This window comes from Capricornis sumatraensis, chromosome 16, assembly GCF_032405125.1.
Source record: "Capricornis sumatraensis isolate serow.1 chromosome 16, serow.2, whole genome shotgun sequence".
Taxonomy (NCBI): domain Eukaryota; kingdom Metazoa; phylum Chordata; class Mammalia; order Artiodactyla; family Bovidae; genus Capricornis; species Capricornis sumatraensis.
Genome location: NC_091084.1, coordinates 37,061,153 through 37,205,331, shown reverse-complemented (window position 1 = coordinate 37,205,331; position 144,179 = coordinate 37,061,153). Strand labels below are relative to the sequence as shown.

The following is a 144,179-nucleotide window of genomic DNA, read 5'->3' as shown; positions in this document are numbered from 1 at the left end:
GGAAGAGAAGGGGACGACCCAGGATGAGATGGCTGGATGGCATCACGGACTCGATGGACGGTGAGTCTGAGTGAACTCCGGGAGTTGGTGATGGACAGGGAGGCCTGGCATGCTGCGATTCATGGGGTCGCAAAGAGTCAGACACAACTGCGCGACTGAACTGAACTGAACTAAAAAATACTGACTGACATTTATTGAGCATTTTTGAAGGCCAGCCCCTGTTCTTAGTGCTTTATAAGTCATGGAGAGGAAATTACAAGAATCCCTCCAACAAGCTTATAAAATGGTACCATTATGATATCCTTATTTTATAGCTGAGGAATTTGAGGAACAGAGGACATAAATAATTTGTCCAGGGTTACACAGTTACTCAATAATCTGTTGTTTAGTCGCTAAGTCATGTCCAACTCCTTGCGACCCCGTGGACTTTAGCACGCCAGGCTACCCAGTCCTTCACTGTCTCCCAGAGTTTGCTCAAACTCATGTCCATTAAGTCAGTGATACTGTAACAGGAGGGAAAGGGGCAGGGCACAACTTTTGAAAGAATGACATAGCCCGACGACACAACATAAACCAATTAGAATCAAATGGGACCAAGATGGCAGACAAGACTAGACCTTGATCCTCAGTCACTAAGTGAAGTGACACACCCAGAGGTGTCATGACAGTTCCAGTTCAGTTCAGTTCAGTTGCTCAGTTGTGTCTGACTCTTTGCGACTCCATGGACTGCAGCATGCCAGGCCTCCGTGTCCATCACCAACTCCCATCACAAACTCATGTCCATTGAGTCAGTGATGCCATCCAACCATCTCATTCTCTGTCATCCCCTTCTCCTCCTTCAATCTTTCCCACAGTCAGGGTCTTTTCCAGTGAGTCAGTTCTTCACATCAGGTCACCAAAGTATTGGAGTTTCAGCTTCAGCATCAGTTCTTCCAGTGAATATTCAGGACTGATTTCCTTTCGGATTGACTGGTTGGATATCCTTGCAATCCAAGGGACTCTCAAGAGTCTTCTCCAAAACCACCGTTCAAAAGCATCAGTTCTTCAGTGCTCAGCTTTCTTTATAGTCCAACTCTCACATCCATACATGACTACTGGAAAAACCACAGCCTTGACTAGATGGACCTTTATTGGCAAAGTAATATCTCTGTTTTTTAATATGCTGTCTAGGTTAGTCATCACTTTTCTTTCAAGGAGCAAGCGTCTTTTGATTTCATGGCTTCATTCACCATCTGCTGTGATTTTGGAGCTCAAAAGAATAAAATCTGTCACTGTTTCCACTTTTTCCGCATCTATTTGCCATGCAGTGATGAGACCAGATACCATGATCTTAGTTCTTTGAATGTTGAGTTTTAAGCCCCTTTTTCACTCTCCTCTTTCACCCTCATCAAGAGGCTCTTTAGTTCCTCTTCCCTTTCTGCCATTAGAGTGAAATTATCTGTATATCTTAGGGTGTTGATATTTCTCCTAGAAGTCTTGATTCCAGCTTGTGCTTCATCCAGCTGGGCATTTCATATGATATACTCTGAGTAGAAGTTAAATAAGCATGGTGACAATATACAGCCTTTCCCAATTTTGAACAAGTCCATTGTTCCATGTCCAGTTCTAACTATTGCTTCTTGACCTGCATACAGGTTTTTCAGAAGGCAGGTAAGGTGGCCTGGTATTCCCATCTCTTTGAGAATTTTCCACAGTTTGTTGTGATCCACACAGTTAAAGGCTTTAGCATAGGAAGTTAAGCAGAAGTAGATGTTTTTCTGCAATTCCCTTTTTCTATTATCCAGTAGATGTTGGCAATTTAATCTGATTCCTCTGCCTTTTCTAAATCCACCTTGAGCATCTGGAAATTCTCAGTTCATGAACTGTTGAAGCCTAGCTTGAAGGATTTTGAGCAATACCTTGCTAGCATGTGAAATGAGTGCAATTGTACAGTAGTGCAGGTTAAGAAGCAACAGTTAGAACTGGACATGGAACAATTCTCCAAGTGAGGCTTCAACAGTATGTGAACCGTGAATTTCCAGATGTTCAACCTGGATTTAGAAAAGGCAGAGGAACCAGAGATCAAATTGCCAACGTCTGTTAGATTATCAAAAAAGCAAGAGAGTTCCAGAAAAACATCTACTTCTGCTTTATTGGCTATGCCAAAGCCTTTGACTGTGTGAATCACAATAAAAGAGATTGGAATACCTGACCACCTTACCTGCCTCCTGAGAAATCTGTATGCAGGTCAAGAAGCAACAGTTAGAACTGAACATGGAACAACGGACTTGTTCCAAATCAGAAAAGGAGTACATCAAGGATGTATATTGTCATCCTGCTTATTTAAGTTATATGCAGAGTACATCATGCAAAATGCCAGGCTGGATGAAGCACAAGCTGGAATCAAGATTGCTGGGAGAAATATCAATAACCTCAGATATGCAGATGACACCACCCTTACGGCAGAAAGTGAAGAAAAACTAAAGGGCCGCTTGATGAAAGTGAAAGTGGAGAGTGAAAAAGTTGGCTTAAAACTGAACATTCAGAAAACGAAGATTATCGCATCCAGTCCTATCACTTTATGGCAAATAGATGGGGAAACAATGGAAACAGTGAAAGACTTTATTATCTTGGGCTCCAAAATAACTGCAAATGGTGACTACAGCCATGAAATTAAAAGACGCTTACTCCTTGAAAGAAAAGGTATGACCAACCCAGACAACATATTAAAAAGCAGAGACATTATTTTGCCAACAAAGGTCCATCCAGTCAATGCTATGGTTTTTCCAGTGGCCATGTATGGATGTGAGAGTTGGACTATGAAAAAAGCTGAGCACCAAAGAATAGATGTTTTTGAAGTGTGGTGTTGGAGAAGACTCTTGAGAGTCCCTTGGATTGCAAGGAGATCCAACCAGTCCATTCTAAAGGAAATCAATCCTGAATATTCATTGGAAGGACTGATGCTGAAGTTGAAACTCCAATACTTTGGTGACCTGATGTGAAGAACTGACTCAATTGCAAGAATCCCTGATGGTGGGAAAGATTGAAGGCAGGAAGAGAAGAAGATGACAGAGGATGAGATGGTTGGATGGCATCACTTATTCGATGGACATGAGTGTGAGCAGGCTTGGTGATGGATAAGAAAGCCTGGCATGCTGCAGGCCTTGGGATCTCAAAGAGTTGGACACGAATGAGTGACTGAACTGAACTGTGCAGTAGTTTGAATGTTCTTTGGCTTTGCCTTTCTTTGGGACTGGAATGGCAACTGACCTTTTCCACTCCTGTGGCCACTGCTGAGTTTTCCAAATTTGCTGACATACTGGGTGCAGCACTTTCATAGTATCATCTTTTAGGATTTGAAATAGCTCAGCTGGAATTTCATCACCTCCATTAGCTTTGTTCATAGTAAAACTTCCTAAGGCTCAGTTGACTTCACACTCCAGGATGTCTGGCTTTAGGTAAGAGACCACACCATCGTGGTTATCTGGGTCATTAAGACCTTTTTTGTATAGTTCTTCTGTGTATTCTTACCACCTTTTCTTAATCTCTTCTACTTCTGTTCAGTCCTTGCCATTTCTGTCCTTTATTGTGCCCAAAAAATGGCAACCCACTCCAGTATTCTTGCCTGGAGAATCCCATGGACTGAGGAGCCTGGTGGGCTACAGTCCACAGAGTTGCAAAGAGTTGGAAACGACTGAGTGACTTCACTTTGCATGAAATGTTCCCTTGGTATCTAGAGATCTCTAGTCTTTTCCATTCTTTTGTTTTCCTCTATTTGTTTGCATAGAGGGATGACACTCAAAAGATTAAATGTGTAGATGATGAAAAGATTTCAAGTTGTGTAAAGAATAGGAAGTGTTCATTCTGTGTTTCATTCAGCAAAAAAATATATGGAAAAAATTACCAAGCCCTTATTTTCAGTAGGTCAGACACCATGGTCTGTGCTGGGGATACAGTCGTGAACAAGACAAGGTGTCCCTGCCCTCATAGAACTCAGAGTCCAACACAGAAGACAAATATTAAACATTTAATTAAAGTCATTTAATCTCAATTGTGAAAAGTGATATGGAGGAAAACTACAGGGTTCTTTGCTTTAGAAGGGAAGGCAGAAAGGTATTGAGCTCAGATTTAAAGAATGATTAGAAATTGAGGAGGAGGGGGGAAAAGCATCCCAGACAGAGGGAACAGTTTGAGCAAAGATAGCAAGGGAGGAAGAAGCATGGTTCAACTGAGGAACCGAAAGACCAGTGTTGCTGTTGTGCTGGGAACAATGCGGAAGTGGCTTTGGATGTGGTGGTGAGGCAGGTAGACCCTGCCAGGCCTGGGCAGCTGTATTACAAATTTAGGTCCTTTTCCTAAGAATGAGGAGAAGGATTTTAAGCTCTCAGATAACCCAAATTGCATTTTAAAAAGGTTCTTAGTGCTGGGTAGTGAATGGATTTGACAGAGGCTAGAGGGGATTTGGACAGCTCAGTTTGGAGGTTATTGCAACAGTCTAGGGAAGTGATGATGGTAGCTTGAACTTTGTGTAAGACACAGTAAATATAAAGCTAACTGAGCCAGGATTCCTGTCCTTGGAGTTAGGCAATTAGGGCGAAAATATTTCAAAACAAATACGTTGTAGTGTGCTAAGAGGATTACTGGAAATACGTCTAAGGAACTTGAGGAAAAGACAGGAGGATGGAAAGTAGACTATTTATTTACTGCTGCTTATCAAATTATCCCAAAGCTTAGCAGTTCATAGCAACAAAGATTTGCTATCTCATAATTTCTTTGGTCAGGAATCCAGGTATGACTTAGGTGGGACTTTTGCCTCAAGGCTTTTCTCGTGAGGTTGTAGTCAAGCTATCTGTGTCCAGTTTCATCTAAAGGCTTGAATGAGAGGAGATCCACTTCCATTTTCACTCATGTGGTTATTAAAGGGACTTGATCTCTTGAAACAAGAACATTTCCACAAAGCTGCTTCCTTACAGTATGACATCAGGCTCCCCTCAGTGTTAGCGACCAAGAAAGAGGAAGAGAGAACAAGCATGTGTGAGAGCAATTAGCTCTGGACAGAAGCCAAGGTGTTTTTGTAATCTAATTGATGTCCCATCACTTCTGCTGTACTCTGTTCATTAAAAGTGAGGCAGTAAGTCCAGTCCACAATAAAGAGAAGGGCAATACACAGAGATGGGGAATACACAAAGGCTTGACTACTAGGAGGTGGAAATCATAGGGTGCCATCTCAGAGGCTGATTAAAGGTTTCACAGAGGAGGCAGCACTTGAAGTGACTGTATTGGAGTTTTTCAAGAACATCTCAAGAGGAAGGGCATTCTAGGCAAAGGATATGTGCAAAGACACAGAGGTATGAAAGAACTTCCCATGTTCAAGGGTCTGCTGTTGGCCATTCCATGAGCAGATGAGGTGGACTTAGGGGATATCACTGATTCAGTTAAAGAAATTGACCAGGAGATAAAATGCCGTGATTAAAAGATGATAAATTTGCTTCTATAAATACATGTACAAAGCTATTCATCAAAGCATCATTGTAATTAGTTTGCCAGGGCTGCCACATCAAAGTACTACAAACTGAGTGGTTTAAACAATAAATTTATTGTCTCACAGTCCTAGAGGCCAGAAGTCTGAGATCGAGGTGCTGTCAGGGTTGGTTCCGTCTGATAGCTGTGAGGGAAGGATATGTTCTCGGTCTCCTTGGCTTGTAGATGACTATCTTCTTCCTGTGGCTTTAGAGCTCTTCCTTCCTAGGTGTCTCCATCCAAATTTCCTCTTCTTATAAGGACATCAGTCATATTGGATTAGGACCCACCCTAATGACCTCATTCTAACTTCACTATAATGACTCTATCTCCAAATAAGTAAATCACATACTGAGATACTAAGGGTTAGAACTTCAACATACGAATTTTGGGGGTAGCACAAGTTAATCTATAATAATCACATAGTAGGAAAAGAGTGAGATCCACCTAAATTTCCATCAATAGGGAATGGGTCAAATAGATTTGATATGTCATAAAATGGGAGCTAGGATACTGTGGAGCTGTTGAAAATATGTACTAGTAAGGAAATATCTCCAATATGGAATAATCTCCAGTACATTCTGTTAAAGGAAAGCGCTAGGTTACAAATAATCTGTGCAATGCTAGCACTTATGTTTTAAAAAATGGAGTGTGTTGTAATAGCATAGTGTACCTCTGGAAGGATACACAAGAAATTTGTAGTAGTGGCTGTCTCTGTGAAGAGGACCTGGCAGGCTGTGGATCAGCAAACAGGATGGAGCCTTCCTTCTTAATGTATATTCCTTTCATACGGATTAGCTTTGTTGCTATGAGCATGTATTCCTTTCAAATTAGGGGAGAAAAAAATATAAGAGAGCTTAGCAACTTTGCAACTTTAACAACATGAAGTATAGTTAGACTGCACTGGATGTTAATACATTTTGATTAGAAGTTGAATAATAAAAGAATAGGATTTTTGAAAAAATTTATTGGGAGGTGATATAAAACAGCTCAAAAAGTGTGTGGAGTTGTGCAGACTCAGAGGGACTGATGAAGGATGGGGTCCTGAATGGTTCTCACGCTATAAAGCTGTTATAACATTACGTGGGGTGAAGTTAGTTATCGGTCCTTCAGGGACTTGTGTCCAGGATATTCCACCTTAGTCCTAATAGTAAATTCAGTTGGTTTCAATAGACATTGATTGAGACCAGCCAGAAGTTGGGCTGGGTGCGAGGGAAACAAGGGTGAATACAGTCTTGACACTGCCCTTGGAAAGCTTGCTGTCAGGTAAACCCCATAGCAACAGAAAAAAAACACAGCAGGTACACAAATACAACATGTCAATACACTGTGGTACAAGCTATGGTAAAATTGCACACAAGGTCCCAACACAGGACCTCCCAGCCCGGCTGGAGGGGAGGACAGGGCAAGGGAGGCTTACCAGGGGAAGTAGCCCTGAGGAGCAGAAGTCAGAAAGGTAAAGGTGGGGAATGGGGTTTCAGGCAGAGGAGAAAGCATAAGCACAGGTGCAGGGGCCTCAAAAAGCCTCAGGGTATTTGGGGATACATGAAATTTAAATATTTCCAATAAAGGCAATTAAGTAGGTGGCTGAAAATGTTCTAAGTCTGTAGAGCTTTGCAAATTTGTACACATACATATAGTAACAGATTTTTTTTAAGCCACTATCATATGGTAGATTCTGATTTTTCATTGGGAAATTCCATCATTGTGGCTGACAGTAATCTCTCCATTTTCTGGAATCCTAACATTTAATTACTTACCCAGTTTAATCCTTAATTACCTCGTGTCTTAGAGTGTTTTCAAATTGTTTTATAATTATAGCTTCCTCTCATCTGTTGAGTTCTTACTGTTAGGCGTCATGCTTAGCGTTAATGGATACTAATCCAAAGCTATCCTTTGACCTTTTGATCAATGCTATCCTCAACTTCTCCCAGATAAGATCATAAACTCCCTGAGGGCAGAAAATAAAGTTTAGATGTATGTTTTCCCTTTTCACAACTTCTCTACCCAGCCCTCCTCATGTAATCCCCTTGTACACATCATAACTTTCCTCTCTCCCTTGATCATACACCAACTCCAGCTTCCGCCTGATTTCAGCGCCTCAAAAGAACTATCTATATTTGCTGACTTTTATTTTCTCATCCCGCTGGACTTTCATCCCCTCCATATACTGAAACATCTACCAAGTCACCATTGGCATACATCTGGCCAAAGACGGAACCACTCAGCATTTCCTGACAGTAGTTATCACTCCCTCCTGGAAGCACTTTGTTCTCAAAGCTTCCATGATGCCAGGTTCCTCTTGTTTTCCTTCTGTCTTTTTGCTTATTTCTTAGTCTTTTATCAGCTCCTTTCCCTTTATCAAAGTTAGGAGTGCCCCTAGACACTTCAACTCTTTTGGTTTTAAATACCATTCTTAGGCCAGTGATTCTTAAACTTATATTTCCAGCCCCTGCCTTATCCCCCGAACTTTAAACTTGTATTTACTGTATATTTGATATCTCCATTTGGATACTTGATAGGCAACTCAAAATTAAGATGAGCACAAAATGAGAGATTGCAACTCATTACATCACATTTGTTCCCCTCTCATCCTCCCAGGATTTATCCACCTCTATTTGGCACCATCAATACAGTTATATAGGCTAAAAGCTCAGGAGTTATCCTTGATTCCTCTCATTTCTTCACATCCCAATCAGTAAATACTCCTGGCATTACCTCCAAAATATAGTCTCATGGATAAGCTGACCCTCTTTGCCATCTCTCTGCTGTAATCCTGGTCTAAACCACCATCTAACCAGCCTTCCCATATCTAGTTTTGCCCCACTAAATCCATTCCTCATGAGTAACTGGGAGACTATTTTATTTATTTTTTAACCCTCCTTCCCTATCTCAGAGTGATTTAAAATGGCACATCAGATCACCTTGCCTCTGACTAAAACTCTGCAGTAGCTTCCCATTGCACTGAAAATAAACCTTGCCTTTACTTGCAAAACCTCACACTATCTGATCTGTTTACCTCTCCTGAATGGCTCCACCCCTTGCACACTTATTGTTCCAGCAAGATGCTTGTGTGTTCAGTCGTGTCCAACTCTTTGCGACCCCATGAACTGTAGCCTGTCAGGCTCCTTTCTCCATGGGATTCTCCAGGCAAGAATACTGAAATGGGTTACCATTTCCTCCTCCAGGGGATCTTGCTGAGCCAGGGATTGAACCTATGTCTCTTATGTCTCCTGCATTGACAGGTGGGTTCTTTACCCCTAGCACCACCTGGGAAGCAATATCAGCCTTCTCTACATTCCTAAAGAGATAAGAATAGGTAACCTCAGTCCTGCTCCAGTGAATTTGCACTATTCCCTTTGCCTGGAATGCTGTCTCCTTGCTGGCTAGTTCTGTTTTGTTCTTCAGAGCTCTGCTTAACACCTCATTAAGGAGAATATCCCTGACTACACAGACTAAAATCACCGCCTGTTCTTATGCATATAACATCACTTTATTTTAATGCTCTGTGAAGCACTGATCACCTCCTAATACTTTTCACTGTCCATACTAGAATGTAAGCTCAGTGACAGTGGGGACTTTGTATCACTAATTCCTTAGCATTTAGAGCAGTGCCTGGCACAGAGCAGGAATGTAATAATTGTTAGATGCATAAATGAATGAATCTACTTCCATTTATTTTTAGTATCTTCTCTCCAGTTAAAATGACATAGCCAATATTCACCTCTTAAAGGGCTTAGAAATGAGCATGAATTTTGAAAGACTAACATTAGGTTGGTGCAAATGTAATTGCGGTTTTGAACCATGAATTTTAAATCATCATGAGGCTCAAACAGATCTTTATTAATCAAAATAGGAACCATTTCAATCAACACATGTTTGCCAATGAGAAATAAGTTGTTTTATTCCTGTAGTGGAAAAATCTGTGCCTCAGGAATTGGAGGAACTCTTGAAAAGCATTTTCGGCCTCCTGCTGGTTGTGGAAGCATTTTCCCTGCAAAAAGTTGCTTGAAGAAATGGTAGTCAGTTGGTGAGAGGTCAGGTGAATATGGTGGATGAGATAAAACTTCGTAGCCCAATTTGTTCAACTTTTGAAGCCTTGGCTGTCATGTGGTCAGGCGTTGTCATGGAGAAGAATTGGGCCTTTTCTGTTGACTGATGCTGGCTATAGGCATTGCACTTTTCAGTGCATCTCATCGATCTGTTGAGCATACATTTCAGATATAATGGTTTCACCAGGATTCAGAAAGCTGGGATGGATCAGACAATCAAACAGTGACCATAACATTTTTTTGGTGCAATTTTGGCTTTGGGAAGTGATTTGGAGCTTCTTCTTGGTCCAGCCACTGAGCTGGTTATCAGAATTTGCCAAATAAAGTCCAGTTTTCATTGCACATCACAATTCAATTGAGAAATGGTTCATTGTTGTTGCATAGAATAAGAGAAGACAACACTTCAAAACGACTTTTTTTTTTTTTTTGGTCACCTCATGAGGCACCCACTTACTGAGCTTACCAATTTGCTTCAAATGCCAAACGACCTTAGAATGCTTGAGCTTGAGTTCTTCAGCAATTTCTCGTGTAGTCATAAGAGGATCAGCTTAGATGATGTTCTCAGTTGGTTGTTGTCGACTTCCAATAGCTGGCCACTTTTCTCCTCATCTTCAAGCCTCTCATCTCCTTTGCAAAACTTCTTGAACCACCTCTGCACTGTACGTTCATGAGCAGTTCCTGGGCCAAATGGATTGTTGATGTTGTGAGTTGTCACTGCTGCTTTGCAACCCATTTTGAATTCAAATAAGCAAATCACTTGTTTGCTTTTTGTCTAACATCTTATTTCTTTTTGTCTAAAATCGCTTGAATTTGCTTTTTGTCTGACATCATTTCCATAGTCTAAAATAAATAAAAAATACACAGCAAGTAATGTCATTAGCAAAAAAATAAGTAAAGCAAGAAATGTACATTAATATGATGCATAACATAGCCACATTTGTTTAAGAATGTATTCCAATATCAAATAGCAATGTTCAACAATGCAAAACCACAATTACTTTTGTACCAACCTTAATATTGTCTAAATATAAGCCCTGCTTTGTAAATCAAAGGCAGGGAGCATTTGTACTGCCTCTGAAGCATTAAAAAAGATTCAGTTGGACAAAAAAAGAATTCAGTTGGAGTAACTATATAGAGTATAAAATTAAATTGGAAACTTTTCAAGGAAGAACTATCAACAGTTTCCTTCATGTGCTTTAAAAAAGATATCAATTTTGTGCATCATACATGTTTTTTTATGTGTAGGCTATGACTCACAAGAGGAATGGCTAACCTATTCTTTTCTCTCCTCTTCTCCTTTCCCTAAAAATATCATAAAGAAACAGCTGTGACAGGCACTTGAAAGAGCAGCTAACATTTTCTGAGAGCTTACTATGTGGTAGACCCTAAGAGACTTAATGGATCAACTCATTTACTCTTCACAGTAACCCTATGAGGAGGAAGCAATTATAATTCCCATTTGGTAGACATAAAGCACAGAGAGATTAAGTAACTTGCCCTGGGTCACACAGTTAATAAATGCTAGAGCAGAACAAGTTGACTCAGGTGCCCAAACTCAGTCACCTACCACGCTATCCTAGGGCATGACATTTCAATGTGTCTGAGTGTCTGTTACCAGCACAGTCCTCTTTGAGACTAGAGGAGAGTGAGTAAGGAAAAAGGCATGGGGCATCATGGATGGATCTAGAGATTGTCATACTAAGTCAGAGGTGAAATATTATATGATGATTGCTTATATGAGGAATCTAAAAAGAAATAATACAAATGAACGCATTTATAGAACAGAAACAGACTCACAGACTTAGAGAACCAATTTATAGTTGCCAGGGGGTGAGGAATGAGGGGAAGGGATAGTTAGGGAGTTTGGAATCAACATGTACACATTGAGCTATATTTAAAATGGATAACCGACAAGGTCCTCCTGTATAGCACAGGGAACTCTGCTCAAAGTTATGTGGCAGCCTGGATGGGAGGAGCGTTTGGGGGAGAATGGATATATGTTTATGTATGAGTCCCTTTATTGTTCACTTGAAACATTGTAGCACTGTTAATTGGCTACCTCAATACAAAAAAAAAAGTAAAAAAAAAAGACATGGGAGTGTGGAGTTAAAATTCTTTTTTGTACTGTAGACACTTTTGGCAGTCACGTGAAGTCTATAGACTCCTTTCCCAGAATAATGTTTTTACATACAAACATCTGGAAGCCAATTAAATTAAAATATAGTTCTCAGAATATTAGCCAGCCCTTGCTATAATAATATACATCCTTACTGACATATGAAATAAGACAAATGGGAGGACAGTGGCAACTCTAGTGACTACTGTAATTTCATAGTAGTGTGAGCATAAGTGATCTTTCAAAATACTTTTAACTGCTATAATATGACATAGAAATATCTATTGGTATAGCTATTGGTGATAAAGTCACAGATACTGCTAATCATACTATAACGTTGCCTTTGTTAGTGAAGAAAGGAATTGCTAAATTTCTATTAGAGATTAGTATAAGTTAAAATGTGATTTTTTTTTTTCTCATCCAAGATCACAGGCCTCCTGATTTCTGTCCATGGATATCCTGGGGATTATTTCACCTGGGTAGGGAGGTCTGTGGGCCTCAGGTTAAAAATTCCTGTGAGCCAAACCTAAAAGCAGTTTCTGGGTATACTGTGTTGACCTACTGTATGGACAAGAAGTGGGTTAAAAAGAGGCCCTGGCAACTGACTGAGAATTCATGGATTCGGTGGTGTGGGCTGAATGATTGACATTGATTGACAATGGAAAATTAAATAAATTAAAACTTGTTCTGTGATATTTGCGAACAACTCCTTAAATGTGCTTCTGACATTTCCTGAAATGCAGTATGTTATTTCACAGAGTTCACAAATTAAAGAAAATTTAATAAAATTTTAAAAAAGAAACAAATGGATGGAAGTCTGTTTTGGCATTTTGAGAGTTTACAGCTTTGGGACAAATGAGAGGCAGTGCCTTCCACAGGATCACCACACAATGACAGCAAGGCTTCCTCATTCTGTCACCCCTCCTTGCCAGTAACTTCAACAGTGGTTAGCAGACAACAAAATGGAGATCAGAGGAGAATGATTTCAGAGCATGTATAGGACAACCCAAGGGGACCAAGAAATGTACTGAAACCCCACAGTGATGGGGGCATAGATCAGCACAGTGCAGATGGTAACATAAACGTGACATCATTTGTTACAACAATCTGAATGGTCAAAGGAAATCTGAGTTATATGGAACTTGCATTTTAATAGTACCAGGAAAATTTGTAATAATAATAACCATAATAGTTAACATGAATTGAATGTTTACTATGTGCTAGACACAGTTTGAAACATTAACATGCATTAACATATTCAATTGTTGGATCAAATTTAATAGGTAAATGCTATTAATATCTCCATTTTACAGTCAAGGAAACTGAGGTACAGAGAGGTAGCAGCATATTCATGATTTGATTTAAATGCCACATTGACTATACACTAGCTGCTGTTAACAGTCAACTTTGAAATCTCGGTGGCTTAACACAATATGAAGTCATTTCTTTCTCACATAAGCTCAATAAGGGCTTGGGTGTTAAGTGACTCAGACTGACGGAAAGGTCTGTCATCTTTGATACACTGCGTCCAAAGTCACTCTGAGGTTTCTTGCATCATCCTGAAGGTGAAATACATCCAGTTTAACTGGCCAGAATTCTCTTGCCTAAACTTAACTTCAAGGGATGCTGGGAAATTTAGCACTAAGGGCTTCCCAGGTGGTGCTAGTGGTGAAGAACTCGTCTGCCATTGCAGGAGAGGTAAGGGACGGGGGTTCGATCCCAGGTTCAGAGGATCCCCTGGAGGAGGGCATGGCAATCAACTCCAGTCCAATAGTCTTGGCTAGAGAATGTCATAGACAGGGGAGCCTGGTGGGCTACAGCAACAAGCTAGACAGTCTCTGTCAAGCCAACAGATCAGATAACTATTGGTTCAAGCAGAAAGCTTCCCTTTTTTCTTTAAAAATGTGCTCATTAAGAACTAAAACCACTTTTTTTTTTTGTCATGTTGAATGGCATGCAGGATCTTAGTTCCTGGACCAGGGATGGAACCTGTACCCCCTGGACATAGTCTTCACCACTGACCCTTGAGAGAAGCTCCTCCCTCCTCTAAAACCATTTTTAAATGAGCTTAGTGCATGGCTTTTTTTTTTTTTTTTTTTAAGAAAGGAAAGATAATTATTCACCTTTAAGCTGAAGATACTGTATTTTTACCTCTAAGCAGGCTCTGATTTTTTCTATATAATTACTGTCAGAAAGCATGGCTTGAGTATTGTTTTTGGTAGCTATCTTCCAACATTTAATTGATTTATTGCCAAAAAATTTATCAGCACATAAACTATGCAGCTATCTGGAAAGTAAAATTTCTTAACTAATTTACTAAGGTTTTCTCTTGACTAACGGAGGCTAAGATGATCTTGACCACATGTGAGTGGAAGGACTCTGGAGCCTGAGGCATTATCTGTCCACGTGATTGCATGCATGCTAAGTTGCTTCAGTTGTGTCTGACTCTTTTCGACCCTATGGACTGTAGCCCACCAGGCTCCTCTGTTCATGGGATTCTCCAGACAATAATACTGGAGTGGGTTCCCATCCCCTCCTTCGTCCATGTGATTATGTGGGCCCAGATCTATTTTTGAGGGACATGTTAGGTCCACTTCCAAACGGCAAGAGGATGGCATTTTTTCAAGCTATCGCATGCACTGTTAGACCCGTTACTTCTCTGAAAAGATGTTAGTCAGCTCCATTGATTTTCAAAACAATTACTAATTCGCAGCAAGATCATTTCCATTCTTCTAGTTTCTTGCCAGAGAAATGACTTCAAATTCTCTACTACACATTGTTCATCAAAAGTTCAGGTAAAAGAAGTAATATTCATTGAGGATAACTTGAAAGATAAGTAATCCATCCATTTCTCTAGACATTCTAAATGTTATCCCTGAGCAGCTACTATAAGCTGTGTAGGTGGATTGCCTCTGGTCTCCTATAGACATGCTTTTACTTAGTTGTTCTTTGGTTTTATGTACTGAGGCTAGTTCTGAGAAATGGCCCTAAGAATCTTGCTGTTGTGTTTATTGTGGGGCTTTTTCAAGGACTTTGCCCATTATGTCATAGAGTGACTCATGATGAAGGAACATTTCTCTCTGATTCTAATACCAGGAAGTTATAATTCTCTTAAGAACTACTTCATTTTTTTTATTTTTATTACCGGCACACTGAATTTCATAATTGTTCATATTTCCCTATTGCTTTGTTCCTGGAAACTCTGAATCAAATACACAGCCCAGAGCTAGCCACTGTTTAGAACTGCATAATATGCACTTTTGTCTGTCCGTTCTAACAATTGACTTTATTTTTCTTCTCCTGTTTGTCTTTACTTTTTACCCTCATCCTAATTTTCTGTATAATTTCCTGTTATATTTCTATAATTTTCTTCAAATTGTTTTGGGAGCATATAAACTATTGGCATGCTCAAATATCTGCAATAACAAACAAAGGATTTTGAACTAGATATTTGCTTACATACAAGTTTTTCTTGGAATTCATGTTTGTTTCTTTTCTTATACTTGACTGCTTCTAATATCTGTCTAATTTAAGCTTTCAATCCCTCCCACCCTTGCTTTTTCTCAAGCTTCATTTTTTTTTTTTTTTAAACTGTGGACCATTTTTAAAGCCTCTATTGAATTTGTTACAATATTGCTTCCGTTTTATGTTTTGGTTTTTTGGCCAGGAGGCATGTGGACTCTCAGCTCCCTGACCAAGGATCGAACGCGCACACCCTGCATTGAAGGCAAAGTCTCAACCACTGGACCACCCACCTGGGAAGTCCTTCAAGCTCCTTCTTGATGGCTCCTCAGAGAGGCTTTCTGATCCCTGTTCTTTCTAAAGCTGATGTTTGTACCCTACCTACCTCACCTTTTTTTTTTTCCTTCCAGCATGCCGCCTTTTTCTTCATAGCACCACCTTTTAAGTTCATTTTATTAATTCTCCTGCTAGTTAACTGTCTCCTCCACCAGACAGTGAACGTGTAAGAGGACGTACCGTGTTGTTTGCTTCATCTAGGTCTTAAGATGAATGAATAAACGTTTCAGCAGCAAAACTGCAGAAAATCTCTTCTCACACTTTTATACTTAAGGATAGTTTCATTTTCCGGACTTCCAAATTTACTCCTCTCTGACCACAATCACTCATCACATTTAAGGGCTTTGATTCCTCTTTGTTTCGTGTTTCAGAATGAATTTCCTCAATTACATTGTGAGTTTTAAATTATTTGGCTAATGGATTAGAGGAACACTGGAGGTATAGCCAGTAGTATCTAGATTTTAGCAAGGGCTCTAAACAGTCTCTTGTGATATTCATGAGGGCAATGATGACAGAAAGGCAAGAAGAGGAGGTAGAAAGAGAGCTTACATTTATTGAGAACTATTTAGATTAGGGAAGATAAGAACTAGTGAAGGCAAGTGACAGGGAGGCAGATTTCAGCTCATTTCTTTAATAATGAGGGTAAGCCAAAAATAGAATGAGTTTCCTTGGAAAATCATTCACTCCACAAAATGTACTGAGCACACTTCATGTGCCAGCCATTGTCCTGGTACTAGGAATGCAGCGTGAATAAGACCCAGTTCCTGTTCTCGTGGCGCTGACAATCTACTCGATCTAAACAATCTAGATGGGCGGAATCCATCTCAAAAAATGTTCTATCAGGCCTGGAATCAGGGATCTAGCTCTGAGCAGAAGCCAGATTTAAGGGTGGAAGAAGGAAGTGAATGTATGTTTCTCCAGGACTTGCTGTATGTCAGACACCTTTCGAAGCACCATACAGAGCCTCCGCGTTCCCTTAGGACACACAGATCCTTGAGGGGAGGAGCACTGGACTGCTCTCGCATTCCTCGGGGCCCTGAGTGTTGCTGTGCACATAGGAGACATCTTGTATTCAACTGACAACTGATATCATTCAAGTGCTTCAATGGTAACAAGACAATACTAGCATTCTTATGCCCATCACTCAGACAGTAAAATAAAAATTAACAATGCAATTAAAAAAAAAAAAAAACACAAGCTAAATTATTTGCCAGAGGCCACTTTTTGCAGTTGTTGTCAAAGCAGGATATACACTCAGGACTTCCTGGCCTGCAGTCCTGGGCTTAGATTTCAAAGCCACACCTCTTGCCCTAGTTACATGAGGTAACTGGAATTGTTATATAGCCAGTCATTATGAGAATGCTGGAATGTCATAGCTACAACTATGTCATCTGTAATAAGAACCTTGATGAAAGCTCTAGATACTACTCTAAATATGCTACAAGTTTTGTTTCCTTTGCCTTCATTTACGTAAATGAATTGATTTTTTAAATTGAAGTACAGTTGATGTACTTCCCTGGTGCTTCCCTGGTGGGTGTCCCTGGTGGCTCAGAGGTTAAAGCATCTGCCTGCAATGCGGGAGACCCGGGTTCGATCCCTGGATCAGGAAGGTCCCCTGGAGAAAGAAATGGCAACCCGCTCCAGTATTCTTGCCTGGAGAATCCCATGGACAGAGGAGCCTGGTAGGCTACAGTTCACGGGGTCACAAGGAGTCGGACACAACTGAGCGACTTCACTTCACAGTTGATGTACAATATCATACAAGTTTCAGGTATACAACATAGTAATTCACAATTTTTAAAAGATTATATGCTTCATTATAGTTATAAAATATTGGGTATATTCTCTGTGCTGTACAATATATCCTTGTATTTTACTTATTTGATACATAGTAGTTTGTATCTCTTAATCCCCAGCCCTATTTTGCCCTTCCCTCTTCTCTTGTTATCTATATCTGTGACTTTATTTACTTTTTTGCTATATTCACTGGTTTGTTTTATTTTTTAGATTCTATGTGTAAACAATATCATACAGTATTTGTCTGACATTTCACCAATACTCTCCAAGTCCATTCGTATTTAACTTTAAATCCAGCAGGGGGAGCCAGGTCCACGTTGATCAAAGGCAAAAAACAAACCAGAACCTGCCCCAAGGCCCCCTAAAAAGTCACCTAAAAAAGTACCTTCTAGTGGGAGAGGGAGAGCGTGGGATGATTTGGGAGAATGGCATTAAAACATGTATACTATCATGTAAGAAACGAATTGCTAGTCTAGGTTCGATACAGGATACAGGATGCTTGGGGCTGGTGCACTGGGATGACCCAGAGAGATGATGTTGGGAGGGTGGTGGGAGAGGGGTTCAGGGTTGGGAACTCATGTACACCTGTGGTGGATTCATGTCAATGTATGGCAAAACCAATACAGTATTGTAAAGTAAAAAATAAAATTAAAAAAATAAATAAATAAAAAAGAAAGAAAGAAAAATAAAAAGTACCTTCTAGTTTCCAAAGTATTCTATTTCTACTTTCCTTTAAACGTCCCTGAACAGCTCTTTCTTTTTTCTCAGTCAGAGACTTTGGGGCATAATAATGAAGTTGATATGTGTCACAACAGAAAACTTTCACCTTTTTGAGTTCCTTTGAAAATGTCAGTATTCCATTTATCCATTTATCCCCACTGGCATGAATTGTTGCCTGCTCTGCCTGCTGGTCTGGGGCAGGAGGTGATTCAGCCAAGTGGGAAACGTCAGACTAGAGATCTGTGATGGGGCAGTTCATAGGAGAGACCCACCACCTTCAGGGAGGAAAAGACCTTTGAACTGGATTTTGAAGGAAAGGTTAGCACTCTTCAGTCAGTCATGGTTGGAAATGGCATTCCAGAATCAGAATATGAGCAAGTAACAGATGCAGTGTATTTGTAGAATTATAGTTAGGAGAGGAGCAAGGTTGAGTGTAGGTAAGATAATTCTGAAAAGTAACCTAAGAAGGGTTTAATCCAACAATGATGGATAATAGCTAATCGTAATAACTAATATTTGTGTTAAATATTTAATACTCAACAAATACATACATAGCACTTAATATATTCCAAGTACAGTTGTAAGTACTTTATAAGTATTATCTAATTTAATCTTCACACAATCTGATTATTATCCCCATTTGCAAATGAAGAAACTGAGAAAAAGTGGGGCTGAGTAACTTGCCCAAGGTCACGCAACATAGGAGGAGTGGAGCTGGCATTTGAGCCCTGAAGTTTGGCTCCAGAGTCTCTGCCACTGATCTAATATTTGACCCCCTGATCAACTTTAATTCTCACAACAACTCTTTGAAATAAGTGCTATCATTATACATATTTTGTAGATGTGGAAAGAAAAATAAGGTTAAGTAATTTGCCTAAGGTCACACACAACTGTTAAGTGATGGAGAAATGTTTAAACTAGGCAGTTTGACACTAGAGCCCATGTTTTTGTGGTTGGTTTGCTGGTTGCTGTTGTTTAAATTCTTTTTTTTCCCCATTAGCCATGGATTTTATTTCGAATATTTGCAACTATTATTCTATACACAAATTTTAATTTCTTACAAAACTGTATATTCCATATTGCTAGGTCACTTCGCTCTCCATTTTATGCCACATTTCCATCAAGAACTATTTCCCCAAATCACAATCTGCCTGATTCTGTGTTGTTGTTGTTGCTCAGTTGCTAAATTGTGTCTGACTCTTTGAGATGCCATGGACTGTAGCCTGCCAGGCTCCTTTGTCCATGAGATTTCCCAGGCAAAAATATTAGAGTGGTTTGCCACTTCCTTCTCCAAAAATTTATTTGTTTACTTGGCTGTGCTGGGTCTTAGTTGTGGCATATGGTATCTTTAGTTGAGGCATGCAGGATATAGCTCCCTAACCAGGGATCAAACCCAGGCCCCCTGCATTGGGAGTGTGGAGTCTTAGCCACTGGACTATCAAAGAGGTCCCTTAAATTCTGATTTACATTCAAAATGATTCAAAAGATGTAAAATAGTATATGGTGAAAAGGCTCTTTCCATTACTGTTGCCAGCTACCTAGTTCTCTCCCAGAAAACCACTGCTATTAGTTTCTTATGTATCTTTCTATATCCAAACAGAAAATACATGTTATTTCCTCTGTATTATCACGCAAACTGTGTATATGGTACATACAGTTTCATATTTGCTTTTGAAACATAATGATAGGATTTCCCTGGTGGTCCAGTGGTTAATTGCCTACAAATGCAGGGGACACTGGTTCAGTCCCTGGTCTGGGAAGATTCCACACGCTCAGGGCAACTAAGCCCATGGGCCACAACTACTGAGCCCACCCGCCCTATGGCCCATGCTCCACAGCTTACAGAGTAGCGCCTGATCACCATAACTAGAGAAGGCCCGTGCAGCAACAAAGATCCAGTGTAGCCAAAAACTAAAAATCAGTTAAAAAACGTATCTTTGGAATGGCTGTGCAGTATTTCTGTGTATGGATGTATTATATTTGCATTTTACCAGTCCCTAACTGTTATGTTTTTTCCAACCTTTTGCTATCATAAACAATAAATGGCAAGGAAAGACTCGTGTATATGTCATCTTCCACAGGTATGGCCTGTATGCAGGATAAATTCCTAGAATGTATTTACTGGTCAAAGATACCTGAATCTGTAATTTTTATTGAAGGTGTGAAATTGCTCTAAGTAGAGGCAGTGGTTACCAGTATACATGCCTTCCTATAATAGGTGTATCTGTTTCCCCATTTCTTTACCATCACAGTGTGTTAAGTGAAAAATTATTATCTCAGGGCAGGTTTTATTTGCATCACTTTTATGAGATTAAATATCATTCCATGTGTTTAAGAATTATTTAATTTTTTTTTTTTTAAGGCTTCCTGGTGTCTCAGAGGTTAAAGCATTTGCCTGTGTCTGCCTGCAGTGCGAGAGATCTGGGTTCGATTCCTGGGTCGGGAAGATACTCTGGAGAAGGAAATGGTAACCCACTCCAGTATTCTTGCCTGGAGAATCCCATGGACAGAGGAGCCTGGTGGGCTGCAGTCCACAAGGTTGCAAAGAGTCGGACACGACTGAGCAACTTCACTTTCACTTTCTAACTTTTTTTTCGTGTGTGTGGACCATTTGATAATAATCTTTGTCCATTTTTTTATTGGGCTATAGAGAGAAAGAAAGATATACTAATATTCCAGCTCTTGGCCAAAAACTTGTGGGTATTTTTTTTTTCCAGGCCCAGCCGTAGGCAATTACAAAGGCCTTACTTGGCAAGTCTTGAGGGGAATACTGCCCCCTACTAGACTTGCACAGGCAGGACACTGCAGCCTCTGAAGGGAGTTTTAGTCAAGGACGAGCTGTCCATGGTTTTACATATCTGCATTTCTAGACAAGAGCCATCACTTGGAGATTTTTTCTCTAAGATTTTCCTTGCGCCTTTGCTTAGGTTTCCTTATTGGTGAGAGAAATGGGAGGGAGAGGCGATGAAGAGACTTTCTCCTGTCTGACTCAGTACTAGTACTTGCCCACTATGACTCAGTACTTTTCCACTCCTAGCCATCCTATAAACCCCCTTACTCCTCACTCCCCATATCTGTGCTGATCTACCTGACCTGTCATGTTCCACTGGGGAAAATGCAAGGAGAGGGAGTCAGAACTTTGGTTTTAGTCTCTTGCTTATAATATCACAGTAAGTGATGAAAAGCTTGACTCTTATTTTTATTAATAGCTTCTTGCTTTAACTGAGCACTCTGAACATCTGGCAGCACAGTTCTCTCCTGCTCTGCTGAGCCCTTGACTTTATATAAATACACACACACACACACACACACACACAAGATTAAGACAGACAACGAGAAGAGAAAACTGAGTTAGGATGACCAACTTCAGGACTAAGGGGTTCCCAGAACATGAGACTTCACTTGGTTGAAAGTGAGTTTGCCAAGTACTTTCTCAGTTTTAAAGCTGAGTCATGACCTGAGAACCAGTTCAGTTCTGGGGCAAAATGGAACAATTAATTTGTCTCTGCGAGATTAGACACTTGCAGTGAACACATCAACCTCTGATCCCTGCAACTCAGGGGCAATACGAAAAGGAGATTCAAAACTATAAAGCACAAAAGTGTGAAAACATCCAGCTATGGGAATTAAGGAGGAGCTGTGGTGGGAATTGGTGATAGACAGGGAGGCCTGGCATGCTGCGATTCATGGGGTTGCAAAGAGTCGGATGCGAGTGAACTGAACTGAACTGAACTGTGGTGGGATTACAAACAAAAGTTATTGAAGCAGAAACTGTCAACCTGAAAACCAGAAAGGCATTAAGGTAAATGTGGTGTGAAAGATGGGGCATACTTAGATATGTGTTCTTCAGTAGTAGATAAATGCATTATATGTTGACTGGAAAAAATATCATAGACATTCAGGATGCTTATTGCATAAAAGTGATTGGCTTATAGTTTGATAGCTAATGAAGTGTAACTCCATGTATATCATGGAGTGTAACTTAGTGGAGATAATGTGTATAAAGCTGGCAGAGTGCTTGGTACCACATAGGCACTCAGACCTTGCTCTTCCTGACTTAAACTCTCTTTCTTAAGTTGGCTCATGAATTACAAGATAGTTTCAGTGTCCAGCACAGTGCCTGCACATCGTCAATGGTCAAGTAACATTTGTTGAATGAATATTGAACGTGTCCATCAATTAATTTGACACTGATGTTAGCTTGATGTCAAGCTAGTTTCCAGGTATTAGTTAGGATGACTAAAACTACTTCCTTGTACAGTCTAAATTTGGTCAGATGTTGTAAGCTTGCTTATTCAACTTATATGCAGAGTTCATCGTGCAAAATGCTGGGCTGGATGAAGCACAAGCTGGAGTTAAGATTGCTGGGAGAAATATCAATAACTTCAGATACGTAGATGACACCACCCTTATGGCAGAAGGAGAAGAGGAATTAAAGAGCCTCCTAATGGAAGTGAAAGAGGAGAGTGAAAAAGCTGCCTTAAAACTCAACATCTAAAAAACTAAGATCATGGCTCTGGTCCCATCATTTCATGGCAAATAGACGGGAAACAATGGAAATCATGACAGACTTTATTTTCTTGGGCTCCAGAATAACTGCAGATGGTACTGCAGCCATGAAATTCAAAGATGCTTGCTCTTTCGAAGAAAAGCTATGACAAACCTAGACAGCATACTAAAAAACAGAGACATTACTTTGCTGACAAAGGTCCGTCTAGTCAAAGCTGTGGTTTTTCCAGTAGTCATGTATGGATGTTAGAGCTGGACCATAAAGAAATCTGAGTGCCAAAGAATTGATGCTTTTAAAGTGTGGTGTTGGAGAAGACTCTTGAGAGTCCCTTGGACTGCCATAAGACCAAACCAGTCCATCCTAAAGGAAATCAGTCCTGAATATTCATTGGAAGGACTGATGTTGAAGCTGAAACTCCAATATTTTGGCCACCTGATGTGAACAACTGAATCATTGGAAAAGACCCTAATGCTGGGAAAGATTGAAGGCAGGAGGAGAAGGGGACAACAGAGGATGAGGCGGTTGGATAGCATCATCAACTCAATGGACATGAGTTTGAGCAAGCTCTGGGAGCTGGTGATGGACAGGGAAGTGTGGGGTGCTGCAGCCCATGGGGTCACAAACAGTCAGACATGACTGAGCAACTGAACTGACTCTAAGCCTATTCATCATTTAAAAGGACAATATATTGCATGCTCTTGGGTTATGTTTATAATTTCTTGTTGTCTTAATATGTGCAGTTGCATTCCAGAGCTCAGCTAAAGATTATTACACTCCACAGGAGAGTATAACAGGAGAGCACATGTCTTAATCCTATGCAGTCTGAATTCCAACTACTTTGGTTAATTAAAAAAAAATTTAATTGCAGCTAAATACACATAACATGTCATTTACTATCTTACCATTTTTAAGTATATAGTTCATGGCATTAAGTATGTTCACACTGCTGTACAATCAATCTCCAGAGCTCTTTTCATCTTGCAAAGCTGAAATTTACCCTCACTGAACGACAACTAACCATTCCCCTTCCTTTCAGCTCCTGTCAACCACCTTTCTGCTTTCTGTCTCTATGAATTTGATTATGCTGGGAACCTCATATAAGTGTAATGATACAGAAGTGTTTATCTTTTTGTGACTGGCTTATTTCACTTGGTATAATGTCATCAGGATTTATCCATGTTGTAACGTGTGTCAGAATTTCTTTGCCTTTTAAGGCTGAATAACATACAATTGTATGTATATAGCACATTTTATTTACCCATTTATGGACACTTGGGTTGCTTCCCCCATTTGGCTGTTGTGAATACTGCTGCTGTGAACATGCATATACAAATATCTCTTTGAGACCTTGGTTTAAATTCTTTTGGGTTATATATCCAGAAGCAGAATTTCTGGATCGTATGGTAATCCTATTTTTAATTTTTTTGAGGAACTGCTATACTGTTTTCCATAGTGGCTGCTCCATGTTACATTCCTACCAACAGTGTACAATAGGGCACAAGGATTGTTATTTCTCCACATCTTCAGCTACACTTGTTATTTTCTAATTGCTTTTGTTCATTTTATAGTAGCCATCTCAATAAGTATGAGGTAATATCTCATTGTGGTTCTGTGGTTAATTGAAAAAAATAAAAATAAAACCATTTTTAATGGCTGTATGAAGTTAAAAAGTCAAATAATGTGATTCTAAAAGGGTTTAATGTCCTCATTCCTATCCCAACCCTTTCTGCCCCAGTCCTGCTCATTAGACCAACTCTTTTTCCCATCTATTTCAGTTGGTCTTCTGGTCCTCAACTCCATAGTCCTAAATAATATGCTAAGACTGTTATTTCTTGGTTTATCTGTTTCACTTATTATTGTTATTACATTAGTTTGCAATTGCAGCAGACAGAGATTTAGCATTCTTCAACTATTCTCTTCTTCCACTCCTCCCATCGTTCCAATATAATTATGTAGACAAGTTTAGTTAATCCAACATGACTAAGTATAATTGATTATTGAAGCATGAATTATACATAAATTATGTTTCTTTTCTGATACATATTTCTTTTTTTTCCAGATTTAATAATTATCTTTTTTTATTTGCTCAATTTTCTCTATATCAATTGTTGATTCTTGCCATATACTACAACAGCTTCTTATTATAGGGCTTTATAGAACGAAACATATCAGACTCCTCACGATCTCCATGCCTTCCTGGAGATACTCCTCCTGGAGCATCCTGTTCTTGTACACTTCCAATCTAGATGCGTTGTTTTATAAGCCTGCTACATATTTATTATCTAGACTTCCCTTCTAACTCCCTCTGGGAGTTGGAATTACAGTAACTTTAAAAAATTCTAAGCAAATTAAAATCTCATGTGAAAAACAATGTCTGACATTAGTTAGCTTTGGATGCATCCTGCTTGAGTTCTTAGGATGGTGAGTTCTAGCCTCCATATCTTTAGTATTGTACTCGCTCCTCCACAGCACAGCTCCTTGAGGGTGCTGTTGCTCAGGGCTCTAAGAGTTATGTAAGGATAATAAAAAATAGATGAAGAAACAGCAAGAGGAAAACATAGTGTGCTCATCACAAAAAAGTTGCAAAAATACCAAAATGTGGAAAGAATGAGGGACATAATCTCAGCCCTCCTGGTGGCTCAGTGGTAAAAAATCTGCCTGCAATGCAAGAGACTGTTTGCAATGCCTAAGACACTGGTTCAATCCCTGGGTCAGGAAAATCCCCTGGGGAAGAAAATGGCAACCCACTCCGGTATTCTTGCCTGGGAAATCCCATGGACAGAGGAGCCCAGCAGGCTACAGTTCATAGGGCTGTTCCCCCTGCATTGGGAGCACAGAGTCTTAGTCACTGGACCACCAGAGAAGTCCTACTTTCTGCATTTTAAATAACAATTTTATATAAGCATTTTTCTAGGGGCTTATAAATTATTCAGAAATAAAACTTTAAAAGATGGCTGCATAATAGCCCATGCAGTTGAAGTACCGTAATTAATAAATCTTCTACTGTTGTATCTTTAGATTGTTACCAATGTTCCACCATTATAAATAATGTTTGGTAAATATTTTGTCATAAAAGTGTTTGCATAGTTGTAATTCTTTCCTTCAGATATATTTTTATTAAGTCAAAAGATATAAATATTTTTAAGGCTGAAAGAAGGTTTTTTTGTGTGTGTGCTTGATGAGTTTTCTTCAAAGATGTATCTGACACTCATACTTAAATGGTCTTGATGTATTTTGTACTTTTTACTGGCTACATTTGAATGCAGCTAGTATTAGAGAATTGGGTGGTCCGTTATCCAGATTTATTTATTTATTTTTAATGAATTTATTTATTTTAATTGGTGGCTAATTACTTTACAATATTGTAGTGGTTTTTGCCATACATTGACATGAATCAGCCATGGGTTGTACATGTGTTCCCCATTCTGAACCCCCCTCCCACTTTCCTCCCCACCCCATCCCTCAGGGTCATCCCAGTGCACCAGTCCTGAGCACCCTGTCTCATGCATCAAACCTGGACTGGCAATCTATTTCACATAAAATAATATACATGTTGCAATGTTCTCTCAAATCATCCAACCCTCGCCTTCTCCCACCAAGTCCAAAAGTCTATTCTTTACATCTGTGTCTCTTTTGCTGTCTCACACATAGGGTCATTGTTACCATCTTTCTAAATTCCACATATATGTGTTAATATACTGTATTGGTGTTTTTCTTTCTGACTTACTTCACTCTGTATAATAGGCTCCAGTTTCATCCACCTCATTAGAACCGATTCAAATGCATTTTTTTAATAGCTCGTAATATTCTATTGTATATATGTACCAGAGCTTTCTTATCCATTCATCTAGATGGATGGCAGAAGTAGATGTTTTAGATGGACATCCAATAGATGTCCATTGGATAAGATGGACATCTAGGTTGCTTCCATGTCCTGGCTATTGTAAACAGTGCTGCAATGAACACTGGGGTACACGTGTCTCTTTCAATTCTGGTTTCCTCAGTGTGTATGCCCAGCAGTGGGATTGCTTGGTCGTAGGTCATCCAGATTTAATTATGTACAATTCAGGACAAAAAGAAAAAGATCAAATCTTAGAAGATGCTTAAGATAAAGTGGTTCAGAAATGTTACAGGTAAGATCAGATACAAGTTTATCTCCAGCTCAGAAGTGCTCTGCCTCCTAGGACATCACAAAGAAAATCCATCTCTGGGCTTGTGTTTATAGTCTCCCTCCCTCCTTTCTCCTCCTTCCCTCCTCTTTTCTTTCCTCCCTAGCTCTCTCTCTTTCTTTTAACAACATATTATTACCAATTACAACAGCATGCGTGTGTGCTCAGTCTTGTCTGACTCTTTGAGACCCCATGGACCCCAGAGTTCCTGTGTTTATGGGATTTTTTTTCAGGCGAGAATAGTGAAGTGGGTTGCCATTTCACCCTCCAGGGACCTGCGTCTCCTGCATCTCCTGCATTGGCAGGTGGATTCTTTACCACTGAGCCGCCTGGGAAACCCCACTTAAAACAGCATATAATGTAAATTCTAGTAGCTATTGGAACTGGAGTTATGCTAAACTGTTATTAATCAGAATACTGATGTTTATGCTGTACACCTAAAATAAATAGGAATTGGACATTCTTTGACATTGCCTTTCTTAGGGACTGGAATGAAAACTGACATTTTCCAGTCCTGTGGCCACTGCTGAGTTTTCCAAATTTGCTGGCATGTTGAGTGCAGCACTTTCACAGCATCATGTTTTAGGATTTGAAATAGCTTAACTGGAATTCCATCACTTCCACTAGCTTTGTTCGTAGTGAACCTTCCTAAGACCCGCTTGACTCGCATTCCAGGATGTCTGGCTCTAGGTGAGTGATCACACCATTGTGATTATCTGGGACATGAAGATCTTTTTTGTACAGTGCTTCTGTGTATTCTTGCCACCTCTTCTTAATATCTTCTGCTTCTGTTAGGTCCATACCATTTCTGTCCTTTATTGAGCCCATCTTTTCATGAAATATTCCCTTGGCGTCTCTCATTTTCTTGAAGAGATCTCTAGTCTTTCCTCTTCTATTGTTTTCCTCTATTTATTTGCACTGATCACTGAGGAAGACTTTCTTATCTCTCCTTGCTATTCTTTGGAACTCTGCATTCAAATGAGTATATCTTTCCTTTTCTCCTTTGCTTTTTGCTTCTCTTCTTTTCACAGCTATTTGTAAGGCCTCCTCAGATAGCCATTTTGCTTTTTTGCATTTCTTTTTCTTGGGGATGGTCTTGATCCCTGTCTTCTGTACAATATCATGAACCTCCATCCATAGTTCATCAGGCAGTCTATCAGATCTAATCCCTTGAATCTATTTGTCACTTCCACTGTATAGTCGTAAGGGATTTGATTTAGGTCATACCTGAATGATCTAGTGCTTCCACTTATTTTCTTCAATTTAAGTCTGAATTTTGCAATAAGGAGTTCATGATCATCTCACACGCCAGTAAAGTAATACTCAAAATTCTCCAAGCCAGGCTTCAACAATACGTGAACAGTGAATTTCCAGATATTCAAGCTAGTTTTAGAAAAGGCAGAGGAAACAGATCAAATTGCCAACATTCGCTGGATCATGGAAAAAGCAAGAGAGTTCCAGAAAAACATTTACTGTGCCTATTGACTATGCCAAAGCCTTTGACTGTGTGGATCACAATAAACTGTGGAAAATTCTGAAAGACATGGGAATACCAGACCACCTGATCTGCTTCTTGAGAAACTTGTATACAGGTCAGGAAGCAACAGTTAGAACTGGACATGGAACAACAGACTGGTTCCAAATAGGAAAAGGAGTATGTCAAGGCTGTATATTGTCACCCTGCTTATTTAACTTATATGCAGAGTACATCATGAGAAATGCTGGGCTGGATGATGCACAAGCTGGAATCAAGATTGCCGGGAGAAATGTCAATAACCCCAGAGATGCAGATGACACCACCCTTATGGCAGAAAGTGAAGAATTAAAGAGCCTCTTGATGAAAGTGAAAGAGGAGAGTGAGAAAGTTGGCTTAAAGCTCACCATTCAGAAAACGAAGATCATGGCATCCGGTCCCATCACTTCATGGCAAATAGATGGTAAAACTGGAAACAGTGACAGACTTTGTTTTTTGGGGCTTCAAAATCACTGCAGATTGTGACTGCAGCCATGAAATTAAAAGACGCTTACTCCTTGGAAGAAAAGTTGTGACCAACCTAGACAGTGTATTTAAAAGCAGAGACATTACTTTGCCAACAAAGATCCATTTCATCAAGGCTGTGGTTTTTCCTGTAGTCATGTATGTGAGAGTTGGACTATAAAGAAAGCTGAGCGCCGAGGTATTGATGATTTTGAACTGTGGTATTGGTGAAGATTCTTGAGAGTCCCTTGGACTGCAAGGAGGTCCAACCAGTCCATCCTAAAGGAGATTAGTCCTGGGTGTTCTTTGGAAGGACTGATGTTGCAGCTGAAACTCCAGTACTTTGGCCACTTGATGCGAAGAGCTGACTCATTTGAAAAGACCCTGATGCTGGGAAAGATTGAAGGCAGGAGAAGGGGATGACAGGATGAGATGGTTGGATGGCATCACCGACTCAATGGACATGAGTTTGGGAGTTGGTGATGGACAGGGAGCCCTGGCGTGTTGCAGTCCATGAGGTCACAAAGAGTCAGACAGGACTGAGTAACTGAACTGAAATGAAAATGAGTAAGTGTTATATATCAGTTATATCTCAGTAAAATTGAAAGAAAAGAAAAAGAATCCTGCATTCTTCACCTTTCAGATTGCATTGATGGCTCTGACAAAGGGCTGAACTTTTCCTTGTGTAATGAAGTTTCTCTCCTCACTGCTGGCAACAGTACAGGCGCTCAATAAACAGAGTATCATATGGCAGGATGAAATCTAACAGACTCTCATTAGACAGTATCTGTTTTTATATCCTAGACCAGGAGTTAACAACTTATTTGACCTATGAAGTCTACCTCTGTAGGTTGTTGTTCAGCCTCTAAGTACGTGGAGACAGATGATTTTTTTTTTTTTTTGAGTATACACTATATCCATGTAACATGTTAGACTCTTTACAAACATTATCTTGTTTAATTCTCAACCCTGTATGGTCAGTATCCTCAGTTTACAGTGGAAGTAACTGAAGTATGAGAGGTCAAGCTACTTGTGAGAAAATGAGTAGTCAGAGGCACAGATGGAATCTGAGAAAGTAAGTCTGTCCTGCAGCTCATCAAGCTGACAGGCAAGGTGGGGGTTGAGAGGACAGACACAGATAAAGCTTGCTGCAGAGTTGGCAAGAACCATAGTTTCTCCCAAGAACACGCTGTAACTACAAAGTGTTATAATGATCCCGTTCTGGAGTGACCACTGTTTTCTTACTGAAAAACCTTGTTTTCTAACATCATAGAGTATCCAAAATGTTGTTGTTTGAAATTATATCAGTGAAAAAGAAATACCCTACTTTGCCTAGAGGTTCAGGCAGGAGGAGAGGGGGCAACAGAGGACGAGATGGTTGGATGGCATCACTGAGCAAGCTCCGGGAGATGGTGATGGAGAGGGAAGTCTGTGCTGCAGTCCATGGGGTCGCAAAGAGTCAGACACAACTGAGCGACTGAACAACAGCAGCATCCATTAGCCAGGCTAGGAGGATGTGCGGTGTTTTACGGCTTGGATAGTGTTCATGTTTTGTTTGTGTTCAGACTTGGTTATGGAGAGGTCCTATTTTTGTATTAATCCATCATGGTCATAGAGTGGCCTTGTCTGATGTTGATGTTCTATGAAATAGTTCATGTCTAACAGGAGAACATTAAGACCTAGCTGTGAGTGTCAGCCCAGCTCATAGTATTATTAACTCCAAGGTCCAGCAGCTGGTAGTACCAGGTCAGTTCCTGGATGTCAAAGGATGTTTTTTTCTTTTCTAAACCTATATATATGTGTGCATGTGTGTATGTACAGGTGTGCATAGGTATACATGCATATGTCTGTGAAAATCATCCAAAATTCCAACTATAAAATTCAAACAAAAACTGATATTTGAGATGTTTTCCTCTTTATTAGGGGTGGCATATATATTTACGGCTTGGGCATGGGCTATGTATATATTTTTTTCTGAGTCTGTGCTTATATATTTACTTTATTGCATATTAAGTGTATTCACATGATTAAAAAAAATACAGAGAAGTCTTCTTTCTGTCCCTCCCTTATCTGTTCAATCCCCACACTTTCCCAATAGGTAACTACTATTATTAATTGCATATCTTTCCAGAGATATTTTTTATGTTGATAATATATAGGAATGTGAATGTATCTCCTAGTGTTTCGTTTTTCAACTTAAAACAGATAACCACTCAGTTTTGCTCTTCCTTTTCTATTAATCCATCTAGGAAATATTTCTGCTTTAGTACCTAAAAAGCTTCTGCATTCCTAGGGAAGTCTTATTTGAACTTTATTTAATGATGAACACGTTATCTCTTTTCAATCTTTGCCACCACAAAAAATCATTGCAATGGATACCTTTGTCCATCGTCATTTCACACATGGAGGAGCAGAGCCTTACAGTAAGTTCCCCGAAATGGAACTGTTGTGTCAAAGGGTTCACGCACTTGTAATTTTGAGAGTTATTGCCAGGCTGTCCTCCACTGGGGTTATAGAAATTGACAGTCTTATCAGTGGAGTAAGCAAGTGTCTATTTTCCCACAGACTCACCAACAGTCTGTTATCAAACTTTCCGGTTTTTGCTAATCAGATGGTAGGAGATAACATTTCAATGATTCTAATTTGATGTCTATTATGAGTCTAGATGAGTTCTTCTTTTAAATAGCCATTTTTTTTTAGAACACTTCTAGGTTCACAGCAAAAGTGAGCACAAGATACAGAGTTCCATTATACTATATCACCTGCCCTCACACAGGCATAGCTGCCCCCACTATCATCATCTCCCACAAGAGTGATACCTTGGTTACAACTGATATATGCTGGCACATCATCATCACCTAAATTCCACAGTTTACATTCTAGTTCACTCTTGTCCATTCTTTGAATTTGGACAAATTTATGATGACATGTATCTACCATTATAGTATCCTACAGAGTAGTTTCACTGCCCAAAAGATACTCTGTGCTCTGCTGATTCATCCCTTCCACCCTCCTAACCTCTGACAACCACTGATCTTTTCACTCTGTCCATAGTTTTGCCTTTTTCAGAATGTCACATAGTTGGAACCACACTGTATGTAGCCTTTTCAGATTAGCTTTTTTCCCCACAAACTGATATGGTTTTAAGATATCTCTTTATTTTTTCATGGCTTGATAGATCATTTCTTTTTAGTGCTGAATAACATTCCATTGTCTGGATGTACCACAGTTTATTCATTCATGTATTTATTGAAAGATATCTTGGTTGCTGCCAAGTTTTGCCAATTATGAATAAAATTATGATATTGCTAGAAATGTCTGCATATAGGGTTTTGTACAAACATAAGTTTTCAACTCATTTTGATAAGGAGTTCAATTGCTGGATCATATGATGAGTACATTTAATTTTCTAACGGTCTTCCCAAAAGTGACTTAACATTTTGCATTTCCACCACAATAAATGAGAGTTCCTATTGCTCCACATCCTTTTCAGAACTTGGTGTTATTAGTGTTTGGGATTTTGGCTGTTCTAACAGGTGTATAGTATAGTATCTCACTGATGTTACAATTTGCAAATCCCTATGGCTCAGCTGGTAAAGAATTCCCCTGCAATGTGGGAGACCTAGGTTCAGTCCCTGGGTTGGGAAGATCCCCTGAAGAAGGGAAAGGCTACCCACTCCAGTATTCTTGCCTGGAGAATTCCATGGACTGTATAGTCCACGGGGTTGCAAAGAGCAGGACACAACTGAGCGACGTCCACTTCACAATGACATATGATGTTGAGCATCTTTTCACATGCTTATTTGCCATCTATGTATCTTCTCAGGTCTTTTGCTCATTTTTCGATTGGATTGTTTGTCTTCTCACTGTTGAGTTTAAAGAGTTCTTTGTATATTGTGAGTAACATTCCTATATCAGATATGTCTCTTCCAAATATTTTCTTCCAGTCTGCAGCTTGTCTCTTCTCATTATCTTGAAAGATGAGTCTTTTTATTATGTGATGAAGGGCCTTTCTAGCTCTTTTCTATAAACTTCCTATTGAGATCTCTTGATGGGCTGTATTTTAGAGCCATTTGGTTGTTAGATTCTAGCAGAAATTACCTTTTTCTAAAGTCATTCATGTCTCCACTCACAAGTTCCTCCAAATTGAAGTCTCAGATCAACACATACATTTGCATTTATACTTGGGAAACTAATTCTTAATTTTAAAAAATCTGGTGATAAAACTGTCTTCTCAGCAAAAGAGACACAGATGTATAGAACAGTCTTTTGAACTCTGTGGGAGAGGGTGGGATGATTTGGGAGAATGGCATTGAAACATGTTTAATATCATATAAGAAACTAAGAAACTAATCGCCAGTCCAGGTTCGATGCAGGATACAGGATGCTTGGGGCTGGTGCACTGGGATGACCCAGAGGGATGGTACGGGGAGGGAGGGGGGAGGGGGGTTCAGAGTGGGGAACATGTGTACACCCGTGGTGGATTCATGTTGATGTATGGCAAAACCAATACAATATTGTAAAGTAAAAAAAAAAAAAAAAAAACAACATGGTGATTATAGCTTATAATGTTGCATTGTATATTTGAAAGTTACTAAATTTTTAAAGTTCTCATAAAGAAACTGTAACTGTGTGCAGTGACAGATGTTTACTAAATTGTGGTGATCATTTTGCAGTACATACAGCAAATCACTGATGCACCTGAAAGCCATATAATGTTAAATGTCAGTTACATCACAATAAAAATATCAAATACTTATAATAAAAAAAACTGTCTTCTGCAAATTCCTAATTTTTAGGCCAATAGTTTTTGCTGGCAATAACCACTTACCTTTCACTATTACTTAACTGATAGCAAATTTTTGGCCTTTAGTGTCACGTCAGAACTGTTCTATATTAATAACAGTTCAAGAGAGCCAACTGTTCAATTTTCAGGAATTTTGTGAGCCAGCTGTTAAACAATGCATTATTAAAAATTAACTTATATACAATTACAATTAAATAATTACATCAAGAACAAAGACCAAAAAAATAATCAAAACTCACCACTTCCTTATTCTGCTACATATTGCCATAACCTACATTCTTGAAATTATTTATATCGGCTGATTTTGTAGGGTAAAAGTCCTATACAACAGTGTGTAATAACTGCATATCTCTCCCTAGTTCTTCACTCAATGACTTTGCAAACATGCCCCTACTAGGAGTATTATCCCAGCAAATGCTACAGCTCAGGCCTTTTCTCTCTCCATGTCTCAGAAAAACAGCTGTTAACCATGAACTAGCACCCTATCCATTACTAATGTGTTGGCTAGGGAGCAGACCAAACACGCCACTCACTTATTCAAAAAGAATTTAGAGTTCTTAGTCCCCCTGGCTCTAAATTTGCCTCAGTTTATTAATTTAGAGAAAATGCAACAGAAACTGAAGCCAATTCCTTTATTCAAAACTGGCTTTGGAGCAGCAGTGGTGGCTATGTATCTTAAACTCACTGAACCCAGTGGTATGCAAATCAATTAGAAGATTTCAAAGGACTTGCTGTTTTCACAGCTTGAATAATTAAGATTTCCATCTCCTGGCTTGGATTTCTTCTGCAGCTTTGGTGGGAGAATGTGTCACAGGTGATCACAGATGTGCTGAGGCTCAGAGCCTGGGCTCTCTAAGACTGAAGCAGTTCCCCAGGGGACCTCCTTCCTCTCAATTATTCCAATCTGCCTATCGTTCTGACTCAAACTTTGCTAAGAATAAAGATTCCAATAGTACAGTGAACTCTCTTTTCATTTTCTTTTTTTCACATTCAAATCTCAAGTGACTACCCTTTGATTGCTTTCCTGAAATACACAGCTTTTTTTTTACTCACTTAAAGAAATCTTGCTTTCATCCTGATGCATTCCTGTTTGATCAATTTAGGACTTCATATTTTCTATCCTGATAAGATCAAGCCTTCTTTTGATTTTTGCTTTTGAGTTGAAAACAAAATAATATTTGAAATAATTTTAAAGAAAAAAAAAAGAATTAATGAAAGAATCAAAAAGAGCCCCAGATTTTAAACTCCACTCTCACATAGCTGTTATATTCTTAGATATTTCTTTTTCTCTGTTTCTCTGCCAGTACTTGTCCATAGGCATAGTATCATTTCAATGTTTGAAATAATGGTATATACTCATTTTCATAGTCTGTTCTTTTTGCGTGATTTTATATCATAAGTCTTTTCTTTGTGCTACAGTATTATTTTCAGACTTAAAAGCCTGACTTTTATGCAAACGTGTTGTGATGTAGCTTCTAAAATGCCCCCGATGATTTCTGCCTCCTACTTGTCATCACCTTGTATAGTCCCCTCACCTTGAGCTTGGCTGCTCTTATTGACTGGCTTCTAAGTGTCAGGAAGGAAAAACTTTTCCTCCATTCCCTTAGATTTAGTGATTGGGAGCCTATGAATTAAACTGATAAAAGACATATTAACAGGAGAAAAGACAAATTCTAAATCACATATATTTGCAGGGGCACACAGGAAAATGTGACTCAAGGAGGCAGTTAGAATTTGGAGCTTATACACCATCTTAATAGGGGAAGCAGGGAATTCCCTGGCAGTCCAGTGGTTAGCACTCTGTGCTTCCACTGCAGGGGGCTCGGGTTCCGTCCCTGGCTGGGAAGCTAAGATACTGCAAGCTGCACAGCATGGCCAATTAAAAAAAAAAAAAATGCAACCGATTCCAGTATTTTTGTTTGAAAAATCCCACAGACAGAGGAGCTTGGTGGGCTACAGTCCATGCAGTCTCAAAGAGTCAGACATGACTGAGCAACTAAGCACAACAACACAACTAAGTTAGTCATAGCTTTCCTTCCAAGGAGCAAGCATTTTTTAATTTCATGGCTGCAGTCACCATCAGCAGTGATTTTGGAGTCCAAGAAAAGAAAATCTATCAAATGTCTGTTTAAGTAATCTCTTATCCTGGTGCTGTCAGCCCTCTCTGGTGATAGGGTCAACCTTCCCTGGTTAGTCTTCTTCCTTAGAAGAGGATGTATGACAGCTGAGCTTCTATTGGGAGGCTCTGCTTTTAGGCAGACAAAGGGAGTTTAGGGAGAAAAAAACCTCTTCTTGTATCTGTTTATTATCAAATATCTTCAGCTCGAAACAAATTTTAGCTGGAAGCCTCATAGGAATAGAATATGACAGAAATGATGATGTCACATCAGGTTATAAAAAGACTGTTGCTTTCACATGGTGTGTTCTCTGTGTGTGTGTCTGTCTTGGATTCCTCAGTTCCAAGAGGAGCCAGCTGCCATATCATGAGACAGCACTGTGAAGGTGCCTGCGTCAGCGAGTTTAGAAGTAGATCTTCTGGGACCTGTCAAAAACTGCATGAATGAGCTTGGAATTGGATCCTTTCTCAGTCAAGCCTTGAGAAGACTGAAGTCTCATGAGATACCCTGACCCACACCTAACTAAGTTACTTGCAGATCCTTAGCTCACAGAAATTCAGTGCAGTTCAGCTCATTCGCTCCGTCATGTCCGACTCTGCTACCCCATGGACTGCAGCATGCCAGGCTTCCCTGTCCATCACCAACTCCCGGAGCCTACTCAAACTCATGCCCATTGAGTCGGTGATGCCATCCAACTATTTTATCCTCTGTTATCCTCTTCTCCTGCCTTCAGCCTTTCCCAGCATCAGAGTCTTTTCCAGTGAGTCAGTTCTTCACATCAGGTGGCCAAAGTATTGGAGTTTCAGCTTCAGCATCAGTCCTTCCAATGAATACTCAGGAGTGATTTCCTTTGGGATTGACTGGCTTGGTCTCGTTGCAGTCCAAGGGACTCTCAAGAGTCTTCTCCAACACCACACTTCAAAAGCATCAGTTCCTTGGTGCTCAGCTTTCTTTATAGTCCAGCTCTCACATTCATACATGACTACTGGAAAAACCATAGCTTTGACTAGATGGGCCTTTGTTGGCAAAGTAATGTCTCTGCTTTTCAATGTAGTATCTAGGTGGTCATAGCTTTTCTTCCAAGGAGCAAGCATTTTTTAATTTCATGGCTGCAGTCACCATCTGCAGTTATTTTGGAGCCCCAAAATATAAAGTCTCTCACTGTTTCCATCGGTTCCCCCATCTATTTGCCATGAAGTGATGGGACTGGATGCCATGATCTTAGTTTTCTGAATGTTGAGTTTTAAGCCAACTTTTTCACTCTCCTCTTTCACTTTCTTCAAGAGACTCTTTAGTTCTTCTTCGCTTTCTGCCATAACAATGATGTCATCTCCATATTTGAGGTTATTGTTATTTTTCCCGGCAATCTTGATTCCAGCTTGTGCTTCATAGAAATTATGACATAACAAATGTTTGCTTTTTAGCCACTGGCTTCCCAGGTGATGCTAGTGGTAAAGAATCCACCTGCCAATGCAGGAGAAATGAGACACAGGTTCAATCCCTGGGTCAGGAAAATCCCCTGGAGGAGGGCATGGCTACCCACTCCAATATTCTTTCCTGGAGGATTCCGGAGACAGAGGAGCCTGATGGGCTTCAGTTCATTGTGTCACAAAGAGTCGGACAAGACTGAAACAAATTAGCACACACCACTTATTGCCACTAAGTTTGGGGGTTATTTATTATGAAGCAATAAATAACTAACACAGATGCTCAGGATTTTTCACCTAGTTAATCAACATGATCACTAAGATATTAAGACCAATTCAATGAAGAGTAGATAAACAGAGGCAATTAGGAATGCTGGAATAAATTTGCTAAGAGATGCAAATCTGATTAATATCTTATAGGGCAATATAATGTTTTGGGTCATCTGCTTACAGAGTGGAAATTAATTATATTTCTATCAACAAAATTCATGTGCATTTTTGTGAACAAAGATCTTTTGCATCACTATCAGTTTTCTATAATTTAACTTCCCAAAGAACTGTAAAATAGTCTAGTTAGAAGAAAGACAATCGGAAGTGCCCATCCCTATAGAATCTATTTATCCTCAGCTGATTCACTAGATAATGCCTAGCATTCCACAGAAAGCACGCCAGTACAGTAATCTCTTCTGCCTATTTTAAAATCTTGGCCAATTTTTCTAGACACTTACTTATGCAAAGGATTTAGAATTACTGTGTTCAATGGTTAAACATTATTCTAGCAATTTGAAGCACCCTAATTTTTAATATCTTTTCATTATCAAAATTTAGGTTGTTTCCAGTTTTTTCTTAGCTACAGTATTAGATTGTATTGCAATACTGTCTTATGTAGGTGTTTGAGTGTTGTAGATAATCATTAGATGAATTTTTCCTTAAGGTAAATTCCCAGGGGTGGGATTCAAGGGTAAGAACAGTGGGCTCTCCAGTGTCCTCTTTGCCTGGTTACCTCTCTGCCCTTCTGGTCTGATTTCCTATTTCCTTACAAGCACTAAGCAATCCAGCAGATGGTTCACCTCACGTTCCTGTAACTAATAGTACTGTGACTTCTGCCTGGAATATTCTCCCCTCGCTTACCTAGGCCAGGGATTCATAGATGGCTTTCAGGGAATTCACAAGCTTCTTGATATGGAATGCAGATTTCGTGTGTATATGTATACGTGTGCTTTCTCTGGGGGAGAAAGTCCAGAGATTTCTCAGCTTCTCAAAGTGGGTCTGTGGGATGCTGAAGCTCCAAGTCCAAAAGGGTTTTTTCTTGCTTCTTCAAGCCTTACTGACCTTTTCCTCTCTGAGAAATATAATATTCTTGATCAATACTCCTGAATTGTTAACTAATGATGTCAAGGAAATTATTTTGTTTCTCCACTGTTTAGGACAGATACTTTTAAACAGTGGGCATAAGGAAGAAAAGGGAAAAAGTGAAAAAGTCAGAAATAATGTCGAGGAGGCATTTAGATGGAACACAAAAAATGGCAGCTCTTATTGGTTATTACTGAAATGCTCATCAGATGAGAGGCAATGGAGCATGGGCTCTGGAGGTCAGCTAAGGTTTGAATCTGATTTTGGTACTTATTAGCTATGTGACCTTGGGTGATTTGCTTAGATTCTATGTCTTTCTCCTCATCTCTAAAATGCAGATAATAACAATTACCTCATTCATGCAACTGTTCTGATACTTAAATGAAATAATGTACATAAAGTGTTCTGTGGCTTAAGGCACACAATAAGTGCTTGAAAATGGTATTATTCCAAACTACAGCACTTTCAAATATATTTTCTAATATTCATGGGACCTATGAGGATTTTTTTTTCATTCTTTAACTGAAAAATTTCAGATATACCAAAGTAGAGAGAATAGTATAATGAATCCCTAGGTACTCATCACCTAGCTTCAACAATTATCAACACATTAGCCAGTTTTGTTTCACTTGTACACCCACCCAACTTTTCCCCTACATTTGGATTGTTGTTGTTGTTTATTAGTTGCCAAGTTGTGGGTGACTCTTCTGGGACCCCATGGACTGTAGCCCACCAGGCTCTGTCCATGGGACTTCCCAGGTGAGAATACTGGAGTGGGTTACCATTTCCTTTTCCAGGGGATCTTCCCGGCCCAGGGATTGAACCCACATCTCTTGCTTGGCAGATGGATTCTTTACCACTAAACCACCTAGGAGGCTACTATACTTCAGTTAAAAAAAGAGAGAGAGAATAAAAATAAAATAAAATGTCTTCAGTTCAGTTCAGTCGCTCAGTCATTTCCCACTCTTTGCAACCCCATGAATTGCAGCATGCCAGGCCTCCCTGTCCATCACCAGCTCCCAGAGTTCACAAACTCAGGTCCATCGAGTCAGTGATGCCATCCAGCCATCTCATCCTCTGTCGTCCCCTTCTCCTCCTGCCCCCAATCCCTCCCAGCATCAGGGTCTTTTCCAATGAGTCAACTCTTCGCATGAGGTGGCTAAAGTATTGGAGTTTCAGCTTTAGCATCAGTCCTTCCAAAGAACACCCAGGACTAATCTCCTTTAGAATGGACTGGTTGGATCTCCTTGCAGTCCAAGGGACTCTCACGAGTCTTCTCCAACACCACAGTTCAAAAGCATCAATATTTTGGCGCTCAGGTTTCTTCACAGTCCAACTCTCACATCCATACATGACTACTGGAAAAACCATAGCCTTGACTAGACGGACCTTTGTTGGCAAAGTAATGTCTCTGCTTTTGAATATGCTGTCTAGGTTGGTCATAACTTTCCTTCCAAGGAGTAAGCGTCTTTTCATTTCCTGGCTGCAATCACCATCTGCAGTGATTTTGGAGCCCCAAAAATAAAGTCTTTCACTGTTTCCACTGTTTCCCCATCTATTTCCCATAAAGTGATAGGACCAGATGTCTTGATCTTCGTTTTCTGACTGTTGAGCTTTAAAGCCAACTTTTTCACTCTCCACTTTCACTTTCATCAAGAGGCTCTTTAGTTCCTCTTCACTTTCTGCCATAAGGGTGGTGTCATCTGCATATCTGAGGTTATTGATATTTCTCCCAGCAATCTTGATTCCAGCTTGTGCTTTGTCCAGCCCAGTGTTTCTCATGATGTACTCTGCATACAAGTTAAATAAGCAGGGTGACAATATACAGCCTTGACATACTCCTTTTCCTATTTGGAACCAGTCTGTTGTTCCATGTCCAGTTCTAACTGTTGCTTCCTGATCTGCACACAGATTTCTCAAGAGGCAGGTCAGGTAGTCTGGTATTCCCATCTCTTTCAGAATTTTCCACAGTCTTAGGAAAAAAAAAATTAAAATACAGCCCAGGCAACTCTACCCAATACATTTCACATGTAAGTCAATACTTATAATGGCATATATGTGAAAAGAATCTAAAACAGACTGAATACATGTAGAATGTGCCTGCAAATGCAGGAGCCACAGGAGATACAGTTTCGATCCCTGGGTTCGGAAGATCTCCTGGAAAAGGAAATGACAACCCACTCCAGTATTCTTGCCTGGAAAATCCAATGGACAGAGGAGCCTGGTGGGCTACACGCCATGGGGCCACAGAGAGTTGGACACAACTTCACAACTGAGCATGCACACATAAGTGTGTGTATAATTCACTTTGCTGTATACCTGAAAATAACACAACATTGGAAATCAACTATATTCCAATAAAAATAAAAAAAAGAAATCAGAACAGAATAAAAGCATACGAGTTCGACAATGAACAGTGATAAACCACAGATTAAGCTCTTATGGATTTATTTTTCCTCTGGTTGAAAGGATTTATCTTGACCTTTGAAGTCATCAAACATGAAGTGTGAAAGAAGATTATCAATTGCTCAGATTTTGTATACAGTGAATAACTCAGAAAATGTCTTTTTTTCCTCCAGTTTCCAGCACTAAAACAGGTGCCTCGGCATCTGCATGCTATGTCACACTTTCAGAAGAAAATATTCCTAGCAATGTGGTTGCTTAAAAGGAAGTGACTGCAGGTAGAGACTGCAGACAGGGAATTAAAAGTATAGAGCCTGGCATCACAACAGCTTTCAACTAATGTTAATTGATGATGATGCCAATGATAGTAATCATAATGAAGAGGTTGACACGTGATGTATGAACCACACGAAGGAGCAGGAAAACAAGCCACATGTCTGTAAATAACAGCTTGCAAAGCAGCTTTGGAGCTTGTCTGAGGAAAAGGCTAAAGAGGTGGTTGTGTATGCTGCGGGTGCTAAAACCACTGACTTTGTCGTCAGCTAGGATTCTGATGTGTGACCTTGAACCTGTTGCTTAACATCTCTGAGCCTCAGTTTCTGCATTTGTGAAATGGGGATAATAGTACCTATTGAATATTTGGCTGTTATAAGGATTTAATGAGGTTGTGTAACTGACTTATAAGTATCAAAATTATTTGGGAGTTACTCAGAGATGTCCCCCAAGCTTGAGAAAGTGAGGCAAAGTACAATCGTTTTTCACAAGTGAAAGGAGACTGAAAGGTTCTTAGGTTGGAAATAATGTATTTGGAGGAACACTGAACAATTTAGGAGGGAAAAGTAAATATCCCAGGTTCTCCCAGTAACTTGATGAGGATCTAGCCACCTGGGTTAACTTTGCCAATAGGGAGAAATGAGCAGGCACTCAGCCTTCAAGTATGTAAGCCCTGTGGCAGTGAGTTTCTCTGTGAACTAGATTAGCACTTGACTCTGGTACATGTTGAGGTGCCCAAGTCTGTCTCTCAGCCCTGGACATTCTGAGGCCTTTCATAGAAAAGGTCAGATGGAGCCAGACTCACCTTAGACAGTGTGCATACCAATCACCTTGAGGTCTTATTAAAATGCAGATGTGGGTTTGGAAGACCTGAGGTGGGGCCTGAGATGCTCCTGGGTGATGCTGATTCTACTGGTTCCTCGATCACACTGAGTAACAAAGCTGCTGAAAACACATCCCCACTTGCAGTACACTTCTGCTTTCTACAAGAATTCAGGAACAGTATTTATCATCTTCTCTTTCCTTTGGGGGTTGTAAGTTTCCAACCCAGAACCTAATGCTTGCTGCCCAAGTACTCTACCTCTAGGGACTGGAGAAAGCCTTTGTTGTCGTTGTCTTCAAATGTTTTTATCCATCTGGCTGCACCAGGTCTCGAGCAGCATGAGGACTCTTTAGTTGTGGCATGCAAACTCTTAATTGTGGCATGTGGGATCTAGTTACCTGATCAGGGATTGGACCCAGGCTTCCTGCATTGGGAGCATGGAGTCTTGCCACTGGACCACCAGGGAAGTCCTTGGAGCAAGTCTTTGACTTGCCTCCTCTTCTTGTTTCCTCATAGAGTTATGGGCATACCTTGCCTCATACACTGGGCAATAATAGGTGTCTAAATCTCCCTCTCTCTAATCCAGGGCAGGGCACTAGCTCAGGCTGTTTTAGCCAGGTATCCTGCCTGAGATGGACTGAAGCTGAGAGAGAGAAAAAGGTGCTTGCACAGGGGTCCCACAGGAAGCCCAAAGGCAAACCAGGGGAAGCTGAAGTAAAATTATTTGAGGGAATGGGAAGAGAACTTGAGAAAGGGTTGAAAAGATGGTGGTAGGTGATTGCTTAGGAGTTAGGAGATCTCAGCTTATCTGGCAAATCTTGAACTTGCAGGCTGCATGATGAAATCATCACTCCTATAACAGGCAAGGCTAAATTTGAATCAAGTCATATCCAGGCATGAGTTTGTTAAAGTAAGAAACAGGCAATGCAGGGCTTTTGAGAGTATCTTGCTTTTGAAATTTTTGATTTGCTTATCTGAAAACTAAGAGAAATAAACAGGTTATGGATAAACCATAAAGGAATAGAATATAATAAAGAATGTATATATATGTCTGAGTCAGTTTGCTGTACAGCAGAAATTAGCACAACATTGTAAATCAACTATACTTCAATAAAAAATTAAAAAGCAGTTATATAAAACTTAAGTATAGACAAGATTAAAACTCATGTATAATCTTTAGATGAATGTTATTATACAAGAATAAATTGCAAGAAATCAGAGGAAAATTAATTACCACTGTGTTAACTATCAAAAACCTTCAAGTCTTTAAAACTTGTCCCTAAAATAAAATAAAATAAAATAAAATAAAACTTGTCCCTGTTTTTTTCTCTCACAAGGGAAATCCCGTTATAATTCTTATATCCAAATAAAGATACTTTAACATTCTCTTTTTTCTGCAGGCTAAGCATCTTGTTGAGTTACAAAATTAAACATTTTTCATCTTAAAGAAACTTTTACTTTTAATTTTTTCTGTCTCCCACAAATAATGTTTAAAGCTATTCAAAGTTTTAATTATTACAATCAACAACATAAGATAAAAGCTGTAATCCTTCAAAGTACACCACAATGAATGCAAGGACTTTATTTCCTTCGAAGGAAACTGTCTAGATAAAAGAAGAAAACTGTTTTAATCTAAGCATATTCTTGTCTGCTACATAATAACCAGTAGGCACACAATGGCTTGAGGTCTAGCAAAGAACAAAACACAGGTCTTCATCACACAGTCTTGTCTTTGATCTTAGCTAGATGTCTGACCTTGGTAAGCCACTTTATCAAGTATCAAGCCTCAGTTTAATCCTCTGTAAAATGAGAGATTAGACTAGTTGGTATCCAGTCCCAGTGCTTCACTGATACAGAAGAAGCTTGATTTTGTAAGAGCATCAAAAAACATTTGCTGTTTTCTTTACCACTGAATGTTTCAGTAAGTGGGGACCTGAAAAGGTGAAGCAGCTCACTCCTGGTGCTGAAAGGGGAGAACAAGGATTATAATTCAAAATGCCTGACTTCCAGCTCAGGACATTTTCTACAAAGTCAAGTGACTTAAAATTCTTTTCAGAGGTGAACTTCTTTCTCAGCAATTAAAATAAAAATGCACTGGGCAAAAAAACCACAGAAGACGTTGGTCTAACATAATTTCCTCTAAGGAAGTGGGTGTTTTTCTGGGTAAGTTAATGTAAGTCATAACTGACTGATTATGGTTAGAGGTGTGGATGTAAATTATGCTAGAGAACCACATGAAAGCAAATTAAGTTCTCATATACTACCAAAATGGCTAGTTTCAAGACTTCACAGTACTGATCCTCTTGGTCTGTGAGTGACCAGAAGGCCAAGGCCATGTCTGGTGCATCTGTGTGGTTAGCCAGGCAGGCATTCTGCATCTAGGAGATTCTCTCCCTAGTTCAGGGGCACGGGGGCAGGGCTGGGGCAAGAAGCAGGTCTGAAGCATTAGGGAGAGGAACTGAAAGGAAGGTTACTTTCAGGAGGACAAAGCAGGCTATGGAAGATCTTGCAATGGAACCGAACAAGTCCTCTGCACAGATATGTGAGCAGGGATGTCCTCCACACAGATATGTGAGCAGGGATGTCAGGTGTTCTCAACAAATGTTACTCACAACCAGGGAATGGCGGGGGGGGGAAGTGGTGGAGAAAAACCCATTAGGACTCCCCTGGTGGCTCAGCAGCCAAGACTCCAGGCTCCCATTGCAGGAGGCCTGAGCTTGATCCCTGGTGAGAAAACTAGATCCCGTATGCCACAACTAAAGATTCTGTATACCGCAACGAAGATCCAAAGACACTGAGCGCTGAAACTAAGATCCAGCCCAGCCAAATAAAAAAATAATCTTTAAAAATACCCATCCATTTTTTTGTACATATACCTCGTCCCTCCCCACTCCTTTTCCTTTGAGAAAGTTTTAACATTCTCATAATACTTAGCACCAGGCCTTCCTTGGTGACTCAGGTGGTAAAGAGTCTGCCTGCAATGCAGGAGACTCAGGTTCAATCCCTGAGTTGGGAAGATCCCCTGAAGAAGGGAATGGCAACCCACTCCAGTATTCTTGCCTGGAGAATCCCATGGACAGAGGACCCTGGCGAGCTACAGTCCATGGGGTCACAGAGAGTCGGACATGACTGAGCGACTAACACTTTCACTTCACTTTATACTTAGCATTAGTGTACCTGAACATATTACTTGAAAATGGATTAACTAGGTAGCAAAATTATTCATGTATCTTTATATAATATTTATATAACACTTAATATGTGCTAGGCATTGTTTTAAGTACTTTCCAAATAAATATTAAGTCATCTAATCCTTGTAACAACTCTATGAGATATCATCACTGCTGTTATCCCCATTTTATAGATGAGGAAACTGGAGGACAGAAAAGTAACTTGCCCAAGATCACACAGCTAGTAAGTGGCAGAGTCCATGTAGTCTTCTCCCAAGTCCATGCTTTGCTTTCTCCTTAAGAAAGGACTATAAAGCAAGTGCTGAGAGGGGACATTTGTTCTTTTGGCTACACCCACTTCTTATGCTAGAGAAGTACTGGCAAGTCTAACCCATGGAAGGCGATGGGATGCTGGAAACGCTACCGCAAAATATGGCACCTTAGCATCCTGAATACTTTAAACTGAAGGAGTTTTGAGAAAATGACAGAAGTAGGAAGGTCACTCTGACCCTCCTCTCATCCTTTCCCCCTGAAATGTCATAAAACACTCATGTGAGAGTTACCTTCCTTATATTCAGAGGGAAGGAGCATCCTTACCTGAAGACAAAGGGATGCCAAGAAGCATCCTAACCAACAGGCCTTGCTAAGTTTTTCCCAATTTACAATATTTACCTCATACTCCTTAATCTATCACATCCCTCCATGACGGTCCTTGCTCCATCAAACCTAGCATAAAATACTCAGCTCTGTTTCCTTAAACCTTCATTTCTTTATGCAGGCTCCTGTGACACATAAATATCAAATAAGTTAGTTTGCTTTTCTCCTATTAGTCTGCCTTTTTCAGTTTAATTTTCAGACCCAGCCAGGGACCCTAGGAAAGTTTTTCTTCCCCTACAAAGGCGGTGCTTTCCCCACTGGCCAATGCACACCATGCTGCAGCCCTAACAGGGGCTCCATGGGGCATTTCTCAAGGCAAGTCTCAGTACAGCGTGGATGTCCATGTTTGCTCTTTGTCTCTTTCTTTGCCAGATGAGTGTGGTGAACACTGGAGATAGTACAAATAATGCAAAAGAGGTTGAGTGAGGTGCTGGGCACCGCAGATAAACAAGTCTGCTCAACTCAAGCAAATCACTGGAGAACTTCTCCGTTTAGGTGACAGAACGCAGGCTAGGAAACAGGAGAAAGGTTAGGGAAGGAAGAAGAATGCCCTATTAAGGAAGCCAGTGGAGGAGAGAATGCCAAGAGGGGACTGTCCAAAAGCATCAAATGCTGCCAAGAGGCCAAGAAGACTAAGAATTGTATGAAGGCTGGACTTGATAAGGTGAGAAATTACCAAGAGGAATACAGAGGAGGGCTTTGGGATGAGTCAATCAAGGATGACTTCCTGTAAAGGATTAATTTTGAAATCAGCCTTGGAAACTCTAAAGAACATGCATTGAAAGAAGAGTGGAGAGAATCTTGGGCAAAATGATACATTTAAGGAAAGGGAAGGAAGCATGAGCAAGCTTGGCAGGTAAGTGTAAGTGCAAGACTTTACTGCAGAGGAAGGTGCCTGGCACAGGAAGCAGAACAGAGAAGCTGGTGAGACTCAGAAGCGAGGTGGCAACTATTAGAAAATCTTCAAGGCTTTTGTAAAGAGTTTGCTTTGGTGTATAGGTATTTTTTGTAACTTAATTTATTTGGCTGTGATGGGTCTTTGTTGCTGCTCGGGATTTTCTCTAGTTGTGGCAAGTGGGGGCTACTCTCTAGTTGCGTGCATGGGCTTCTCACTGTGGTGGCTTCTCTTGCTGTGGAGCACAGGCTCTAGGGTGCAAGGACTTCAGCAGTCGTGGTACGTGGGCTTCGGCAGTTGAGGCTCCCGGGCTCTGGAGTGCTGGGTCACTTGTTTTGGCATGTGAGCTTAGTTGTTCTGCAACATGCGGATCTTCCTGGACAAGGGGTTGAACCCATGTCTCCTGCACTAGCAGGTGCATTCTTTACCACTGGGCCATCAGGGAAGCCCTGGTGTATAGGTTTTTTTTTTTTTAACATAGATTTTTAAAAATTTATTTATTTATTAATTTGGCTGCACAAGGTCTTAGTTGCTGCATGTGGAATCGTTGACCTTTGTTGTTTTGTTCATTAATTTTGTTGGGTAGAGGTTCACTCAGTTTCCCTGCTCCACTGTGGAGGAAGTCAGTTTTGCATTTACTAAATGAGTCTTTTCAGTATTCCTGATGGATTTTATATGTGCATTTCACATGTGGCTCCCCATATACCACCAATATAATCCGTGGTAAGACAAGTAGAGCTTATTGCATAAAGGAGAACACCACTCCAAAAAGCTTTGGCAGTATTTTGAAGGGAGAAAGCAAGAACAGACTTTATGGAGAATTGGAGGTTTGATTTAGGGTGAGCACTTATTAAGCAAAATAAGTGCTTAATTACAATTAGGTAAGGATCATGATATAACAGTCGAGGAATGATAGAAACAGCCAAGAGGAGAATTTTGAGGGGAGGAATTCAAAGAATCTTAAGGGGCAAGCTATTGATGCTTTCCATCAAAGTATTGATGGTTCTTTCAAGAAGTTACTATAATGAACAATCAAGCCATTCGTCTGGATGGGAGACTCTTGGAAATTAAGTGATGCTAATGAACACAGAAGAATAACAAAATCAAGCTAATGAAGACAGGAATAGCACAAAATCATATTATTGCAGACAGTAAGATATGCTTCCCTTCCTCAGGGTCTAAGAAATTTAGTATATTATATATGGTATATGATAAATACGGTAATATCATATACAAATTTTTGGGGGGAGGATGGGGCAAGCTATAGTTTTTCCAGTAGTCATGTATGGATGTGAGAGTTGGACTATGAAGAAAGCTGAGCGCCGAAGAATTGATGCTTTTGAACTGTGGTGTTGGAGAAGACTCTTGAGAGTCCCTTGGACTGCAAGGAGATCAAACCAGTCCATCCTAAAGGAAGTCAGTCCTGAATATTCATTGGAAGAACTGATGCTGAAGCTGAAGCTCCAATACTTTGTCCACCTGATGCGAAGAACTGACTCATTGGAAAAGACTGTGATGCTGGGAAAGATTAAAGGCAGGAGGAGAAGAGAATGACAGAGGATGAGATGGTTGGATGGCATCACTGACTCAATGGATATGAGTTTGAGCAAGCTCCAGAAGTTGGTGATGGACAGGGAAGCCTCGTGTGCTGCAGTCCATGCGGTCAGAGAGTTGGACACGACTGAGCAACTGAACTGAACTGAACTGCCATGCTACTTGGCTTGCAAGATCTTACTTCCTCAACCAGGGATTTGAACCTGTGCCACAGGCTATGGAGGTTATCCACTATGATGTCCAGTGCAATAACATCAAAGGGCCAGGTGTATTACATTGCTGGAAAAGGAACCTCATGGGTGTCTTAAACTCAGACACTTATTTTTTTGGCTTCTAGAGATGAATGCCAAGTGGCAAAAGAACATTAACTTTGGTGCCACTATGTGGAACTGATATGGACACTAAGGAGCTCTCCCAGGTACAAATCCTTTCTGTGCCCCCATTTCTTGTTTTTAAGAGGCTTCAGCCTCTTAGATCTTCCCTGAGTACCAAAGGGAAGATTCAAAGAGTTGCTTATCAGGGAGGGGAGGGAGTGAAGAAACAAATGAGGAGCAGTCAAGAAACAATAGTGTAATAAAAAAGCATCATCCTGGTTCTTCCTCAAGGAATATATATGACAATATATTTGGCTTCTTCAGCAGGAGCTAAGGCTCCCACCTAGTGAGTACACTTCATCTGAGTACAAGATTCCTGGGGCACTGCCCTGTTACCTCACCACTAACCAGCCAGAAAAAAATCTGCACACAGCAGATGACAAAAGACTCTGACCCCTCCCTAAATGATTAACTGTGATTAAATCCCCCTTTATCTCTTTAAAAATGTTCATGGTCAAGCAGAATCTTGAGAGTTGGTTCTTGGATATGAGTCCGCCTTCTTCCCAGGTTGCTGGCCTCCTGAATAAAGCAATCTTTCTTTTCCAACCAACATTTGTCTCTTCCGAATTGGCTTTTGAGTGGCAAGCAGCCAAACTTGAGTTAGGTAACACCTGTTTCTCTAGTATCTTGTAGCCACTATTAGTTCTGTGATTTATTTTTGTTTCTGGATTGCTTATGGCTAAGTTATTCCCCAAATTTTGTTAGTCATATTTGTTTATCTATTTGTCCATCTTAAGACCATGTAAACTAGGAAGGAGAACAACATTTGACCAGGAGGGGAAACAGCTTTTTGACACCCAAACTAGTAAGTTTTTTGGTTTCTGTTTTTACTCTTGACTTGCAGCTGAAATTGTAGGTTTAAATCTATAGGTTAAGAATCGCCTGCCAATGCAGGCTGGCTTGGCACTCACAGCTAGGTCCTAATGTGCTCCTGGTGGACATGAATAATTTCACAGAACATCAACAACAGACAAGACCACCCTGTGACCAGGATGGATTAGTACAATAACAAGCCCATTCCAATAATGTCTGAACGCAGACAAAACAAGAATATTGTCCAAGCTGTAAAATACCAAATATCTCCCTGTACCAGCTAGTATGAGTAACTGATACCGCTTTACCAATCAATGATAGCTCTAGGCTTAGTGTGCCCTCCCTAGGAATAAGAGATATAGAGATAATCCTAGTTTGTTCCCACTTTCACCTAGAGTAAACCCTCTCTTCTTGTACCTTCTCTGAAATCACCCAACCAAATCTCTAGTACTGTAAGTCCTTTCTTACACTCTTACTGAGTTGCCCCACAGTTCCCTATGGTATATATTCTCTTCTGCTTCAGTGAGTTATAAACCAGACTTGCTCAACTACAGGAGTGTTCCTGGTGGTCTTTGCCTGAAGGGCATAAACGATATTTAAGACTGTGAAATGTAAATTTGTAATCAAATAAATTGAATCATCACACCGACAACATTTTCATTTCAATAGTAATTACATTTTGTAGTATGTATGTTTGGTAGTAACCTGAAGTTAATGTTTAAGTTCTTTTTAGCTTAAAACATTGGACTGGGAATTCCAGTGGTCAGGACTCCAGAGTGCTTCCTCTGCAGAGAGCACAGGTTTGTTCCCTGGTCAGGGAACGAAGACCCCAAAAGCTGTGAGATGCAGCCCAAAACAAAACACACACAAAACGCAAACAAAAACATTGGACTGGTATTAGATAAATTAATAGATAATCACTGAATACTTAGATAACTTCTCAGTAATGTAGAATACTGGATTGTTGATTATTACTAAGCATAGTTTTGAGTATACATAGTTTTGCTTATTTTTATGTGCTGTAGAGAGGTTATAACTTGGGTCATGATAATAAACATGTTCACTTTGCCACTTTAAGAAGCTGAAAAGGGATGTATGTGGTTGTAGAAAGTTGTATTATATGTGCTCAGATGAGCTTTGCTCATCTGCTAAAATGCTCCTGTACAAGAAGCAGTTCTTATTTACCCATCCCCTGGTTTTATCTGTACAACAGAAATTAGTTGCTGTGGTTAAAGGTAGTCAACATAAATGGTTGGGACTAAAATGGCAACCCACTCCAGTGTTCTTGCCTGGAGAATCCCAGGGATGGTGGAGCCTGGTGGGCTGCCGTCTATGGGGTCACACAGAGTCAGACACGACTGAAGTGACTTAGCAGTAGTAGCATTCTATGAGCGATAGTAATAGCAAAATAAAACTGTGAATTTTTTTTGTTTTTCAAGAGGGAAAAATAAAATGCTTTTGTCCTAAAGCAGAAGTCCTCTGGTTTTTTGGTCTCCAGGTTTCTGAACACTTAGCACATTGGAAATGGAACCAAAGGAAGTTTAAAGACCTTTTCATTGATTGATTTAGCAATGATGACTCCATGGATGATAATGTAAATAACATCACAGTATTACCATAAAATAGCTTTGATCTCATGGATTCAAGACAGAACAACTGTACTAAACATTATTAGAGTGTCAGTTACTTCCAGAATATTAAAGGGCATAATGCAGGACAAAACTTAAAAATTAATTAAAATACCACAGACTAGACAGCTTACAAACAACAGAAATTTATTGCTCACAGTTCTAGAGGCTGGAAAGTCCAAGATCAAGTGCCAACAAGGTCACTTTCTGTGAGGGCCCTGTTCCTGATTTATTAGCAGGCACCTTCTCCCTATGTCCTCACATGGTGGAAGGGGCCAGGGATCCCTGTGGAGTCCCTTTCATAAGGACTCATTCCACCCTAAGCACTTCTCAATGTTGCCTGCTCTGAAAATATTATCATTTTTGGGTGTGAGGTTTTTAACATATAAATTCCAGGGGTGGGGGGAGGGCACGATATATCATTCAGACCACAGCACTTTGATTTATGCTACCTGAGTTTGAAAAGAAGCTGTGAAATGGACGAGGGCTATAGTGAAGTTCACCCTGTCTTGAACTGCTTGCTTTTATGACATTATTCCTCCAAGAGACCAGTCAGCCATTTTGGGGCAAGTTGAGTGTGTCAGGCCTCTTCTATCACCTTGAGCACCTCCTGGAATCTTTTAGCTCCATTATAACTACGAATGGTTACATGTAGCAACCTGGACTGAGAGGGGTATGATTATCAATGGGTTCAGGACCCTCAGGCACAGAAGTTTTTGAGTTGCAGGATCAGGAAAGCCATGCAGACCTGCTGAGGTGGTAGCTGAGGGTGAGCGGGATGTAGAACTCAAAATGGAGGAAGGAGAGGATGTGTACTAGCTGAGGCCTTGAGGTCAAATGCAGGAATACATGCTGTAGTTCTTCCAACACACTTCCCACAGGAAGGAAGTTTCCCTCAAGGAGAGAGATCCATGGGCAGCATGGAGGAGGCGACCCTGAACCTGAATAGACAAGTGGGTCTGCATGGTACAACGGGTGGACTACGGCAACGATGAGAAAGTGCCTCTTGGGTCTCTCACTACAGGGGGCATAACTGATTGTAGACCTCCGCTGCGGTACTTGGCAATTCACAAGTCCATGATTCCCTAGCTAGTGACTGAGCATAGCGAGGATAATAAGGTAGGCCCTTTCGTGAGAGACTTGTTCCTTTTCTTTTTTATTTTCTTTTTGAAATTTTAATTAATTAGTTTATTTTACTTGTTTCTTTTCTTATGGAGATTTCAGCTGGAAGACTACTTGATGGCATGACAAGCTTTTCTTTTTTATTTTAACTTTTTACTTTATATTGGGGTATAGCTGATTAATGGGCTTCCTTTGTGGCTCAGCTGGTAAAGAATCCTCCTGTAATGTGGGAGACCTGGGTTTGATCCCTGGGTTAAGAGGATCCCCTGGATAAGGGAAAGGCTACCCACTACGGTATTCTGCCCTGGAGAATTCCATGCTATAGTTGGTGGGGTTGCAAAGAGTCGGATAGGACTGAGTGACTTTTACTTTCACTTTCTTAGCTGATTAATGGGCTATTCTGGTAGCTCAGCTGGTAAAGAATCCACCTGCAATGCAAGAGACCCCAGTTCGATTCCTGGCTTGGGAAGATCCCCTGAAGAAGGGAAAGGCTACCCACTCCAGTATTCTTGCCTGGAGAATCCCCATGGACAAACCAGCCTGGAGAACTACAGTCCATGTGTCACAGTCAGACACGACTGAGTGACTAAGCACAGCACAGCACATAGCTGATTAACAATAAACAATGTTGTGATAGTTTCAGTGAACAGCAAAGGGACCCAGCCGTACATATACATGTATCCATTCTTCCCCAAACTCCCCTTCCACCCAGGCTGCCACAAAACATTGAACAGAGTTCCATGTGTTGTACCATAGGTCCTTCTTGGTTATCCATTTTAAATATAGCAGTGTGTACCTCTGACAAACTTTTTTTACAGTTGCTTGTTTGTTTATGCACTGCACTCTGCCTTCCTTCCTTTCTTCTGTCCTTCTTTTCTTCCCTCCTCCTCACATCCAAGATTAGACCTGCTGACCAATCCTAGCATATCAGTTCAGAAACTAGTTTACAATCCACTCAGAATCACAGCTGGTACCATCTTAATATAATGTAGTACCCAGAGTTGTGTTGACATAGATAGACCACCATGTCCTCAGTGAAGAGATCAGCCCAACTCAAAACACAGTTATATGCCGTCCAGCTTGATACAGAAACCAAACCACCCTTGACTAACCCAGGTTATCAATAGAACAAAAATCTGATTTATGATGACCCAGAGCCCAGAATATGGTAGATCATTCCCAGATCATTCACAGATCATTCACAGATTAATTTATTCAACAAGTATTTATTGCAGGCTTACTAGGCTCCAGGCACAATGTAAGTGTTAATGCTTATCTGGGCATGGCAGGATTCCAGAGAGGCTTGCATCACCCTAGTGAGCTAAATGCATGGTCCAGCTCCTCTTCCTGTTGTAGTCAACGTTTCCAGACTATTGTCAACAGATAAATTCTCACAGATTTTTTTCTCATGATGTCATATTCTGCCTCATCCCGTTATGGCAAATTTTTATTACATAATAGCATGTCACATTATGGCCTCATCCCATAACACTTGACCTAGTAGATTTCTATACCTGCTTATGACCATTCATTCAACACATATTTATTAAATGTCTTTAGATTGCTAGGTTCTGGAGACACTAAAATACTGCTTCTAAGTAACTCAGTCTTTAATTCTACCTCCAAAGATTAATACATTAAAAAAAAAACCACTGAAATTCTAAAAGAAAGGGTATAAGTTCTTTAATAAAGATATCTTCAAAATTCTATGAGAGTGATCTTCCCTGGTGGCTCCATGGTAGAGAATCTGCCTGCCAATGCAGGAGTTTGGTGCAGTTCAGTTGATAAGTCGTGTCCAACTCTTTTCAACCCCATGGACTGCAGCATGCCAGGCCTCCCTGTCCATCACCAACTCCCAGAGTTTACCCAAACTTATGTCCATTGAGTCAGTGATGCCATCTAACCATCTCATCCTCTGTCATCCCCTTCTCCTCCTGCCCTCAATCTTTCCCAGCATCTGGGTCTTTTCAAATGAGTCAGCTCTTCACATCAGGTGGACAAAGTACTAGAGCTTCAGCTTCAACATCAGTCCTTCCAATGAACACTCAGGACTGATCTCCTTTAGGATGGACCAGTTGGATCTCCTTGCAGTCCAAGGGACTCTCAAGAGTCTTCTCCAACACCACACTTCAAAAGCATCAATTCTCCAGCACTCAGCTTTCTTTATAGTTCAACTCTCACACCCATACATGACTACTGGAAAAGCCATAGCCTTGACGTGACAGACCTCCGTTGGCAAAGTAATGTCTCTGCTTTTTAATATGTTGTCTAGGTTGGTCATAACTTTTCTTCCAAGGAGTAAGCGTCTTTTAATTTCATGGCTGCAGTTACCATCTGCAGTGATTTTGGAGGCCTCAAGAATAAAGTCAGCCACTGTCTCCACTGTTTCCCCATCTATTTGCCATGAAGTGATGGGACTGGATGCCATGATATTAGTTTTCTGAATGTTGAGCTTTAAGCCAACTTTCTCACTCTCCTCTTTCACTTTCATCAAGAGGCTCTTTAGTTCTTCACTTTCTGCCCAAAGGGTTGTGTCATCTGCATCTCTGAGGTTATTGATATTTCTCCCAGCAATCTTGATTCCAGCTTGTGCTCCTTCCAGCTCAGCATTTCTTATGATATACTCTGCATATAAGTTAAATAAGCAAGGTGACAGTATACAGCCTTGATGTACTCCTTTTCCTATTTGGAACCAGTCTATTGTTCCATGTCCAGTTCTAACTGTTGCTTCCTGACCTGCATATAGGTTTCTCAAGAGGTAGATCAGGTGGTCTGGTATTCCCATCTCTTTCAGAATTTTCCACAGTTTACTGTGATCCACACAGTCAAAGGCTTTGGCAAAGTCAATAAAGCAGAAGTAGATGTTTTTCTGGAACTCTCTTTCTTTTTTGATAATCCAGCAGATGTTGGCAATTTGATCTCTGGTTCCTCTGCCTTTTCGAAAACCAGCTTGAACATCTGGAAGTTCATTGTTCAGTGAACCATGGCTTGCTGAAGCCTGGCTTGGAGAATTTTGAGCATTACTTTACTAGAGTGTGAGATGAGTGCAATTGTGTGGTAGTTTGATCATTCTTTGGCATTGCCTTTCTTGGGGATTGGAATGGAAACTGACCTTTTCCAGTCTTGTGGCCACTGCTGAGTTTTCCAAATTTGCTGGCATATTGAATGCAGTACTTTCACAGCATCATCTTTCAGGATTTGAAATAGCTCAACTGGAATTCCATCACCTCCACTAGCTTTGTTCATAGTGATGCTTCCTAAGGCCCACTGACTTCACATTCCAGGATGTCTGGCTCTAGGTAATCACACCATCGTGATTATCTGGGTCATGAAGATCTTTTTTGTTCAGTTCTTCTGTGTATTCTTGCCACCTCTTTTTAATATCTTCTGCTTCTGTTAGGTCTGTACCATTTCTGTCCTTTATTGTGCCCATCCTTGCATGAAATGTTCCCTTGGTATCTCTAATATTCTTGAAGAGATCTCTGGTCTTTACCATTCTGTTGTTTTCCTCTATTTCTTTGCACTGATCACTTAGGAAGACTTTCTTATCTCTCCTTGCTATTCTTTGGAACTCTGCATTCAAATGGGTATATCTTTCCTTTTCTCCTTTGCTTTTCACTTCTCTTCTTTTCACAGCTATTTGTAAGGCCTCCCCAGACAGCCATTTTGCTTTTTTGCATTTCTTTTCCATGGGGATGGTCTTGATCCCTGTCTCCTGTACAATGTCACAAACCTCCATCTATAGTTTTTCAGACACTCTGTCTATCAGATCTAGTCCCTTAAATATATTTCTCACTTCCACTGTATAAGCATAAGAGATTTGATTTTTTTGCCAATGCAGGAGACACAGATTTAAACCCTGGTCTGGGAAGATCCCATATGCCACAGAGCAACTAAGCCCATGCACCACAACAATTGAGTCTGTGCTCTAGAGCCCAGAAGCTGAAACTACTGAGCCCATGTGCCACAACTACTGAAGCCTGTGTACCCTAGAGCCTGTGTTGTGCAACGAGAAGCCACTGCAATGAGAAACCTGTGTACCACAACCAGATAGGAGCACTGCTTGCTGCAACTAGACAAGAGCCATGCAGCAACAAAGACCCAGCACAGCCAAAAATAAATAGATAAAAAATTTTAAAATTCTATGAGAGCCTATGCAAGAAAGAGGAGATTAACACATCCCCTCCCCAAAGCTTGCCATTCTGGAAGATATTTGCAAAATTGATGACCCTTTTACTTTACTTCCTCACTGCCTCTTCTTTCAGTTTGGTTCAGTTGCTCAGTCCTGTCCGACTCTTTCCAGCTCCATGATCTGCAGCACGCCAGGCTTCCCTGTTCATCACCAACTCCCAGAACTTGCTCAAACTTATGTCCATTGCGTCGGTGATGCCATCCAGCCATCTCATCCTCTGTTGTCTTCTTCCTTTATGTCCTATAAAAGCACCTGGCATCCAGACGCTGATAAAATGGTTGTTTTGAGACATCAGTCTGCCATCTTCTTGGTCCTGGCTTTCCAAATAAAGACATATTCCTTGCCTAAAAAAAAAAAAAATTCTCTGAGAGCCTAATGGAGGAATTATTGTTTAATGCTAGGAGGGTGTAGTTAGGGCAAATTATTTATCCACTATTTTTTTGAAAAATGACTAGGAGTGTAGTGAGAGAGAAAAACATTACAAGAAAAGAAGTCTGTGCCAAGGCATGCAGGCAGTAAGGAGAATAGGATACCCCAAGGACAAATAGTTGGTGATGCTTTGAAATGTGTTATCTTTTGGAGACATAATGGTTTATTACACTTGAGGACAATGAGATCTGTTCTAAACTTGACCCAAAGATGTTCGACACAAAGGACACCTGACAATAGCATATAATAAAAATCAGGCCAATATTAGTAAATTTGGGAGGAAAGTAAATATCTTATAAATTAAATTTCATTGATCCAGTTTAGTTCCTTGACTGATTCATAGACTGCATGATTGAGGCAATTGTTCCGAGGTTAGAGTTGCAGGTTTAGAAAGAATACTATTGGGATTAAAATGGCAGGATATAAACATTCTGCTGTTTCTACTCTTGTTGCAATGAATTTTCCAAGGTCTGTATATCTTATGTCATAGATTCCCCTCCTACAACATTGATTCATCTCTTTATTATATGGAATTCCCCAAATCAGTGTCACGCACTTAAATGCCTACAAGTGCTAGGTGATGATGTAAGTGAAGCTGACTAAGTGGGGATTGTAACAACTATCTGCCTTGTCCAAAGAGAGAAGCTGTTACTTTGCTCCAGCCAGTTGCTGCCATGTAGGAATGCAGGCTAAGGATTGTCAGAACACCAACATTTTCGAGAGAAGCCAGGCATCCTAATTTTTATTATGGAAACTTGTGATTTGGTAACTAGTTGGGAAAAACCCCAACTTTATAGGCAGGCCAATACAATGTGTCTATAGGTCTAATTGTACCCCTGGGTACCAGTTGGTAACCTTAGTCCTAAAACTTTTCTAGATTTCTATGATATCATTTTTAAAGGAATAAAGGACTGTTCCATCTCCTTCTGACATTACTGGTTTCCCAAATAAGGACTCATCCTTCTCCTCTTGTGAATAATTATTTTGCACTACCCTTTAGTAATTTCAGTTTGTCCACCCCTTTAAGCATCAAGTTTTACCCCTCTTTTGTGATAGCAGGAACTATACTAACAGTCTTCTACATTTTTGAATTTGTCTGGCCACACCCTTTACATCATGAATTGTCTTACCACTTTGGAATGTCAACTAATGCCTTCACACTACTGCAGTCATTTGCTGATTTCTTTGTATCATGTCTAATATATTAACCTCATTCAGGACTGCAGCCTAGGATGGGATGTGGAAAGATAAAATTTGTATGGCACCACAAAAGGGTGAGTTGCTTGGGAAAGTTCATGATGTCATTAGAAAATGTCTACATTAAAAGGATCATAAAAGTTAGAGGGACCTCCCTGGTGGTCCAGTGGCTAAGACTCCATGCTCCCAGTGCAGGGGGGCCAGGTTCGATCCCTGGTCAGGGAACTAGATCCCACATGCTGTAGCTAAGAGTTCGCATGCCACAAATAAAGATCCCACATGCCACATCAAAGACTGAAGGTCCTGTGTCCCACAGCTAAGAGCTGGTGCAAATAAATATTTTTTAAAAAGAATCATAAAAGTTAGAGAAGGGTGTGTAAACACTGTGAGTCAGATCTATTTAAAGTGAGTAAAAGTACAAATGCAGCTTTGCAAGTATTTGCAGGTAAACGTCTATCATAGTGAAGTTTTATAGGAGCGCTCTAAAGCGACTCTGCTTTCTGGAATTCTGTCTATTCCTTAGGGGGAACAAGAGGTTCTTTTTTTTTTTTTTCTTCAGAATTATTTTATTGAATCATAAATGTACACCTGCTTTATAACTACACTCTAAAATTTAAGGAACAATGTTATGCCTCATTACAACATACTCCTGGCTAACAGCTTTTCAATATCTGAGAAGAATCTTGCAAAAGTTTTCACATGATCAAAATAAGGATGCTTCTACACTCTGACAAAGACCACTAGAAAAAAATAATTAAGCTAAGAAACTGTCTCAAAGGCATTTTCTATATAGTTTTTCCTCTGCAGGCAGGTAATGTTCTTAAATAATCCACTCCATTCACCAATGGCTCTCTGCAGCTCCTCTGGTGTCTTCTGCCACATCACTGCATGTTTACTCATGACTGAGACAAGAGTTTCCATCACCTGAAGCTGTCCTGTTACCTCTGGGCTCTCATCCTCTGGTATTTAGACAGTGAGTGAAAGTTGCACAGTTATGTCTGACTCTTTTCGACCCCATGGACTATATAGTTCGTGGAATTCTCCAGGCCAGAATACTGGAGTAGGTAGCCTTTCCCTTCTCCAGGGGATCTTCCCAACCCAGGGATTGAATCCAGGTTTTCCGAATTGCAGGCGGATTCTTTACCAGCTGAGCCACAAGGGAAGCCCATGGCAAATAGGAAGAAGCTCAATATCAGCTTTGCCCTCCCAACCCCCACTTCCTCCACTGCCTCCTGGACCAGAGTTTCAGTCTGTAAGTTTTCCCCACTGCTGGCAGTAGTTCCTCAGACTTTCTTCTGTGGTTTCAGACTCAGTTGCTTCAGCTCAATTCCCCATAGCTGAAGGAGATAAGAGAGATCTCAGCGAAGAATGCAGGTCTGAACTGTCCTGGCTCTACGGTGAGAACCTAAGGTGCTCCAGGAAAATACCTCTAGGAGCATCTCCACGAAGACCCAGCGATGCTGCCATGGCCTCTCAGCTCCTGTCTCCCTTGAAGCAATCCTGAGTGATTCTCCATCCTCCTTTGGCAGGAGCTGGAGCCAGAGCCGCTCCAGTGGCAGGGGCGGCAGGGGAAGCAGCTTCGCTGGCGCTCGGGGAATCTGCCCCAAGGGGAACGCGACCTGCTCCTCCTCAGCCTGTGCCACGTTGGGGGTGGTGGCAGCATTCTCCGGGGCGGGCTCAGTCGCCTGGTGGTGGCTGGGGCCAGGGGGCCAGCACGGCCGTGGCCGTGATCCGCTGGGCGTCGATTGCTCTCTGTCCATGTGCCTGAGCGCCTTCTGAGGTTCTTATTTTTTAACTTCATAAAATAAAAATAAAAATTTAGTGATTGGGAATAAGATTTATATAACTACAGTCATTGCACATTTTAGTTTTCTGCTGAACAGAAACAAAAATTATGAATGTAGCACACACTACTTGATAATGTTCCTTACTGCAGCATGACTGAATTTTTTTCTCACTAAATTCTGATAATCTATGGAACACATACTTCATACTACTTTGTTTCTAGTGTGTTCTTTCCTATTTTTAAGGATTGCTAGTTCTAGTCACTCAGTCATGTCCGACTCTTTGCGACCTCATGGACTGTAGCCCGCCAGGCTCCTCTGTCCATGGGATTCTCCAGGCAAGAATACTGGAGTGGGTAGCCTTTCTCTTCTCTAATGGATCTTCCTGACACAGGGATCGAACCCAGGTCTTTGCAGGTAGATTCTTTACTGTCTGAGCCACTAGGGAAACCCAAGTATTGATAAGTGGGAGTAAAATTATTGTTCTTAGGATATTGTAAAACTTTCTCAGTAGAGATAGTTTAATTTTTAAAGTAAAACTTGGACTGCAAGGAGATCCAACCAGTCCATTCTAAAGGAGATCAGTCCTGAGTGTTCTTTGGAAGGAATGATGCTAAAGCTGAAACTCCAGTACTTTGGCCACCTCATGAGAAGAGCTGACTCATTGGAAAAGACTCTGATGCTAGGAGGGATTGGGGGCAGGAGGAGAAGGGGACGACAGAGGATGAGATGGCTGGATGGCATCACCGACTCGATGGACATGAGTTTGGGTAAACTCTGGGAGTTGGTGATGGACAGGGAGGCCTGGTGGGATGCGATTCATGGGGTCACAAAGAGTTGGACATGACTGTGACTGAACTGAACTGAACTGAACTGAAAGGACTTTTGAAATTATTGTCATTGTAACATGGATCTAGATACTGTTTTTACTGTTTGATTTACTCTTATTAATATGTGTCTCCTATGTGATGATCACTAATATCAGCAGGCAGAAGATACAATTTCCATTCTCTTTCTAAAGGAAAAAAGATAAAAGCAGGGATTTCTCTGGTGGTCCAGTGACTAAGACTCCACACTCCCAATGTAGGGGTCCCAGGTTTGATTCCTAGTCAGGGAACTAGATCCCACATGCCACAATTAAAGATCCTGAATGCCACAACTAAGACTCAGTGCAATCGAATAAATAAATAAACTATTTTAAAAAGATAAAAACAAAAATCAAATCCCTTTGTCAAAATACTGAGAAAAACATCCTTAGAATACCTAAGATAATTTGGTAATTTTCCTTTTATTCACTTATTTGTTCATTCAACAAATATGTATTGATTGCCTATTATACATATCAGACTCTGGGTAAATGGTGATAAACAAAATATTGTCCATATTCTCACAGATTTTCTGGCCAAGTGAGAGAGACAGACAAAAAACAATTAAGGAGGGGCTTCCTTGGTGGTTCAGTGGTAAAGAATTCACCTGCCAATGCAGGAGACATGGGTTTGATCCCTGATCTGGGAGGATTCTACATGCCTCTGAGCAACCCCGTGGTGCTCCACAGCTATTGAGCCTGTGACCTAGAGCCCAGGAGCCACAGCGACTGAGCCCATGCGCTGCAACTGCTGAAGCCCACACACCTCAGAGCCTATGCTCAGCAACAAGAGAAGCTACTGCAATGAGAAGCTCTCACACCACAACCGGAGAGTAGCCCCCGCTTGCCACAACTAGAGAAAAGTTGAGCAGCAATGAAAACCCAGCACAGCCAAAAATAAGTTAATAAAATTAAAAAAAACTATTAAAGAAAAAAGTGCATATTTATGTATGAGTGAGTGAAAGTCGCTCTTTGCGACCTCATGGACTATACAGTCTATGGAATTCTCCAGGCTAGAATACTGGCTTAGGTAGCCTTTCCCTTCTCCAGGGGATCTTCCCAACCCAGGGATCAAACCCAGGTCTCTCACATTGCAGGAGGATTCTTTACCAACTGAGCCACCAGGGAAGCCCAAATATATGTATACCTATATACAAATGAATTTCATACATATGTACATGTATACCAGAGAAGGCAATGGCACCCCACTCCAGTACTCTTGCATGGAAAATCCCATGGATGGAGGAGCCTGGTAGGCTGCAGTCCATGGGGTCGCTAAGAGTTGGACACCACTGAGTGACTTCACTTTCACTTTTCACTTTCATGCATTGGAGAAGGAAATGGCAACCCATTCCAGTGTTCTTGCCTGAGAATCCCAGGGCTGGGGGAGGCTGGTGGGCTGCCATCTATGGGGTTGCACAGAGTCGGACACGACTGAAGCGACTTAGCAGCAGCAGCAGCAGCAGTATATGTATACTATTAGGAAGAATAATGGGAAGGAGGAGAGGAAAATTACTTTAGGTTGAGTGGTCAGAGTGGGCTTTTCTGAGGCAATGGCACTTGAGTACTAGTGAAAGAGAAGGATCTGACTATGTAAAATGTAGAGGAAAGAGTGGTCTATGAAGTGGGTATAGTTTGGGCAAAGGGTTCGCCTAGGAATGGCTTCTCAGAACAACAATAAACATGGCTAGAGTACAGTGATTGAGAAGGATATTAGTGAGAAATAAGGTTGAACAGAAAGCTAGGAGACCTCATGAAGAGTCTTGACAGATACTGGATGGAGTTTGGATTAGAAGCCATTGTTTTCAAGCAAAGCCAGGCTGTGTTTTAAAGATCATCCCCCATCTCACCCACAACTCCCCCACATCTACTGTGTGGAGAACGGGATATAGGAGATCAGAGTGAGTTTCAGACATGACTTTTGTAGCTATTTGCAGAACGGAGGAGCCTGGTAGGCTGCAGTCCATGGGGTCGCTAAGAGTCAGACACGACTGAGAGACTTCACTTTCACTTTTCTTTCATGAACTGGAGAAGGAAATGGCAACCCACTCCAGTGTTCTTGCCTGGAGAATCCCAGGGACAGGGGAGCCTGGTGGGCTGCTATCTATGGGGTCGCACAGAGTTGGACACAACGGAAGTGACTTAGCAGCAGCAGTATTCTAATGAGAAATGATGATGACTTGGACTGGGTTGGTGGGAGGAGAGAGAAAAGTAGATTATGTATGTCAGAGTAGAGTCAACAGAACTTGCTGATGAGTTATATAGTATGAAAGAGCATTAAGAATCAAAAATGACTCACAGGGTTTGGCTTAAGCAACTAGGTACATTCCATTTACTGAAATGTAAAAGACAGAGTGCTGAATAGGTTCTCTGGAAAGCAGATGCTGAAACAGAGTTAGGTGTGCCACAAGTGTCTTAGGAAACAGCACTTGTAAAAGGAAAAGAAGCGGGGGCAGAATGGTACAGGGAAAGTTGCAAGCAGTGATGAAACCTGACAAAGTCTCTGCCAGCCCAATGGCAAGTACCAGAGCAAAGGCGGCTAGTTAGTAGAGTTCTGTGTTAGACTGCTTGGTGTCTAACACTGCTTTAGGTCCTTTTACTACCACTTTGCTCATTCATTGGCTGGGAATCTCCCCAAGAAGAGCATGCCATCAGTTATATGGCATATAATGTTGGCTCTAAAGGTGAGGTGGACCCTGAAGCAGGTAAGAACTGGAAGGTGTCAGCTAACCACACGCTTCATAGCTGGGCAGCCAGCCAGTCCTTTCTTGAAGAGGGATTTGAGTAAAAACATCTCCATGTCCCCACAGGGAACAACAGGTAGGAAAAGATCAAGAATTTAGTTTTCAATAGGAGGGAGGGACTAAGACAATAATTAGATCATTCACTCATCAAATACTTATTGAGCTTCTAAATAGACCACTCAAACAGAAATGTCCTGCACATAATTGGAGGCAGTTGAGAGTTCAAAAGAGATGTTTGGGCCAGAGATATTTGAAAATTAGCATATATATGACATTTAAGGTCACAGACTGGTTGGTATCACCTATTAACAGACAAAATCGTTTTTAACTCTGAGAAGTATCACTTCCCTGGGGACTGTTAGGAGGCAACTTGGGGTTGACACACTGACTAAAGGGACAATAGGAATACTGCTGGCATTTAGTGTACAGGGCCTAGGACTGTACAACATCCTAGAGTGCCTGGGAAATCCTACCCAATGAAGAAGTATCCAACAGAAAATGTAAAAAGTGCCTGTGTGGGGAAATTGGCTGTAGACAGAGAAGTAGTCCTAGAACCAACCCTTGGAACATTCCAACTCTTAGAAATTGGGTAATGGAGAAGATCCCTGGTGGCTCAGCAGGAAGGAGTCTGCCTACCAGTGCAGGAGACGTGGCTTTGATCCCTGCGTGGGTAAGATCTCCTGGAGAAGGAAATGGCAACTCACTCCAGAATTCTTGCCTGGGAAATCTCACAGACAGAGAAGCCTGGTGGGCTACAGTCCATGTGGTCACAAAAGAGTGGGATGTGACTTAGTAACTAAAAAACAATGGAGAAGAAGTTGGCAAAGGAGACCAAAAAAGGAGTACATAGAAAGAAAGAAAACTAGAACGAGTGGTGTCAGATGCCAAGAGCACAAATTGTTTCAAGGAGAGACAGGTCAGCAGCAAAGAATAATGCTGAACAGTTGAATAAGATGAGGACAGAAAAGAGTCCATTCAAAGGCAAGCTTAATAAGAGCCATCTCAGAGGAGTGGTGGAGATGGAAGCCAAATTGGTATAAGCTGAGAGTAAAGAGAGGGAAGCAAGCAGAAAAAAGAACTTTTAAAAGGAATCTGAATAAGTAATAAGCAGAGGAACAAGTTGGAAGGTGACTGGGAGTTAAGGGAAGGATTTTATTTCAAATATTTTATTATCAAAGTTTTAAACATACAGAAAAGTTGAAAGTATGTTGCTCAGTTTCACTGAGCTCTATAATTAACATCCCTGGTGGCTCAGATGGTAAAGCGTCTTCCTACATTGCAGGACACCTGGGTTCAGTCCCTGGGCTGGGAAGATCTCCTGGAGAAGGAAATGGCAACCCACTCCAGTATTCTTGCCTGGAAAATCCCATGGATGGAGAAGCCTGGTAGGCTACAGTTCATGGGTCACAAAGAGTTGGACATGACTGAGCGACTTCACTTCATACTTGCTTTATCATATCTCTTTATCTACCCATAAGGAAGGAATCTTTAAAGATGGAAAACATTCCTAGAGCATGTTTGCATGCTTGTAATGATTCAATAGCTAGGGAAGATGAATGATACAGGAAAGAAAGGGGATAACCAAGTGAAAAAAAAAAAAAGTGAAGTCTTCGAGAACTGAGGGAATGGAACAGGATTCAGAGTACAGGTAAAGAGATTGCCTTTGTTGTAACCAGATAATCACAATGGTGTGATCACTTACCTAGAGCCAGACATCCTGGAATGCGAAGTCAGTGGGCCCTAGGAAGCATCACTATTAACAAAGCTAGTGGAGGTGATGGAATTCCAGTTGAGCTATTTCAAATCCTGAAAGATGATGCTGTGAAAGTGCTGCACTCAATATGCCAGCAAATTTGGAAAACTCAGCAGTGGCCACAAGACTGGAAAAGGTCAGTTTCCATTCCATTCCCCAAGAAAGGCAATGCCAAAGAATGCTCAAACTACTGCACAATTGCACTCATCTCACACTCTAGTAAAGTAATGCTCAAAATTCTCCAAGCCAGGCTTCAGCAAGCCATGGTTCAGTAAACCATGAACTTCCAGATGTTCAAGATGCTTTTAGAAAAGGCAGAGGAACCAGAGATCAAATTGCCAACATCCACAGGATCATCGAAAAAGCAAGAGAGTTCCAGAAAAACATCTACTGCTTGACTATGCCAAAGCCTTTGACTGTGTGGATCACAAAAAACTGTGGAAAATTCTGAAAGAGATGGGAACACCAGACCACCTGATCTACCTCTTGAGAAACCTATATGCAGGTCAGGAAGCAATAGTTAGAACTGGACATGGAACAACAGACTGGTTCCAAATAGGAAAAGGAGTACGTCAAGGCTGTATATTGTCACCCTGCTTATTTAACTTCTATGCAGAATACATAATGAGAAACGCTGGGCTGAAAGAAGCACAAGCTAGAATCAAGATTTCCGGGGGAAATATCAATAACCTCAGAGATGCAGATGACACCACCCTTTGGGCAGAAAGTGAAGAACTAAAGAGCCTCTTGATGAAAGTGAAAGAGGAGAGTGAGAAAGTTGGCTTAAAGCTCACCATTCAGAAAACTAAGATCATGGCATCCAGTCCCATCACTTCATGGCAAATAGATGGGGAAACAGTGGAGACAGTGGCTGACTTTATTCTTGGGGCCTTCAAAATCACTGCAGATGGTAACTGTAGCCATGAAATGAAAAGACGCTTACTCCCAACCTAGACAGCATATTAAAAAGCAGAGACATTACTTTGCCAACGGAGGTCCGTCTCATCAAGGCTATGGCTTTTCCAGTAGTCATGTATGGGTGTGAGAGTTGGACTATAAAAGAAAGCTGAGTGCTGAAGAATTGATGCTTTTGAAGTGTGGTGTTGGAGAAGACTCTTGAAAGTCACTTGGACTGCAAGGAGATCCAACCAGTCCATCATAAGCGAGATCAGTCCTGAGTGTTCCTTGGTAGGACTGATGCTGAAGCTGAAACTCCAATACTTTGTCCACCTGATGCGAAGAGCTGACTCCTTTGAAAAGACCCTGATGCTGGGAAAGATTGAGAGCAGGAGAAGAAGGGGACGACAGAGGATGAGATGGTTGGATGGCATCACCAACTCAATAGACATGGGTTTGGGTGGACTCCGGGAGTTGGTGATGGACAGGGCATGCGGCAGTTCATGGTGTCACAGAGCCAGACACAACTGAGTGACTGACCTGAACTTTGTTGTTACAGAATGGAAAAAAGAGGAAATAGTTACAGAATCATGTAAGTTTGTGGATTTAACGTTGAGAAAATTTAGCAAGCACTATTCTGATATGCAGATGACACCACCCTTATGGCAGAAAGTGAAGAGGAACTCAAAAGCCTCTTGATGAAAATGAAAGAGGAGAGTGAAAAAGTTGGCTTAAAGCTCAACATTCAGAAAACGAAGATCATGGCATCTGGTCCCATCACTTCATGGGAAATAGATGGGAAACAGTGGAAACAGTGTCAGACTTTATTTTGGGGGGCTCCGAAATCACTGCAGATGGTGATTGCAGCCATGAAATTAAAAGACGCTTACTCCTTGGAAGGAAGGTTATGACCAACCTAGATAGCATATTCAAAAGCAGAGACATTACTTTGCCAACAAAGGTTCATCTAGTCAAGGCTATGGTTTTTCCAGTAGTCATGTATGGATGTGAGAGTTGGACTGTGAAGAAAGCTGAGCACTGAAGAATTGATGCCTTTGAACTGTGGTGTTGGAGAAGACTCTTGAGAGTCCTTTGGACTGCAAGGAGATCCAACCAGTCCATTCTAAAGAAGATCAGTCCTGGGTGTTCTTTGGAAGGACTGATGCTAAAGCTGAAACTCCAGTACTTTGGCCACCTCATGCAAAGAGTTGACTCATTGGAGAAGACTCTGATGCTGGGAGAGATTGGGGGCAGGACGAGAAGGGGACGACAGAGGATGAGATGGCTGGATGGCATCACCGACTTGATGCGCATGAGTTTGGGTGAACTCTGGGAGTTTGTGATGGACAGGGAGGCCTGGCATGCTGCCATTCATGAGGTCACAAAGAGTCGGACACGACTGAGCGACTGAACTGAACTGATACCAATGGCTAACTAACAGCTTAGACCCTCTTCTATTGCTAATAGAACTCAAAATTTGGCACCAACAAGCCCAGATCAGGGGGATTAACAATGGTCTAAGTCAGTCATGACTATTACATTCCCTTCTGCCAGATACTAACTCTCCCATCATGTCTTGAAGGTAAGAGAATGACCATATAACCTATTTCTGGTCAATAAATCTTAAGGGTTTTTGCTGAGGGGACTTCAGTGAAAGCTTTTCCTTTGCTGATAAAAGGAGAGGGAACTTCTCACATAAGGCCCTTCTGTTGCTTCCTCCACCCTTGTGTTTTTCCTACTTTTGAATGTGGTCATGATTCATGATGTCAGGAAGTATGAGAGCCATCTTTCAACTTTCCATAAACTTGAAGATGAAAAGCCAGAGCTCAGAAAGGGAAAAAGACTATGATGATACTGTTTAGCAACTGAAGCAATGCCAACAACTACCTACCTCCAGACTTACTTTTATGATAGAATATTAAACTTCAATTCACTGAAGCCTCTGTCATCAGGTTTTCCATCATTTTAGGTGAATAAAGATACAGAATATGAGAGGTGTGTGACAGCTATTCTTTTTTCTGCTGAACAGCCCTCCATAGCTTGATTCTGGTTATAGACTCTATTCCCTAGGCCACAGGAGTGAATACTTGACCTAACAGGACTTAGATTTCTCTTATTGAGAATTTTAAACTTAATTAGGAACACTAAAACACAGAAGGATACAATCTAACTGTCACCTCTAGAAAGAAAACCCATAATCTCCTGGCCCTGGGATTCTTTTCCCATTCAGTCTATGAATTACTCTTCTATCTTTCCAATAAATTCCCATTTATTAAATTAATTTTAGAATTTATTTTTGGCTGTGCTGGGTCTTTGTTGCTGCACATGGGTTTTCTCTAGTCGTTGGGGGAGGAGGCTGTTCTCTAGTTGCAGTATGAGAGCTTCTTTTGCAGACCACAGGCTGTAGGCACACGGGACTCAGTACTTGTGGCACATGGGCTTAGCTGCCCCGTGGCTTGTGGAATCTTCTTGGACCAGGGATTGAACCTATGAACCCATGTCCCCTGCATTGGCAGGTGGATTCTTAACCACTGGAATACCAGGGAAGTCCCTCTTTTTCTTGAAGTTAGCTGGAATTGATTTCTGTTGCTTTAAACCAGTGGTTGTGATTAGGGGAGATTTTACTACTCAGATGCCTGGCAATGTCTGGAGATATTTTTGTTTGACACCTGGGGTATTACTGGCATCTTGAGTAGATACCAGCAAAGCTGCTAACATCCTATAACACTTAGGACAATCTTCCATAACAAAAACATATTTGGCCCAAAGTATAAATAGTGCAATGGCAACCCACTCCAGTACTCTTGCCTGGAAAATCCCATAGACAGAGGAGCCTGATAGGCTGCAGTCCTTGGGGTCGCTAAGAGTCGGGCACGACTGAGCGACTTCACTTTCACTTTTCACTTTCATGCATTAGAGAAGGAAATGGCAACCCACTCCAGTGTTCTTGCCTGGAGAATCCCAGGGACAGGGGAGCCTGGTGGGCTGCCATCTATGGGGTCACACAGAGTCGGACACGACTGAAGTGACTTAGCAGTAGCAGCATAAATAGTGCTGTTGAAAAAACCTGCTTTAAAACAGGGGTTCTTTAATCTGGACAAAGAGGTTCTCAACAAACCTGACAGAATCAGCGGATAATGAGTGGGAAGAATGTGAGGTGTGAGCAGCAAGGGGAAGTGTGGAATGGACTTTGAGAGTGTGGAAGAGAGAGCATGCTAAGGAAACTGGAGGACTGAGGAGCAATGGGGAGGATCTGTCTAAGGTCAGTGACTATGAATTTAGAGACGTCCATGCTAAGTCACTTCAGTTGTGTCTGACTCTTTGCAACCTTATGGACCATAGCCTTCCAGGCTCCTCTAACCATTGGATTCTCCAGGTACAAATACTGGAGTGGGTTGCCATTTCCTTCTCCAGATATTTCTCCTGCTATGTAGAGCTATGTTGGTACAGATAAAGAGAAGGCATAATTTGGGTTCATCCAGAACTGAGTTTTTGTCAGGTGAAAGCAACAGAGGGAAAGAAAGGCAAAGGAGTTGATGAAACAGAGAAATTAAGCTGGATAACAAGAGAAATAATAAGAGAATTGAAAATAAAGCTGGTGGGAAAAAGAAATTAAGAAAACAATCCCATTTACAGTTGCATCAAAAGGAATAAATTACCTAGGCATAAACTAAACCAATGAGGTTAAAGATCTGTTTACTGACAACTATAAGACACTGATGAAACAAATTAGAAATACAAATGCAAATAAATGCAAAGATATTCTATGCTCATAAATTAGAAAAATTAATATTATTAAAATGTTCATACTACCCAAAGCAATATACAGATTGAATACAATTTCTATTGAAATTCTAATGTCATTTTTCATAGAACAAAACAAACAATCCTAAAATTTCTATGTAACCGCAAAAGTGAAAGTGAAAGTGTTAGTCGCTCAGTTTTGTCTGACTTCGCAACTCCATGAACTGTAGCCTGCTAGGCTTCTATCCATGGAGTTTTTCAGGCTAGAATACAGAAGTGGGTAGCCATTCCCTTCTCCAGAAAATCTTCCTGACTCAGAAATCAAACCCAGGCCTTTGCATTGCAGGCAGATTCTTTATCATGAGTACCAGGGAAGCCAAGGAAATCAAACCAGTCAATCCTAAAGGAGATCAACCCTGCATATTTATTTGAAGGACTGATGCTGAAGTTGAAGCTCCAATACTTTCATCACCTGATTCAAAGAGCCGATTCATTGGAAAAGAACCTGATGGTGGGAAAGACTGAGGGTAGGAGGAGAAGGGGATGACAGAGGATGAGATTGTTGGATGGCATCTCCGACTCACTGGACATGAGTTTGAGCAAACCCTGGAAGATAGGGAAGGACAGGGAAGGCTGCCATGCTGCAGTCCATTGGGTTGCAAAGAGTCAGACATGACTTAGCAACTGAACAACCACCACCACAAAAGACTTTGAGTAGCCAAAACAATCTTGAGAAAGAAGAACAAAGCTAAAGCCATCACACGTCCTGATTTCAAATTATATTACAATCTTATAGGAATCAAAACAGTATATTAGTACAAAATAGACATAACAAATCAATGGAAGAAAATAGAGAGCCAAGAAATAAGTTTTACAAAGGAGACAAGAATATGCATTGGGGAAAGGACAGTTTCTTTAATAAATGGTCAGAAAAACTGGACAGCCACATGCAAAACAATAAAACTAGCCCACTGTTTTACACCATAACCACAAATGAACTCAAAATGTATTAAAGACATGAATGTAAGACCTGAAACAACAAAACTCCTAGAAGAACTTCAACATAGGTGGTAACTTCCTGAACATCAATCTTATTGATGATTTTTTAAAAAAACAAAGGTAATAAAAGCAACAATAAATAAGTTGGACTATGTCAAATTAAAAAGCATTTGCAGGGACTTCCCTAGTGGTTGAGGAGTTAAGACTCCTTGCTTTGACTGCAAGGGGTAGAGGTTCTACCTCTGGTCAGGAAACTAAGAAACCACAGGCCATGTGGCAGGGTCAAACAAGAAAAACAGTAACAAAAAGGCAACCTATGGAATGGGAGAAAATGTTTGCAAATCCTAAATCTGATAAATGGTTCATATCCAAATATATAAACAACCCATATAACTCAATAGCAAAGAATCAAATAATCCAATTTAAAAATGGGCAAAGGACTTGAGTAAACATTTTTCTAAAGAAGATATTCAAATGGCCAACAGCTATATGAAAAGGTGCTCAGCATCACTAATCTTCAGGGAGATGCAAATCAAAATCACGAGATCATCTCACATCTACTAGAAAGGGTGTTATCAAAAATATAAGAAATAAGTGTTGGTTCAGTATCTTATGATAAACCATAGAGGAAAAGGATATATATATATATATATATGTGTGTGTATAAAGAATATATATGTATTTATAATTTCAGCACTTTGCTATAAAACAGGGATTAACAACATTGTAAATCAACTATATTTCAGTTAAAAAGAAAAAGAGAAGCGTTGGTAAGGATATGGAAAAGAGGGAACCCTAGTGTACCTAGGGCTTCTTTGTAGGCTCAGATTGTTAAGGATCTGCCTGCAATACAGGAGACCTGGATTCAGTCCCTGGGTCAGGAATATCTCCTGGAGAAGGGGAATGGCACTGGAATGGCAACCCACTCCAGTATTCTTGCCTGGAGAATCCCATAGACAGAGGAGCCTGGAGGGCTACAATCCACAGGCTCACAAAGAGTTAGACATGACTGAGTGACTAACACTTTCACTTTCACTTTAGTGCACTGTTGGTGGGGATGTAAATTATTACAGCCACTATGGAAAATGATGTGGAAGTTCCTCAAAAAATGAAAACTAGAAACACCACTTTGTTGTTCAGTTGCTCAGTCATGTCCAACTATTTGTGACCCCATGGACGGCAGCACACCAAGCTTCCCTGTCCTTCATCATCTCCTGGAGCTTGCTCAAACTCATGTCCATTGAGTTGGTGATGCCATCCAAACATCTCATTCTCTGTTGTCCCTTTCTCCTCTTGCCTTCTGTCTTTCCCAGCATCAGGGTCTTTTCCAATGAGTTGTCTCTTCATATCAGGTGGCCAAAGTATCAGAGCTTCAGCTTTAGCATCAGTCCTTCCAATGAATATTCAGGATTGAGTTCCTTTAGGATTGATTGGTTTGATCTCCTTGCAGTCCAGGGGACCCTCAAGAGACTTCTTAACACCACAATTCAAAAGCATCAATTCTTTGGCACTCAGCTTTCTTCACATCCATACATGACCACTGGAAAAACCATAGCCTTGACTAGACAGACCTTTGTTGGCAAAGTAATGTCTCTGCTTTTGAACATGCTGTCTAGGTTGGTCATAACTTTCCTTTCAAGGAGTAAGCATCTTTTAATTTCATGGCTGCAATCACCATCTACAGTGATTTTGGAGCCCCCTAAAATAAAGCCTGCCACTGTTTCCACTGTTTCTCCATCTATTTCCCGTGAAGTGATGGGACCAGATGCCAGGTTCTTAGCTTTCTGAATGTTGAGCTTTAAGCCAACATCTTCACTCTCCTCTTTCACTTTCATTAGAGGCTCTTTAGTTCCTCTTCACTTTCTGCCATAGGGTGGTGTCATCTGCATCTCTGAGGTTATTGATAATTCTCCCAGCAATCTTGATTCCAGCTTGTACTTCTTCCAGTCCACCGTTTCTCATGATGTACTCTGCATATAAGTTAAATAAGCAGGGTGACAATATACAGCCTTGACGTACTCCTTTCCCAATTTGGAACCAGTCTGTTGTTTCAGGTTTGGTTCTAACCGTTGCTTCTGGATCTGCATACAGGTTTTGCAGGAGGCAGGTAAAGTGGTCTGGTATTCCCATCTCTTTAAGAGTTTCCGACAGCTTTTTGTGATCCACACAGTCAAAGGCTTTAGTGTAGTCAATGAAGCAGAAGTAAATGTTCTTCTGGAATTCTCTTGCTTTCTCTATGATCCAACAGACATTGGCAATTTGATCTCTGGTTCCTCTGCCTTTTCTAAAAGCAGCTTGAACATCTGGAAGTTCTCAGTTCACGTACTGTTGAAGCCTAGCTTGGAGAATTTTGAGCATTACTTTGCTAGCATGTGAAATAAGTGTAATTGTGTGGTAGTTTGAACATTCTTTGGTATTGCCTTTCTTATGGGATTGGAATGAAAACTGACCTTTTCCAGTCCTGTGGCCACTGCTGAGTTTTCCAAATTTGCTTGCATATTGAATGCAGCACTTTACAGCATCATTTTTAAAGATTTGAAACAGCTCAACTGGAATTCCATTACCTTGACCCTCTTTGTTCATAATGATGCTTCTTAAGGCCCACTTGACTTCGTACTCCAAGATGTCTGGCTCTAGGTGAGTGATCACAACTTTGTGGTTATCTGGGTCCTGAAGATCTTTCTTTGTATATTTCTTCTGTGTATTCTTGGCATCTCTTCTTAATATCTTCTGTTTCTGTTAGGTCCGTATCATTTCTGTCCTTTACTGTGCTCATATTTGCATGAAATGTTCCCTTGGTATTTCTAATTTTCTTGAAGAGATCTCTAGTCTTTCCCATTCTATTGTTTTCCTCTATTTCTTTGCACTGTTCACTTAGGAAGGCTTTCTTATCTCTCCTTGGTATTCTTTGGAACTCTGAATTCAGATGGGTATATTGTTCTTTGTCTCCTTTACCTTTCACTTCTCTTCTTTTTTCAGCTATTTGCAAGGCCTCCTCAGACAACCATTTTGCCTTCTTGCATTTCTTTTTCTTGGGGATGGTTTTGATCCCTGCCTCCTGAACAATGTTACAAACCCTCACACAAATTACCATACAATCCAGCAATTCTACTTCTGGGTATTTATCCAAAGGAAATGAAAACACTAACTTGAAAAAGTTATCTGCACCCCTGCGTTCGCTGCAGCATTATTTACAATAACCAAGACATGGAAACAATCTACATGTCCATCAATGAATGAATGGATAAATAAAATAAACATATAAAACAATAGAATATTATTTAGCCACAAAAAAGAAAATTCCTCCATTTGTGACAACATGCATGAACCCTGAGAACATCATGCTAAGTGAAATAAGTCAGACACAGAAGACAAATACTATATGATCTCATTATATATGGAATCTAAAAAACAAACATGAAAACAGGAACTCACAGATACAGAGAACATATTGGTGGTTGCCAGAGGCAATGTGGATCAAGATCAGGTGAAACGGGTGAAGGTAGTCAAAAGGTACAAACTTCCAATTATGAAATAAATCCTGGAGATGTCAAGTAAAGCATGGTGACTATAGCTTATTTTTATTTTCATTGGAGTATAGTTGATTTATTATTTTTTTTCTTTTTTTTAAATTTTTATTTTTACTTTATTTTTACTTTTTAAAATTTTATTTTTACTTTATTTTTACTTTTACTTTATTTATTTGTACTCCTTCATTGGAGTATAGTTGATTTATAATGTGCTAGTTTCAAGTGAACAGCAAAGTGAATCAGTTATACATATATATATACCCACTTTTTTTTAAGATTTTTTTTCCATATAGGTAATTATAGACTATTGCGTAGAATTTTCTGTGCTATACAGTCAGTTGTTTATATAGTTTAAAATACTGTATTTCATATTTAAATGTTGCTGAGAGAGTAAATCTTAAGTCTCATCAGAAGAAAAAAAATCTTATCTAGGTGTGGTAATGGACATTTAACTAGATATCGTGGTGATCATTTTGATCTAGGGACTAGCAATACTGATATCACCTCGGTATTTATGAGAAATGCAGCACCTCAGGCCTCACTGTAGACCTACTGAATCAGAATCTGCATTTTTAACAAGACCCCCTAGGTAACCTGTATGTTCATTTAAATTTGAGAAGCAATGGATTAGGGGATTTGATGAAGGTAAAAATTTTTGCACTCAGGATACTGACAATAATTCTGGGTGAACTGTCAGGAACAGAGGTTAGCAATTTTTTTTTTCTGTAAAGAGTCAGGTAGTAAATATATTGGCTTTGAGAGCCATACATTCTACATTATAACCACTGAACCCTACTCTTGTAGTACAAAAGTAATCAGAGACACGACATAGGCAGGTGAGTGTGGCTGCTGAGAATGGCTGTGTTTCAATAAAACTATTTATGAAAAACAGGCAGTGAAGGAGTCTTTGGGCCTAGAAAAGAAAACGACAGTGTCAAAGGCCTTTGCTGAATCATCTAACTTCAGAGAAAACAAAACAGAACTTTAGGTGTTGCCCTGATGCTCCAGGCCGGTTGTATCTATCTGAGACTTATCATCCCCTGTCCAGGGAACTTATCACCCCCTGTCCAGAAACCTTCCATCCTCTACATCTGCCAGAGACTTATCACCCCCTGCCCAGAGGACTTATCACCCCCTGCCCAACTACAAATGCCATCTCAACTAAAGAATACCCAAAACATCCCACCTGACTAATGTTTCCCTTATCACCTCCACAAACCTCCCTTTAAATATGAAACCTCCCTGATCCCTCTTGCACTCAGCCTGGTTGTTAGGCTGACTGTCTCCCCTCCTTGCCTGAATAAAGGTAACCTACTTCTGTTGAGGTCCTCTCTCCTTTTTTGCCTCGACCTGAACTATACCTTACATTCTTGGTGCCAAAACCTGGGAGAGAGCGAGGCACTCATCTCACTCTCTCTGTCTCTCTTACTCTCCCTCCCTCTCTTTGTTTTCCCTTTTCCTGGAGTCTGGGAGCGTGAACACCCACCGAGCTCACTTTCTGCCAGGGCTCATACGATCCCCTGATCCCCTCGGGGATGCCTAGTGCCTTTGCGAGTGTACAAGCCTTGTTCTAAGGCTTTACCAGTACTTTGTGTACCCCCATGCCTCGGCTCTACCCCCCTTTTCTCTCTCTCTCTCTGACGACCTGCGGAATAGGGAACTCTTGACATTCGACCACTCTGCATGCAACACTCCACTCAAGCCAGCCCCTAGATTAAGATAAGATCTGGACCGTGTTCTAGAGGCTCCCTAGAACTCAGTCCTTTCCGGGTCTTGAGGACCTCCGGTCTAGGGCCACTCAGTAGGTGACGGTGGAGGATGCTCCACTTCGACACGGGGCTCTCTTCTCAAAACTCCTATTGCAACTACGGGTGATGACTCGAACTCCCAATAGGAGCCTCTGCTTGCCTTTCAATTATGGAGTCTGGCCAATCTGTCTCAAAAGATTCCCCTCTGGCCTACATTCTCAAAAATCTCAAATCGCTCTTACTGAACTCAAAGCTAACCACTTAAAACAACTCTGTATACAGATCTGGCCTCGATACTAATTAGACAATCAAGACCGATGACCTGAATTTGGCACATTTGACTTTCAGTTCAGTTCAGTTCAGTTCATTTCAGGCGTTCAGTCGTGTCCAACTCTTTGCGACCCCATGAATTGCAGCACGCCAGGCCTCCCTGTCCATCACGAACTCCCAGAGTTCACTCAGACTCACGTCCATCAAGTCAGTGATGCCATCCAGCCATCTCATCCTCGGTTGTCCCCTTCTCGTCCTGCCCCCAATCCCTCCCAGCATCAAAGTCTTCTCCAATGAGTCAACTCTTCGCATGAGGTGGCCAAAGAACTGGAGTTTCAGCTTTAGCATCATTCCTTCCAAAGAAATCCCAGGGTTGATCTCCTTCAGAATGGACTGGTTGGATCTCCTTGCAGTCCAAGGGACTCTCAAGAGTCTTCTCCAACACCACAGTTCAAAGGCATCAATTCTTCAGTGCTCAGCTTTCTTCACAGTCCAACTCTCACATCCATACATGACTACTGGAAAAACCATAACCTTGACTAGACGGACCTTAGTTGGCAAAGTGATGTCTCTGCTTTTGAATATGCTATCTAGGTTGGTCATAACTTTCCTTCCAAAGAGTAAGCGTCTTTTAATTTCATGGCTGCAATCACCATCTGCAGTGATTTTGGAGCCCCCAAAAATAAAATCTGACAGTTTCCACTGTTTCCCCATCTATTTCCCATGAAGTGATGGGACCAGATGCCATGATCTTCGTTTTCTGAATGTTGAGCTTTAAGCCAACTTTTTCACTCTCCTCTTTCACTTTCATCAAGAGGCTTTTGAGTTCCTCTTCACTTTCTGCCATAAGGGTGGTGTCATCTGCATCTCTGAGGTTATTGATGTTTCTCCCAGCAATCTTGATTCCAGCTTGTGCTTCTTCCAGCTCAGCATCTCTCATGATGTACTCTGCATATAAGTTAAATAAGCAGGGTGACAATATACAGCCTTGAAGTACTCCTTTTCCTATTTGGAACCAGTCTGTTGTTCCATGTCCAGTTCTAAATGTTGCTTCCTGACCTGCATACAGATTTCTCAAGAGGCAGGTCAGGTGGTCTGGTATTCCCATCTCTTTCAGAATTTTCCACAGTTTATTGTGATCCACACAGTCAAAGGCTTTGGAATAGTCAATAAAGCAGAAATAGATGTTTTTCTGGAACTCTCTTTCTTTTTCGATGATCCAGTGGATGATGGCAATTTGATCTCTGGTTCCTCTGCCTTTTCGAAAACCAGCTTGAACATCAGGAAGTTCATGGTTTACGTATTGCTGAAGCCTGGCTTGGAGAATTTTGAGCATTACTTTACTAGCAGTGAGATGAGTGCAATTGTGCGGTAGTTTGAGCATTCTTTGGCATTGCCTTTCTTGGGGATTGAAATGAAAACTGACCTTTTCCAGTCCTGTGGCCACTGCTGAGTTTTCCAAATTTGCTGCCATATTGAGTACATCACTTTCACAGCATCATCTTTCAGGATTTGAAATAGCTCTACCGGAATTCCATCACCTCCACTAGCTTTGTTCGTAGTGATGCTTTCTAAGGCCCACTTCACATTCCAGGATGTCTGGCTCTAGATGAGTGATCACACCATCGTTATATCCGGGTCATGAAGATCCTTTTTGTACAGTTCTTCTGTGTATTCTTGGCATCTCTTCTTAATATCTTCTGCTTCAGTTAGGTCCATACCATTTCTGTCCTTTATCGAGCCCATCTTTGCACAAAATGTTCCCGTGGTATCTCTAATTTTCTTGAAGAGATCTCTAGTCTTTCCCATTCTGTTGTTTTCCTCTATTTCTTTATGAAAATTAAAATTAAAGGAGTAATAGAGAACTTAAAAATAAAAAAATTTAATTAAAAAAATGATAATAGTAAAAATATATCTAGGAATTTCTCTGGAGCTGTTGTGGGCAATGTGGGGTCAGTTCAGTTTCAGATAGTTCCTTGATCTGGCTTATACTTCTCAAGATCTATAGGCCCCTTCCAATGTAGTTGGTGCTAACTTCAAGGTTTTAACCTGTTGCACCTGTCACTTCCAAAGTAGTTCCCTCTGTTTATTTTAGCTTCTTCTGTTTGCTGGTCTCTTCAGTGTCTAATTTCTGCCCTGACACAAGGAGGTGAAGGTGGTCACTTATTTAGGCTCACTTTTTCAGTCGTGCTGTGGGGAGGGAGGAACACTGCAAAGAAATATCACTGGCATGTGTGGGGAGTGCTTGCAGTGTCTCAGCCTCACTGGGTTTGTCCCCGCTCATGGAGTGTGTGCTTTCCCAGTCTACACTTCTCAGGCTCTAGGTTGCTCTGCTGGGGAACTGTCTGAGGTAGGCCCTGGGTTGCATGCACTTCCCAGGTCTAAGTCACTCAGGTTCAGGTTCTCGGGTACTCCACAAAGGCACAGACAGTTGGGCCTGCATTTTGTGCCCTTCCCAGGTTCAAGCAGCTCAGGTGACCAGGTGCTTGGCAAGCGCACTCTCCCCAGGTGCCGTGCGTCTTATCACCTCCCTGGTCCCAGCTGCTCAGTTTCCTGGGTGGCAGTGGGTGTACCCATCTCGGATGTGCCGTGTGTCTCCTCTGGGGAGCTGATCTCTGGCCGCGACCCCCTCTCCGGGCGGATGTCTGCCGTCCAGAATCCCAAGAAATCTTGGTTAGCAACCAGGGGCCTGCTTGCAGTTTGGTAGAGGATGCCGTCTCTGGGGCCGAGATTGCCCCTTTCTGGCTCCAGCTACCCGCCCCCCCCCCCCCACGCCCACCCCACCTCCCTGCCTCTGGCAGGGGATGGGCTGGTCTGTAGCGACTAGCTCTCCTCTGGTATTTGCTCAGTCCTTTGTTCTGTGAGTGGCTCGGCAGTGACTTAGGTTAGGGCTTTTTTGCGGGATAGTTCTCTCTCTCTCTCTCTTTTTTCTCTCTCTCTGGCTGTCTCACTGTTTGGGCTGCTATCTCATGTCAGTTCCCTTAGATTGCCCTCAGGGCATTCAGGCCCGGTTACCCTAAGCAGTGCAGCTCACGCCTCCCTGTTCAGCCCCTGCTTGCTGGTGGCGGATGTGAGAGTCTGGGCTACTTCTCTGCTGGGAGTTGCCATTAGGCACGTAATCTGTGGGTTTTATTTATTTAGTTTTCCTCCCGGTTATGTTGCACTCTGGGATTCCAAAACTCCCCACAGACCCAGTGAGAGGGTCTCCTGGCGTTTGGAAACTTCATCTCTTTTAGGACTCCCTTACAGGGACTGTTCTCCATCCCTAACTCTTTTGTCTCTGTTTTCAAAATATATCCTACCGCCTTTCAAAGACAATGGGCTGCCTTTCTGGGTTCCTGATGTCCTATGCCAGCATTCAGAAGTTGTTTTGTGGACTTTGCTCAGCGTTCAAATGTTCTTTTAATGAATTTGGGGGGTGAGGAAGTGGTCTTCCCATCCTATTCCTCCGCCATCTTAGGACCCCCCACCCACCCATGTGCCATTTTCATTGTCAGACATGAATCAGATAGAAGAAAAGTTAGGATCATTTTCTGAAAATCCTACCAGATATAGAAAAAAATTCCTGAGACTCTCGCGGGCCTATAACCTCACATGGAGCAACGTACATTATATCCTAAATGCCACTCTCGCCCCACATGAGAAAGACCGTATCTGTCAAGCAGCGAAAGCCCATGCCGATCACTTACATAACCAAGACTGGGATATCCCAGTTGCTGATGAGGTGGTGCCTCAGTTAGACCCCCACTGGACCCACCAGCCCGGTGACCCAGGTTTCAGGAGACTCAATCATATGATTACCTGCCTTCTAAAAGGAATGCAGAAAAATATTCATATCCATGTCAATTATGATAAAGTCAAGGAAATAACCCAAGGGGCAGACAAAAATCCAGCCTTATTCTTGGCATGCCTCACAGAGGCAGTCCAGAAGTATACCAACTTAGATGTTACCACCCCTGCAGGGTTCCTCTACCTTTCTGTTCAATTCATCAGTCAGTTAGCCCCTGACATTAGATGCAAGCTTCAACAACTAGAGAAGGGCCCTGAGACCCCCCAAAGAAGCAGCCTTCAAGGTGTTCAATAATAGAGAGGAGGAGGCTAAGAGAGAATAAGACCGTGAGAGAAAAGCTAAATATGCCTTTTTGGCGGCAGCAATTAAGGGAAGAGATCAGCCTGGTCCAAGTCATCCCAGAACGGGGGTTAAGATGGCCCCTGGTTCTGATGCAACCAGTTGGGACACTGGGCAAAGGCATGCCCAAACCCACGGCCCCCGACAAAAGCATGCCCAACCCGTAGTCAGTGGAGACATTGGAAGATGGACTGTCCCCAGGGATGCCTTGACACCCCTGGGAAGGTCCCCACCTCCAAGACCTGGAGAGTGGAATGTCCACAGGGTCACCCTGGCATCCCTGGGGAGACCCCCACTTCTCCCCAAAACCCCAGCCCAACCCTATGAGAGTTGTTCCAATGACAGGGCCCGGGTTCCAGTCCCCCAGCCTGTGTCCCAGACATGAGCTCGGAACTTAGGGTAGACAGGGTAGTAGCCGGAAAAAAGACCTCCTTTATAGTAGACACTGGAGCTGCTTTCTCTGTCTTAACTTCCTACTCTGGCCCAACTCAAGACTCAGAACTCACAATCAACGGGGTCTCTGGAGTTTCCTTAAGGCCAAAAATCAGCCCTCCATTACTCTGTCAATTTGGAAAACTGACCCTCATACAGTCATTCCTCATAATGCCTCAGTGCCTGATGGCACTTCTAGGGAGAGATTTGTTATCCAAAATGGGGGTCTTTATTACCATACCCCACTTCGACACAGGCTCTATATTCTGCATGCAGATGGCACCTGGACCATCCCTATCCCTCACCCCTGACACTCCCTTGGATCTACCCACCTTAGACCGCCAAATCTGAGACACTGATCACCAATCTATAGCCAAACATCATCCCCCAGTCCACACTACCCTAGGGCCCCTGACTATAATCACCCAACAACAGTACTCTCTCACCCCTGAGGTCCACAAGGGACTTAAGCCTATCAAAGACTGTCTTCTTCAAGCCTGTATCTTAACTCCTACCCATTCACCACACAACACCCTTATTTTGGCAGTAAGGAAGGGATCAAAGTCTTGGAGACTGGTCCAAGATCTGCGAAAAATCAATGAGGCCATCACATTCCCAGTAGTCCCTAACCCTTACACCCTTCTGTCTGCCATACCTCTGACTGCAACCCACTTCACGGTATTAGATCTCAAAGATACCTTTTTCACCATCTCCCTCCACGCTCTCTCCCAACACCTTTTCACCTTCACCTGGCAAGACCCTGAGACTCATGTTTCCCAACAACTAACATGGACAGTTCTCCCCCAGAGGTTCAGAGACAGTCCCCACTTTTTTGGACAGGCTTTACAAAAGGACCTACAGACACTCAACCTAGTCCCGAGTCATCTCCTCCAATATGTAGATGACCTCCTCCTTTGTAGCCCAATCCAAAAACTCTGCCTCCAACATATTGGCAAACTCCTTGGGGCCCTGGGATCCTGGGGTTATCGGGTGTCCCGATCCAGGGCCCAAATAACGCAGACAAAAGTCATCTACCTGGGTCTCTCCATATCCCACCAACAAAGAACTATTCACCCATATAGAATCCAGGCCTTAATTAACTGTCCACTTCCAAAAACAAAAAGGGAACTCCTGTTTATCCTTGGCCTCCTAAACTTTTTCCATATCTGGATCCCTAACTTCTCCCTCATTACAAAGCCACTTTGTGAAGCAACTGAAGGATATCTGGATGAGCCCTTCTTTAAGCCCTCCTTGCTGGCCAATCCTATTCGCCAGCTCACCCAGAGCCTCCTCCGAGTGCCAACTCTCTACCTGCAAGATCACATCAGACCATTCTTTCTCTTTTCCCATTCCAACCAAGGACAGGCCCTGGGACTTCTATGTCAGCAGGCCGGAGACACCTGGGCTCCCATAGCCTATCTATCAAAACAGCTGGACATGGTGCCCAAGGGGTGGCCTCCTTGTATACAGGCCATGGCTGCTATTGCAGCCCTTGTACTGAAGCAAATAAACTCTCTAGGCATGCCCCTTTAACAGTCTGTTCACCACACACCTTCCAAGACTTACTATCACATCCGGCTTTCCTCTCCCTTCCCCCTTCCAGGGCACAGGTCCAACATGCCTTTTCTCCTTGACCCTCAGCTCTCATTCTCCCCCTGCTTTCCCATTAACCCTGCCAGCTTGTTACCCACATCCTCTACAACAGACCGCCTTCTACATAGCTGCAGCCTAACAGTAGATCTTACCCAAAACCCCTTCCAACATTTAACAGGTCAGCCCATCCTAGACCCAGACACCCCACACTGGTTCGCTGATGGCAGCTCTCAAAAATCCTCACCCTTTGTGGCACGATACGTCATCATCCGGGAGATCTTCATCATAATCATGGGACCCAGACAATTGAAGCTTCACCTCTGCCACCTCACACCACCTCCCAACAGGCAGAACTGATAGCTCTCACCAGAGCTTTAACTCTGGCTAAAAATCGAAGGGTTAACATCCACACAGACTCCAAATATGCCTATAACATACTTCACTCAAACATCCTAATATGGAGAGAAAGAGGTTTCCTAACCCAAAAGGGATCCCCCATTATTAATTCAGACCTGATCCACAAACTTCTAGAGGCAAACCTCTTACCAAACAAAGCCGCCATCCTCCACTGTAGGGGACATCAAAAGGGAAGTCTCATATCAGCCTGCAACAATGCTGCAGACCAGAAGGCAAAGGAGATAGCCCTGTCCCATCCTTCCCTCCAGTCCCCTGTCATCTTGGCTCTGACTCCACCCGACCCTCCCACCACCAGAAAAACCCTCTCTTATCTACACTCACTCTTTCATTCCTCATCTAAGACACTCCAACAGTTCCTCCATAACCACTTCCCCATATCCACTGCTGACCAACAATATTTAGATAACCTTACCTGCTCCTGTCAAACATGTCAACATACTAATCCCAATTCCAACCTTAAATCAACATCCTTTCCAACCCATCAAATGTGAGGCAGCCCCCCAGCATAGGAATGGCAGATAGACTTTACTCATAGGCCCCCGGTTTGGAGAGTCAGATACCTCCTGGTCCTCGTGGATACCTTTTTGGGATGGGTAGAAGCATTCCCACTACAAACAAAAGAGCCCACACCGTGGCCCAAATCCTCCTTACAGAAATTATCCCCAGATTTGGCCTGCCTTCATCCCTACAGTCTGATAATGGCCTGGAATTTACATCCAAGGTCACCCAACAACTTTCCAATTCTTACAGATACCCTGGAAATTTCACATTCCATGTCATCCCCAGTCCCCAGGAAAGGTAGAAAGGATAAATGGAATAATCAAAGAAACTCTTGCCAAACTAACCTTCAAGGTACATTTGGATTGGACTAAACTTTTGCTGATTGTTCTCCTCAGAGTACGGGCTTTGCCCAGAAAGCCCCTAGGGCCAAACCCCTTTGCGGTAATGTATGGAAGCCCCATGCTCCCTCCTGGACTACCCCCTGAACCTCCACCCATACCAAGCTTCCTACATTCCCCTCTGCTGGCGGAACTCCTCAATGCCCTCTGGAAATACATCAACCACAACTTACCTGCCCCTGACCCCCAAGCCTCCCTGCCCCCTTTACAAACTGGGGACATGGTCTATCTGTCTGATAATCCCCAGGGTGACCTAACCCCAAAGTGGAAGGGACCATTCAAAATCATTGTCCTTACCCCAACTGCAGCTAAACTCAAAATGTCACCTCCTGAGTACACCTCTCTCGCTTAAAATGGGTCACCTCCAATCCTGCGCTGCCCTCCTTAACTGACCCCTATCAGGTCTCCCTCACAGGACCCACCTCCTTAAAATTCACCCGGTGACAACCCCTGTCAATCATCCAAGAAGACACTGCATGACCTGGACTGTCTTCAACCTACAACTGTTCCTGACCCAACTACTACAAGACCTCTGGGCCAGTGCCCCGACAGGAACCTCCTTCAAAGACCTGACCAAACTGATGTCTCAACTGGTGTCTCAAGGCTTCAGGGAACCTTCTACGACCTGACTCCAGATGAAACTGATTTTTTTACTCTCATTCTCTACATCATTCTACATCCTAATGAACACTGTTCCTCCTCAGATTCAAGCAACCACCAACTTGGGGCCTTCTGCCCCTCGCCCTGACTGGCCTCTCTCCAGCTCTCTAACTATAACTGCACTGTTAATTTTAGTCCTTGCTATAGGCCTAGTAACTGTCTCCCCTCAGGACTGGTCACCTATCCTTTATCTTTTCATCGGTATTGCCTACGTTGTTAGCTGTGTTCTACCCCTAGGGTGCTACTTCCTCCGCACTGCCTAACTAACAGCCCCATGGCTCCCTTGTTCCTTATCCTTCTGCACTCCCCAGCCTTCTGGCTACTCCCTGCCCCTGCTCACACATTTATTCTTATGTTCATTCCTCATGTTATAATACGGCTCCAAGACCATGCACCATGAACCTCGGTTGGGGGGAAGTCCAAATCCCTACTCACTGCTGAAGTACGAAAGAGGAGTTTCGTGAGCACCTGCCATAAGCCAAATGGAAGAAACATATGCTTCTATCCCATTACCCACTGGGGGTACTCAGACAGTGTGGCGGGTACTAGATCAAGATAGGGAAAAGAAACAAGAACAAGTCATAAAGAACATAATTTCCTGGTTACAGGTGACCCTTGAACCTTATAAATGCCTAGACCTCCTTTCCCAATTATGGCCTCTCCTAAAACCTCCCTCTGGCAACCAACACCTTACCCGCCTTCTCAACTCTTCTTTTTACACACAACACACATCCCAGTGTTGGATATGCATGTCACTGTCTCCCTCACCACACACAGCAATTCCCTTACCCTCAACCTGGCTGTCACAGGGCAACTATACCTCCCCTTCCCAACAAAAAGCTACACAACTCATTGGGCCAGTCTCTGACAATGTCCTGCTCTCAGCCTCTTCAAACCTAACCTGTATCAACTACTTTAGTCCCAACTACACTGGTCTTACAAACTCTGGTCCCTCTTTCTGTTCCACTTGGGTTCTCTGGAACAGCACAAATAATTGCACCGATCCGAGACTCTTCATTCTCTGAGGGACCTATCATATTCATGTCTCCCCCTGGACCCCCTTGGTCCTTGCATCTTGGTCTTCCTAACCCCGGGTCTAACATTCCTCAAGAAGAAGAGGTAGAACAAATAGTCTACCCCTAAGGGGAACTTTCCCACAGGAAAAGACGAGCTGTCACAGCCTCCCTCCTGATTGGTATAGCAGCAGCCCTAGGCACTGGGATTGAGGGCATCTCGACCTCGGCCCATTTTTACTACAAGCTGTCCCAAGAACTTAATGAAGACATGGAGCAGGTAGTGGAGTCTTTCGTTTCAATTCAAAGACAAGTTAATTCATTAGCTTCTGTGGCCCTACAAAATAGGTGAGCCCTGGACTTTCTCACTGCAGAAAAGGGAGGGACCTGCCTTTTCCTAGGAGAGGACTGCTGCTATTTTGTTAATGAAAAGGGGCATAGTCCAGAGAAGAGTCAAAGAACTTACAGACAGAATTGAATGCTACAGAAAAGAGTTACAAAACCTTTACAGTCCCCAAAACCTGTTCCAACAGGCCCTCCCTTGGTTGCTCCCTTTCTTGGGACCATTGGTACTTATCATTTTATTCCTCTTATTTGGACCCTGTCTCTTCAATCTCTTTCAAAGGTTTCTCCAAGAACTGACTTGGGCCATCTCTTGAGACCAGGTCAAGACCATTCTTCTTCTCAAGAGCCTCATCCCAAGCTCAGGAAAAGGAGACCCTGGGCCCTAGGATGATCCTCTATTCCAGACCCAAAACTGTCACCCCTATCGAGCAGGTAGTAGCCAGAGAGATATGGCACCCTTTCCCCCATTTTTAATGATTTCAAGGTCTGGAATGAAGGATTCTTTGGGCCTAGAAAAGAAAACAACAGTGTCAAAGGCCCTTGCTGAATCATCTAACTTCAGAGAAAACAAAACCGAACTTTAGGTCTCACCCTGATGCTCCAGGCTGGTTGTATCTAACTGATCACCCCCTGCCCAACTACAAATGCCATCTCAACTAAAGAATACCCAAAACACCCCACCTGACTAACGTTTCCCTTATCGCTTTCACAAACCTCCCTTTAAATATGAAGCCTCCCTGATCCCTCTTGCACTCAGCCTGGTCGTTAGGCTGACCGTCACTCCTCCTTGCCTGAATAAAGGCAACTCAACTTCCGTTGAGGTTGTCTCTGCTTCTTTTCTGCCTCGGCCCGAACTATACCTTACAGGCAGTTGGGTAATTTGGCCCAAGGGCCATAGTTTGCTGACCACTGACCTAGACCGCATAAAACTACTAAGTCTTGGTGCCCATGTAGAGTGTATTGTTGTTTTCTTCTTTCAGATTACTTACCTTCTCTTATAAGTATTACTGCCTCCCTTTCTTCCATTCTAAACGCAGTGAGGAACTTGGCCAGGTTATATCCCTGTGGGACCCTAGAAAAAGTGAGAAGCGGAAAGTAGAAGTATTGAAAAGCTAGAATCCCCTTGACACCTTTTTGTTTTTGTTCTTTCCTGGAGGACTCAAAGTAGGGGGGTAGGCTTCACATCAGCTGGTTCTCTGGAGTTGTTTCCCTTTCATTTTCTCCTGGCCTCCAGTAAACTCATTTTGGGCTTTTCACCTGAGTCAAGAAAAATCATGCAATGATATTTTATCCTTGCTTAGACCAGGTTGAGCAATAGCCCTTTGATGGCAGTGGCAGTGTGAATCAGAAAGGAGTTCAGAGGTAACAGGTTGGAGGCTTGCAGAGGTGGAGGGGCAGAGAAGAGCTGCTCTTCTCTAACAGTTTACATACATCATTTGAACCCTTATAGTAAGTTCACTATTATGATCCCAGGTTGCAGATAGAGAAACTCATATCAGTATTTTATCCAACATTAATATATGGGCTATGGACTTACTATATGCCAAGCACCTCTTTGCTTTACAAATATGAGCTCATTTAATCCTCACACATTTATGAAGTGGGAACTATTATTGCCTCCATGTTATAAATAAGGAAGCCTTGCTATGGACAGAGGTTAAGTTACTTGGCAGAGGACACCCAACTAATAAAGATAGAACCGGGTTTTTAATGTAGGCAGGGTTGGGATCTAGTTTTGTCTCCAAAGCCTTGTTTTCTTCCTTGAACAGTGCAGTAGTGTGTTCCTCCATCCTCCTCCCCAACAGGAGATTTTCCATTAGTGCCAAAGCCCCAAGTTTGGAGTTTTACCTATTAAATAAAGTAACATTTCCTTATAAGTCCCTCAGCCCATAGTTCCAGGGTTCATGATTAACGTTCTTATTTTTCTCCATCACAAAAGCATCTTTACTAGTATAGATACTGTTGCCTGCTTTACAGGCACATGACATACTGAAATATCTTCCTTAGCGATCTCTCCTAATTCTGAATCTTGCTGTTTCATCTCTGTTTGCCCTGTCTTCCTATTTTCTTCTTCCTTCACCCCAGAATATTGCTGAGAATATTGCTCACATCTCAGTTACCCAGGTATGGTTCTTTCTCTTTTCATTGTGTTGTTGGACTAATCCAATTTCTTATTTTCCATTGGGTTACTAGATAATAATAATAAATAATATTTATCTTGATAATAGTGTAGAAAATTACCATCTCTTTCAGGGCTTCCCCTTAAAGGGTTTATCTCAAATGTTAGGGCTTAGATCAAGCACAGTGTGTTTGGCCCTGTGGTAGATAATGGGTAATAAAAATGTGGAAGATACTTCCTGCTTTTGATGTATTTACAATTTAGTATTTTCCACAGAGATGGGAGGTGGCTTGTCTCCTAATCTAACACTAACATTGGTTACTAATGATATATTAATATTACCAATACCCTCATATTAGTATTTATATTTTTCATATAGAGATTTAGTGTTCCTACACCATAACTTCTTGAACATCCTTTCTTACTCTAGTGCTTTCATTCTTCAATCTCTCCATCAGAACTATGATTATTTTCCTTACATTCGCCTCTGCTAGTAAACCTTCAGTGGAGGCAGTCACAACATACTAGGACTTTCATGACAGTAAAGGAGATAGTTTGAGATTTTAAGAAAAGGGACAAGCACTTCCTCCTGAACCTTAAAAAAAGCTGAATTTTTAGGCACTGTTCTTCGTGTACAGATGAGAGTTGTGTAAGCGTAGAGATCGTTGGTCTTGGAATCTAGAGAGCTGAATTACAGTCCTGGCTCAGCCACTAAAGTGAGAAGTAACTAACATTTATTGAGCACTTACTATGTGCCTGTCACTTTTCTATTTACTTATGCTGTAAAGAGGAGGATACTATTATTATTCTCATTTTACAGACAAGGAAAGTGAGGCACAGAGCGCTTAAGCGAGTCAAGGAATTGGTTTCTTGTGGGCAGTTGGGCTCCAAATAGGTGATTTAGCTACTATCCTGTATTATTTCCTGATAAAAAGCAGCTAACATTACTAACATATGCAGCAGGTTCTATACTGGTTTTCTGGAATCTTATCTAATCTTCACTAACAACTCTGAGATGAACACCATTTTCACAAGCCAGAAAATAGCTTCAGAGAAAGATGCCATTACTTAGCAGACTCAATCGAAACCAGCCTGGAGGCTCCAAAAGTTTCTCTAATCCTCGAGCCACGAGTATCTTTGAGGATCAGTTTCCCCATCTTTAAAATGATGGATGTGGAGCAGATGTCTCAGTTCAATAAGAAGGAGGGTGTGGAGAAAAGAAAGATACCGCAGGCGGGTGTGAGAGAAGGTGAAACAAAAAGCAATCAAGCCCCAGTGGCCCACGGCATAACAAAACCGGGGTAGGTGAGGTTACAAATACGGGTAAGATTCCCGCCAAGGAGGAAGCCGGGGTATTAGACCCAAAGAAGGCCTGCGGGCGAAAATCGCCTGACCGCCTGACCAGTCTGGGAGCTGCCAGCGCGCACCGGCGGCCGAGGGCGAGGAGACACCTGTTTTTTGGTCCTGGTCCCGGGTAAGCACCTCATCCACCCAAATCCTGCTCCACAGGATTCTCCATGAAAGCCCGAGAAGGAAGGGGCGCGGCTTCCTAGTCCTCGCCGCAGAGCGCCACGTCCCTCTTGGCTCACCCTCCCCGAGGCTCCTACGCCTTAGAGCTCCACACCGCCCGCCTCCTAGCCCTCCGGCGCGGCCTGGTCTCCGCCCTAGCCAATCGGCGCCTTCCACTCTCCCGGTGGGACCAATCAGCGGCTGCCGGGGACTCGGGCTGTCGCCATGGCAGCAGGGAGGCGGGAGCGCGCCGTGGGTAGAAGTACAGTGCAGAGCCGGCGGCTGGGGGCTTTAGAGGCCAGCCTGTTCCCTGCAAGCATTCAGCAGGCGGAGCCTCGCGCTTGGAGACCCGGCTTCGTAAAGCTGGCGGCCTCGAGGTGGGTGAGGATCGGGAGGCTGGAGCGGGTCCTGAGATAAAGCTCAGTTCGCCTGCCCTGCCCCAGCAGTGAGGATGGTGGGAGCTCAACTATGGACGGGCACAGTGGGGAGTAGGTTCCAACTCTAGCTGGAGGCGCGGGGTCCCTTTCTCCGTTCCACCCGCTGCAGGGCACTGGTGCTTTCTTTGGGGTCTATCAAGGGGCAGGCTTTTGGCGAAGAGCAGGCGAGGGGCGGTAAGTGCAGGACCGAGTCCCGGGGTGGGCTCCAGCCTGGCCTTGGCAGGGCGATGGGCGAGGGAGGTGCTCACTGGTGAACAGGGTACACCTACCACTTCCAAGCTGATGCTCTCCACATCCTGCGACGCCGAGCTGAGCTAGGCCGGTGAATCCTGCTCTTCTGCCGATTCTGTTAAGCTGGCAGCCGCTGACATCAGGAAAGGAGAAAGTTCGTGCCAGTGGTGGTATTGTTTTCCCTAAGCGACAAATCTTTAGATGTGAGATGGTGGTATGGAGTTTGAGAAAGACGGTACTTTCTTGTTGCACCTGCTAAATGGTAACCGAGTGACTAAACGTTTGTTTAGTTTATTGTTGTGGATAGTTCTGGGCAGTGGTTTTGGATGACAATTATTTTTATAAAGTTAAGCAAGAGAGGAAATATGAACTTGAACCATTGAACCATTCTCGTTTCTTGGAGACATAAACCTCTTGAAAGTCTCAAAGTGTCTACTAAACTCCTAAACTGGATAGTGTCCATTTACACAATTGAATAAGAATGCTGCCATCTAAGCCTTTTATTAAAGCTATTAAATCCATGGGTGAATATGAACACCAAACTATGTATTACTTTGGTTAGAAAAGGGAGGAGGAGGGAGAAGTGAGGTTAAATGCAATTATATCAGATTGTCAGTTTTGTTTGAAGGAAATTGTGGACTTTCCTTATAAGAACTGAATTGATGAGATGGTTGCTTTAAGGAATGCATGAAAAGTAACATGATTAATGGTATAATAGATTTGGATCGGGTAGCTTATAGTATTTTTTTTAACAGCCTACTTAAATTACTTGTTTCTTAAGATCCTCCCTCACAAATTTGGTTGAATAGTGTGAGGCAGTCTCCAGATTCTTACATCTTGTCCCTCATAGATAGTGCCTTGGATTCATTCAGATTTAAGCCAAGTTGTATTTCTTGTTTTATAAAATTTGAAAACTAAGTTCAACAAATGTTGAACAAACAGATATTTCAACAATTCTTCCTCAGTAGAGTCCAAAGTTTAAGAAAAAACATCGAAATTTAGAATTAGAAATGAAATATCAAATAATATCCCTCATGTTATTAAGGTGAACACAGGAACTTCTGTTTCTCATCTTGGTCTTGAAACTCCCCATGATCTGCTCCAGCTTTCCAAGATGAGTGAAAAATTCGTTTGTCTCCTTGTAGTTATCCATGTTGTTCTCCATCTATTCTAGTTTTATCTGTTTTGCAAGGGTGGAGTCCATGTTGTATTTACATTTCCCGAGGTATTTATTGTTTATACCACACATTTTGTATATACCTTTTCAGTATGCTTTTTGCCAAGTTGGTTTGTGCTCTGTAAATACCAGTTAAAATGACTTGCACAATTAAGACAATAAAGGTACGCTTCAAAACAGTGGTAATTGATTATGGGCACTAATATAGAGTATCAGTAGCATGCTCAATACCGGTGTCTTTTTATTTTGGGACATATTATATACCTCCTAGACATACCAACGGAGAAGGCAGTGGCACCCCACTTCAGTACTCTTGCCTGGAAAATCCCATGGACAGAGGAGCCTGGTGGGCTGCAGTCCATGGAGTCGCGAAGAGTCGGACACGACTGAGCGACTTCACTTTCACTTTTCACTTTCATGCATTGGAGAAGGAAATGGCAACCCACTCCAGTGTCCTTGCCTGGAGAATCCCAGGGACGGGGGAGCCTGGTGGGCTGCTGTCTATGGGGTCGCACAGAGTTGGACACGACTGAAGCGACTTAGCAGCAGCAGCAGCAGCAGACATACCAAACTAATTTTTGTGTTATTTAGAATACACACTTTGTAAGCGTTTTCCACTTTCTAAGGACCGTTTGGGTGACTGAAGTGTGCGAAATACCCTTTTAAGTATTGGATAGCTGGAGGAATCAAGTGTAAGATTTAAAAATGTATCAAAAATAATTCTTAAAGTAAATAATCCTCTAAGTATTGTGAGTAATTGAGTTGACTATATTTGACATGATAGATGATTAACTTTTTAAAAAATAATTGAAGGTCTAAAATGGGGAAACTGTTATGCTTAATACATGCAGTTAGTTTATAGACTTTAAAAAACAGGTTTCTAACAATTTAAAATAATTTATTCAAGGAAAGACCTTGATAACTTTAATGACTAATCTAAATTTTCTAAAATCACCACAATCTGGTAAAAAGTATATTTCATTAGAATTAATTCTAAAGGCCAGATTCCAATCCTGGCTCTGCCAGGTGATCTTGGCCAAGTCAGTTAACTTCCCTGTGCCTTAAACCTTTTATAAAAGTAGGATCTGAACCAAACCACTTCTAAGATCATTTCTGGTTCCAGCATGCTCTGATTTAAAAAATCTAAAGCAACCTAATGAAAAATTAAATAGCAGCTGCATTTCTTTTATTTTTTGGCAGAACTTTTCGACATACTGTATTTTAGTTATCTGAAGTACAGTTCAGTTCAGTTCAGTCGCTCAGTCGTGTCTGACTCTGCCACCCCGTAGACTGTAGCACACCAGGCCTCCCTGTCCATCACCAACTCCTGGAGTTTACTCAAACTCATGTCCATGAGTCGGTGATGCCATCCAACCATCTCATCCTCTGTTGTCCCCTTCTCCTCCCGCCTTCAGTCCTTCCCACCATCAGGGTCTTTTCAAATGAGTCAGCTCTTCGCATCAGGTGGCCAAAGTATTGGAGTTTCAGCTTCAGCATCAGTCCTTCCAATGAACACTCAGAACTGATCTCCTTTAGGATGGACTGGTTGGATCTCCTTGCAGTCCAAGGGACTCTCAAGAGTCTCCTCCAACACCACAGTTGAAAAGCATCAATTCTTCGGTACTCAGCTTTCTTTACAGTCCAATTCTCACATCCATACATGACCACTGGAAAAACCATAGCCTTGATGAGATGGACCTTTGTTGGCAAAGTAATGTCTGTGCTTTTTAATATGCTATCTAGGTTGGTCATAACTTTTCTTCCAAGGAGTAAGCATCTTAATTTCATGGCTGCAGTCACCATCTGCAGTGATTTTGGAGCCCCCCAAAATAAAGTCAGCTACTGTTTCCACTCTTTCTCCATCTATTTGCCATGAAGTGATGGGACTGGATGCCATGATCTTTGTTTTCTGAATGTTGAACTTTAAGCCAGCTTTTTCAGTCTCCTCTTTCACTTTCAAGAGGCTCTGAAGTACAGTATGTGTAAATAATGAAGACACTATAATTTTAATAAATTTAAAAATTTTGCTGTTGCTTTTATGTTTATTGAATATACATATGAGCAATGGTATTTGCTTTTCAGAAACTCATTATCAAGCATGCTGTAGGGGTTGGGGAGAGATAAATTAGGAGTTTGAGATTAATATACACACATTATTAATAATAAAACCGATAAGCAGCAAGGACCTGCTGTATATCACAGGGAACTATATTTAATATCTTAATAACCTATAATATAAAATAATCTGAAAAGAATATATATATGTATACCTGAATCACTTTGTTGTGTACCTGAAAGTAACACAACATTGTAAATTAGTTAGTTATACTTCAGTTTTTAAAAAGAGTTGATTTAAAAAAAATTAGTACTAAATAGCCATCTGTTAAGATTGAGAAAAAAGGCAAATACTGGTTTTCTTGATTGGTGTCTTTTTCTACAGATACGAGCATCAAAGACACTAAGATCTATACTGATATCTTGATACAGGGAAGGGTTAGAATATAGCTCAGCTGGTCATACATCTGATATTTTATTCTGAATCTCACTTTCCTATTGACTGTCACTTTCAAATGGAAAAGTGGAGCTGAGCAGTAGGTTGCCTTTTGCCCTTTTCACTGCTGCCATGGAGAAATTTAGAAGCCATCTATTTTTCTCCACCCCACTCCTTTTCTCTGTCAGAATTCTGACACTGACAGTAGGTTGAAGCAACCCAAGTTTCCTGACTTGAAGGAAGAAACATGGGTCTCTTCCCGAAGCTTTATTTTAATGTCAGAGAGGAAGATATTATATTCTTCTTTTGTGGGTTATATTTTTTTCATTGACCTGCATCAAGACTTTGGCTGTGGCAATGCTCTAAGGAGAGCGCTAAGGTGGTCTTTCAAAAAAAAAATGACATTTTAAGGTTGTATGTCAAACTAGCTTATTGCTGTTTAAGTTCAATGACTTTGGGTGTTTACAACACCAATTTTTATTATTTAAATATATAGATATTAAATTTTCAAGACAGGAAGGGCATTACTGTTTATGAAGCATTTACTGTTGCCATGTACGGTGCTAGTTCCACTGTATGCATTCTTATTTTCATCCAGTCAAAAGCTTATGAAGAAGTATTAGTCTGATTTTTGGCTAGGAAAATCGAGACTCAGAGAGTCAAGTAGCTTGGCAGTAAAGGGGAGTGGTTAGGATTCAATCTGTGGTTTATTTTTACCATCTAATAAAAGTCATGTGCCTTTCCAACATAAGTTGCATATGATCACTCTCCTGCTTAGATAATTTTATGTTAACTATAGTACCATGAAAAGAAATAAATATGTGTTCTTAAAATCTGAAGATATTTTATTTCCTTATTTTCTTTATATACTGCTTAGAAATAATTGATTATATTCACTGGTGAGTTTGCAATATAACTGCCTTATATTTTACAGTTGGGTGGTGGGTTTCAAAAAAGAATTTGAGATATTGTGCTTTATTACTGATCTCTGTGCTTAAGGCATAGGCCAAGCTTAATTTTTAAAAGTGGTAATAAGAGTAAAAAAGGATTCTAGGTAAAGATTTTAAGAAAAAAATCCAGTTAAGGATTGAATGGGGAAACTTAGAATGTATATTGAAGTCTCATTGAAGAGGGAAAAATAAGCTTTTAGTTTGAACTTTTCTTAACTATTTAAAAGAAGAGAAATATGATAAAACCTTGGCATATAAATAAATATCTTTGCTTATTTGGGTCTTTGATTCTATTTGGATAATATATTTCTTTTCCTTCCCCACAGGGATATGATATAGACTCCTTCCACAGTATGGAAATGTTGGCACCTTTTATTTTCACAGAATTTGACAAATATATACACTATAATGTGCCACTACCACTGTAATAAGCCTAAATTTATGTTTATGTTTATTTTTATTTATTTTTTTATATTTAGAAACTGTGAAGAGTCAGTTTTTAGTGAAAAAGCATTGAGACAGGAGCCAGACCCACCTCTTCACTAATTTGATATTGTGCAAGTCATCTTACCTCTCTGGATCTCAGTTGCCTCATCTGTAAAAGGGAGATAGAAATTCTTTACCTGTTTGAAGGTAAGTGATCAGTTAAGAGGGCTTCCCAGGTGGCTCAGTGGTAAAGAACCCTCCTGCTAATGCAGGAGATGTAAGAGACATGGGTTTGATCTCTAGGTCGGGAAGATCCCCTGGAGGAGGGCATGGCAACCCACTCCAGTATTCTTGCCTGGAAAATCCCATGGACAGAGGAGCCTGGCAGGCTACAGTCCGTAGGGTTGCAAAGAGTCAGACACGACTGAAGCAACTTAGCACACTTGCACGATCAGTTAAGAAAGCAAAAATGAAAACAGACTTAGTGGTGGCTTAAACATAAAATATTTATTTCCTCATGTGAAGTAATTCTTAAAGTAGGCAATCTAGGATAGTAGCTTCATAAAGTTGCCAGGGACTTAAACTTTTTCCAGTTCTTTGATCTGTTATCCCTAAAATGTGGCCCTGGTCCTCATAGTCCAAAATAGCTGCCAGAGCTGTATCCATCAAAGCAAAGTTCCGGGTAGCAAGACAAAGACAAAGAAAGATGCAACCTCTCCCTTAAAGGAGATTATTCTGAATGAAAGGAATTATCCTTTGGTTATAATAATAACCAAAAGATTATCCCAAGCCAGGGAAGCAGGGAGATGTAGCTGAATGCATGGTTGCCTTGAATAAAATTGGGCTTTTGTTATTGCAGAGGAAGGGAAGATTTGGATATTGACTGGCAAGTAGAAGTGTTTGCACAACATGAATCTTTTTCTCTTTCATCCCTGAGATCTGTGTGCTGTGATAAGCACTCGAAGAGGCTTCAGTAATTTGTCATGTCAGAGTTTTAAGTCTGGCCATTATCTCCAGAAGGAAATAACTTTCATCTAACAAATTGTTTTTCTTTTTTTATGTTTATCCCAGGATTCATTGTAGGCGGCTTTCTGTCTTAATTGGGTATTTGTTCTGGTTATTTAAAAAAAATTACCCATAAATATTCAATAGTAGATGTTTGTTATATAGCTAACATTTATTGAGCCACTTGCTTTATGCAAAGTACTAAAAAGACAGATAAGTTATCCAAAGGGTATCACATAATAAGTCATCAGTAAGTAAATTTATGTTGAAAATTGTTATCCACCTTAAGATACTTTTAAGTTCAATGTTGTCATGCAAGAAACATTGTTGCCTTTGTTGGTTAAAAGATGTTGTGGTTTTGTGTGTGTGTGTGTGTGTGTGTGTGTGTGTTTAACCACTCAACTGTCAACTGTCTTGAAATTTCCTTTTACTTAACTACTCTCCCTTGCCTAATTTACTTAGGTATATCAATATTTTATTTCCTTCTAGAAGTTTATGGATAGAAGTGAAGTGAAGCGAAATCTCTCAGTTGTGTCTGACTCTTTGCGACCCCATGGACTGTCGCCCACCAGGCTCCTCTGTCCATAGAATTCTCCAGGCAAGAGTACTGGAGTGGGTTGCCATTTCTTACTCCAGAGGATATTCCCGACCCAGGGATTGAACCCAGGTCTCCTGCATTGCAATCAGACACTTTACCGCCTGAGCCACCAGGAAAGCCCAAATATACCCTATACTTGTCACATGAAATGATTCAATTGCCATTTTATCTGTAAAGAAAGTGAATTGAAATAAAATTTTGAGAAAAGGAAACTGAAATTTAGGGAATGGAAATTGGTGAGGGAAGAACTTAAAGACTCAGTCCATCATTTAGGGATATTAGAAAGATTATAAGGAGCATTTAGCATTGTAAGTCAACTCGCTGAAAATATCTTATTTGCTAAATACAATTTTAATGCCTTAAATTTTTTTCAGTTAATAGAAAGCATAATGCTATGTGTTGTTTTGTAAGCAGCTTTTTTTTCAAACTGCAATTGTTTACTTAATAGGCTGCCTTCCACATTGGATTGAAAACCCTATGAGGGTAGAGACTGTGTCTATCTCACTTACCTTTGTATCTAGCCTAATATCTGGAATATAGTAGGTACTTAGTAAGTGTTTGTTAAATTAATAAATAACAGATAACAGAGTAAAGAAAACATACTTCAATTCAGTCTTAAATTTAAAAGCAATAGGAGTAAAAGAAGCAGGTTGGAGGGAGAAACCGATAAATGAGGAAGGAAGAGAGACTGTTGAAAGGAAAGCGAGACAAACTAGTTTCAGTTTTCTGTATTCTTCACCCTTCTTACCCACGACCATTCTTGTTAACCACTACCAGGATATTTGTCCCTATAAGCAAAACAGGAAACACACACACACAGACACATACACACCCCTACCCACTCACACCCACACCCACCCCAGGTAGACTTAATCCCGATAATTACTGGTAAGAATCAGTAGTTGAGAAATGTGCTTCTGTGTATGAATGGGAATTTTGTTTTGGTAGAGACAGGGAAGGATAGAGAAGCTTATTTTTAGGACTTGGAAATTGTGGGGAATTATTTTGTATCTACTGAATGTTAGGAGAGGCTTAAGAACTTTGTTTATTTTGTGCTTTTGCTTAAGGCTCTAATGCCTTTGGGATCTGTGCTTTCCATGCTGTCTTGAGATCACTTCCTGATTTAGAATTTTACATTATCCTACTTTAGAGTGTTAATTTCAGTCTATCCTGGTTTGGATCAGTCTACTGTGTCAACCTCATTTAGCCCAGTATTTTCTCTTTAGGTCTCTGTTCTTATGGACAAAGAGGTTGATAAAAGAAAGGAGAAGGCCATTCTTACTGATCTGATAGTGGAAGAAAAGTATCAATAAATTAGTTACCCTTTTTCTCCATTGCCTCTCTTTATCACTCATCTCTCCTTCTTTTGTATGGACATTTATATATTACTGGATTCACGAAAATCTGGAAACTTGTCTCTGACACATTTGACATTATCTTGGCATTTAAAGAGATTTTTATAACATTACTTTTATACCTAATGAGCTAGAAAAATGTTCATTTCTTTTATTATGACAACAGTTAACTTTTATTGAGGCCTTATTAAGGAGTAAATGTTTTAATTAGCTTTAGGCTCCAGTAAGTTAATTGTCCTAATTATTTATGAAATAAACACTAAAAGATTCAAAATTAATAGAAGGGAAAAGTATATTTAAAAAATTCTTCATCAATCAAAAACAAAATTTAAATACAGGCAAGAAAGGAAAGGAAATAAATAGTAAAGAGGCAGGGTACATAGAAAGCCCCCCAAAAGGTGGTGTTTCATTGACTCTAAGACTCCATTTGTTGCAGGAAGGAGAACCTCTTCCAGGGCCGGAAAGTGGGCTCTTATCTAGCACTCAGAAATGAATTGCCTGAGGAGACACTTGAGCTGACAAAGCAAGAAATTTTATTGGAAAGGGAGCCCAAGGGGAGAGCAGTAGGGTAAGGGAACCCAGGAGAACTGCTCTGCCACGTGGCTCTGAGTCTTGGGTTTTATGGTGATGGGGTTAGTTTCCAGGTTGTCTTTGGCCAGTCATTCTGACTCAGAGTCCTTGGTGACACGCGCATTGCTTAGCCAAGATGGATGCCAGCAAGAAGGATTCTGGGAGGTGGTCGGACACGTGGTGTCTCATTTTGACCTTTCCTGAACTCTTCTGATTGCTGGTGGCTTATTAGTTTTGTGTTTGTTACTAGGACCTCCTGTCCTAAAACAGCTCATGCAAATGGTTACTATGGTGCCTGGCCAGGGTGGGCAGTTTCAGTCAGTGTGCTTCCCCTAACACACTGATATTAAGACACACCATTTCATACCATAGAGAATACATATTGCCCATAAAACCGAGTTCTTTATCACTTAGAATTTCATTCTGTGTTTACCGAAAGTGCTTTTTAAGATATATTTAAACATACAGATTTTTCTTACATCGCATTTGCAGATACATTAAGAAATTTAAAGAAGCTAAATAAATCAGTTAAGGTATTTCTAAGACTCTTTCACATTCGTAACCTAAGTCTTCTGAAATGCTTCCTTGATTCAGAATTGTGAATGTTTGTGTTTTCCCACATGACATTTTCCTCTCTACTGTGGAGAGTGATGGTGATTTAATTCTAGGAGTTTCTTTAAAACCATTTGCCTGGGATTTTCTTCCAAGCTTCTGACCTTCATTTTGCAAGCTTTGATGCCAGTGCGTTCCTGAAGATGATCATCATCTTACAAGCTTTGATGCTGGTGCTTTTCAAAAGATGATGATGGGAAGTTGTCAGATTCATCTTCTTTCCCCAGTCCCTCCATCAGTGGTCTATTTACCACTGATGGGTTACAGTTTGTCTAGACATGGCATCAGAAATAACATCCAGTTGGGATACCTTTCAGGCAACCTATTCTTCAAATATTCAGGTATGCAGCCTCAGAATGCATCCAGAACTAAATTCACACACTTGAAAGGCTACTAAAGGCTCTTGGACATTCAAGCCAGCTTTAGTTAACCTTCCTTTCCTAGCCATAATCCCTCTTTCACATGTAACATTTTTGGGAAATTCTTTTGTAGTTTAAAGTTTAATATGGCAAGAACTTTTGGCCATAGATGCCTATGCCAGTGTTAGAGTAATATGCTATATCCTCTGCAGCTCATTCTTGGAGTGTCAGTCTCTTTAGCACCTTTAGCATTACTGCATCATTTTGAGGCCTGTAAAAGAGCATCAGGATTTTTTCAGCATTTCCTGTGGACTAAATTCATCTTTGTTGCTTTTTCCTCAAAATTACTTGGAAGTTATGTGGCTTCTGTTCAGTGTTGGTTGGAAGTCTCTGACAAGTTGACATTTGCCTTAGCGATTCATGAATCCAGCAAATCAGTCTTAATATTCTATAAATTTTTTTTATTGGAGACATAGTTTCTGCTGCCTTCATTTGTGTTGTTTGGCTGTTTATAAATAATCTTGTTATATCTCAAAATGTAAGGTAGTTTTGTCTATTTGTGGGTATCTTCCTGTCTGTAGTCAGGTGAAACACTTAGATGTTCCTTTACAAGACAGTGCAAAGTTGCAGTTATTCCTTTAACATCAAATATTTGCTTTACTAGTATCAACTACTTCATTTCTATGTTTACAAAATAGCTTTTTCTTTCTTTCCTTTTTTTTTTTTTTTTGGCCAGAAGGCTTGTGGCATCTTGTTTCCTGAACAGGGATTGATGCTGGGCAGTGAAAGCCCCAAATCCTAACCACTAGGCCACCAGTTGTCATTGTTGTTCAGTTGCTTAGTCGTGTCCTCTTTGTGAAGGCATGGTCTGCAGCATGCCAGGCTTCCCTGTCCTTTACTATCTCCCAGATTTTGCTCAAACTCATGTCCATTGAATTGGTGATGCCATCCAACCATCTCATCCTCTTTCGTCCCCTTCTTCTCCTGCCTTCAATCTTTCGCACCGTCAGGGTCTTTTCCCATGAGTTGACTCTTTGCATCAAGTGACCAAAGAACTGGAGCTTCAGCTTTAGCATCAGTCCTTCCAAAGGATATTCAGGAGTGATTTCTTTTAGGATTGACTGGTCAAACCAGGCCACCAGGGAACTCCCCCAAATAGCCTTTCATTTTAATGCCAAATCATAATTTAGTCCTTTTGAAGATGTATTAAATTGCAATTAAATTCAATTTGTGAGAGACCAAAAATGCAAAAACTCAGTCTAAAGTAATGGCGGTAGGAATAGCTATAATAAAGTTCATGTCTGTGTTGGCAGTAAAGATTATGTTGCTACTGCCACTTAGTCAACCACTTTTTAATGTTCTATTAACTGAAAAACACTGATTTCTGAGATGTTAAACTGAGGAATTAAGTACATTGTCAGTACTTTGATTAGATATAAACAGAGAAAATATTCTAGTTGGAAAGATTGTTATGCTGAATTTTAAGAAAGCATGTGAGAATGTTTGTGTGTGGGTATGTATGTGTATCTATACACTAATCAAAAGAAAACTGGTTTAAAAACTATCAAAATAGACCTTAAGGCAAATTAGGATATAAAGGTCACTCAAGTGTGAAAAAGATTAAATCTACCAGAAACCTAGAAAATCTTGTTTCAGTTCAGTTCAGTCACTCAGTCGTGTCCAACTCTCTGCGACCCCATGAATCGCAGCACGCCCAGGCCTCCCTGTCCATCACCAACTCCCAGAGTTCACTCAGACTCACGTCCAATCTTGTTTGTGTACATTTAAAAACACAGCCTCAAAATAGTTAAAGGAAAATGGACAGAATTATAAGGAAAAACAGATAAATCCAAAATTATAGTGCAAGATTTTCACTTTTCTAGTAGGATAATAGTCATTTTATCTAGACAAAAGTGATTAAGAATGTAAAAACTGGATAATTATGAAAAGTTATAGAGCTTAGCTAATTTTAAAACGTACATACTTTTATAGTAAATTATGCTTGCAAATTGTAACTGTTCCTTTTTTAATGTTCACATCTCTTTTACAAGCTCAGGTTTTTTGCTCTATTTTTCATTACTTTAAAAAAAGTTGAAGTATGATTGACATATCTTAAAATTCACTCTTTAAAAAGTGTACAATGTCTCACACTCTATCCAAAGTGTGAGGTGTTCCTGGCTGTACTTCATTTTTACTATATCTAGACAGGAAATTTTATTGGTAGTTGATTTTTGTGTTCTTTGTATCCCACCACCTAAATCTTCTATTTGATCTACCAAGGTCGTTTTCAGCTGGCTGAATAAGCAGTGTTTGGTTTAAAGGCATTTACGAATCATATAGCTTAATCATTTCTTACAATTGGTGTGAATACAAACAATTTTATTAGCATTTCTGATAATGTAGCAGAAAAGATCTACATTTTATTCAATGGAATTTACTAATAATAGAATCTAAGAGTGTAAATAATACTGAGGTCTAATTGAATTCTCCTTTAAAAAATTCATTATTAAAAAAAATGGGGAAACAAGTGGGGAAAGTTAATTGGCTGACCTATGATCACATAGCAAGTGGATAGTGTATACACCTAAATTTAACTTGCCTTACTCTTCTTAGGTATAACACCTTTTAAAAAAATTAGAGTATAATTGCTTTACAATATTGTGTTAGTTTCTGCTGTACTACAAAGTGGATCAGTTATACTTATACATATATCCCCTCCTTTTTGAGCCTTCTACTTCCCGCTAGTGGTAAAGAACCTGCCTGCCAATGCAGGAGACTTAAGAGATGTGGGGTTTGATCCCTGGGTCATGAAGATCCCCTGGAGAAGGAAATGGCAACCCACTCCAATATTCTTGCCTGGAAAATTCCATAGACAGAGGAGCCTGGTGGGCTACCGTCCATGGGGTTGCAAAGAGACACGACTGAAGTGATTTAGCATGCACGCATTCCCTTCCCCTTGAGCCTCCCACCTCCCCAGTCTCATCCCTCTAGATCATCACAGAGCACCAAGCTGAGCTCCCTGTATTAGAGAGCATCTTCCCACTAGCTGTCTATTTTACACGTGGTAGTATCATCCATTTTTCTTTTCCTTGAGGATCAAATTTACTTTTCAGATAAGCATTCTCTTTGTCTCTCATTGCAGAGGAGGTTTGTGAATAACAGAGCTAAGGGAAACAGTATGTTTTCAAATGTTAGCTGCTTCAGCTTGTTAAAATAGACTTTGCACCCCTCACCCCCCACCTCCCTCAAAGATTCTTTGATTTAGATGATCTGGAGTAAGCCCTGATAATGTGCATTTCTAACAAATTCCCAAGTGGTGCTGGTGCTGCTGGCTCAGGGACCACCACACTGAGAATCACTGCTTAAAAGCAGACATAGGCTTTGGAGTCAGTTACTCCTAGGTCCAAACTCTGGATCTACCACTTACTGCCATGTGACCCAGTTCAAATTTTGTAACTGATATGTTTCAGATTCCTGTACTTTAAAATGAGAATAATAGTATTTATTTCACAGGGCCATTGTAAGAATTAAATTAATGTAATAAAAAAATTTAGCATACTGATTAGTACATAGTATGTGTAGTGTGTGTGTGTGTGTGTGTGTGTGTGTGTGTGTGAAAGTTGCTCAGTCGTGTCTGACTCTTTGTGACCCCATGGACTATAAAGTCCATGGAATTCTCCAAGCCAGAATACTGGAGTGGGTAGCCGTTCCTTTCTCCAGGGGAGCTTCCCAACCCAGGGATCAACCCAGGTCTCCCACTTTGCAGGAAGACTCTTTACCAGCTGAGTCACCAGGGAAGTACGTAGTAGACACTCAATAGATGGTTTCTGTTGTTATTTATAATAAGCATAGGACTCAGTTAAATGTTTATGCACCATAAACTCATCCACTATTTTAGAGCAGATGCTCAGAGACTTTTTGTCACTTTGAGATGCTATCAGGACGCATGCACACAGACATTTTCATATACACAAACACATTCCTCCATGACTCTCTTCATTTTATGATAGACTTGAAAAAAGAATGAGAGAGTAGAAATGACAAATTGGTGAAGCGATTCCACTTCCAAGACTGTATTTAACTAAGGTTTATATTTATTACTCTCAGGCTTCTATTGTGTATTGAAGTAAAGGTGAACACTATAAAAAAGGGCATATTTAACAGCATGCAACATAGCTTCCAGTTGCTAAGCAGAACTGTTTATTAATGTATGTGTTGTATGGTGGGAAAAGGAGAGCCTGAGGAACATTGGAGATGAACCCAGGGTGGAGGAAGGAGTCTGTGTGAAAGGGTCTTTTAAACTCTGGATTGACTGTTTCAAGTGATAGTAGTCACAGTTCCTGGTGGGGTTTGGAAATGAAGTTATGGAGGTGTATCACTGAGCTGACTTTCCACATGCACATTGTAGAGACTATTCAAATCATTTTGAGCTTCCCTGATGGCTTAGCAGTAAAGGATCTGGCTGCAGTGCAGGAGCTGCAGGAGATGCAGGTTCTATCCCTGGGTTGGGAAGAGTCCCTGGAGGAGGACATTGCGACCTACTCCAGTATTCTTGCCTGGAGAATCCCATGGACAGAGGAGCCTAGTGGTCTACAATCCATAGGGTCACAAAGAGTCGGACATGACTGAAGCAACTTAGCACGCATGCCCAAATCATTTTAGCAATTACTCATTTTCTAACTATATGTGTACCATGTTAGGGGCCATTGAGATTCAATTAAGCCCCAGAAGTATATGTAGAAGACATCAAAATTGACTTGAGCAGTTAACTTGGGCTTTCAGTCGTGATTACACTTAAAACTCTAGTGTTGTCTAATAGTCATTAGATTGGTCAGCCTGTTTACAGTGGCATAAGGGACTTGCAAAGGTAAACAAAAATTTCAATTCAGAATTTTAAAAAAACTAACTCAAACTTCTTAAATTAATTTTTTAAAAGGTAAAAGGTATAGCTAATAAATACTTGAAAAGATGGTCAACATCAGTAGCCAATAAAATGCAAATCAAACTCACAATAAGATACTGCTTCACACCCAGTACGTTGGCTGTAATAAAAGAGAGACAATAAATAGCATGTGTTCGCGAGGATGTAGAAATTGGAGGCCTTGTATAGTACTCGTGGTAGTGGGAAAAGATATAGCTGCCATGGAAAACAGTTTGGCAGTTCCTCAAGAAATTATAAATGGAGTTACAGAATTGATCTAGCAATTCTCCTCCTAGATATACAACAAAAAGAATTCAAGTTGTTGTGTCAAACACAGTAACTGGAACATAAATATTCATAGTAGTATCATTCATACTAGCCGAAAAAAGTAGAAGTAGGACTTCCCTGGTGGTGCAGTAGCTAAGAATCTGCCTGCCAGTACAGGAGATACGAGCTTGATTCCTGGTCTGGGAAGATTCCACGTGCTGTGGAGCAACTAAACCTATGTGCCACAACTACTAAGCCCATGCATGCTCTAGGGCCTGAGAGCTGCAACTACTGAGCCCTGGAGCCTAGAACCTGTGCCCTGCAGCAAGGGAAGCCACCACAATGAGAAGCCTGTGCATCTCAATGAAGAGCAGCCCCCACTCCCTGCAACTAGAGAAAGACCACTTGTAGCAGCAAATACTGAGTGTGACCAATAAATAAATAAATAAAAATTTAAAGCAACAACAAAAAAGGAGACCATTTATTGTAATCTTTAGTAAAAAAAAAAAGAAAGCAGAAATAACCCAAATTTTCATCAACTGATGGACTGATAAACAAAATGTAGAATATCCATACAGTAGAATATCTATTCAGCTGTAAAAAAAAAAAAATGAAGTGCTGATTCATGTTACAACATGTTACAACATTTAGCATAATGCTAAACGAAAAAAGCCAGATATAGAAAAGGCCATTTGTTATATGATTCCGTTTATATAAAATGTCCAGAGGAGGCAAATCTATATAGACCGAAAGCAGATTTGCGGTTCCCACAGACTGAGAATAGGGGAAATGGGAGTGACTGCTAATAGGTATGTGGTTTCTTTCTGACATGATGAAAATGTTCTAAAATTGGATTATGTTGTTAATCGCACAGCCTTCGGAATATACTAAAAACCACTGAATTGTGTGATTGGTAAGGGTAAGTTTTATAGCATGTAAATTATATCTCAAAAGAACAAAGGCAAAACATATACCTATAGTGGGCATGAAGCATGAATGAGAAATAAGCCTTTTTTATCATAAAAAATCGTTGTGAGAAGAGGAGGTGATTCACGGCCAGGAAAAGATTCTGTGGAAAAACAAATCATCCTTCTGTTAGAGATTCCTAACGCCGAGTAGCCCGTCACAAATCCTCAAAGTCTTACGAAGATGGGAACATATTAAACTTCATTGAGCCAATATGTCCCAAACATTTCATTATAAGTGACATTTACTCACAACAGTCATGTTGAAGGACTAGTGTCCTAGAGAAGAGTGAGTCTTGGACTTGAGATACATATGTAAGGATCACTTGGAATGTTTGTTTAATCAGATTCCAGGGTCCTACCCCAGAGAGTCTGACTCTAGAAGTCTTGGATGCAACCTGAGAATTTGCATTTCCAACAAGCTCCCAGATGATTTTATCCTCTAAAGTTGAGAACTAAACTTTGAGTAGCATCTTTATAGAACAGACAAATCCTGTACCTTAGATGGGAGAATTTTATGGCAAGTGAATTGTATCTCAATAATGATGCTAAAAATTTTGATATACTAGAAATAGCACTAAAATGTGAATTCTAGTGATTATGTTAATTCAAGACAATGCTGTGTGAGTGAATCATTTCCATTAAAAATTTCTTCATCTGTAAAATGAGTCACTGCTATATACTACCTAGGGTTGTGGTGAAAATGAGGCAGTGTATCCTTCCAAACTGTGTTCTGTGGATAAAGACATGTTACTTAAAAAAAAGTCCATGGCCAGCTAAGTTTGGAAGTCTCTGAATTAAATAATGCATATTCCAGATTGACGGTCAGGCCATTATTTTTGGCTTGGATCCTATTATCAGTCTATGTATATCAAATAAATTAAGTATGAGCTTTTCATTCATTCTAATTCTTATAGTAGATCCTCTGGAGCTACAAATATCCTTATGAAGTAGAAAATTAATAAGCAAGATTTGAACAATATTTTTTTAAAGATTTATTTATCTATTTTTGGCTGCACTGGCTCTTGGTTGCTGTGTGCAGGCTTTCTCTATCTGTGGAGGGCAGGGGTTGCTCTCTAGCTGTGCTTGGACTTCTCACTGTTGCGGCTGTCTGGTTGCGGGGCACAGGCTCTAGGCATACAGGCTTCAGTCGTTGCAGCACCTGGGCTCAGTAGTTGTGGCACATAGGCTTAGTTGCCCAGTGGCATGTGGGATCTTCCTGGACCAGATGTCTCCTGCCTTGCAAGGCGGATTCTTAACTACTGGAACACCAGGATCCCCAAGATTTGAATAATATTGTGCGACCAGCACTAGTTGTTTCTCTTTTGCTTCAACCCTGTTGCATCTTGCTTGATATTTTATTGACCTATTTATTTGAAAAATTGTTGACCAAAAAGAACTTTGTCATATGTGGGAGGAGAAGAGGGCAACAGAGGATGAGATGGTTGGATGGCATCACCGACTTAATGGACATGAGTTTGATCAAACTAGATAGTGAAGGACAGGGAAACCTGGCATGCTGCTGGGGTCGCAAAGAGTTGGACATGATTTAATGACTGAACAATGAACAACATTGGCTATGATAAAATAATGTCTGGTAAGGTTAAGAGAATATTTGTAGCCAGTTATTTGTCTTTTTAAATCAATTTATGTTCATAGAGCAAATTACTTTCAAAATTAGATCAAAGCTAATTTAAATATAATATCCAGAAATAATTTTGGCTCTTTAGTATTTTAATTGAGGAAAAATATATAGTTTTCCCTTCTCCCTTTCTTAAACTTGGGCTATTTTTTTTTTTAATTGAGTTCCTCATTACCATCTTTATTTGAAGCTTTTTAAATTAACCAAATGTTTTCTTATATAAGCAGTTTAAACTTTAAAATTTTGTTTACTTGTCTTTTTAATCTTAGTGGAAAAGCATTTCTTTCCTGATTTTCCTTAGTGATCTACTTTAAGCATTATTTTTGGTGTTATAATCTATTCTTAACTCCTTTCTTAGAATTCTAGAATTCCTAGAATTAAGTTCCCTAAAATTGAGTATATTAATTATATTACTAATTGTGGTATTATTAATGTGGTATTAATGTGGTAATGTGGTGTATATATATATATATATATATATATATATATATATATATAGTTTGGAAATGTTTTTTCAGAACCTTAATATAATTGTACCTTTATTTCAGATGAAGTGGAGGACTATCCTTCCACAGTGTTGTTTTTTCTTGGTTACATGTGCACTTACTGCTCTTGAAGCTGTGCCTATAGACATAGACAAGACAAAAGTAAAAGCTGCTCAGCCTGTGGACAGTGCAAAGATAGAACCACCAGTAAGTGAAATGACAAAGATAACCTTGTGGGAAGAATTTTAAATAAATTTATTACTTATAAAATTGGAAATTTAGGAACTATTTTTCAAAAAGTAGTAAAAAGTATAATGAATAAGTATATGTTGTTGTTTAATATTAGACAAAATTTGTTTAATGTAGTTATACTAGATATATATATCTAACTAGTATATTAGATAGTATATAAGAGAATTTACCATAATACGTTTCCAAGATGGAGATAACCAGCCAAGAGAACGTTGTATTCAGAGAAGAGACAGATAACAGTGAAGGAGACAGGTGACAATGGGGTAAAGTCAATAATTTTAATATTATTGGTTAAGTCTACATTGTCTAAGCAATATAGAAAATTGGCTTTTACATAGGAAAAACTTGACATTGGTTCTGATACAACATTCTTCATTTGAAAAATAGTTTTTTAACTTTGACTGCCCAAACTGTCAAAGTAGGTTTGTCTCAATACCATTTTTCTAGACCTTTTTTTGTTTGTTTTGTTTTTTAGGATTGAGATCTTTAGATACAGGGAAGGAAAAACTTTCAGAAGAGTTATTGTTTGTTTCTTAATTTGAAGGATACTGGACTTTATTATGATGAATACCTCAAGCAAGTGATTGATGTGCTGGAAACAGATAGTCATTTCAGAGAAAAGCTCCAGAAAGCAGACATAGAGGAAATAAAGGTAAATGTAATTAAATAATTGTTTGAGAAATATTTAAGCATGCCAGACACTGAGCTAAGTATTGGGATGACAAAGATGGGTCTCATTTGTAGCCCTTAAAGAACTCTAGGGAGACTAATACCAAGAAAAAGATTACTACAATGAATATACGATAAGTATATAATGCATTTTGGAGATATAAGATTGGACACCTAATTCAGTATAAAGCAGTGAGGGAAGATGGGTCATCTCCTTAGAGATTATGACTATTGCTTAAAGATGTGGCTGAGAAAAGGAGAAAGACTGGGAGGCATTCCAGGCCAAGGTGCAGGAGATATATAGGAACCTAGGAGTAGGAAATGTTTCTGGAAGCTAGCCTGGGAAGTGGAGGCCATGATTGGCCTAAAGATGAGGTTGGAAGGAATCATGGGCTAGATGACAGAGGGTCTTGTACATCATGGTAAGAGACTCAAAACATGATGGGAGGCCAGCAGGAAGCTATTCAAAGGTTTAGAATAAGTTTGGTTCTGGTGTTTAATCAGATCCAGATTAATAGAAGATGTAATGGCCCATATCTTATCTCAATAGGGGAGGTTTAATTTGCCTCTGTCCTAAGAAACCCATTTATTAGACATTATCTTAGTCCTAGACCTCTCCTTAGTACTCATAATAAAGAAAAGAGGTTGTAAAAAACAAGATCTGACATGAGAGATTCTTTTCAAGCCCATCCTTGAAGGGTGAAAGTGAAAGTGTAGTCTCTCAGTTGTGTCCGACTCTTTGTGACCCCATGGACAACAGCCCACCAGACTCCTCCGTCCATGGGGCTCTCCAGGCAAGAAGACTGGAGTGGACTGCCATTCCTTCTCCACGGGATCTTCCTGATCCAGGGACTGAACCCAGGTCTCTTGCCTTGCAGGGAGATTCTTTACCATCTGAGCCACTAGGGAAGCCCATCCTTGAAGGGTAATGAATCCATTTAATTTGGTTTATCTTAGAGTCAGAAGTATAAAAAAAAAAAAAATCCAATGATTTAATTTTAAACTTTCAGTTATATCTCTCAAGATAGTTTTATTGGCTTTTTTATGTTATTTTTTATCTGTTTTTAACTTTCCTAAAAAATTATCTCAGCTGTTTCTAGAATCGGAATTAGAGAACTTCATTTGAAGGAAACGTTCTGGATCAAGCATCCTTCTTATTTTAGTTTCTGTCCCTGGTCTGGGCCCCTTTTGAAGTCTGACCTACGTAAGGTTGTGGCTACTATCAGAGCCTGTGTGTGGCTTTTAGTTCACAGCTTTCCTCTTGGAAGCTGTGAACTTTTCTGGGAGAATGGTAACAGCCTTATGCCAATAATTCCCTTGAATTATCTTTATTTTATTTTAGAATTACTTTTTTTTTTTAAATGGACATATATTTGACATATGGTATTATATTAGTTTAATGTTTAGGACATGGTGGTTTGACATTTGTATACTTTGGGAAATAATGACCACAATAGGTCTAGTAACCATCTGTCACCACACAAAATTAATATAATATTATTGACTGCACTCCCCATGTAGTATATTATATCCCCATGGCTTATTTATTTTATATCTGGGAGTTTGTACCTCTTGGTCCCATTCACCCATTTCATTTCTTCCCCAACCTCCCTCCACTCTGGCAACCACCAATTTATTCTCTGTATGTGTCTGTTTTTCACTGGGTTTAGTTGGTTTGTTCTGCTTTTTTTTTTTAGATTCCACATACGTCAGGCAGCATTTTTTCTTTCTCTGCCTGACTTATTTCCCTTAGATAATACCCACAATTCCCTGAATAATCCTGTGTTTCCTTAAAAAATTTATTTGATCTATGGAACTAATTTCCTGGGATGAATGATATCTAATATAGAGCTTTCAGTGTCTCTTATCTACAATACTTCAGTTAGGACTAAGAGCATTATTTGAGGGCTAACAAAAATGTGGATAATGGGAGTTACTATATAGAGATAACCAGGGAAAAGAAGGCAACTAGCTTGTCTTATTTGGTATGGGAATACTTTTATAACTGTCTCCCTTTCATAGTCAGGTCCTTTTCTTTATGGGGTTGTATCGGGTAAGAGGCGGAGACAAAATGGAGTAAGTTAAACAGTTATTTAATGAAAAAGAAATGCGTAAAACTAGACAACAAAACCCAACCCAACAGAATCATTACAAACAGCCAGGCAATTCCTCTTTTCTCAGGAAAAACTGGAAAAAAAGTTAGAAGTTGTCCTTTCCTTTTCAGCTAAGCGTTTTGAAAGGAGACTCATACTACCTTTCTTCCCTTACCAAGCATTGCTAACTGGGAGGATCATGGCATTGCCTGGGCCACCTCCCTGAGTGTGCTTTTGCGAAGGATGTCATGACTTCTTAATTGCCAGATCTAATGCGCACATTCTATTCCTCTTCTTACCGGTCTCCTTTATTTTATCTCAGTGGTTCTCAAAATTTTAAATTGTTAAAACGGATTTCTGGGCCCCACCTGCCGACTTTATGATCCAGTAAGTCTAGGGCCTGCGGCTCTGAGGTTCCCGAGTGACGCTGGTGCTTCTCCTTGAGAACTATTGTTCTATCGATAATAGTGACCGTCTCTCCTTGATATATACTACTCTTTTTGCTTCTGTAACAGACTATGCTCCTGGTCCCCTTTCCCTACTCTGAACATTCTTTCTTGGTCTCCCTTGTGGAGTTTCTTTACCTTCCTTTCCTCAGCAGGCCCCCTTGACTCAATCCTGAAGGGTTTGTGTGCCTCATTGCTAGTTAGACTTGCAGTTTATGATTGCAAATGCATTTATAACAAGAGAAAGTAAACCACTAACTATTTTGTTTCTTAAATTTTGAAGCATGTATATATTCATCTATGAAAAAAGTAATCAAAGGAGACAACCTAAAAAAGATGAATTCTGATAAGTTTTTAATATATGGGATGACTAAAGCTTAAAGAAGCTATGTTACTTTAAAAAGCTTATCAAAATATAATTACCATACCATAAAATTCTCCCCTTTAAAGTGTACAATGCCGTGGTTTTGATATATGTACAGAGTTATATAACCATCACTGCTATCTAATTTTAGAACAATTTTGTTTCCTCTAAAATGAAACCCTGTATCCATTAAGCAACCTCTCCCTCTTTCCTCTCCTCAGCCCCTGGCCAACATTAATCTACTTTCTATCTCTGTGGTTTTGCCTGTTCTGGACATTTCATATGAGTGGAATTATACAAAATTTGGCCTTTTTTGCCTGGCTTCTTTGACTTAGCATAGTGGTTTCAGTGTTCAGCATATTGTAGCATGTATTGGTATATTCCATTATATGGCTATTCCATATTTTATCAATTTATCAGTTGATGGACATTTGGGTTATTTCTACTTTTTTGGCTAGTGTGAAAAATGCTGCTGTGAACATTCATATTTAAGACTTTATGTGAACATATGTTTCTATTCTTTAGGTATATATCTAGGAATGGATTTGCAGGATCATATGGTAACTCAGTGTTTAACTTTTTGAGGAATTGTCAAATTGTTTTCCAAAGTGGCTGTACCATTTTACAGTTTAAGTTACTTTTTGAGTTTCTTGTTTTTGCTTTAATTATGGCTTTTAGATGCCTTAATTTAGAGTTACAAACTGAATTTCTTCTGAAAGAAATGTTGTTTGTCATATCAAATTTATCTCAATTAGTCAAAGCATTTATCACTATGTTATCGTAACCCTATTTTAGATATATTGTATCTTATCTAAAAGTGAAATGGAATAGATAACATTAATTTATCATTTTTGTTAACAGAGTGGGAGGCTAAGCAAAGAACTGGATTTAGTAAGTCACCACGTGAGGACAAAACTTGATGAACTGAAAAGGCAAGAAGTGGCAAGGTTAAGAATGCTGATTAAAGCTAAATTAGATTCTTTTCAAGGTAAGTGCTAAAGAAAAGGTCAGAAAATTCCAATATTTGGTTTTGAGGTCAGTTTACAGACCATGTTCCTTTAGTCAAAATTTAATGTTAGAATTGATTTGGCTTCTCTTAATTTTTAAAATGTCATTCAAAAATCAAAATGATTGCCCTTAAAAAATTATATCAAAAAAGGAAGAATGAAAAATAATGAATTAAGCCATTGCTTTAAAGAGGAAAAATAACATCAAAGAAGACCAAAAGAAAGAAGGGGACAGAAACTAATTAGAACAATTTCCATAGATGAAATAGAAAAATTGGCAGAGCTAGCTCCACAAAAACACCAGGTTCAGACAATACCAAAGGCAATTCCACTAAACCATTAGAGGGCAGATTGTCAGTGCTATTTAAAGTATTCCAGAGCATAGATGAAGAAGGAAACTTCCACACTCTTATCATGTATTGATGCCAAAACCAAAATTATTAGATATTAAAAGAATACTCTGTCATAGCAAGTGGATTTATTTTAGGAATGCAAGATTAACTTTTTAGGAAATCTAATATTATAAATTATTATATGTGTAGATACAGGAAGAAAAAATTTTTTGGTGACAAAAGAACTTCCAAAGTCAAAGGACAAATAATTAATTGGAATAAATCTTTCAAGTTTGTATTTTTTAAAAAATTATATTTATCAATTTATGCATTTCTTTGGCTGTGCCTGGTCTCAGTTGTGGCATGGGGTATCTTTGAATTTCATTGTGGCACATGGGATCTAGTTCCCTGACCAAGGATCGAACTTGGGCTCCTTGCATTGAAAGTGTGGACTCTAAAACACTGGACCACTAGGGAATTCTCCTCAATTTTTAAAAAAAAATTAAGATAATTATTTTTGGTACAATATAAGGTTCATAGCAAGATTGAGGGGAAGGTACGGATATTTCCCATATACCCCCATCCCCAAATGTTCACAGCCTACCCCAATACCAACATCTCCCAACAACTGATGAACCTACACTGACACATCATGATAGCTCCAAATCCATAGTTTATATTTCACTCTTGGTGTTGTACAGTTTATGGGTCCAGGTAAATTTATAATGACATGTATCCACCATTATAGTATCATACAGAGTAGTTTCACTGCCCTAAAACTCCTCTGGCTCTGCCTATTTATCCTCCCATATTCTAATTTTAGACTATGAGGAGATTACACAGCTAAGAAGCAGAGTTTTTGAAATGTGAAGCTATCTCAAAGAAAGTTCATACGATCACCTCCATATATTCAGAAAAGGCATTTGACAAGAATTGACACATCTAATTAATTTTTTTAAAGCCATAAAATAGTAATCAATAGATACTTCTGTAACATGATCACATATGTCCAGCTCAGCTACACATACTTATTGGAGAAACACAAATATGTATTTTAACTAAAATCAGAAACAAAACAATGCTCGCTGTGTCACCACTACTAATTAATATTGTATTGGAGGTACTAATCAAAGCAATTATACAAATGAAAAAATTGGAGGTGAAGTAAATGGAAAGTAGGCAATAAAATCATCTCTATTTGCAGATAATAGGCACTTGGAAAACTCAATGTAACTGTGAAAAACTTAATATATATGACAGGAAAATTCAGCAAGGTAAACAATATACAGAGGGCTTCCCAGGTGGTGCTAGTTGTAAAGAACCCTCCTGCCAATGCAGGAGATGTAACAGACACGAATTTAATCCCTGTGTAGGGAAGATACCCTGGAGGAAGAAATGGCAACCCACTCCAGTATTCTTGCCTAGAGAATCCCATGAACAGAGAAGCCTGGTGGTCTATGGTCCATAGGGTCTCAAAGAGTCGGATCCGGCTGAAACAACTTAGCATGCACACAAGCAATATATAGAAATCAATGTTTTTTCGTATGTGCAAACAACAGCCAGTTAGGAGATGTAATGGAAGAGAAAACTATTCACAATACCAACAAAAACAAAATACCCAAAATAAACCTATTAAGAGATGTGAAAGACTTACAGATAAAAACTTGAAAATGCTTCTGAAAGACACAAAAGTAGACTTGAAAAAACAAGGAAGACATAGCATTTTTCTGACACAAAACTCAGCATTATAAACATGTCAATTCTTCCTAGGTTAATTTATAAATTTAACATGATCCAAATAAAAAAGATCGGAGAAGGCAATGGCACCCCACTCCAGTACTCTTGCCTGGAAAATCCCATGGACGGAGGAGCCTGGTAGGCTGCAGTCCATGGGGTCGCTAAGAGTCAGACATGACTGAGCGACTTTACTTTCACTTTTCACTTTCATGCATTGGAGAAGGAAATGGCAACCCACTCCAGTGTTCTTGCCTGGAGAATCCCAGGGATGGGGGAGCCTGCTGGGCTGCCGTCTGTGGGGTCGCACAGAGTCGGACACGACTGAAGCGACTTAGCAGCAGCAAATAAAAAAGATGTACATTCTTCCCCTGGTACTGGCCAAGTTAATTTTAAAATTCATATGAAAAGGGAAACAAGCAAGTAAAGCAATATGCCTCTTAGGAAGAACAAAGAAGAAGGACTTGATATATTAGATATCAAAACATATCACTGAACATCAGACATTAGAACTCTATGATTTTGTCATGTAAGTAGAAGGACCAGTGAAACAAAATAAAAATTCTGGAAATAAAATTAAATGCATATGGAATTTAGTTTGTATTAAAGGTGGTATCTCATTAGTGAGATAAGTGGTCTTAATAGAGTTGGATACCTATTTGGAAAAAGGTATAGTTGGATTTATAGCTCATATATATCAGGATAAGTGCTTATGTAAATCAAAGATTTAAGTGTAGAAAATAAAACCATAAAAGCAAAGTTGACAACATAAGTGAATTCCTTTATTGTCTTGGAATGGCCTTTCTAATTATGAATCAAAACCCAGGGGCCAGATTTGGCAAGTGAGATACCCTTCAAGCTGGCTCCTGTATAATATGCCTGTATAGGTTGGTTATCTGGGTGGTTCATTGTCATCAGTAAATATCTGAATATTTACTAAGGACAGAGTATAAACTCCAGTTGCATAAAAATCACCTGGGGAGCTAGTTTAAAAATACAAATTACTGAATCTCACCTCTATATATGCTGATTCTGGGGATAAGTAATATGCATTTTAAACATGTACCTCTGGTCAATGGATCATATTGGAGAAATTGTGTAGAGCAGTGGTTCCCAAACTTTTTGGTACCAAGGACCAGTTTCGTGGAAGACAATTTTTCCATAGACTGGTGGTGGTGGGGATGGTTTCAGGATGATGCAAGTGCATTACATTTACTGTATACCATATTTCTATTATTATTACATTGCCTCCACCTCAAATCCCTGGAGAAATGGAAGGCTACCCACTCCAGTATTCTGGCCTGGAGAATTCCATGGGCTGTATAGTCCATGGGGTTATAAAGAGTTGGACAGGACTGAGCGGCTTTCATTCATTCGTTCATTCCACCTCAGATCATCAGGCATTATGTCCTGGAGGTTGGGGACCCCTTGTGGCTCAGGTGGTAAAGCATTTTCCTACAAGGTGGGAGACCGGGTTCGATGCCTGGGTCAGGAAGATCCTCTGGGGAAGGAAATGGCAACCCACTCCAATACTCTTGCCTGGAAAATCCCGTGGATGGAGAAGCCTGGTAGGCTACAGTCCATGGGGTCGCAAAGAGTCAGACATGACTGAGCGACTTCACTTCACTTCTTCACTTCACTTCAGTGTAGAGGGTAAACTCTCTGCTGGTGAATAGACTTAGAAAACAAGTACCAAATACTCATTATCCTGAAACTAAGGACATCAGTGAGAGGTAAATTAACTCATACCATCCTACTTCATGTAGTCAGACACACGAGGCAGTTCTGTCCTTGAAGCCAGGCCTAAGGTGGTTTGAGATTTCTTTGCATTTAGACAACTTCCATCTCCTTAATCTTGGCAATGTTTTCTTTATTCCAAAACAGGGGCTAGATTTCATTACCTAAAGTAAACTGTCTTATATCCTTAGAAAAGTTATACATATTTTCTCCTTGATTCACAATTTATGAGTTAAAATTTCTGATAATTTGAAGAAGGGCTTAGTTTGAAAATGAAAGTTGCTCAGTTGTTTCTGACTGTTTGTGACCCATGGACTATACCAGTCATGGAGTTCTCCAGGCCAGAATACTTGAGTGGGTAGCCTTTCCCTTCTCCAGGGATCTTCCCAACCCAGGGATCGAACCCAAGTCTCCTGCATTGTGGGTGGATTCTTTACCAGCTGAGCCATAGGGATTGGAGGGGGTGTAATTTTTAAGGTAGGCAATAGATTCATATGGCTTAAAACAAGAGTATAAGAAAGTTCCTGGATAGTTTTGTACATTATTAGTTTCCACTGCCCCCTAATACCATCCTTCCTGAGTGTCTTTACTCATACATAAGCAAATACAAATAGAAGTTCACATTTTTCCTCTCTTTTTATGCAAAAGATATATGCAATATACATTTTCTGCCATGTATTTTTCCTTTAATAATTTTGGAGATCTTTCTGTATTAATATGCAGAGACCATCTTTTTTTTTTTTTAGCAGCTGCATATATTTCCATTATATAGATATATCATAAAATTTATTTACCAGAACCCTGTTGATGGATATTTGGGACATGGGGAGAGGGGAAGAGAGGGTGAGATGTATGGAAAGAGTAACATGGAAACTTACATTACCATAAGTAAAATAGATAGCCAATGGGAATTTGCTGTATGGCTCAGGAAAGTCAAACAGGGGCTCTGTATCAACCTAGAGAGGTGGGATGGGAAGGGAGACGGGAGGGAGGTTCAAAAGGGAGGGGATATATGTATTCCTATGTCTGATTCATGTTGAAGTTTGACAGAAAACAACAAAATTCTATAAAGCAATTATCCTTCAATAAAAAATAAATTAAAAAGAAGAAAAAAGTTTTTACTGTAAGTTACACTGAGTCAACTAGTCTTTCTCGAAATAACATTAAAATGCACACATTAAATTGTATTCCATTCCAGATTCAAGGATATTATCTTTGCCTAGAATAACAATATATATAATATTCTTAAAAAAATAATTAACCTTTAATCTAAAATGCTGAATTCTCTTATAAAATATGAATTTTTATTCCTATGTATCATTTATGTAAATTTATGATTCTAGCTTCTAGTAACTTATTGTTTACAGTTTTCCCATTTTCTTTCAGATACAGGGATAGACCACCATGCTCTTCTAAAACAATTTGATCATCTAAACCACCTGAATCCTAACAAGTTTGAATCTACAGATTTAGATATGCTAATCAAAGCGGTGAGAATAATTGTCAAAATGTATTATTTTTATTGTACCTTTGAGATTTTGTAATTTGACAAATTCCATGAAATGGTAGTATAACTTTTGTATACTCTCTAGAATATCTTTAAAGGGAGAGAGTGTAACTCTTATTAGGACAGATAATAATGTGGACATACAGATCTGTAATCCCTTGCCAACAATTCCAAAATCCAACATACTATAAAAATGGAAACCTGGCTTGAATTCTAGTAAGGCTATTTATAGTTTTTTTCCTAGCTTACTTAATATGAGTACTCCTAGATTTTGATAAGGAAGTGCTAATCTATTTATACTCTTCATGGGTGTTACAAAATATTGCATATATGCCATATATCTTTTCTAAAATCTTGAAGATTTTGAAACACATCTGGCCTCAGGAATTTTGGATAGCAGTTCATAGACCTCCGGTGTTGTACTGTATGGAGTTAGCAGACTAGATGTTCTAGTCTGGGTATTCTTGCGTTTAGTTAAGTTGTTAGAAACGATTCTAGTTCTCTATATGGTACAGATTTGATACAGTCTCTTCCTTTTTCTTCTTTTTAAAGTAAGTTTATATATTACTTGCTTATGCAGAACTTCCTAAGGTTGAAACTAGCTTTGAACTTCTAGCTTCTTTGAATGCCTACACCTCTGATAGTGTTGATTGCTTTAGTTGCTAAGTCATGTCCAGCTCCTTTTTGAGCCTATGGACTGTAGCCCTCCAGGCTCCTCTGTCCATGGGATTTCCCAGGCAAGAATACTGGAGTGGGTTGACGTTTTCTTCTCCAGGGGATCTTCCCGACCCAGAGCATGAACCTGCGTCTCCTACATCAGCAGACGGATTCTTTACCACTGAACCGCCTGGGAAGCCCATCTCTGACAATAATAATGACTAAATTAGAAGGGTAGAATTTAACACAAAAGTTGAGTATGTTTTAGCCCTCCTATACTACCTTCTGTTAGACAGTATGCTATATGGAAGAAGCCTTTATTTATATTTTTAAGCACATTTTCTTATTTAATTTAAATATTGCTTTATAGGCTACAAGTGATCTGGAACACTATGATAAGGCTCGACATGAAGAATTTAAAAAGTATGAAATGATGAAGGAACATGAAAGGAGAGAATATTTAAAAACACTGAGTGAAGAAAAGAGAAAGGAAGAAGAATCTAAATTTGCAGAAATGAAGAAAAAGCATGAAAATCATCCTAAAGTTAATCATCCAGTAAGGACTGTGAATTTACCTATGGCTGATTCATGTTGATGTATGGCAAAAACCAACACAATTTTGTAAAGCAATTATCCTTCAATTAAGAATAAATTAATTAGTTAAAACAAAACAAAATATATATAAAATCACAATTAAATGAAGATACTTCTTTGTGCCAGATAGAATTTTATCATGTTATTAGTTCTTAAAATCTTGAGTTAATTTTTTATAGTTTTTCAATTTTGCATTTGAGTCTCTATATATGGATTACAGTTTGTCTTATGTGTTTGGTTTTTTTTTTTAATTGATTCACAGGGAAGCAAAGACCAACTTAAAGAAGTGTGGGAAGAGGCTGATGGATTGGATCCTAATGACTTCGACCCCAAGACATTTTTCAAATTACATGGTAACAGAGTTGATACAAATATTAATATTTATAGCTTCTGTCTGAAAAATAATAGATGGTTTAGTCTTAATTGATTTCTGCTAAACTTTTCTAATTGAATCCTATTGGTAGTAAATATTTAGAGTTTTTCTCAAGGGTAGTATAATAGTCTTTATTACTGGTCTGCAGTATAAAATATTTTAGTTCAGTAGCTGTCTTTATACTTGCTTTTATTTTTGAATCATCATATGACTTACTGCAAGTTTCTCTGTAAAGTGAAGGTATTTCTGTGGCATCTAACAGACATTAGGCTGTAATATTAAAATATAGTCTTAAAGTACATTGCTTTATATTTTGGCAAAAATTGGTTAACATATATTTTTCTCAATAACTATGGTGAATTATGAGTAAGTAGTGAATTGTTATCAGTTGGACTGATCGGAGGCTTCACAAAAAGAAAGAAACCTTTTTCTGTAGCATGTTGATGCTTTATCTAAGTAATATTTTTGCAAACCACTTGTAATTAGTTGTACTTTAACTGTCTATTTTCTAAGGCATTAAAATCAGTTTTTGCGTTTGTAACTTTTAAACTTTAGATGTCAATAGTGATGGCTTCCTAGATGAACAAGAATTAGAAGCCCTATTTACTAAAGAGGTAAATGAGTTCATTAAGTATTCAGTGGCTTTGCTCTCTCTTTTTTCCTTCTATTACCTTCCTTTCTTTTATGTTGGTTTTAAAATTTTCTTTTTAGTTGGAGAAAGTATATGACCCCAAAAATGAAGAGGATGATATGGTAGAAATGGAGGAAGAAAGGCTTAGAATGAGGGAACATGTAATGAATGAGGTATGTTTGAAATGTTTACCTGTTACTTCTGCGGATTATTCAAGTTCTTGCAATAAATCTTATTGTTAAATAGAAAACAAATGTACAGAATAGATATCTAATTGTACTTTGCATTTTTGATTCATAATTGTCAGTAGAGTCCCTTAGTGTAAATAAAATTATTTTGTAACTACTTTAAAATGTTTTAAAGATTAAGATGCTCTGCATATAAAAGAATGCTATAAAACCTTCTTTAGAAGTAAAAAATTAGTTTTAGCTAAGAAATTAAAAACTCAATGCCTTAATGGTTTATAACAACAAATATTTATTTCTTGTTCATGTTATTAAGCTAAAAACTCTGAAAGAGCTATCATAGACAGGACAGCTTAAGCCCATGGTTTTTGTTTTTGTCTGTACTGCACAGCTTGTGTGATTAGCTTGTGGGATCTTAGTTCCCTGACCATGGCTTGAACCCAGACCCTTGGCAGTGAAAGTGTGGAGTCCTAACTGTTAGATCACCAGGGAATTCCCCAAGCCCACTGCATTGCTTCAGTGATTTTCACCTGATATTTGAGCTTTTCATGGTAAACTAGGATTTCTGTTGAGTGCTGGCATCTTACATAACAAATGAATTTCTTTGGCCATCATAGAGTTCAATTTTGTAACTGAATTTGCCATAGTCTACAAGAGCCACTGAAAAGGATTTAGAACGGTTGTCAACTTCATCTTTGATTTAGTTAGTTGTTTGTTTTTAGGAAAAAATGCTGTGAGTATTTAACTTAAACTCCTTTATTCTTGCCTAAAAAAGTCCTCTTGCTGGAAAGATTGTTGCCCAAGCCCTTAGCTTCAAAAGGAATTATAAATTCCTTTTGAATTTATAATTCAAGGAGGAAGGAAAATAATATTAGTCTAATCAGTCATATCTGCAGACTCAAACTTGGTGATCTTTGGGGATTTCAGGTATTTTCAAATTTGAATTATATAGAAGAGAAAGTTATCTATTTTCTGATTCTAGTATGGTATTGAGTGTTGCTTTGTTTTTTTTCCCTCAGTTTCTATGGATGTTAGGCTAATGCTAATTGCTGTATGTTTATGTAGCAGCATCTATTAGAAGAATTTCTAGTGTCTAAATAATAAGAAAGGGTTATTTTACTTTACATATACATTTTCCTTTAATCAGGTTGATACTAACGAAGACCGATTGGTGACGCTAGAGGAATTTTTAAAAGCTACAGAAAAAAAGGAATTCTTAGAGCCAGATAGCTGGGAGGTAAGACAACCTACTTGAAATGGGATGTATGGTTCAAGAAATTTATATCAGTTTATTCCCTTTTAACTTTTATTTGCCATTATGTTTGCATGGATAGTTTTACCATCTTGGCTTTTCACATAAAATGTCACTGTAAAATAATGAACTCGATTTCTTGAAAAGCTGTGGCAACTGATCTCTACTAGTAATCACATTGCATGTAATTAGAAGTCTTTTTTAAATTGTACTTAAGTGTAAAATAATGTTCATTCTTGAAAATTAAAAATATGGATACACTTGAAGAGTGAAGTGGAAGTTACATGTAATTGTACCATCCAGAAGTAGACACAAATTATGCATTGTGTTATGCAAGTTTGGAAATCCTTTGTGTATTTAGTATTATGCATATATATAGCATACAGTGTATAAATAGTGTCTGTCCCATTTTTAGTTTACATATATATAAAAATTCATATCTATATATGTTTTAAATGGCTTTATACTATATAAATGACTTTGTGAAATTCTATGTTGTAAAATTTAGTGATAGTTCATGAAAAATTTCCAAAGCCATGTCTCAAAATCATCATTTAAAAAATGACAACTTAGTATGCAGTTGTATGATAGCATAATTTTTATAGCCATTCTTCCAGGTTCAGACTTTATTTTTTTGCTGTGATAAATAAAACTGTGATAACTATCCATTTGTTCATGCATTTTGGGGCATCTGTGATGATTTCCCTAAGATTAATTCCTAGGAATAGAACTTTTCTCAAGTTTTATGAGAAGGTTTTAGTTTTTAAACATAGCTGCCAATTTGCTCCCCACCAAAGGTATTTGAATTTATATCATAGTTTACTGTGTATAAGTGAGTGCAGACACGTCTTGAAAAAAATGGTTGAGAGGTACTAGCCAAAGTAGACTGAAAAGAGAACACTGTCTTTTCCTATATAAAATAAAATTACCTTTTTAGTTAGTTTGAAATAAGGTGGCCAACTGTCCTGGTTTGCGTTGGATTGAGGAATTTCCCAGGATGTGTAATTTTTCAGTGTTTTAACCTGGATGGTCTTAGACAAATTGGGACAATTGGTCATCTTAGTTTCAAATTAAATAAATCAGCTTCTTTTTTGTTTTAAGTTTTTGTCTAACATTTCAACTGTTTCTGGACATTGGTGAAGAAGAAGAATGCTCAGATTATTTGAACAACAAACAAGCACTCAAGGGATTGAGTGCTTGTGGTGGACTGGATCAATAGATAATTACATACCTTTTTCACTTTGACTTAATTTCAGATTTACAAAAAAATCTGCAAGAATAAACAAGGAATTCCTGAACACCTTTTTTTTTTTTGAGAGTTGCACATGATGCTGCTTTAACCTTAAATACTTGAGGGTGTTTTTTCTGCAAAGATTTATCTTATATAATCACAGTAAGACTATCAATGTTACACACAATACTATTCTCTAATCTCTAGATTTTACTGAGATTTTTGTCGATTTTCCCTGTATTGTTCTTTACAAAGGAAAATCCAAGATCATGCATTGGATTTAGTTGTACTGTCTTTCTAGCGAATCTGAAAGTTTCTGAGTCTCTGTATCTCATAGCATTGATATTTCTAAAAAGTTGTTCAGTCGCCCAGTTGTGTCCGACTTTGCGACCCCATGGACTGCAGCATGCCAGGCCTCTGTGTCCCTCACCATCTCCCGAAGTTTGCCCAAGTTCATGTTCATTGCATTGGTGATGCCATCCAGCCATCTCATCCTCCAATATCCTCTTATCCTTCTGCCCTCAATCTTTCCAAGCATCAGGGACTTTTCCAATGAGTCAGTTGTTCCCATCAGATGACCAAAATACTGGAGTTTCAGCTTCAGCATCAGTGCTGCCAATGAATACTCAGGGTTGATTTCTCTTAAGATTGACTAGTTTGATCTCCTTGCTGTCCAAGGGATTCTCAGGAGTCTCCTCCAGCACCACAGTTCAAAGGTATCAATTCTTTGGCGCTCTACCTTCTTTATGGTCCAGCTCTCACAGCCGTATGTGACCACCGGGAAGACCATAGCCTTGACTATACAGACCTTTGTCAGAGGAGTAATGTCTTTCCTTTTCAACACACTATCTAGGTTTGTTATAACTTTCCTGCTAAGAAGCAAACATCTTCAATTTCGTGGCTGCATTCACTATCTGCAGTGATTTTAGAGCCCAAGAGGAGGAAATCTGTCACTATCTCCCTCGTTTTCTCCCTCTATTTGCATGAAGTAACTGATATTTTTTAAAAGTACGGACCAGTTATTATATGGAATAACCCTCAGTCTGAATTTGTCTGCTGTTTCTTTATGATTCCTACTTTTGGTAGGAATATCACTGAAGTGATGTTAAGTGCATCATATCAAGAAGCATATGCTGCTGATTATTTCTATAACTGGCTAGGTTAACTTTGATTATTTGGTTAAGGTGGTGTCATCCAAGTTTACCAATGTAAAATTACTATTTTACCTTTGGTAATATGAAAAGTAACTTGTCTAATCCACTGCCAGAATACTTAAAAAAGAATCTTTCAACATCATATCAAAAGTATTGGTAAGCATTGTTTTAATAACTTTGGAGGTACTTAACGGTTTTCTGAGGGTTATACATTTAGGTTATTTCCAGTCTTTTATTGTTACTTAAAAAGATAGTGCTGCTATTAGCACATTTTTATATAAAGTTTTCTGTGTTCAGGTTTATTTTATAAAATAGATCCTCAATGTAGTATTACCAGGACCAAGGGAATATTTGTTAGGTTTTTGATGGGAATAATATTTACTTATTTCTTCAATCAAAGGATTTATAAAAAGTTTCAGAATTGCTAATAAATATCTCTGAAAAACCAGACTTTAATATTTGTTTACATTTTTTGTCATTGTTTTAGCCTAAGCGCATATAGTCCAAATACTGTGATCACAAGTTTCTTGGATTAGTTCTTTTTTTCCCCTCCCCATTCTGTGAAGTATTTTGTTCACTTAAAAGTATTATTTATTTGTTTCTATTTGTATTCAATATGGAGAAGTTTTCTGTCTTTATGGATTTTATTTATTTATTGAACATGTGAAACATTGACATATTACCAGCAATCACATCTGTGCAAAAAAGATTTATTCAAAGAAGTATGATTTTCTTTCTCACATTTTCTTTGTCCTTACCACCCAGTTCTCTGTTTATTCTGTAGGTGACCAATCTCATTCAGTTCAGTTCAGTTGCTCAGTCCTATCCGACTCTTTGCAACCCCATGGACTGCAGCATGCCAGGCTTCCCTGTTCATCACCAATTCCTGGAGCTTGCTCAAACTCATGTCCATCGAGTTGGTGATGCCATCCAATGATCTTGTCCTCTGTTGTCCCCTTCTCCTCCTGCCTTCAGTCTTTCCCAGCATTAGGGTCTTTTCCAATGAGTCAGTTCTTCGCATCAGGTGGCCAAAGTATTGGAGTTTCAACTTCAGCATCAGTCCTTCCAATGAATGTTCAGGACCGATTTTCTTTAGGATTGACTGGTTGGATCTCCTTGCAGTCCAAGGGACTCTCAGGCATCTTCTCCAACACCACAGTTCAAAAGCATCAATTCTTCGATGCTCAGCTTTCTTTATGGTCCAACTATCACATCTATACATGACTACTGGAAAAACCATAGCCTTGACTAGACGGACCTTTATTGGCAAAGTAATGTCTCTGCTTTTTAATATGCTGTCTAAGTTGATCATAACTTTCCTTCCAAGGAGTAAGCGTCTTTTAATTTCATGGCTGCAGTCACCATTTGCAGTTACTTTGGAGCCCCCCCAAAATAAAGTTAACCAATGTTTCCACTGTTTCCCTATCTATTTGCCATGAAGTGATAGGACTGGATGCCATGATCTTAGTTTTCTGAATGGTGAGCTTTAAGCCAACTTTCTCATTCTCCTCTTTCATTTTCACCAAGAGGCTCTTCAGTTCTTCACTTTCTGCCATAAAGCTGGTGTCATCTGCAAATCTGAGGTTATTGATATTTCTCCTGGCAGTCTTGATTCCAGCTTCTGCTTCATCCAGCCTGGCATTTCGCATAATGTACTCTGCATATAAGTTAAATAAGCAGGGTGAAAATATACAGCCTTTATGTAATCCTTTCCCAATTTGAAACCCATCTATTGTTCCCTGTCCAGTTCTAACTGTTGCTGCTTGACCTGCATACAGATTTCTCAGGAGGAAGGTAAGTTGGTCTGGTATTTCCATTTCTTTCAGAATTTTCCACAGTTTATTGTGATCCACACAGTCAAAGGCTTTAGCATGATCAATAAAGCAGAAATAGATGTTCTTCTGGAACTCTCTTGCTTTTTCAATGATCCAAAAGATGTTGGCAATTTGATCTCTGGTTCCTCTGCCTTTTCTAAATCTAGCTTGAACATCTGGAAATTCACAGTTCACATACTGTTGAAGCCTCACTTGGAGAATTTTGAGCATTACTTTGCTAGCCTGTGAGATGAGTGCAATTGTGTGATAATTTGAACATTCTTTGGCATTGCCTTTCTTTGGGATTGTAATGAAAACTGACCTTTTCCAGTCCTGTGGACACTGCTGAGTTTTCCAAATTTGCTGACATATTGAGTGCGGCTCTTTAACAGCATCCTCTTTAAGGATTTGAAATAGCTCAATTGGAATTCCATCACCTCCACTAGCTTTGTTTGTAGTGATGCTTCTTAAGGCCCACTTGACTTCGCATTTCAGGATGCCTGGCTCTAGGTGAGTGATCACACCATTTTGTTTATCTGGGTTATGAAGATCTTTTTTTGTATAGTTGTTTTGTGTATTGTTGCCACCTTGTCTTAATATCTTCTCCTTATGTTAGGTCCATACCATTTCTGTCCTTTATTGTGCCTATCTTTGCATGAAGTGTTCCCTTGGTATCTCTAATTTTCTTGATGAGATCTCTAGTCTTTCCCATTCTATTGTTTTCGTCTATTTCTTTGCACTGATCACTGAGGAATGCTTTCTTACCTCTCCTTGCTGTTCTTTGGAACTCTGCATTCCAATGGGTATATCTTTCCTTTTCTCCTTTGCCTTTAGGTTCTCTTCTTTTCTCAGCTATTTGTAAGGCCTCCTCAGACAACCATTTTGCCTTTTTACATTTCTTTTTTTGGAGATGGTCTTGATCCCTGCCTCCTGTACAATGTCACAAACCTCTGTCCATAGTTTTTCAGGCAATCTAATCCCTTGAGTCTATTTGCCACTTCCACTGTATAATCATAAGGGATTTGCTTTAGGTCATACCTGAATGGTCTAGTGGTTTTCGCTACTTTCTTCAGTTTCAGTTTGAATTTGGCAATAAGGAGTTCATGATCTGAGCCACAGTCAGCTTCCAGTCTTGTTTTTGCTGACTGTATAGAGCTTCTCCATCTTTGGCTTTGAGGAATATAATCAATCTGATTTTGGTATTGATCCTCTGGTAATGTCCATGTGTAGAGTCTTCTCTTGTGTTGTTGGAAAAGGGTATTTGCTATGACCAGTGCATTCTCTTGGCAAAACTCTGTTAGCCTTTGCCCTGATTCATTTTGTACTCCAAGGCCAAATATTCCTATTACTCCAGGTATCTCTTGACTTCCTACTTTTGCATTCCAGTCTCCTGTGATGAGACGGACATCTTTTCTGGGTGTTAGTTCTAGAAGGTCTTGTAGGTCTTCATAGAATCATTCAACTTCAGCTTCTTCAGCATTACTGCTTGGGGGATAGACTTAGATTACTGTGATATTGAATGGTTTGCCTTGGAAACGAACAGAGATCATTCTTGTCATTTTTGAGATTGCACCCAAGTACTGCATTTCAAACTCTTTTGTTGACTATGAGGATACTCTGTTTCTTCTAAGGGATTCTTGCCCACAGTAGTAGATATAATGGTCATCTGAATTAAATTTGTCCATTCTGGTCCATTTTATTTCACTGATTCCTAAAATGTCGATGTCTCCTTTGGCCATCTCCTGTTTGACCACTTCTAATTTACCTTGATTCATGGACCAATAACCAGTCTCCGTAGTTTCTGGAGTTTTCCTTCTTGTCATACTTTTTGCCCAGATAAAATATAAGTTTATATTTTCTTTTTCCCCTTCTTTCTTATCCCAAAGATATAATACTATAGATATTCTTTTGTACTTTGTTAACCACAGAATTTGAGAGCTGAATCAGAGCTTTTGGTTTTGTTTCTAAAGTTATTCTTTTCTCATTTTTTTTGTCTTTTAGACATTGGACCAGCAACAGTTCTTCACAGAGGAAGAACTGAAGGAATATGAAAATCTTATCTCTGTACAAGAAAGTAAACTTAAGGAAAAGGCAGATGAGCTTCAGAAACAAAAAGAAGACCTACAACGTCAGCATGAACAACTTGAGGCTCAGAAGCTGGAATACCATCAGGTGGTATTTTGTAAAAGGCTTGTGGCATTAAAAAGGATTCTAGGGTCTTTGCTACATACCTCTGTTTTTGTACTATAATGTTTAAATTAGATGTTATATTTTAAATTTTATTATTTTTTAAATGGCATTGTTGACTGCCCTAAATTTTATTTTTTAATATAAATTTATTTATTTTAATTGGAGGCTAATTACTTTATAATATTGTATTGCTTTTGCCATACAGCAACATGAATCTGCCACAGTGTACACGTGTTCCCCATCCTGAACCCCCCTCCCACCTCCCTCCCCATACCATCCCTCTAGGTCATCCCAGTACACCAGCCCCAAGCATCCTGTCTCCTGCATTGAACCTGGACTGGCGATTCATTTCATATATGATATTATACATGTTTCAATGCCATTCTCCTAAATCATCCCACCCTCTTCCTCTCCCACAGAGTCCAAAAGACTGTTCTATACATCTGTATCTCTTTTGCTCTCTCACATACAGGGTTATCATTACCATCTTTCTAAATTCCCTATATATACATTAGTATACTGTATTGGTGTTTTTCTTTCTGGCTTACTTCACTCTGTATAATAGGCTCCAGTTTCATCCACCTCATTAGAACTGATTCAAATGTATTCTTTTTAATGGCTGAGTAATACTCCACTGTGTATATGTACCACAGCTTTCTTATCCATTCATCTGCTGATGGACATCTAGGTTGCTTCCATGTCCTGGCTATTATAAACAGTGCTGCGATGAACATTGGGGTACACGTGTCTCTTTCAATTCTGGTTTCCTCAGTGTGTATGCCCAATAGTGGGATTGCTGGGTCATAAGGCAATTTCCAGTTTTTTAAGGAATCTCCACACTGTTCTCCATAGTGGCTGTACTAGTTTGCATTACCACCAACAGTGTAAGAGGGTTCCCTTTTCTCCACACCCTCTCCAGCATTTATTGCTTGTAGACTTTTAGATAACAGCCATTCTGACTGGCGTGAAATGGTACCTCATTGTGGTTTTGATTTGCATTTCTCTGATAATGAGTGATGTTGAGCATCTTTTCATGTGTTTGTTAGCCATCTGTATGTCTTCTCTGGAGAAATGTCTGTTTAGTTCTTTGGCCCATTTTTTGATTGGGTCATTTATTTTTCTGAAATTGAGCTGCAGGAGTTGCTTGTATATTTTTGAGATTAGTTCTTTGTCAGTTGCTTCATTTGCTATTATTTTCTCCCATTCTGAAGGCTGTCTTTTCACCTTGCTTATAGTTTCCTTTTTTGTGCAGAAGCTTTTAATTTTAATTAGGTCCCATTTGTTTATTTTTGCTTTTATTTCCAATATTCTTGGAGGTGGGTCACGGAGGATCCTGCTGTGATTTATGTCGGAGTGTGTTTTGCCTATGTTCTCCTCTAGGATTTTTATAGTTTCTGGTCTTATGTTTAGATCTTTAATCCATTTTGAGTTTGTTTTTGTTTATGGTGTTAGAAAGTGTTCTAGTTTCATTCTTTTACAAGTGGTTGACCAGTTTTCCCAGCACCACTTGTTAAAGAGATTGTCTTTTCTCCGTTGTATATTCTTGTCTCCTTTGTCAAAGATAAGGTGTCCATAGGTGTGTGGATTTATCTCTGGGCTTTCTGTTTTGTTCCATTGATCTATATTTCTGTCTTTGTGCCAGTACCATACTGTCTTGATGACTGTGGCTTTGTAGTAGAGCCTGAAGTCAGGCAGGTTGATTTCTCCAGTTCCATTCTTCTTTCTCAGGATTGCTTTGGCTATTCGAGGTTTTTTGTATTTCCATACAAACTGTGAAATTATTTGTTCTAGTTCTCTGAAAAATACTGTTGGTAGCTTGATAGGGATTGCATTGAATCTATAGATTGCTTTGCGTAGTATACTCATTTTCAGTATATTGATTCTTCCGATCCATGAACATGGTATATGTCTCCATCTATTAGTGTCCTCTTTGATTTCTTTCACCAGTGTTTTATAGTTTTCTATATAACTATAGGCTATATAGGTCTTTCGTTTCTTTAGGTAGATATATTCCTAAGTATTTTATTCTTTTCATTGCAATGGTGAATGGAATTTTTTCCTTAATTTTTCTTTCTATTTTCTCATTATTAGTATATAGGAATGCAAGGGATATCTGTGTGTTGATTTTATATCCTGCAACTTTACTATATTCATTGATTAGCTCTAGTAATTTTCTGGTAGAGTCTTTAGGGTTTTCTATGTAGAGGATCATGTCATCTGCAAACAGTGAGAGTTTTATTCTTCTTTTCCAATTTGGATTCCTTTTATTTCTTTTTCTGCTCTGATTGCTGTGGCCAAAACTTTTAAAACTGTTTTGAATAGTGGTGGTGAAAGTGGGCACCTTTGTCTTATTCCTGACTTTAGGGGAAATGCTTTCAGTTTTTCACTAGTGAGGATAATATTTGCTGTGGGTTTGTCATATATAGCTTTTATTATGTTGAGGTATGTTCCTTCTATTCCTGCTTTCTGGAGAGTTTTTTCTAAGTGGATGTTGGATTTTGTCAAAGGCTTTCTCTGTATCTATTGAGATGATCATATGGCTTTTATTTTTCAATTTGTTAATGAGGTTTATTACATTGATTGATTTGTGGATATTGAAGAATCTTTGCATCCCTGGGATAAAGCCCACTTGGTCATGGTGTATGATCTTTTTAATGTGTTGTTGGATTCTGATTGCTAGAATTTTGTTAAGGATTTTTGCATCTATGTTCATCAGTGATATTGGCCTATAGTTTTCTTTTTTTGTGGCATCTTTGTCAGGTTTTGGTATTTGGGTGATGGTGGCCTCATAGAATGAGTTTGGAAGTTTACCTTCCTCTGCAATTTTCTGGAAGAGTTTGAGTAGGATAGATGTTAGCTCTTCTCTAAATTTTTGGTAGAATTCAACTGTGAAGCTATCTGGACCTGGGCTTTTGTTTGCTGAAAGATTTCTGATTACAGTTTCAATTTCTGTGCTTGTGATGGGTCTGTTAAGATTTTCTATTTCTTCCTGGTTCAGTTTTGGACAGTTGTACTTTTCTAAGAATTTGTCCATTTCTTCCAAATTGTTCATTTTATTGGCATATAATTGCTGATAGTAGTTGCCCTAAATTTTAGAATGTGAATATCTCATTTTGGAAAACAATTCTTAGTTAGTTTGTTGTCCTTTGGCAAAGTTCATCCATAGCAGAGAAAATAATACTTGCTTGTAAGACATTCTTTTTCCATTCACTAGGTTGTACAGCAGATGGAACAAAAAAAATTACAACAGATTTCCCCATCAGCACCTGGTGGAGAATCAAAGATTTAGCCACGTATGTAATTTTGTTTGTTTGAGAAAATTTTTAAAAATGGAATAAATAGAAATTTACTTTTGTTACAAATACATATTCAAATCACTAATATCTGTGCTACTTTCTCTTTATGTGTAGAAACAGAGCAATTTGTATTATAGAAAAATGAAAACGCCTCTAAAATCTTTATATACTAGTACATTTCAAAAGCTATGTAATTTGATAGCCATATACATGGTAAAATGATTTTTTTCGATATTACTCATAATTCTTCCTAATCAATTATTGATATTATCAGAGAACATGTTTTTAGATTGCGATCTGTGGTTAAGCATAGTTAAGAAACAAATACTCAATATATCTATGTATAAAATAATATTTAGAGTGAAGGAAGATACCTTTAAAATAAGGGCATATATTTTTCTTTTGTACAGACATTTAAAGTTTGAAGTCCACCAGAACTTGGAAGAAAATTGTTGAATCATCATCTGTGTCATCTTTTTGCCTCCCTTCCTTCTCCTCTGCTCAATAAATATTTTAAAGCATATGTGGAATAAAGGAAGATACTTTTTAAACGGGAACACATTTCTTTTAACACAGATATTTAAGGATTGAAGCGTATCAGAACCAGGAAGGAAACAAACTCGATACCTGCTGTCATTTTCATACCTCCCTTCTTTTCCCCTTGTTCTCCTTTAGTTATTTAATTAAGCAGCCTATGCCATAACTTAATGAAATTATTAGTAACTATTTAAGTGAGAAAGTTCCATCCATTGCTTTTAAAATAAATTGCTTTCACTTATTCATAAAGATAGATACTCTTATGGGTGCTTATCATCCCCTCTCTCAATAAAAGTCTCTTTGATATTAATGATTCTTCTCCTGAGAATACCATAGTATTCCCCAGTGTTTGCTGGTAACTTTTTCCTGAAACTTTTAACTTTCAGCAATACTAACTGCTAGAAATTCTTCTAACAAACAGCTTCTCCTACCCCTTAAGGTCATTTTTCATTTACAATATTTTTGCATTATGCTCTATCATTGAAGATCAGGTTTTGCTACATGTAACAGAAAAGCCAAAGAGAATGCTGGTTTAACTAAAGAAGAGTTTTTGCCGTTTACATAAAAGAAATCTGTAAGTAGGTAGTGTCCAGGTTCCCATCTTTCTGCTCTGCTCTCCTCGTTGCATGGTTTTTATTCTCAAGTTATTTCATTTTCATTGTCCAAAGTGGCTTTTGGAAGCAGTGGGCGAAGGGCAAGCAAAGGAAATTTCCCCAGCTGAGTCAGCGTCCTGGATCCAGGTTTCCCAGAGCATTTGAATTTACATCTTGTTGGCCAGAGCTGTGTCACATTGCCATCTAGCTGCTAGGGAAGCTGAGAAATCCAGTGTAAGTGAGACCAGCTAAAAATTAGGATTCTTTAGCTAGGGAAAAATTCCGTTTCAGAAGGGAAAGGGGAATATTTGATGGGCAACTACAGCTCTGAAAACTTAATCAGCCTTTTGGTGACCTAAATATCTGTGTACATTCTCCTGAAACAGAGAACGCTGACTTCCCCTACCACAAAAGGAAACCACCAAAATCGAATCCATTAATAACTGTAACACAAAGCGTATGATATCTGAGTATAGTCCCCTTCATGAGGATAGAATGTGGTTTCTTACGTTCCCACCACTTGCAAACTAAAATGCAGCGTGTCTGCCCCCTGAGCCCCATATGCATAACGAAATAGGTACAGGGTAACTGCAGCAAAATCAACCTTTTAGAAAAGAGGAAAACAGGAAACATAGCAGTCATACATCCATGGAAATTAAAAAAAAATATTCTGTGGCAAAACTAGCAAGGTGCTAATAGCTCTCTGCTCTGTCCATAAATACATTCTTTGGCTTTTCTATCAGGCAACACCTGCTTCACCTTTCTGGGAGGAACTCCCTCATCTTATGTCCTCAGGGGCCCTTGGCATTGCCCTCTAGGATGTTTTTATTGCCCAGTAACCTTCAAGGACACAAGTGGCCTTTGGAAAGTGTCCCCTTCTTAAAGAGTGGACAGCTTTCACACTTTTCTTCCTGTTATTATGGGTTTAGGGCCTTGGGAATTGTTTTAGAAAGTTACAGCTGTTTCAGCTTGGGCTTAGGGTTTTTATTTGTATTTTGTTTTCTTCTGCTTTTTGGCAAAACAGTTCCCTAAAAACTTAGTAGGTCTCTGGTCAGTTTTCTTTAATTATTACCATGAGAAAGCACAAAGATCTTATCATGATTGCTTTTAACAAAGAACCTCATCTTTTACTTGCTGGCCTCTATGTTCTTTCTCTCCCTTTGGGTCTTAAATGAGTGGGACCTACTTACTATTGTTTTGAACTGTAGGCTGGGATGGGATAACAACAGTCTTACTCTGATGTTTTTCTTTAGGATGGTTCCCATTACTTGGCAGAAAATCCTTAAGGGAAGGTTCTTGGAAAGGTTGTGAAAGCTTTAGCAGCTTCCTCAGAACTTTTATTTATAATTGTTTCAGTCTGGAGTATGGTAGTCCAGTAGTTGCCTTTTTTAGTTCTTCAGGGCTCCAGATTTGGGACTTTATCAATTTATTTGGTAGATAGATGGCAGTTCTCTCAGCAAAGCTACATTCCCTTCCATCTCTCTAGACCTGACCATCCTTAGCCTAAGTCACATCTGTCTTGTTGGACTTTGCTGAAAGAGCCTACACGTGCTAGCATTCTGAAATTCTATTACCATTTTTTCTGATACCTTATCCTGAGTTTGCATGAGATATCACTGCCCCAAACCTGACCTCCTCAACTAAGCAAGTTCTATTCTTAATATCTCTTTACTTGCTATACCTTATGTCTAGTTACCAAATTCTGTATAGGTTAAGATTGTTCATTGCAGGTCACTGAATCCTCTTCAGCTGTCAAACAGAATGGAATTAATGTGGGAGGGGTGTATAGATAGCTCACAGCATCTTTGGGAGGGCTGAAAGAATGGAACTTAGGCTGAGCTTCTAGGAACTGCATCACAAGACTAGGCTGCCGAAGAAGCTGCTGCTTTAGGAACAATTGAGAAGCTGTTTGCTAAATCAGGAAGCCACCCACTGGATTAGGAAGCCATGAAGTTACCAGTTCCAGAACACCACCACTAACACACTTTAGATCAGCACAAGTGGATACTTCAGGTCCTGCTTCTCTCCCCATGGAACTCAGCTCTGAGTAAAAGTTTCAAGTGAGTGCAACCAATTATTTGAACCAATCATATATGGAATCCTAGCTGCAAGGGAGGTTGGGAAATAATATTTAATTTCTTACCCCTATTGTAGCATGCTTACAGCTGCTAAGTGAACAAATCCACAGTAATACTTCAAAATTTTAATTGCTTCTCTTAACATTAATAATAATTTTAAAAACAGTTCTCACTTTATAAATTTTAAAATAATCATTGCATACTCCTCCAAACACTTCAGATTTTTTCCCCTTAAATCATAGATCCTAGAATTGACTATAGCAATCTAGAAAAGTTCTACTTATATGTATCTTAAACCCCACAAAAATCACTCAGCAGAGTAATGCTATTTTTCTAGATATGGTGAAGAATTCTTATCTCTATTGTTTAAATTATAGGAAATATTTTTAAATGGTCTGGGGTATCCTTTTGTTGATGACTTTATATGTAACTGGTATTGTGATAAGACAGGGATTCACATAGGATAAAACTTTTTAGATGGGGGACTGGGGTCAAATCAGAAAGTAATGGAGACAATGATATTGTACTTTTATGTGACAAATATCAATACAACAGCAGTCATATTGCATATGTGCTAAGTCGCTTCAGTCATGTCCAACTCTGTGCAGCCCTATGGACTGCAGCCTGCCAGGCTCCTCTGTCCATAGGATGCTCCAGGCAAGAACTATTGGAGTGGGTTGCCATGCCTTTCTCCAGGGGATCTTCCTGAACCAGGGATGGAGACCGTGTCTATTATGGTTGCATGGGCATGTAGGTTCTTTACCACTAACACCACCTGGGAAACCTAGCAGTCATATTGCAATACATTAAATATATCAAAGTAACACGTTTTACTGAAGAAGAAAAATGGCAACCCACTTTGGTGGAATCCCATGGACAGAGTAGTCTGGTGGGCTATAGTCCATGGGGTTGCAAAGAGTTGGACATGACTTAGCAACTAAACAATAACATGTTCTACATCTTAAATTTACACAATGTCATATATCAAATATATTCAAATAAAATTAATTGGAGGAGAGCATAGAGAACTTTTTCAAAATGCTTTTTTGGCACGAGTAGATAAGGGACAGATGTTAATGTAGACATACCTTAGTTTCCAATAAATTATAATTTATTAAAAATAGAATTGTTAGCCTAAGATTATTTATGGACATAAGGAATTCCAGTTGATATGAGTGTTGGGCATTTATTACTGAGGGTTGTTTCTTAAAGAGTTGCTAATCCTATTCTTTCCAGCTCTCTTACAAAGTATTGGTCCTCTGTTCGATTTACCCCATTCATTTTTATATTCTTTAGATATTAAAAAGTCTTTGGCTTAGTTGACTTAGTAGTATGTATAAGTAATTTGGAATTTTGTTTCACATATGAATTTCCATGAAGCATTTTATAGTATACTTGTTTTTATTTAGTTGTTAAATCATGTCCAACTCTTTTGCGATCCCAGGGACTGTGACCCACTATTCTCCTCTGTCTATGGAATTAACCAGGCAAGAATACTGGAGTGGGTTTCCATTTCCTTCTCTAGGAGAATCTTCCTGACCCAGGGATCAAACCTGTGCCTCCTGCATTGGCAGATGGATTCTGTACCACTGAGCCACTGGGAAGCCCTATAGCATACTTAGCTATATATAATTAAAGCTATATTTTCAAAGACAATAGTCCTCTATAATATTTGACTCTCCCTGAAGGAAACTGAAATTTAGAAGTTTAGAAGTAGTGGTAAAAGATCTTTTTGAGAGATGGCTCTTTTTTGTTTGTTTGTTTAACCAAGATTTGTTTACAGTAGCATTTTTTCATGCTAATTGAACATATTTGTATTACCATAAATCTAAGAGCAGGTCTGTTTTTCACATGAGGAAAAAGAAAAAGAAAAAATTTGTGATAATGTGACTTTTTTTTTAAGATAGTCAAGCTAATAAAAGAGGTGATGAGAAATGTGTATGTGTTTAAATATTTATTTATTTATTCTTTGGCCAGTTTGGGTCCTCATTGCTGTGTTGGGTTTTCTCTAGTTGCAGCAAAGGAGGCTACTCTCTAGTTGCTGCCCGTGGGCTTCTCACTGTGGTGGCTTCTCTTGTTGCTGAGCACTGGGCTATAGGGTGCCCAGGCTTCACTGGTGGCAGCACATGGGCTCAGTAGTTTCTGGGCTCTGGAGCACAGGCGCAATAGTTGTGGCTTGTGGGCTTAGTTGCTCCGCAGCATGTGGGATCTTCCTGGGCAGGGATGGAATCCATGTCTCCTGCATTGGCAGCTGAATTCTTTACCACTGAGCCACCAGGGACGGCCAAAATGTTTTTTTAGGGAGAAATATTGACAAGTCTACCACTGAGTCCTGGTGGCTCAATGGTGAAGAAGCTGCCTGCAACGCAGGACACATGGGTTCAATCTCTGGGTCAGGAAGATCCCCTGGAGAAGGCCATGGCAACCCACTCCAATACTCTTGCCTGGAGAATTCCATGAACAGAGGAGCCTGGTGGGCTATGGTCCATGGGTTGTAAAGAGTCGGACACAACTGAGCAACTAAGCACATTGACAAGTCTAGTTTTTGTTAGTGCCTAAAGTTTAATTTCTCTTTTATAGCTGTACAGTAAATAAAGAAGAAATTGAAAAAGAGGCAGAGTTAGATGATGACTTTTATAATTTTCATGCAAGATTTGTGTCTCCTGAAAAAGCTGCTAGAGAAGATCATCTTTACCCTTAACCAAGTACGTCAACTTGATACTTTAATGCATTTGTTTTGTTGGAATTGAGAGACTAAGGTGTATTCAGTAAAATGCGGAGTTCCTATAGATGATAAAATGGAAGACTGTAAGGACAGCTTGTTTTCAAGGTATGAGATTTGAAGGAAATCAGATCTTTTCTTTGCTTTTTGTTTTTTCTTTAACACAATATCATTAGCAGGACTTCAGTCTTTCCATACTGTTTTAATTAATCAATTAGTTAATGAAAATCCAACAACTTAGATCTAATAAACGGTAATTTTTTCCAGCTTTTAGTTTTTTAAATTTTATGTTGAACTATAGTTGATTTACAGTATTGTGTTAGTTTCAAGTATATAGCAAACTGATTTATATATGTATATATATATATATATACACATGCTTTTTCAGATTCTTTTTCATTATAGGTTTTCACAAGATATTGAATATAATTCCCTGTGGTATACAGTAAATCCTTGTTGTTTATCTGTTTTATATATAGTGTTATGTATCTGTTAATCCCATATTCCTGATTTATCCCTCCATTCCTCTATTCTCCTTTGATAACCATGTTTGTTTTCTGTCTGTGAGTCTGTTTCTATTTTGTAAATAAGTTTATTTGTATTACTTTTTAGATTCCACATATGAGTCATATATTTATCTTTCTCTAATTTATTTCACTTAGTATGATAATCTCTTGGTTCATCCATGTTGCTGCCAGTGGCAATATTTCATTCTTTTTTATGACTGAGTAATATTCCATTCCATTCCATATGCCACATCTTCATTATCCATTCATTTGTTAATGGACACTTAGATTGCTTGGCTATTATAAATAGTGCTGCAATAATTTATTTGTTGTTTTCCATTAAAATTTTTTTATTGGAGTATAATTAATTTACAATATTGTGTTAATTTCAGGTGTACAGCAAAGTGAATCAGTTATACTTATATATGTATCCACTCTTTTTTAGATTCTTTTCCCATATAGGCCATAACAGAGTGTTGAGTAGAGTTCCCTGCACTGTACAGTAGGTCCTTATTAGTTATCTATTTTATGTATAGTAGTGGGTATATCGGAGAAGGCAATGGCAACCCACTCCAGTGTTCTTGCCTGGAGAATCCCAGGGACGGGGGACCCTGGTGGGCTGCCGTCTATGGAGTCGCACAGAGTCAGACACGACTGAAGTGACTTAGCAGCAGTAGCAGCAGCAGCAGTGGGTATATGTCAATCTCAGCCTCCCAATTTATCTCTCTATGCACTCACCCCCTGGTGACCATAAGTTTGTTTTCTATGTCTGTTAGTCTGTTTCTGTTTTATAAATAAGTTTATTTGTATCATGTATTTAGATTCCACATATAAGTGACATCATTTGTCTTTATCTGATTAACTTCACTCAGTATGACAATCTCCATGTCCTTCCATGTTGCTACAAATGGCATTATTTCATTCTTTTTTATGATTGTATAGTTGTTATGAATTAGTAACCATGCTTAAAGAATTCAAGAACTGAGCCAGAGCAAGCAGCAGCAGCAAGTGGTGAAGACACCAAATTGAAAATTTGGACTTATGGTTACTTATGGTTGAGACAAAAACAAAGCAAAACCAATAAAACCTTTTATTACATTTTAGAAATTTAGGATTTCCCCCCGAATATTTCCTATTAGAATTATGTAGAAAAAACTTACATTTCATGTTTCAGTTCAGTTCAGTTCCGTCGCTCAGTCATGTCTGACTCTTTGCAACCCCATGGACTGCAGCATGCCAGGCTTTCCTGTTCATCACCAGCTCCCAGAACTTGCTCAAACTCATGTCCATCGAGTCAGTGATACCATCCAACCATCTCATCCTCTGTCGTTCCCTTCTCCTCCTGCCTTCAGTCTTTCCCAGCATTAGGGTCTTTTCCAGTGAGTCAGTTCTTCACATCAGGTGGCCAAAGTATTGGTGCTTCAGCTTTAGCATCAGTCCTTCCAGTGAATATTCAGGACTGATTTCCTTTAGGATTGACTGGCTTGATCTCCTTGCAGTCCAAGGGACTGCCAAGAGTTTTCTCCAACACCACAGTTCAAAAGCATCAATTCTTCGGTGCTCAGCTTTCTTTATACTCCAGCTATCACATCCATACATGACTACTGGAAAAACCATAGCTTTGACTAGATAGACCTTTGTTGTCAAAGTAAAAAGCAGAGGCTTTTAATATGCTGTCTAGGTTGGTCATAACTTTTCTTCCAAGGAGCTAGCGTCTTTTAATTTCCTGGCTGGAATCACCATCTGCAGTGATTTTGGAGCCCCTCCAAATAAAACATTTCATGCTTACAGATGTCTATAATTTTCACAAATCTATTTTGTATTTTAATTGATATTAGTCAAAGTCTGGATGATGAATGCCATGTACCAGCTTGGTCAGCCAGCCCTTGACTGTGTATTTTTCTTACAGGCTCACCGTTCCAGTTGCCTTCCAAGCTCTGCCTGCCTTTAAACAAGGTTTTTTTTTTTTCGTTTGTTTGTTTGTTTTAAATAACTTTAAAAATAAGATTTGTTTTGTTTATAATTTGTTTACAATCTACTATAAGCAATAGATACGACTTTAGCTGTGCAAATTTTCTTCCTTCCTGTTTTTTTTTTGGCCACGTCACACAATTTGTGGCATATTAGTTCCCTAACCAGGATGAAACCCAGGCTCACAGCTTGAAAGTGTCGAGTCCTAACCACTGGACCATCAGGGAATTCCTCCTCCTTTTGTTTTATCCTTAGTGATGAGTATGTTTCCTAAGACTGTCCAGGATTATGAAAATATATCTTGCAATTAATTGTTAAAATATTTCATTTTAAGGGACTGTTTACCCCCTCTCAGTATCTATGTTGAGAGCTTTGTACTTTCCTTCTTAATAAATCCTATTCGCTTGCAAAAAAAAAATTCATTTTACAATTCTTAAAATTTTGCTACTCTGAAATTTTTTAATGAATAATTTATTTTTCATGTGATTTTAAAGTTCTAATTTTAAAGTTTCCTTGTCTGAGTGTTTTAAAAATAAGGGAGAAAAAGTAAAATTCCATCTATTAGTATTCTTTGCCACCTCCCGTGAATCATTGTATTAAAATGTTACTTTTAAATTTTAGTTCGTTTAAAATGCTCTTTTTTAGTGATATGAGAATATGTGCCTTTTAATTAAATCCTTATCCTTACTTTAGATTCCCTGTGTATGGAGTAAGAAACATGTGTTCAGCCTATGCCATTCTATATTTGTTTTGTTCCATGTGACTTTACCCATTGTGTGTGCCACTGTTACACTACATTTGTTAAAGTGATTTAAGTTTGCTTTACTTTTGAACTTTATCCTTTCTTTTCTTGGTGTTGTTACTTCATAAATATTTCCTTATTCGAATAGTGATATTTTACAGATTATTTCCTTTTTGAGACATATTTGCCATGTCCCTTGATGTTTTAAACATTTTTAATGGTAGTATTGAACCATTTTTTTCCTTCTTGTTCTCTAGCATTGAGTAAGGTTATCTTAGAATGTGTATTTTTAACTTTTTCCCTGACTAAAACTCAGTCCTAATCCTGTATTCATTTCTTGTTTCCTTTGATGTGTTTCATTCTCTGAAAACACATACACATCTCTGTTTCATTCAGAGTCAAGAATTGATCTTGGGGAAAAGAAAACCATGTTTGCAGAAAAGTCAGGTTTTCTAGGGCTCATTAGGCAACAAGGCAATCTTCCTAGAGTGGTTTCTGAGCACTGCAGAGAGTGCTTCTAACTCTGAAGAAAGTTTCTGACTCACGAGTAGAGATGTCCTGACTCCCTCCCTTTAACAGAGTGAAACAGGTTATGGAGCAAAAGCATCCGTTCAGACTACTGTAAATGTCCCTTGTCCAGTTCTTTAGCTTTTTGATACCCTCCTTAAATAATAATAGTGTTTATGAAAATACTTTGTGCATCCCAACAGACATTTTCCATCTTACAGTTGTTAGTAAAGGAAAATAAGTATTTTGGGGAACAGGAAGACCGGGACATAAATTTGACAATCTCTGATATGAAGAGAGGGGCTTCCCAGGTGGCACTAGTGGTAGAGCCCACCTGCCTGTGCAGGAGACTTAAGAGATGTGGGTTTGATCCCTGGGTCGGGAAGATGCCCTAGAGGAGGGCACAGCAACCAGTATTCATGTCTGAAGAATCCCATGGACAGAGGAGTCTGGTGGGCTACAGTCCATAGGGCCACAAAGAGTTGGACCCAATTGAAGTGATTTAGCACATGCACTCACTGATTAGATGAGAAGTAGCATAGTGTATTGTTTCATTATTACTTTTGCCTGGACAATCTGAGTTTTAATTGAGTTCTTTCCTCTCTAAGTACTCTACCATTTCTCTACTTTGTATTGACTTTTCCGGGCTTCCCTTGTAGCTCAGTCAGTAAAGAATCTCCCTGCAGTGCAGGAGACCCGGGTTCAATCCCTGGGCTGGGAAGATCCCCTGGAGAAGGAAATGGCAACCCACTCCAGTATCCTTGCCTGGAAAATCTCATGGACAGAGGAGCCTGGTGGGCTGTAGTCCATGGGGTCGCAAAGAGTCGGGCACGACTGTGCGACTAACACTAAGGCTTATTGACTTTTCCACTACTGTATTTCCAGTGCACCTCCTTTATTAGAGAAAGCTTAGAGGGATACAGAAAGTTGTAGTACCATTGTTAAAATCTTAAGGTTTCATGGCCACCATCTGCATGGCACTTATTATCCAGTATTTCAAATAAATTCTCCTCTTCCCTTGTAATTCCAAACTATTAATCTTTTCTCTAAGGGAGTCTGTTGTATCACTAATTAAAATTTGGAGGTGATTTTATTAAAACCGGATTAATTTTCAAGAAAATTATATTAAAGATAAAATAGAGGCTAAATCTTTTAAGGACAACAATTTGAAGGCAGTTAATGACCAGAGTGACCTTCATTCATTTGCAATGGCTTTGGTGACTTACAGGTAGTTCAGTTTTCCCGTCAATCCAGTTTAAGGGCCTAAGAATGGATGGGCCCTGGAGGCTGAAGGAGCCCCCTTCCCACTGAAGGTATTTCTTTCTCTGAGGTGGTTAATCCAGGATCTATTAGCACATGAAAGTTCCAAGCCCTTGCAATTTTCAAAGTATCTGTATGTGTACTCATTTATATAGCCTCTAACCGAAAGTTCATAGTTTTGGAAGGAATATGTGTTTATGTGTAAGCTTGTGCCTAAAACAGGTCTGGAGAGAAGACCATTAGTTACCTTGTGTCTTTTGAAAAAAAACTGTCTTCTGGAATTAAAACATAAAAAAACATTTTTTTTCATTGTTGCCTTTTCTTCTCATGAAGGAGACCAATACTGCATAACCCATATTTTATCAATATTTATTCTATTCTAAAAACCATTTAATAATAATGGTTTATTTATCCTATTTAAGGTCAAGATTATAAAGACCTTTTATTTGTTACAATTAATTTGGGGGGATTTTGAAGTTTTCAAAAATTAAATGTTAAAAAATAACCTTTTATAAGTATGTGGCCAAAAATGTTCTATTGATCTTAAACTTTGGGAAGAAATTTTATTAGTTTGAAGTGTCTTCAGATGTAATTCTTCCTGGCTTATTTAGATATTTTGGGCTATTTTTAAGACTATAAATAAATACTTGGATTTTAATTTGATAATTAGGAAGACACAGAGACTTTATAAAACTTTGCTATATTTGAATTTGTTTTTTGGCTATATGTTGTAAGAATTCTTCCAGAGAAATATTTGTCAGAAAATATTATTCTTGTCATCATTTGTATAGGTTTATATTTAATTATATTAAATGTAAAATCAGAAAAATATGTATTATTTGTTGTAATTTTCTGGGGAAAAAGAAATTTGACAACATTGAAAGAATGAATTATTTGCAAAACATTAAAGTTGCAGAGTCATGGAACCTCAGGGTCTTAGAAATTGTTTCCCTGGAGGGGACCTCTTCTCCTATATTTCTTAGTAGACTTTTATCCAGTGATAGGATTGAAGTGGAGGATCATCTGGGCACTAGTGGTAAAGAATCTGCCTGGCAATGCAGGGGACATAAGAGATGTGGGTTTGATTCCTGGATCGGGAAGATTCCCCTGGAGGAAGGCATGGTAACCCACTCCAGTATTCTTGTCTGGAGCATTCCATGGACAGAGGAGCCTGGTGGGCTATAGTCCACAGGATTGTAAAGAATCAAACACGACTGAAATGACTTACCACTCACATATATGCTTCCAGGGACAGGACTGAAGTGAAAATCACAGTAGTTTCTAGGCGCTTGTCTTCAATATTGAAATCACCTAAGAGCTTCAGAAAAGACTGATCCTGGGTCTCATCTCCAGAGATTGTGATTTCATTCTTCTGGAGTGCGATCTGGGCTTTGAAATTTTTGAAAGATCTTCAGGTGATTCTAATGTGCAGACCAGTTTGGGAACTGCTGGTAAATTATGTGGAAATCAACCAACATTAGAGAATCTACACTGGGGAGGAAAGCTGACTGATGTTATGAAGGTTCTATAAGCATTTAAATGTCACTTCAGTTACCAGCTTCCCTGGTGGTTCAGCTGGTAAAGAATCTGCCTGCAATGTGGGAGATCCCTGGGTTGGGAAGATCCCCTGGAGAAAGGAACAGCTACTCACTCCAGTATTCTGGCCTGGAGAATTCCACGGACTGTATAGTCCATGGGTCTCAAAGAGTCGGACTTGACAGAGCAACTTTCACTTTCAGCTACCTGCATGCACACACCAGTGTTTGTAACATGTAGGAAACATTTCCACTTAAATTCAAGAACAGTGACAAAGAATCTGTGATTATGGGGTAGTGGAAAGTTCTGGGGTCTGGGTGTTAGGACTTTGGCTCTGTCATTCTCCAACTATATGATTTTTTTCCCCCTCCTAGAGTCTTGAGAAAAACCTCTAA

General features: G+C 39.8%; 1 protein-coding gene across 1 annotated transcript; it reads left to right on the top strand.

Annotated features, from left to right (window-relative positions):
* The first annotated feature begins 89,584 nt into the window (after window positions 1-89,584).
* On the top strand, window positions 89,585-131,854 carry NUCB2 (nucleobindin 2). The gene is made up of 14 exons (XM_068988735.1): window positions 89,585-89,700; window positions 95,089-95,242; window positions 107,878-108,021; window positions 108,611-108,718; window positions 112,500-112,626; window positions 117,835-117,938; window positions 118,983-119,168; window positions 119,469-119,559; window positions 120,135-120,193; window positions 120,291-120,383; window positions 121,543-121,632; window positions 127,848-128,018; window positions 131,251-131,329; window positions 131,743-131,854. Exons 3-13 carry the CDS (start codon window positions 107,878-107,880, stop codon window positions 131,323-131,325), a joined length of 1,248 nt encoding a protein of 415 aa, XP_068844836.1. The 5' UTR covers window positions 89,585-89,700; window positions 95,089-95,242; the 3' UTR covers window positions 131,326-131,329; window positions 131,743-131,854.
* The last annotated feature ends 12,325 nt before the right edge of the window (window positions 131,855-144,179 follow it).

Bases quoted from the DNA above. Each gene is read 5' to 3' on its own strand.
- NUCB2 (XM_068988735.1), top strand. From the start codon at position 107,878: ATGAAGTGGAGGACTATCCTTCCACAGTGTTGTTTTTTCTTGGTTACA. The intron at 108,022-108,610 runs GTAAGTGAAATG...CTTAATTTGAAG, and splicing joins GTGCAAAGATAGAACCACCA to GATACTGGACTTTATTATGA. The intron at 119,169-119,468 runs GTAAGGACTGTG...ATTGATTCACAG, and splicing joins ATCCTAAAGTTAATCATCCA to GGAAGCAAAGACCAACTTAA.